The sequence below is a fragment of the Anabrus simplex genome, chromosome 7, assembly GCF_040414725.1.
Source record: "Anabrus simplex isolate iqAnaSimp1 chromosome 7, ASM4041472v1, whole genome shotgun sequence".
In the NCBI taxonomy this organism is placed as follows: domain Eukaryota; kingdom Metazoa; phylum Arthropoda; class Insecta; order Orthoptera; family Tettigoniidae; genus Anabrus; species Anabrus simplex.
In genome coordinates this window covers 306,019,447-306,163,625 of record NC_090271.1, presented here as the reverse complement: position 1 = coordinate 306,163,625, position 144,179 = coordinate 306,019,447, and the positions used below count along the sequence as shown (strand labels likewise).

The 144,179-nt window shown below is 43.3% G+C and overlaps 1 protein-coding gene across 1 annotated transcript; it reads right to left on the bottom strand.

The window, feature by feature from the left end:
* Nucleotides 1–64,101: 64,101 nt before the first annotated feature.
* On the bottom strand, nt 64,102–132,142 carry LOC136877136 (uncharacterized). Its single transcript, XM_067150947.2, has 4 exons — nt 131,871–132,142; nt 112,813–113,005; nt 86,370–86,697; nt 64,102–64,229 (listed from the first exon to the last, which is right to left on the bottom strand). Exons 1-4 carry the CDS (start codon nt 131,936–131,938, stop codon nt 64,102–64,104), a joined length of 717 nt encoding a protein of 238 aa, XP_067007048.2. The 5' UTR covers nt 131,939–132,142.
* Between the last annotated feature and the right edge of the window lie 12,037 nt (nt 132,143–144,179).

Here is a 144,179-nt window from a genome sequence, read left to right as displayed (position 1 = left end):
ATGAGGATCACCAAATCTGCAGGATATAAATATAAACAGGAAAATTTTTCACACAAGTGTATTTGAGGAAGATGACAAGAAACCAACACGACGTACTTGGTCGGAGGAACAGAAATTACAACAATCGATGAGAATGAAGAACTGTTGGGCAAAGAAGAAAGCTCAACAAATGCTGATCCCACGTGCTCGGAAGTGATTCGCGCAGAATAAGAACAAGCTAGTCCTTCTCCTGTAAAACACTTTAAAAATATAGAATATAATTGTGAAAATAAAGCCCTTACAACATGGTTTCATTTCTGATCACATGCCGGAGCGAGAATGGTCAAATAATAGAATGAAAAGGTAATCATTGGTGTTCAAGCAAACAGCAAGTTTGCCACCGTATTTCTTTTACCTGCTGTTGTATTTCGGGGCACTAAGCCAAGTAATTCAAGTCTCCATTCTTCAGGCATGAGCTGAGGAATCCTTTATATTCTTAAATAATTAATATCAATGATTAAGGCTTCGATTTTACGCTAATTACATGGTAATTTACTGGAGCACTCACCCTAAGTGATGTAAAAACTAAATGGACCGAACGAGTTGGCCGTGCGGTTAGGGGCGCACAGCTGTGAGCTTACATTCGGAATATAGTGTGTTCGAATTCCACCGTCGTCAGCTCTGAAGATAGTTTTCTGTGCTTTCCCATTTTCACACCAGGCAAATGCTGGGGTGTAACTTAATTAAGGCCACGGTCGCTACGTGCCCAATCCTAGTCGTTTCCCATCCTTCAATCGCCGAAAACCTTCGATGTGTTAGTACGGCGTTAAACAAGTAGCACACAACTAAACTAAATGCAAATGAATAGGCTACATGAAAATAATCCAGAAATCAGTAACAGTGAGAGATCCTATCTCAAAATATTCAGTAGAGCATCCACAGCTCTATTTATACCGGAATAAATATTAATCTACTAGGTACATTCTGAAAATACTCACCTCTCGTTCCACGGAGGAGCAACTTGATACGATTAGGATAATGAACGCTGAATACGAACAAAACCAGCAAAACACGACGAAGTCCCATAGAAAGTTGTCAAAAGGCCAAGGTCTCTGCTTCAGTAATCGCAAGAAGAAGAAATATAAAGATAATGTGAAGACTACGTAAGACAAGAAAGCGCTGATAAGAATCTTGAGCGCGTAGGCATTATTTAACAATGTGACAGTATCGCAGAGGTCATGATGCAGTCTGCTTAGCGCTTTTACTGCTCCTGCAACAACACCCGAGTGCTCTTGCTTCTCAGATGAATAGCATATTCGGTGGTTGAGATTAGAAAAATGGCTCTCAAGAAGGAAAGTAAATGTGTTATACTGTGAAACTGTGATCAGCAACGTACTCGAAGTAAAGAAGTCTAGGAAAATATGAAAAAAACATTCTTTCGTGAACGTGTGATACATTGCAATGGCAGTTGCGATATTGTAAATGATGCTCGTAGAAAAACCAACAACTAATTGCAGCAATATTCTACGTGTAAGTGAGTTGTATATTCGGTGAGGCTCCTGCAACTTTGAAGTAAGAGCGTTCACTTGTGCTAGTAAATTTGTGACCTCTGCTTGTTTGAATGAACTAATTATATAAAATCCTGGTATAGCTATCGCAAATGTTATATTCATAAATATTCCAATAAAGTCAAACAAAACAGATCCTGTGATTGAAACATAAAGTTTACTGTAGAAAGAAGTTAAAATGAAAGCTGTTGTCGTGCAGAAGTATAGCAGGCCGTATAATGAAGCACATATAGATATTCTTAATGATGTATGACTCTCTTCTGTCACTAGTCTCCATTTGGAAAGACCAAAAGCAACGGATATGTAATGCAAATAACTGATGGCCCTGAACAACTCATTATCCATGACGAGGCACTAGCGAACTAACGACAGCAGCACGTTTTACAGATACGCCTGGTTTAGTCGTCAACTCATCAAATTAATAGCTACATCAAACACTTTGATCTTTAATGAACTGAGCTGTTGTATCAGAGAATATTGAGCTTTTCATGTCCGGTCAAAGACGGAAGAGGTGGGGGCATTCTTCGATGAATTAGCGCTAATTTCCGCTGACCATAATCGAAATAGAAGATTCACATCTCTATTCAAGATGCGAGGGTTAGTGCACAATCAATGACACATATTTATTTCCGAACGAATGCGGGATCTACCAGACAATGACAAATGAAATACACGGATGGAAGTTGGCAGCGTAAGGTGCTGTAGAATATATGAATAAGGTCGAGTAGGTTTACCAGGTGTAGGATATAAAGCGGGGGAAATGTCAGCCATCAAATATATATTTTTTTCAATTCGTTTTACGTCTCACCCACATATATAGGTCTTACGGCCACGATGGGACAGGAAAGGTAGAGGAGTGGGAAGAAAGCGACTGTGGCCTTAATTAAGGCACAGCCCCAGCATTTGCCTGATGTGAAATGGGGAACGACAGAAAACCACAACGATATCCACAAATTAGATGGGAAGGAATTGTAAAACATGTCAAGTTCTACAAAAATATATCCGGCAAAGGAAAGTTCTGTTTTCGAAGGGTGTAAAACTAATCCATTTAGGACTCCATGTCTTACGATCTCTGGTGATATATCGCGTGTTTAATCGCCCAGCATGTTTCTGGTTTCTTTGCCAATTGGTAAAGTAAAGCAAAACTTCAGAATTAGCATAGCGACAAATCAAAATGCCTGCACACGATACCTGAGAACGTCGCAATACGAATGCCAACGCCTGTCCCTACTAATCATTACCTCGGGTTCCAAAAACTAGCAAAATAGAACCGAGGTCCTCTTCCATTATTCCACGCACAACGTATTCAGGCGCAGCCGGCCTGCTTTAAGCGCTCTGATTTGTTCAACGTAAACCTGCCGGCCCTCCTCCACACTCGCTGAAGAACAGCGCGGTAGGATTTCATCGGGGTCCGCCAACGGCGCGCAGGAACCGCACACGGATTAATACCGTATTTTATCGCGCAATTCCCCCCTTTTTTTCCTCGAAAATTTTTCTTGAAAACACTAGGCATTCAGAAAGGAAGGGAAACGATGTATTAGGTAAAAGTCATATTTACGGTAATACCTGTATGTGAAAAAAGTGGTACCTACCGGTATTTATTTTCAATTAACACAAAAGAATACCACGCTATCATTAGGCTACAATGAAGACCATCAATGCATTGTTTCACTGTTTCTCTCACTATTCTGCGGCCTCACTTTCGTCACTATCATCACTATTTTCAGGCTCAGATAACACATCATCTTCTTCACTTTCACTATTCCACAACATGTCGTCCTCGGAACCGTCAATGGCACAAGAAATTCCAGTTTTTTTAAAACTCTTCTTAACAATATCGACACTAATTTTCTCCCACGCCCGGATTATCCACTCGCACATCGTCGGTATTGATGGCTTCCTTATCTTGCCTCCTGGAGTCAGCTGATGAGATCCCGCCGCCATCCATTCTGAACACAGGCGTCGAAGATGTTCTTTGAAAGGTTTGTTGACGCTGACATCTAAAGGTTGAAGAATGGACGTTAAACCTCCAGGGATGATGACAGGATGGGACTTCATCAGTTTCATTTTCTCTTTTACAGCTTCCACAAGGTGACCCCGGAAACTGTCTAGGACAAAAAGGGACTTCTTTTGTAATAATGCCCCTGGTCGTCTTCCCCAGACTTTCTCCAACCAATCCACCATCAAATCTGCTGTCATCCAGCCCTTTTCTTGAACTCGTAAATGAATTCCATGTGGCGTAGTCTCCTCTGGTAACGTCTTGCTTTTAAAGGTGGCATACGGTGGAAGTTTATTGCTGTCTGCTGTAATGCACAACATCACTGCGCATCTTAGACTCTCCACTCCAGTCGTCTTCACAAGGACACTTTTTGAGCCAGTTGGAGCAACGGTGGTGTTATGTCGCATATCAAAAAACACTGGCGTCTGGTCAGCGTTACCAACCTGAGAGAGTAAATAGTCATATTGCTGTCGCACTTGTATTACGTAACGATGGAACTCGATTACCTTATCTGTGTAGTCTCGAGGTAATAAATCAATCAATCAATCAATCAATCAATCAATACTGATCTGCATTTAGGGCAGTCGCCCAGGTGGCAGATTCCCTATCTGTTGCTTTCCTAGCCCTTTCCGAAATGATTTCAAAGAAATTGGAAATTTATTGAACATCTCCCTTGGTAAGTTATTCCAATCCCTAACTCCCCTTCCTATAAATGAATATTTGCCCCAGTTTGTCCTCTTGAATTCCAACTTTATCTTCATATTGTGATCTTTCCTACTTTTATAAACGCCATTCAAACCTATTCGTCTACTAATGTCATTCCACGCCATCTCTCCGCTGACAGCTCGGAACATACCACTTAGTCGAGCAGCTCTTCTTCTTTCTCTCAATTCTTCCCAACCCAAACATTGCAACATTAACGCTGGCACAAAGATGTTCTCCTCCGTAAACTGAGATTTTGCCGTCTCATAAAACGAATCACCCAACCAATGCTTGCTTTAAAATCCTTTCTGTCGATGTTGAGCGTGGCAGCTATCTCGCGAGCTTTGTTCTGAATCATTTCGTAAGAAACAGCACAACCATCATTCCGAAGTTCATTGACATAAGCAATTACACCATTATCAATTTCGGGATATTTCTCTGTTTTAGGCCCACGGAAAGATTTGGAGCTTGCCTTTGCAGTTATGAGTTTATCTTTTTGTCTCCGCCAAAACCGTATTGAATTAGGATCAACGGAGAAATGTCTTCCTGCAGCTTTCAGTCAATTTGTATCGGCGTAAGATAACACATATAACTTAAATTTTGGCGTGTAGTTTGAATATTTCGACATTATGACGACTTGTAACAAACACGTCTGCAACTTCGCTGTTCAAATTTACAGTATGTTGTGACAATGGAAACATTTTTATGCCAAGTACCGCTGTGTTCATTGTTGTCCATTATCAAGTCATTTGAAGGCCGCTCCAATAAGAACAAACCAAGAGAGGGAATTATGCGGGATATTTAATAAAATCATTTTAATGATGAAAAATCGTAGGGGAGGGAAATATGCGAGGGGGGGAGCTAATGTGATAAAATACGGTAGCAGGTGAGGCTTACCCTAGCTAGCAATACTTTCTCTGCTTAGCGGGTTGCACACAGTTAAGAAACAATATCTTGACGTAAAGTTATCAGCGAAGCTAAACGGTTATAAATGACCGTGATTATAGGCAAACCTGCAATTTTAACCAAACTTGGTACACGTATGACTTAATACTACCTGCCTGTGGGTGTAAGAGACACATAACCGGTCCCAAGCCCGGTTGAGAAAGGAGGAGGGACTCTGATTACACCCTGTAGAGATCTAAATTGACAACAGTATGAACAGGGAGTAGCGACGAACACCAAATCGTGAAGTAATCAGAGGGCGGGCACAGACGGTAAGGGGGAAGCCCCCCACCCACCCCACTATGCTTTGAGGACTGCAGGCCAATAACCCGCATCTCCGAGAAAATGTTACTACTGAAACTGCAACAAACAGAAACCGGACGGAAAAAACCGATGGTGATTTTTGGCATGAAACAAGTCACGAAAATTGGATGTTGGAATATACGAACATTGCGGCTAACAGGAAACCCCCTGTTTGCCAAAGTGTGGGAATAAGAACAGATACCAGAGGATTGGAGAAAAGGACTGCTTGTGAAACTCGCAAGAGGAAGACCAAGGATGACCTGGAGGAAGAGATGAGGGAGGACGGCAAATCCTGGACAGACTTACAGCTGATTGCCAGGAGACGTACGGTAATCAATGGAGGACTTTTGTTGCAGCCCTTTGCTCCGAAAGGGGACACAGGATATAACTCAAAGTAAGTCAAGACACAACTAGCACCCCTAGGGGTGGAGTGGTGAGGGAGTGATATGTATAATAGAAAACGACCTAGATTAGTGTTGAATCCATAGTTTTCGGGGATGCTGAGATAAATAGTGACACTTCGGATGGCATTTAAGCCCAAGTTCAGGCACCATCACAATGGACGGTGGGGAGTAATAAGGAGTGAAAAAGAAAATGTCCAAGATGATCGATATTAGCCTTGAATCCACAGTTTTCGAGTTCGCTAGTCTGATTTACAGTCTCAGTGAAAGTTGGAATCATGTACATCACATCTATAGGGCGTAAATACATACAGTTATTAGTTCTTCGCACCTGTTGCCATTTCTTGATGGATGCAGTATTTTTGTGTCCGTCTCTTGGCACAGATCAGAACAAAGTGTAGCTTCCACCGAAGTCCCAGTGTCATCCATGGCTGTGACAATATGGAAGCTGCTGGGGCATGGGTCGTGCTGCAGTGGTACCTTCTGGTCCAGTGACGAAAGCAATGGCAAACTACTCACTCCTCATCTTGTCTAGTACGCCTCATTTGGGCTCTGCCAATGGTTTTTGCAGTTTCCCTATAAGTGCATACCCTTTGGTGGTGCTATTTGAGGATCCAACCAGCCTCTGGGCTGATGACCTAACAGACAGACATCAGTTCTTCTACCGCTTTTCCCACAGCTGTGGGATTGCGAGTGCGAACTCTGTCGCACATGTGGATTTTACCCTGTTTTATAGTCGGATGCCCTTACTGCCGCCAACCATTTATGGAGGGATGTAACCACTATTGCGTGCTTCGGTGGTGGTTGGTAGTGTAGCGTGTTGTCTGAGTATGAAGAGGAAAGTGTTGAGACATAATTATTAATCAGATGCTAGTAAAATCCCCGACCTGCCCGGTAATCGAACGTGGGGCCCTCTGAACCGAAGGCCTTAACGTTGACCATTCACCCAAGGAGTCGGACATACAGTTATCCCTTATTTTTATCATTCATTTAAAGGAGTCAGCCACTCCCCAATCAATCTTGTCTGCCTCAAGGCCAAACCTCCACTGAAAATAAACTAATCTAAAACAATAACTCTAGAGCTACAAAGTAGTTCTTAAATATCAACCAACGTCATAATTTAAAAATTATAAAAAATAACTTGATACATACTTAAAGAGGTAATACAAATCCTGAAAGTAGACATCCAAAACGTACCAGGGCAGTGCATGGAGCAATTTCATATTAAGATACTTTATCTGATCTATTTATAACGACTGTATAACTGGTTCGATAGAAGGCAGTTCAGGTTTAGGAAAGGTTATTTCACTGAAGCTCAATTTGCAGGATTCCAGCAAGATATAGCAGATACTCTGGATTCAGGAGGTCAATTGGACTGTATCGCGATTGACCTGTCTAAAGCATTTGATAGGGCGGATCGTGGGAGACTACTGGCAAAAATGATTGCAATTGGACTTGACAAAAGAGCGAATGAATGGGTTACTATATTTCTAGAAAATAGAACTCAGAGAATTAGAGTAGGCAAAGCTTTATCTGACCCTGTAATAATTAACAGGGGAATTATTCAAGGCAGTATTATTGGACCTTTATGTTTCCTTATACTACCTGTGACAATAGAGTTCGGTGAATAGTCCTGTCCTATCAACATAGATGAACAATGCACGACAGTGACCTTACTGTCCTTCGAAATAGTCCCCTCCTATAACTATGCACTGCTGAGACCGGCGATACATGTCCTGGAAACTTTGCAAGAAGGCTTCCTTTCGGGTGGTGTTCAAAAGCCTCGTCACGTTTCGTTGGATGTCAGGAATATCGTCAAATCTCTTTGGCGTCGCATCCGCCGTTTCGAAAAAATACTGTGAAGCCTATAAACGTGCCTGCTTCTGATCGTCAGTCAAGTGATGTGGCACAAGACGAGAACACGTTTTCCTCTTCCCTAACTTCTGGGTAACGATTTGTCGCACGGATTCACGGTTAATCTGCAGTTCATCCGCTATCATGCGTACAGTTAATCGCCAATCGTTCGTGATTAATGTCCTCACCTTCTCAATGTTTTCGTCACTGACGGTGGTCGCCGGTCTTCCGATACGGGGGTTGTCAGAAACACTTTCCCGGCCTCCTCGAAAACGGGCGAACCACTCGTACACACACTTCAGGGACAGTGCTTGATCTCCATAAACACGTACCAGCATCGCATGCGTTTCTTTCGGTGTCCTGCCAAACTTAAAACAAAACTGCACATTCATCTTTTGGACGTTCGTGTTCCTGTTCGCAGTTCAGAACCAACGCACTAAACACGCACTGTGTCAAACAGGTCTTACACGGCACACACACGATGCTCAACTGAACAACGTTGGGAGCAGGTGGTCAAAACCTGCTGCTACGCATGTGCAGCGTTGCGTATCGCCAGTGTTGCCGGATCGACCGTTCTGACTTCATTCACCGAACTTTATTGTCACAGGTTGTATATATCAATGATATGTGTAAAGAAGTGGACTCAGAGATAAGGCTTTCTGCGGATGATGTTATTCTGTACAGAGTAATAAATAAGTTACAAGTTTGTGAGCAACTGCAATATCACCTCGATAATGTTGTGAGATGGACAGCAGGCAATGGTATGATGATAAACGGGGTTAAAAGTCAGGTAATGAGTTTCACAAATAGGAAACGTCCTCTCAGTTTTAATTACTGCGTTGATGGGTTGAAAGTTCCTTTTGGGTATCATTGTAAGTACCTAGGTGTTAATATAAGGAAATATCTTCAATTGGATAAACACATAAATGGGATTGTAAATATCGGCACACGGTTATAAGGGTATTTAGGGGTTTTAGTAAGGGTGCAAAGGAGAGGGCATATAAGTCTCCGGTATGACCCCGACTAGAGTATGGTTCCAGTGTATGGGACCCTCACCAGGATTACTTGATTCTAGAACTGGAAAAAATCCAAAGATAAGCAGCTCGATTTGTTCTGGGTGATTTCCGACAAAAGAGTAGCGTTGCTAAATTTGGGCTGGGAAGACTTGGGAGAAAGGAGACGAGCTGCTCGACTAAGTGGTATGCTCCGAGCTGTCAGATGAGAAATGGCGTGGAATGACATTAGTAGACGAATAAGTTTGAGTGGCGTGTTTAAAAGTAGGAGAGATCACAGTATGAAGATAAAGTTAGAATTCAACAGGACAAATTGGGGCAACTATTCGTTTATAGGAGGGGGAGTTAGGGATTTGAATAACTTACTAAGGGAGACGTACAATACACTTCCAATTTCTTTGCAATAATTTAAGAAAAGGCTAGGAAAACAACAGACAGGGAATCTGCCACCTGGGCGACTGCCCTAAATGCAGATCAGTAGGCCTATTGACTGATGATGGCCGTGAAGAGCTGGTTGACAGTATTTCTGTCGTGTCCGCCCAGTCTTGAGCTCAGGACAACCACTCTTTCGAGGATCGAACCTGTGATCGGGAACGTAGGAGGATGCTGTCACTGAGACATGAGCAGATATTAAAGGGGAGGATACGAGTATATATTTATACCTATGTAATGGCAGTAATGCCAAAATAATATGAATAATATTAGAGGAGAGATTCAATGTAAAATAAGAAACATAAGGGTCTTGGAATATGAAAGAATACTGAGTGTAGAAAGGCAGCATAGTTGCGCAATTAGAAGAAATGGCTTGGTCGAGCAGTGGTTGGTCACGTAAGCAGGATACCGCACCCTCCCAAGTGAGTAGATAGTCTTCTAGAAAAGACGAAAACACGTTGAACGAAAATGGGAGTTTTCGTTCTGATTGGCTGAATTCAGTTTCCACAGAGTGGAGAACTTCGATTCTTTTCCAGAAATACGGGCGTGGCGAGGATTAGGTGTAAAAACCAGGGGGCATACCCTGGACGGGGCTTTTGGATCAAATCTACCGGGAGTTGCGAGTGGAAGCTCTGTCAGTCAGCACTTTGAGGTCGTCAAATAATAATAATAAAAACGTCTAGCACTTCGAGTTTGGACTTAGAATTATATACCACTGAGAGTCGACCACGCCAAATCTTCGATATACATATCATTTGAGGTTGTGGAGGCACTTGTAAATACTGTACATATTATCAACTGCTGATATTAAACGTGGTAAAATGGAAGCTGTGGTCTTCAATCTCTTCACACGTAGCGGGATCTCCCAGGCCCTAGATTTAATCTCCCAAACCGCTCGGGGAGCAATCTGATTTTACAGCACTTCACGCCGTGAAAATACTAGTGTCACGACACTTCAACTTGTTTACCATGGAACTATCATGTCGTTACTTTTCTGTTGTAATTGGAAATTATTCTTAATTTAAGTAAGTGGAGATTGCTCACCTCATCAGACGCAGTACTGCAGACGTAGACCAGCAGACCGAGCAAGATGGAATTCCAAAACAGCCACGATAGGGTGACCAAGATCCACACTAAGTTCGTCGAACTGTCTGGTTCCAGCTCCAGAAGCTGGAGCAGGCAGTAGTAGAGACAAAACGTAATGTAGACTATACAGAGGAAGACGATAATTAACAGCCTGAGTGAATAGGCTATGTTCACCGAGTAGGTGACATCGCACAGCTGACCATGCAGTCTTGAGAGAAACCGAACCCTGTCAGGATCTTCAAACACGGGCTTTTTATTCCTCACCATATTCACAAGTGATATTTGTAAATCCTCACGAATTGAGTCCGCAAGGCCTATTTCCTTATTGACACTGGCGAAGAACTTGGCAAGTAAATAGGCTAAGTTTATAAATTGGACGCTAATCACGAATATGATGAAAGTTACCATCAATCCGCAGGACACGCCCAAAAGTGCGTAGGTTGAGGACTTTTCAGCCATCGCAATGACCGTCATAGCGTTAGGAAAAATTATCGTAAGAAACCCCATAACGAGGTAGATGGACATTCTCAGGAAGAGAGATCTATAAATATCGTCTGTGCCTTGCATGTCTTGAGCCAAGGTGTTTATCCTGTACAGGATTTCTGCGACTTGTTTCTGCTTGAGAAGTGTCATGAGACTAAGAGTGGGGCCCGTAAGAAATAAAGCACCGAAGAGGAAATTAATGAGGAACATGAGCATAGAAGGGGGACCAAATAGAACCATCCTTCTGGCGTACACTCCACCAACTATTCGTCCAGTGAAGGCTAGGAATACAAAACAGCTGTACACGAAGTTTAGCTTGGAAAACTGAAAACTGAAGGTATTACTGTGCTGCACCAGCCTGCATGTTGTGAGGCCGACAACTTTGGATGCGTAGTATATGGGCCTAATAGCCGCGAAAAGTTCTGAAGGTTGAGTGAACCACTTCATGATGGAGCTTTTACCCAACTGGCAGGATAACTCATGTTACAGCAAGCTCTCTAATAACTTGAGTCAACCGAGACGAAGTAATTAGAACGAGTGGCTAGGGAGGAAGCGCGCGTCAAGGTGCGCTATCACATGAGTGTCCACACATTAGTGGAACAATGACGCGGTTCGCAATTCTTCTTATACAGATTATTTTGGAGACGTTTTGCCAACAATCTTTCATTCTTCTTTCTTAATCTGTTTACCCTCCAGGATCGGTTTTTGCCTCGGACTCAGCGAGGGATCCCATCTCTACCACCTCAAGGGCAATGTTACTGGAGCGTGAGGCATTTGGTCAGGGATACAACTGGTAAAAAGGACCAGTACCTCGCCTAGGCGACTTCTCACCTGCTATGCTCAACAGCGGCCTTGTGAGGGAAGAAAAAGGTAAGGAAGAAGGAAAGAAGAGACCATGGCCTTAAGTTAGGAACCAACCCCTCATTTGCCTGGAGATGAAGTGGGAAACCGCGCAAAACCACTTCGAGGATGGCTGAAGTGGGAATCGAACCCCATTCTACTCATGTGACCACCGGAGGCTGAGTGGACCCCGTTTCAGTCGTCGTATCACGTTTCAAATTTCGTAGCAGAGCTGAGAATCGAACCCGGGCCTCCGGGGTTGCCAGCTAATCACACTAACCACTAAACCACAGAGGCGGACACTATGCAATTTAACCTGGGTTTTTCCATAATTTCGTTTATTTATTCGCGGCTGGGCATGGGTAGAAATTGATTTTGTGGTAATTGCACAAGATATTAATAATAATTTTGTGGTGTAGTGGTAGACACTTTAAAGACCGGATATTTTTTTCAATTTGTTTTACGTCACACCGACACAGATAGGCCTTATGGTGACGATGGGATAGGAAAGGCCTAAGAGTGTGAAGTAAGTGGCCGTGGCCTTAATTAAGGAACATTTGCCTGGTGTGAAAACGGGAAACCACGGAAAACCATCTTCAGGGCTGCCGACAGTGGGATTCGAACCCACTATTTCCCGGAGGCAAGCTCTCAGCTGCGCGCCCCTAACCGCACGACCAACTTGCCCGGTCGGACATTTCTCAGGAGGGTGCTTAAGCAAATGAGGTTCCAGGGCAAACCACCAAGACCCTCGGGACAAAGGAGAGGTAGGAATAACAGCCGGAGTACGCGTAATTACTGATAAAACATCAAAAACCCACCCCATACGCAATAGTTGAACGTCGCCTATAAGAAATAATAATAATAATAATAATAATAATAATAATAATAATAATAATAATAATAATAATAATAATAATAATAATCTTCTTTTCCTAACGCTTTTCCCACACCTGCGGGGTCGCGGGTGTGAACTGCGGCGGACGTGTGGAATTGGCCTTGTTTTACGGCCGGATGCCCTTCCTGACACCAACCCTACCGGTACATGGAGGGATGTAATCACTATTGCGTGTTTCTGTGGTGGTTGGTAGTGTGGTATGTTGTCTGAATATGATGAGGAGAGTGTTGGGACGCACACATGCCCCCAGTCTCCGAGCCGGAAGAATTAATCAGAAGCGATTCAAATCTCCGACCCGGCCGGGAATCGAACCCGGGACCCCCGGAACCGAAGGCCAGTACGCTGACCATTCAGCCAATGATGAGTCGAATAATAATAATAATAATAATAATAATAATAATAATAATAATAATAATAATAATAATAATGTCCGCCTGTATGATGTAGTGGTTAGTGTGATTAGCTGCCAACCCCGGAGGTCCAGGTTCGATTCCTGGCTCTGCCACAAAATTTGAAAAGTGGTACGAGGGCTGGAACGGGGTCCATTCAGCCTCGGGAGGTCAACTAAGTAGAGGTGGCTTCGATTCCCACCTCAGCCATCCTCGAAGTGGTTTTCCGTGGCTTTCCACTTCTCCTCCCGGCAAATGGCGGGATGGTACCTAACTTAAGGCCACGGCCGCTTCCTTCCTCTTCCTTGTCTGTCCCTTCCAATCTTCCCATCCCCCTACTGTAAAAGGAACCTGTTCAGCATAGTTGTTGAGACCGCTTGGGCGACGTACTGGTCCTCCTCCCAAGTTGTATTCCAGACCCTAAAATCTCACGCTCCAAGACAATGCGCTTGAGGTGGTAGAAGTGGGATCCCTTGCTGAGTCCGAGGGAAAAACCAACCCTGGAGGGTGAACGGATTAAAACAGAAATAATAATAATAATAATAATAATAATAATAATAATAATAATAATAATAATAATAATAATAATAATAATACGTGTTGGTTTAGCTCTGAATTTAGTAAGAGCTAGGCATAACCCTTCGTAAGACACTGGGGTGGGGGCCCTCAACCCCGACACGGCGCGTCCCAATGGCTGATAGGGGAAGCTCCTGTAGATATGCAGGGCAGGTGCGAATAAGGCTTCGCCAAATAAGCACCCGCGGATCAACTGAGGTGTCAGAAAAAATGGTCAACGGCTTCAACGGCAGAAGAGGACATATCCCAATGGCAGAGAGGGAGGAAGAACCGACCAAAATCCACTTTGCGTCTGACTTGCAGCAAGCGGCAAAGTGGTCAGCGTCTGTCTCCAATGGAGCGGCTGAACATCACATCACCTGGCTGTAGGTTATAAAAAGCAAAAATCAACTATGAAGAGTTCTAAAACTGTGCCTCGGAAAATGCCGCTGCCTGGGGTACGCCAGGGCATCTCTGGAGCCACCGCTAGAGATGACAGCATGCGAGCCGGTGGTGGTGGGAGCGTAAGCTGCTGGCCTCCCATCGGGTCACCCGAACAAGCTACAGTAGCTCAAGACGATCATGGCGGAACACAAGAACCTGATTATCATACCGCACCTGGTGCGAGTGCTTTTGTGCCAAGTACGACCTCTCGTATCAGTAAGCCCAAAAAACGCATTAAATGGAACAATGATATGAATGAATTTATCATGCGGGCATATCTTCGAATAACTCGTCTTGAAACTGAAATTTCAGGATATAGGCAACAACTACACGCAGCCTTTACAAATCAGTACCCAACAATGAAAGTTACTGAACAGCGCATTGCAGATCAACGAAGATCAATCATCAAAAACAATTTGATCCCGGGTCCTGTTCTTAGCAGAATCAGACAAGAAGTAACACAAGAACTCTTTCCACATCTTGAAAGTACCGAGTCTGACTCAACGGTTAACAGTCCACCTGATACTGATATAACAGTACATACAAGTACTCCCGAAGTGATACTTTCAGATAACTCTGACCTCCATGACAAGACACATGTTGAATTCTACAAGGCCCTTCTAGAATATTCTAGTACCGATCCTACAAAAAGACCCATACTGCCAAGGCAGCAATCATCCAAAAAGTTTGGAAAAATCATTGAAGATCTTAATTCGAAAGTCTTGCCAGAATATCTGAAAGAACATCAGACGTTCCCTGAAGTACATACTGCTAAATACTGTGCAGCACTTGCCGCAGTACGACTGAACAATGGAAAGTCATTTTTGCCTAACAATAAGTCTGTCAAGAAAAAATTGAGAGAACCACCTTGGGCAAAACGCCTGAAAGAACGCATCATCCAAATCCGCCAGGACGTGAATCGCCTGCAGCAATATAAGAATGGAGTAAGAGGGAAACGCCTAAATAACAAAATTATTCGAATTCTGAAAATCAGTTCAAGGCAGAGTCTGGAGGAACCTGGAAGCACAATACTACAACAAACCCTCGAAACCATGAAGCAAAAGTTGGCCGCATTATCCAAGCGCCTCAAAAGATACCAAAGCACCACAGAGAGAAAATCACAGAACGCAATGTTCGAAAGAAATGAGAAACAGTTCTACAACAATCTGAACGAGAGAACACAAGATGCAGCACAAGATGGAAATACGCCCAGCGAAGAAAAAATTCACAGCTATTGGTCGGGAGTATGGTCGAACCCAATAGAGCACAATGCGGAAGCCCATTGGATTAGTGAACTGAAAGATAGAACTAATGAAGTGAAGCATATGGCAACCAAGGTTGTTGAGATCGGAGAAATACAACAGAGCATCAAGAAACTGCAGAACTGGAAGGCCCCAGGCATTGATCGTATACACAATTATTACTACAAGAAATTTACATGTACTCATTTCCTTCTGACTCAACATTTCCAGAAATTTTTAGACAACCCGGCAACATTCCCAGCTTTCCTGTGCACTGGCATCACATATCTGAAACCAAAGGATGAAAATCTGCAAAATCCAGCGAAGTATCGGCCTATAACATGTCTATCTACTCTATATAAGATATTTACATCTATAATAGCCAACAGAATTCTGAAACACTGCGAGGAAAACCACATCATTGCCGAGGAGCAAAAGGGTTGCAAGAAGAATACCAAGGGGTGCAAGGAGCAACTGATTATCGACACTGTGGTCCTGGAACAAGCACACCATAAATCCAGGAACCTATACCTATTCATTAACTACCAAAAGGCCTTTGATTCAGTACCACACACTTGGCTCATACATGTTCTGGAACTATATAAAGTTGTCCCCTCAATCATTCACTTCCTTAAGACGGTAATGGCAGACTGGAACACCTCACTTCACGTTTCTCTAAGAAACTACAGTTTTGCAACAAGACCCATACCAATACGACGAGGGATCTTCCAAGTGGACTCACTGAGTCCATTATGGTTCTGCATGGCATTAAATCCACTATCCTACCTACTGAACACAAGTGGGTATGGATTTAGCATTAAGAATAAGCGAGAAGAGCTATTCAAAATCAGCCACCTACTCTATATGGATGACATTAAACTGTATGCCTCTACCAAACCCCATCTCCAACATCTCTTCTCAATTACCAAGACGTTTTCTTCAGATATAGGCATGCGGTTTGGATTGGACAAATGCAGAACCCAAACTGTCATCAGAGGATCCTACTCAGCACAAGGGACACCTTTGAGTTTAAGCGACGAATCCATACAACAGCTGGAGGAAGAAGAAATGTACAAATACCTCGGTTTTCATCAGAGCACTCGTATGAAACACCCCGACATCAAGAGAAATGTCACGCAGCAATATATAACGCGTCTCAACAAGGTACTATCATCAAAACTGACAGCTAAACATCTTACCAAAGCAGTCAATACGTACGCCGTACCACTGCTCACATACTCCTTTGGTATCATAAAATGGACCCAAACAGAACTTCAGCAGTTACAAACGAAAACAGCAGTTTCACTCACCCGGTACCATATGCACCATCCTAAATCTGCAACCGAACGTCTTACACTCCCGAGATCAGAAGGTGGTAGGGGCTTCTTATCCATTGTCAATTTACATAGCAATCTGATATCAAGTCTAAGAGAATATTTCCACTCGAGATCTGATACATCGTGTCTTCATCATGCTGTTTGCAGAGCCGATATAAACTATACACCTCTCAATCTGTCGTCGCCAGAAATGCCTGTTTCTACCCCACCTACAAAAGAGATGAATATGGCCATGTGGAAGCTAAAACCTCTTCACGGGAAATACCCCCATGAACTGGATCAACCTCATATCGACAAATCTGCGTCGCACGCTTGGTTGACCTACTCCGGTTTTTTCCCAGAAACAGAAGGATTTGTTCTGGCCATCCAAGATCAAGTAATTGCTACACGGAACTACCGTAGATTTATCATGAAGGATCCAACAGTTGTCTCAGACAACTGCCGCCGCTGTTCCAGAACTACAGAGAGCATACAGCACGTCATCTCTGGTTGCCCACACTTGGCCAACACCGATTATAAGCACCGACATGATCAGGTAGCAAAAATCATTCACCTGAAACTTTCTGTAAAATGTGGATTTCTTCAGTCATCAACTGCATATTGGAAATATACACCTCCACCCATTCTCGAAAACTCTTCATATAAACTACTATGGGACCGAGAAGTCATAACCGATGTCACGCTCAGCAACAATAGGCCAGATATTATTCTAATCGATAAATCAAAAAGATCCGCATCCCTTATAGAAATTGCTTGTCCAAATACCTCCAATCTGCAAACAACAATAGCCACAAAGATATCAAAATACACAGAACTGGCAATAGAAATACAACGCCTGTGGAAACTAGAATCAGTCACCACAGTTCCAATAGTAATATCATGTACCGGTGTTATTCCAAAATGCTTGCACAGCTCTCTGGCCGCATTAAACCTGCATCATCACACATACGTAGAACTACAGAAAGCCACCCTCCTGAGCACCTGCCACATTGTGAGAAAGTTCCTAGGAACGACTTTTCCTCTGACTCACGCCAAACAGCATGAAGTTCCAGGTCGCAGTTCCAGTAATACTGAAGAACAGATTCCCAAAACGGGGACATAAGAAGTCTGAAGTTGTTTGTATTTACTGTATAAATGTATATGTTGTAATTATTTCTGTTGTAAATATTTGTACATATATGTACCTGTAGTTTCATAATCAAGAGGGTGACTCCTTGCTTAGGCCGAGTCAGCCCATTATGTTACCGGCACAAGCCGAGCCTTCCTAAATTGATACAAATAATAATAATAATATTAATAATGATAATAATAATAATAATAATAATAATAATAACAATAATTGTACCGGAGGTACACCCGCTCCGGCCATTTAAAACTAGCGCCTTGTAGAAGGCCATCTAGATCAGGAAATCTGAAACGCATTTTGGAAATATTTCGAACATTCGTCAGCAGATGTCGCTACTATAAAATTTTATCGTGCCCTCTGGGGTGATGATGAACTATTAAGTTAACGTAATTTTGTATGTAGAGGTTTCCTAAACTGAATTGTTTATACTTTGTTTCCGGTGTTCTAAAGTTTACAATACTTCTATCTCTTCCCGCCAACTTAATACGTTGGCCAATAAGAAATTTTGTACATTTATTTATTCACCAATGATAACATTTTGATATTTATTTGATTATCCAATGAAAATTGTGGGTGTGTCAGGCTTGCGATCCGGAGAAATTCGGAACCTTCCTCTCCCCTATAAAAGCTGACACATTTCGGACCATGTTGTCTTAGTGATCGCTCCAGTCCAGAGTGTGTACGTAACGGAGGCAGAGGGAAAGGGCTCCCTCGTCCATCTTCGGGAGGTCCACCAGCTCAAGGTAATGGCAGATTCTGATTAACAACGTTATAGTCTTTGAAAGCTAGCTCGAGGGGAAGGTTCCAAATTTATTTCGCAATGTAAGCCTTATGAACTTACTCGAACTTAGGGAATAAAGTGTGATGTACCCTCTGACACCGAGGTGTCAAATTTATTCGTCTTCTCTCTCCTAACGTTTTTGGAGCTGGGTTAATCCCCGTGGAAATTGGTAACAAATTATCTCTATCTGGTGGAATTACCTTTTTTTCGGTTTGGTACTGCTTGAGAATTTATTTACTAAATATATGCATTGATCTGCGCTCTCGCGGTGATCCCTTGAAACTGCGGGAAGAGATGAACCTTGTATGAGGCGCTCTCTACCTGAGCTTTCGTCCTACGATGCTCCGCCCACTAACCAATGAGAGCTCGCTTCCTGAAGAAAAGCTAATCTCCGATTATTGAGGTGGAGTCTGGCGTGAGTTGTGAATTGAGATGGACGCACGGTTCTTGCCTGTCTGGTGGGAGCGCATTCTGCCTCTTGTTATGGATGTGACTTGAAGAAAAATGTGAAAAGGGCCTCCCCCTTGGCCCTTCTTATGATCTTGGGTCTTTAATCAACGCGGGAGCTGTTTTAGATGGTATTTTTAGTTTAATCGTTGCATCGCTTCATCATCCAGAATGTAAGTTTTTTTAAAATGGCGTCTTCACGCCTTCCTAATTCTGTGAAGATTTTCGGCTATTCTACGAATCTAATTCTCTTCAGCTTCAATCAATTTCAGTATCCGTCGTGTAGTAATGGTGGACTCTTAATTGAATGGAAGATCTCGGCCTTTTAAAAGAAATTTGGATATTATTATTATTTTGAAAGAAATCATTGATACCTTTATTCGGGTGATATGTGTAAAATTAATTTAAGAAGTACCGGAGTTTGAATACCTTACGCTCATGTGGTGAAGCGTGGGTAAAGCTTGTAAAGTATCAATTTAGCTACCTTATCAAAACATGCTAAGGGAGTCTATTTATCCAGTTGAGTTCTAACCAAGTGGACAGTAATTATTTAATTATGCTGTGTCTCAGTTAGATTTTTGGTTTGTGTTCCTTGTTCTTTGTTTTTCCTTTCGTTCCCTTGATTCTGATTTACCTTGTATCCGTGGTCACCCGTTACCATGCTTGATACATGGCGTTTGTTTCCATGCCAACGGATTTGGTATTGATGTGATTATGCTTTATTCTGATTGATTTCTCTTCTCTTGGGTGACCTTGTGCTCGGATTTAAGCGATTTAATTTTTTAAATTTCGGTTTCCTTCTGTTTCTGTTTCTTCGTGCTAAATTTTCTCCACTTCTTGATTTATTCCTTTGGTGAGAGCTCGGTGGATCTGGAAGACTTTAAAATGGATCCAATGTGTACTGATACTAGTGTCAAATTAACTTTGCTGGTATGATGAGGTCTCATTTATTTAATAATTTTGTGTTTTCCTTTGTTTTTGGGGATTGATCATCCTATGTTTTAAAAAGTTTTTATTTGATATCTTAATTCAAATTAATTTATGCCTTTTTAATTTCTCCTGCGTTGAGTATTTCCTTTCTCTAACCCTCTGTAAGATTAACTCACTAAATAAATCATTTGTTTTAAATTGCCCTATGAATGTGTTGTTCTTCTTAAATTAACTAGTTGGTACCAGGTACGATTTTCTTTCTCCTAGTTCCGGGTGGGTTTTCTTGGCCTTATTTATGGTAAGTATCTTGTTCTTGTTTAGTTTTGTGTTTATGATATAACTCTGGGTTCGGTTCCAGCTTGTTCTCTTTATTCTCTTATTTGTGTTTCTGTTTATTTTTCCTTTCTTTCTTGTTAATTTACTGCCGTGTTGTGTTTGATCTACCTCACGGGACACCTCTTGTGTTCCCTCTCATTTTGATATTGAGGTGACTGTGATTTTGTAACATTTAAAATCTATCTAGCGAATTATGTAACTTAAATATTTTAGTCCATCTGGTCACCTCCGTAGTATAGGCTTAGCCTCTGTAACGTCGGCCCATAAGCCCAAATAGGGTTTTAAGCATTTCATGTAAATTTCAAGGAGCCAAGTGTTCGCCTCCTTACAATTTTGATTTTCGGCCAGTAACTTTAACCTTTTGTTTTTACCAAAGACCATGTGGAATGGGTACTTGTTACCCTGTTACTGTTAACCTTATTCATTTCATGTTAAGGCAAATCAGAGTGTTGAGCAGTTAAGACAGTGAATAATTTTGTTAAATGTAGGCCGTGCCAGTGATAGGCCTGGAAGGTGTAAATTTGTAGAGCAAAGAAGATCTTCCACTGATGTAAAAATTGGGAGATCCGTCTCCATGACTGTCGGTTGAAAGGAGCCGCAGCGCTCATGCAAAATTTGTAATTAGGGAGCTTCAAGCTCAAGGTTGTTAATTGGTTATTCGTTGACTGTTCTGATTTTCTAAAATTGTTCCCCAAGCTCACGAGCTAGATTTGTACCTGATTTACTATTTGCTTAGCAAAGTGTAAAGTTTAAAATTTGAAAAAAAAAAAAAAAAAAAAAAAAAAAAAAAATATAAGTTTTAAAGTTTTAAATTAATCTGTTGACTTTTCTTATAAGCACCCATTCATTCCCGCACCTTCTTTCACCTCTGCGTTCCATAGAATCCCCGGAACAATAATAATATTAATATATTAATAATGACACATACTACAAAATCAAACATTATAATATGGTGATTAAACCTGAAGTGCTGTATGCAAGTGAAATCTTGGTATTTAATAATAAAGGTGACCTGGAAATCATCTTGAAGGAGGAAAGGAAGATCATGAGGAAAATTCTGGGCCCAGAGAAAAAAATGTTGCTTGTTGTTTAAAGGGGCCTAACATCGAGGTAATCGGCCCCTAATGGTACGAAATAAAATGACAACAAAAAGTTCAAGAAATCCACTGACCAAAATAAAGTCATGAAAAATGAATGGATGGACTTGAACCCAAAAAACAAAAACAAACAAGAAACAAACAAACAAACAAACAAAAAAACAGTGGATCTGACTCAAAAACGGTCATAAATAATAGTATTACTGACCAAGGGACCACTTATAAAGCACAGTCCTGAATCGATTATGTTTGATGTCTAAAGGGGTCCAAAATCCAGGTCTAAAGCCCCTCAGTATGGTAAATGTCGCGAGTAAAGTAGAACCATGATATTTCTCAAGCTGCGGTACTAATCAAAGGTAGCGTAAACTCACGGTGTTCCAAACATTAAGGTACTACTCACAAGTATTGTACGTCGTAAAGGTAACGCAGACCTATGGTGTTTCTCACGCAATGGCGCCACTCATAGCCAACGCAAACCGATGAGGTCCCTCACCTAGGTGTACTAAGCACGGGCGCCGGCATTCCCGTGGTGTTACTCACATAGTGGGTACTAATCACTGGCAACGCAAACCCACAGTGTCGCTCATATAGTGGTACAACTCACCGGCAACGCCCAGACCCGTGGTGTTGCACACATGGGTACGACTCACGGGTACTGGAAAACCACACTGAACCCCGCTTGAGTGCTACGAATCACAAAACTATTCAGTACCTAACAGAGTGGTACTACTCGCAAGTAAAAGCGACCCATGGTGTTCCGCGCGTGATGGTACTAATCAAAAGTAGTTTCATGGTTCTAATTCAATCATTCCTTGGTCGCCCCTTTTAGTCGCCGCTTACGACAGGCAGGGGATACCGCGGGTGTGTTCTACATGTGCGTCCCCCACCCGCAGGGGGTAGTGTGTTTGGTCCGTGAGAGGTATTTTATTTCCCTCAAGTCCGCCGGCAAGCCGGTTAGGACCCCCCTATCCGCCACCTGGTACGCGCCACGTGGGAGTATCACTTCTCCCCCTGCTACGCCAGCGTAGTAGGTTCGTGGCCAGATAAAAAAGAAGAAGGGTGTAGACGTAGACTCAAATCACGCAAAGCTACGGAAAGACTGTCCAACCTTGCCGTAGACATCAGGAAACGGGTTCTAGGACATTTCGTACCACCGGACATTTCGTACCACTTGACCGGCCGATTACCTGCGAAATGTCAGTTAAATATTTAGGAGAGGACATTCCGTACCACTTGAAATAGAATGGAAATATTGCGAGGTAAAAACGATATCCTACTGCATGTATTCATTTGTATATCCATTGTCCACTGCTGGCACAGAAGCCTCCGCATGGTGTGACCACTGCTGATGTAAACCTTCCGTCGGGCGCAACTGACGTAACTGATGCACGTGTTAATTTTTATCTCCTATTTGCCATTCCCGGGGACCTTTCAGTAGTTTCCTGTTTCCACGTGACCTTCAAGCCCATATCGGCCACTTCATCAGAATCTTTTATTCTTCTTACTTGATAATGAAATAATGGAGTAGTTTATAAATATTCACAAATAACAGTAATATTATCCATCCTTGGGCTCGTCAGACACACTGCGCCCGAACACGATGTATATTTCTATTATATTGTTTTGTTTTAGTAGTATAATTGGACAGTTCTAGCGCCACCTCCACCTCAGGCTCCCAGATGCCTCCTCCAGCTCAGCCAGAGGCCTCTTCCAGTACTGCCAACTTAACCTAACTAGCGCGAAATTTGAATTTGTAAACAAAGCCACGTGCTTTTTGACAGACAACAACGCATCGCTAACCTCAGTACTGCCATCTTGACGGGCCTAAACCTCAGTAGTGCCAACTTAACCTAACTAGCGTGAGGTAAACAAAGCCACGTGTTTTTTGACAGCTGTCATCGACAACAACGCATCGCTAACCTCAGTACTGCCATCTTGACGGGCCTAAACCTTAGTGGTACCAACTTAACCTCACTAGCGAGTGGTAAACAAAGCCACGTGCTTTTTGACAACCACGTGCTTTTTTGACAGCTGTCATCCGCCATCTTTAAACTACAGAGCACTGTGCTGCCCTCTTTAGATGTAAAATTCATCACCTGTCATCCGCAGTGCTGCCATCTTGACGGGTCTAAACCTTAGTGCTACCAACTTAACCTCACTAGCGTGAGGTAAACAAAGCCACGTGCAGCTGTCATCCATCATCTTTAATCACAGTGCTGCCCTCTTTGTGGTGGCGGATAATTTGAAAAATGCTTTTTGATAGCAGCCATCTTTGAGCACCGTGCTGCCCTCTATGTGGTGGCGGTAAATTCCACGTGCTTTACAAACCCATGTGATTTTCTGACGAGGTAAACAAAGCCACGTGTTTTTTGACAGCCACGTGCTTTTTGACAGACAAGAACGCATCGCTAACCTCAGTACTGCCATCTTGACGGGCCTAAACCTCAGTAGTGCCAACTTAACCTAACTAGCGCGAGATAAACAAAGCCACGTGCTTTTTGACAGCCACGTGCTTTTTTGACAGCTATCATCCGCCATCTTTAAACTACAGAGCACCGTGCTGCCCTCTTTCGTCACCTGTCATCGGCAGTGCTGCCATCTTGACAGACCTAAACCTTAGTGCTACCAACTTAACCTCACTAGCTCGAGATAAACAAATCCACGTGCTTTTTGACAGCCACGTGCTTTTTTGATAGCTGTCATCCGCCATCTTTAATGTATAGAGCACAGTGCTGCCCTCTTTAGCTACTTACCTTTGAAATGTGGTGGCGGATAATTTGAAAAATGCTTTTCGACAAGCAGCCATCTTTAATCCAGAGAGAACAGTGCTGCCCTCTATGTGGTGGCGGCAAATTGAAAAATTCCACGTGCTCTTGTTTGGAAACAAACTCACGTGCTTTTTCGACAGCTACCATCCGCCATCTTTAATCTATAGAGCACAGTGCTGCCCTCTTTAGCTACTTACCTTTGAAATGTGGTGGCGACAAATTCCACGTGCTCTTGTTTAGTAAACAAACTCACGTGCTTTTTTGTCAGCTGTCATCCGCCATCTTTAATCTATAGAGCACAGTGCTGCCCTCTTTATCGTAGTAGATGTAAATTCGTCACAGCTGTCATCCGCAGTGCTGCCATATTAACGGGCTTAAACCTTAGTGCTACCAACTTAACCTTACTAGCGCGAGATAAACAAATCCACGTGCTTTTTGACAGCTGTCATCCACCATCTTTAATCTATAGAGCACAGTGGTGCCCTCTTTAGCTACTTACCTTTGAAATGTGGTGGCGGATAATTTGAAAAATGCTTTTTGATAGCAGCCATCTTTGAGCACCGTGCTACCCTCTTTTGTGGTGGCAGGCAATTCCACGTGACAGCAGCCATCTTTAATCATGAGAGCACCGTGCTGCCCTCTATGTGGTGGCGGCATATTCTACATGCTCTTGTTTGGAAACAAACTCACGTGCTTTTTTCTGACAGCTGTCATCCGCCATCTTGCATCACAAACCTCAGTGCTGCGCTCTTTAGCTAGATACCTTTGAAATGTGGTGGCGGCAATTTGAAAAAAATCTACGTGCTCTTGTTTAGTAAACAAAGCCACATGCTTTTTATGACAGCTATCATCCACCATCTTTAATCAATAGAGCACGGTGCTGCTATCATGCAGGCAATTTCATCACCTGTCATCCGCCATCTTTTAATGAACAGAGCACCGTGCTGCTCTCTGTAGTAGCGGGCAATTTGAAAAGTTCTGTTAGCTGTCATCCGCCATCTTTAATCAAGAGAGCACCGTGCTGCCATCTATGTGGTGGCGGCAAATTCTACGTGCTACGCGCAGCTGTCATCCACCATCTTACATCGCAAACCTCAGTGCTACACTCTATGTGGTGGCGGATAATTTAAAAAGAAAAATTCTACATCAGTCCTCTCTCGACGCTAATTGCACAAGATGGTGACTATACATGACTCCTTAAAGGTGCTTATGCAAGATGATCGCTATACATAGACGCCCTTGGGATGCTTGCGCAAGATGGCGGTTATACAAGGCTACTTATGAGGGATGCTTGCGCGAGATGGTGGTTGCTCTTATGAGGCGGCTTAAGGATCCATGACTAGAGACGCCCTAAGGATGCTTGCGCAAGATGGCGGATGCAAGATGGCGGCTATACATAGCTCCTTATGAGACAGCCAGTACTCGGTACAACATGTGATCAGAACATTGATTGATGTGTTCAGAACACTGTACTCGATACAACATGTGATTAAAACATTGTGTGGTGTGTTCAGAACACTACATAAGTAGAATCGAACGCTGTATTAGGGGATACCTTTGTTTAGATTGAAACATAACAAGACTAGAATTGAACACTGCACATTGATTGATTGATGTGTTCAGAACACAAAATAAGTAGAATCGAACACTGTACTCGATGTCGTTAACTTCAACATGTGATTAAAACATTGTCTGGTGTGTTCAGAACACTACATAAGTAGAATCGAACGCTGTACAACATGTTAGGGGATACCTTTGTTTAGATTGAAACATAACAAGACTAGAATTGAACACTGCACTCGATGTCGTTACATGCGATCAGAACAATGATTGATGTGTTCAGATCACGAAACAAGTAGAACCGAACACTGTACAACATGTTAGGGGATACCTTTGTTCTAAGAAGATCAGCTTGAAACATAACAAACAAGACTAGAATTGAACACTGCACTCGATACAACATGTAATCAGAACATTGATTGATGCGTTCAGATCACGAAACAAGTAGAACCGAACACTGTACAACATGTTAGGGGATACCTTTGTTTAGATTGAAACTAACAAGACTAACACTTCAAATGATTTGCTTAGTACGAAAATAAAAAAATCTATACCGCGTAGCTAACTCGTTCATCACACTGCTAAGACGCTTAGTAATTGTGAATACACTCATACGAAAATCAAGAAAGCACACTGCGTAGCCAACTCGCTCGGCTCACTCGCTTAGTAATTGCAACACACACGGATAAGAATGTTCCGAGATACTTACATGTTTTTTAAGGGGGGTGAAAGATCATAAATTATATGTACACATGTTGTCTCCTCCAAGTTGTAAGATGAAATAGACGCAGTACTGCGAGTTTCCGCTCTAGCTGGCGAACGGAAGTAGCATGATATCTCAGCAAAAAATAAAAATACGCGTGAGCTTGCAAGTCAGACACAATGATGGATACCGCGATTCAAATCCTGGTAACTTATGGCGTCGGGAAGGGTATCCGGCGAGCATCTAGCTGTAAATCCCCGATTCTCGACAGATTCTTAATCCCAGTTCTTTGACGTCAGGAAGGGCAACCGGCTGTAGTGATACAGCGATTTAAAATCTAGCTGTAAAACCCCCGATTCACGACAGATTCTTAATCCGAGTTCTTTGACGTCAGGAAGGGCAATCGGTCGAAAACAATAGTGTAAGAGGCTAGATACTGCCAGTTTTGCGTCAGGAAGGGCAGCTCAACAAATTCTTGCGATTTAAAATCTTAGTCGGGAAGGGCATCCGGCTGTAAAACCCCTGATTCTCGACAGATTCTTAATCCGAGTTCTTTGACGTCAGGAAGGGCAACCGGTCGAAAACAATAGCGTATGATGTGAGAGGTTAGATACTACCAGTTTTGTGTCAGGAAGGACAACTAGTCTTAAAACAAAACAGATTCTTAATCCGAGTTTTTTGACGTCAGGAAGGGCAACCGGTCGAAAACTATACTGTATGATGTAAGAGGCTAGATACTGCTAGTTTTGCGTCAGGAAGGGCAACTCAACAAATTCTTGCGATTTAAAATCCTAGTCAGGAAGGGCAGCCGGTCGTAAAACTATGGTGTGAGGCGGGGTGTGCAAGAAAGCCAGCATTAAGTAAGGGCTGTTGATAGGGGGAGCGTTAAACCTTGTGCAGGCTCCTTCGAAAATGATTTTTGAGTACAAGAGTGTTGATGGTGACTCATCTGTCGGATGGAGGCGTTAAGCTATGTGCAGGCTTCTTCTAGTCGGGGTACGCGATTCAAATCCTGGTAACTTATGCCGTCGGGAAGGGCATCTAGCTAGATCATGTTATGACGATCGCGCAGGTCCCTCGCCTAACATTTACGGCTTCCAGTTCGAACCCGCTATCTTCCGAAGTAGCGAGAATAATTGAAGAGTGTTTGAGGGTGATTCATTTGTTGGATGGAGGTGTTAAGCTGGCTTCTTCAGTAGGAGTAGGCTATGTCGGGATATCGATTTAAAATCCTAGTCAGGAAGGGCAACCGGTCGTATAAAACTATGGTGTGAGGCGGGGTGTGCAAAAAAGCTAGCAATAAGTAAGGGCTGTTGATGGGGACGTTAAACCTTGTGCAGACTCCTTCGAAAATGATTTTTTGAGTACAAGACTTGACGGTGATTCATTTGTCGGATGGAGGCAATAAGCCTTGTGCAGGCTCCTTTGGTAGGAGTAGGCTATGTGTCGGTACCGGGATATCTAGTTATAAAACCCGCTACAACAAATTTATCGCGTATACTGCGATTTAAAATCCTAGTCAGGAAGGGCAGCCGGTCGTATAAAACTATGGTGTGAGGCGGGGTGTGCAAGAAAGCCAGCATTAAGTAAGGGCTGTTGATGTGTTTTAACCTCTCCGTACAATCATGATAGTTTACGTTAGGAACTTACATAGGCTAAATGCTACACATTCCGTGGTAGAGCCGGGAATCGAACTCGGACCTCCGGGGGGGGGGGTAGCAGCTAATCACACTAACTACTACACCACAGAGGAGGACTATTTCAGTTTTACAGAACAGAATATTTTACAACCTTAATTGGTACTGTGTTTTAACCTCTCCGTACAATCATAATATGTTAAGAGCTTACATGAGCTGAATGGTACTCAGCTAAGAAGACGTACGTGAGTTACAAGTCGCTTATCAGCATGCAGTGTCCTCGTTCAAGGTTACTACTACAGCAGGAAGATACGTCTGATACAACTTCAAGGACTGTAGAACAAACCCATAGCCTACAGTATGCATGCCTCTCACCCGGTAGTCTCGGGTTCGATTCTCTTGGGAATAAAAATGTGTTTAAATCGCAAGAATATGTTGAGTTGCCCTTCCTAACGTAAAACTAGCAGTATCTAACCTCATACACTATAGTTTTCAACCGGTTGCCCTTCCTGACGTCAAAGAACTCGGATTAAGAATCTGTTTTGTTTTAAGACTAGTTGTCCTTCCTGATGCAATATTGGCAGTATCTAAGCTCTTACATCATACGCTATTGTTTTCGACCGGTTGCCCTTCCTGACAACTCGGATTTAGAATCTGTCGAGAATCGGGGGTTTTACAGCTAGATTTTAAATCGCAGTATCACGAACTATTGTTTTACTGCTGGATGCCCTTCCTGACTAAGATTTTAAATCGCAAGAATTTGTTTTAAGACTCAAGTCTTGTTATGTTTCTTTCGTAATCTGCAAGTCTAAACAAGCATATCGCTGCACACTCTTGCCTTCACGATGCGTGTTCGATAATTGTTTTCAACTAGTTGCCCTTCCTGACGTCAAAGAACTCGGATTAAGAATCTGTCGAGAATCGGGGGTTTTACAGCTAGATTTTAAATCGCAGTATCACGAACTATTGTTTTACTGCTGGATGCCCTTCCTGACTAAGATTTTAAATCGCAAGAATTTGTTTTAAGACTCAACTCTTGTTATGTTTCTTTCGTAATCTGCAAGTCTAAACAAGCATATCGATGTACACTCTTGCCTTCACGATGCGTGTTCGATAATTGTTTTCAACCGGTTGCCCTTCCTGACGTCAAAGAACTCGGATTAAGAATCTGTCGAGAATCGGGGGTTTTACTGCTAGATTTTAAATCGCAGTATCACGAACTATTGTTTTACTACCGGATGCCCTTCCTGACTAAGATTTTAAATCGCAAGAATTTGTTTTAAGACTCAAGTCTTGTTATGTTTCTTTCGTAATCTGCAAGTCTAAACAAGCATATCGCTGCACACTCTTGCCTTCGCGATGCGTGTTCGATAATTGTTTTCAACCGGTTGCCCTTCCTGACGTCAAAGAACTCGGATTAAGAATCTGTCGAGAATCGGGGGTTTTACTGCTAGATTTTAAATCGCAGTATCACGAACTATTGTTTTACTGCTGGATGCCCTTCCTGACTAAGATTTTAAATCGCAAGAATTTGTTTTAAGACTCAAGTCTTGTTATGTTTCTTTCGTAATCTGCAAGTCTAAACAAGCATATCGCTGTACACTCTTGCCTTCACGATGCGTATTCGATAATTGTTTTCAACCGGTTGCCCTTCCTGACGTCAAAGAACTCGGATTAAGAATCTGTCGAGAATCGGGGGTTTTACTGCTAGATTTTAAATCGCAGTATCACGAACTATTGTTTTACTGCTGGATGCCCTTCCTGACTAAGATTTTAAATCGCAAGAATTTGTTTTAAGACTCAAGTCTTGTTATGTTTCTTTTCGTAACCTGCAAGTCTAAACAAGCATATCGCTGCACACTCTTGCCTTCACGATGCGTGTTCGATAATTGTTTTCAACTAGTTGCCCTTCCTGACGTCAAAGAACTCGGATTAAGGATCTATCGAGAATCGGGGGATATACAGCTAGATTTTAAATCGCAGTATCACGAACTATTGTTTTACTGCTGGATGCCCTTCCTGACTAAGATTTTAAATCACAAGAACTTGTTTTAAGACTCAAGTCTTGTTATGTTTCTTTCGTAATCTGCAAGTCTAAACAAGCATATCGCTGTACACTCTTGCCTTCACGATGCGTGTTCGATAATTGTTTTCGACCGGTTGCCCTTCCTGACGTCAAAGAACTCGGATTAAGAATCTGTCGAGAATCGGGGGTTTTACTGCTAGATTTTAAATCGCAGTATCACGAACTATTGTTTTACTACCGGATGCCCTTCTTGACTAAGATTTTAAATCGCAAGAATTTGTTTTAAGACTCAAGTCTTGTTATGTTTCTTTCGTAATCTGCAAGTCTAAACAAGCATATCGCTGCACACTCTTGCCTTCGCGATGCGTGTTCGATAATTGTTTTCAACCGGTTGCCCTTCCTGACGTCAAGGAACTCGGATTAAGAATCTGTCGAGAATCGGGGGTTTTACAGCTAGATTTTAAATCGCAGTATCACGAACTATTGTTTTACTGCTGGATGCCCTTCCTGACTAAGATTTTAAATCGCAAGAATTTGTTTTAAGACTCAAGTCTTGTTATGTTTCTTTCGTAATCTGCAAGTCTAAACAAGCATATCGCTGTACACTCTTGCCTTCACGATGCGTATTCGATAATTGTTTTCAACCGGTTGCCCTTCCTGACGTCAAAGAACTCGGATTAAGAATCTGTCGAGAATCGGGGGTTTTACTGCTAGATTTTAAATCGCAGTATCACGAACCATTGTTTTACTGCTGGATACCCTTCCTGACTAAGATTTTAAATCGCAAGAATTTGTTTTAAGACTCAAGTCTTGTTATGTTTCTTTCGTAATCTGCAAGTCTAAACAAGCATATCGCTGCACACTCTTGCCTTCGCGATGCGTGTTCGATAATTGTTTTCGACCGGTTGCCCTTCCTGACGTCAAAGAACTCGGATTAAGAATCTGTCGAGAATCGGGGGATATACAGCTAGATTTTAAATCGCAGTATCACGAACTATTGTTTTACTGCTGGATGCCCTTCCTGACTAAGATTTTAAATCGCAAGAATTTGTTTTAAGACTCAAGTCTTGTTATGTTTCTTTCGTAATCTGCAAGTCTAAACAAGCATATCGCTGTACACTCTTGCCTTCACGATGCGTGTTCGATAATTGTTTTCAACTAGTTGCCCTTCCTGACGTCAAAGAACTCGGATTAAGAATCTGTCGAGAATCGGGGGTTTTACTGCTAGATTTTAAATCGCAGTATCACGAACTATTGTTTTACTACCGGATGCCCTTCCTGACTAAGATTTTAAATCGCAAGAATTTGTTTTAAGACTCAAGTCTTGTTATGTTTCTTTCGTAATCTGCAAGTCTAAACAAGCATATCGCTGCACACTCTTGCCTTCGCGATGCGTGTTCGATAATTGTTTTCGACCGGTTGCCCTTCCTGACGTCAAAGAACTCGGATTAAGAATCTGTCGAGAATCGGGGGATATACAGCTAGATTTTAAATCGCAGTATCACGAACTATTGTTTTACTGCTGGATGCCCTTCCTGACTAAGATTTTAAATCGCAAGAATTTGTTTTAAGACTCAAGTCTTGTTATGTTTCATTCGTAATCTGCAAGTCTAAACAAGCATATCGCTGCACACTCTTGCCTTCGCGATGCGTGTTCGATAATTGTTTTCAACCGGTTGCCCTTCCTGACGTCAAAGAACTGGGATTAAGAATCTGTCGAGAATCGGGGATTTACAGCTAGATGCTCGCCGGATACCCTTCCCGACGCCATAAGTTACCAGGATTTGAATCGCGGTATCCATCATTGTGTCTGACTTGCAAGCTCACGCGTATTTTTATTTTTTGCTGAGATATCATGCTACTTCCGTTCGCCAGCTAGAGCGGAAACTCGCAGTACTGCGTCTATTTCATCTTACAACTTGGAGGAGACAACATGTGTACATATAATTTATGATCTTTCACCCCCCTTAAAAAACATGTAAGTATCTCGGAACATTCTTATCCGTGTGTGTTGCAATTACTAAGCGAGTGAGCCGAGCGAGTTGGCTACGCAGTGTGCTTTCTTGATTTTCGTATGAGTGTATTCACAATTACTAAGCGTCTTAGCAGTGTGATGAACGAGTTAGCTACGCGGTATAGATTTTTTTAATTTTCGTACTAAGCAAATCATTTGAAGTGTTAGTCTTGTTAGTTTCAATCTAAACAAAGGTATCCCCTAACATGTTGTACAGTGTTCGGTTCTACTTGTTTCGTGATCTGAACGCATCAATCAATGTTCTGATTACATGTTGTATCGAGTGCAGTGTTCAATTCTAGTCTTGTTATGTTTCAAGCTGATCTTCTTAGAACAAAGGTATCCCCTAACATGTTGTACAGTGTTCGGTTCTACTTGTTTCGTGATCTGAACACATCAATCATTGTTCTGATCGCATGTAACGACATCGAGTGCAGTGTTCAATTCTAGTCTTGTTATGTTTCAATCTAAACAAAGGTATCCCTTAACATGTTGTACAGCGTTCGATTCTACTTATGTAGTGTTCTGAACACACCAGACAATGTTTTAATCACATGTTGAAGTTAACGACATCGAGTACAGTGTTCGATTCTACTTATTTTGTGTTCTGAACACATCAATCAATCAATCAATGTGCAGTGTTCAATTCTAGTAGTTATGTTTCAATCTAAACAAAGGTATCCCCTAAAACAGCGTTCGATTCTTCTTATGTAGTGTTCTGAACACACCACACTATGTTTTAATCACATGTTGTATCGAGTACAGTGTTCTGAACACATCAATCAATGTTCTGATCACATGTTGTATCGAGTACTGGCTGTCTCATAAGGAGCTATGTATAGCCGCCATCTTGCATCCGCCATCTTGCGCAAGCATCCTTAGGGCGTCTCTAGTCATGGATCCTTAAGCCGCCTCATAAGAGCAACCACCATCTCGCGCAAGCATCCCTCATAAGGAGCCTTGTATAACCGCCATCTTGCGCAAGCATCCCAAGGGCGTCTATGTATAGCGATCATCTTGCATAAGCACCTTTAAGGAGTCATGTATAGTCACCATCTTGTGCAATTAGCGTCGAGAGAGGACTGATGTAGAATTTTTCTTTTTAAATTATCCGCCACCACATAGAGTGTAGCACTGAGGTTTGCAATGTAAGATGGTGGATGACAGCTGCGCGTAGCACGTAGAATTTGCCGCCACCACATAGATGGCAGCACGGTGCTCTCTTGATTAAAGATGGCGGATGACAGCTAACAGAACTTTTCAAATTGCCCGCTACTACAGAGAGCAGCACGGTGCTCTGTTCATTAAAAGATGGCGGATGACAGGTGATGAAATTGCCTGCATGATAGCAGCACCGTGCTCTATTGATTAAAGATGGTGGATGATAGCTGTCATAAAAAGCACGTGGCTTTGTTTACTAAACAAGAGCACATAGATTTTTCAAATTGCCGCCACCACATTTCAAAGGTATCTAGCTAAAGAGCGCAGCACTGAGGTTTGTGATGCAAGATGGCGGATGACAGCTGTCAGAAAAAAGCACGTGAGTTTGTTTCCAAACAAGAGCATGTAGAATTTGCCGCCACCACATAGAGGGCAGCACGGTGCTCTCATGATTAAAGATGGCTGCTGTCACGTGGAATTGCCTGCCACCACAAAAGAGGGTAGCACGGTGCTCAAAGATGGCTGCTATCAAAAAGCATTTTTCAAATTATCCGCCACCACATTTCAAAGGTAAGTAGCTAAAGAGGGCACCACTGTGCTCTATAGATTAAAGATGGTGGATGACAGCTGTCAAAAAGCACGTGGATTTGTTTATCTCGCGCTAGTAAGGTTAAGTTGGTAGCACTAAGGTTTAAGCCCGTTAAGATGGCAGCACTGCGGATGACAGCTGTGACGAATTTACATCTACTACGATAAAGAGGGCAGCACTGTGCTCTATAGATTAAAGATGGCGGATGACAGCTGACAAAAAAGCACGTGAGTTTGTTTACTAAACAAGAGCACGTGGAATTTGTCGCCACCACATTTCAAAGGTAAGTAGCTAAAGAGGGCAGCACTGTGCTCTATAGATTAAAGATGGCGGATGGTAGCTGTCGAAAAAGCACGTGAGTTTGTTTCCAAACAAGAGCACGTGGAATTTTTCAATTTGCCGCCACCACATAGAGGGCAGCACTGTTCTCTCTGGATTAAAGATGGCTGCTTGTCGAAAAGCATTTTTCAAATTATCCGCCACCACATTTCAAAGGTAAGTAGCTAAAGAGGGCAGCACTGTGCTCTATAGATTAAAGATGGCGGATTACAGCTATCAAAAAAGCACGTGGCTGTCAAAAAGCACGTGGATTTGTTTATCTCGAGCTAGTGAGGTTAAGTTGGTAGCACTAAGGTTTAGGTCTGTCAAGATGGCAGCACTGCCGATGACAGGTGACGAAAGAGGGCAGCACGGTGCTCTGTAGTTTAAAGATGGCGGATGATAGCTGTCAAAAAAGCACGTGGCTGTCAAAAAGCACGTGGATTTGTTTATCTCGCGCTAGTTAGGTTAAGTTGGTACTACTGAGGTTTAGGCCCGTCAAGATGGCAGTACTGAGGTTAGCGATGCGTTGTTGTCGATGACAGCTGTCGAAAAGCACGTGGCTTTGTTTACAAATCTGTCAAAAAGCACGTGGCTGTCAAAAAGCACGTGGATTTGTTTACCTCGCGCTAGTGAGGTTAAGTTGGCACTACTGAGGTTTAGGCCCGTCAAGATGGCAGTACTGAGGTTAGCGATGCGTTGTTGTCTGTCAAAAAGCACGTGGCTGTCAAAAAACACGTGGCTTTGTTTACCTCATGCTAGTTAGGTTAAGTTGGCACTAGTGAAGTTTAGGCCCGTCAAGATGGCAGCAGTGAGGTTAGCGATGCGTTGTTGTCGATGACAGCTGTCAAAAAGCACGTGGCTTTGTTTACAAATTCAAATCTCGCGCCAAAATTCAAATTTCCCGCCAAAATTCAAATTTCCCGCGGGCGGCGGCGGAGGAGGCGGCGGAGGAGGAGGCGGGCGGAGGCGGGCGGAGGCGGGCGGAGGCGGAGGTGCGGCAGAACTGTCCAATTATACTACTTGTTTTGTTTTGTTTCAGGCTTTATAATTCAAAAAATCGACTTTCTTATGATATCTACGCAAACATAAAAGATAAGTAGAGTTTAACCGGCAATTATGAAAGTAATACAGAAGTTTCCTTCAGCAAATGTAAATTATTTCTGTGTCTGATTTCTAAAGTGTGCCTGTCAGACTCATTACGCCCACTGGCGTGGAAATGGAGTTCGAATATGACATCAAGTGTACGGATTGTCCTGGCGTAAATATCTGGGATTTACGGAAACACCGTTCGCAGGTAGATAACGACCTAGATGGTACGAAATGTCCTAAAAAATCAAGTGGTACGGAATGTCTGTGGTACGAAATGTCCGGACACCCAGGAAACGAAGACTGAAATTCCATTGACACGTTCACAGATTATCGTCTTCAAGGCTAACCCACAAGATTTTGACTTATACTGAAAAACTGAAGAACGTACCATGGATACAAGACGTTAAAACTGATCTGGAAAAGGCCCAGATAGAAACATCAGAAATACTGGACAGAAACATTTACCGTCAGAAGATAAATAGATGGGCAGTAAATCCAGAGAATGTAGTCCCTAAAAGATCGGGGACCAAGCGGTCAGAGGAAAGAAAACAGGCACACAGTGAAAGTTGAAAGCAATATGGTCTGTCAGAAAGGCGAATCATAAATGTAATTCGTGATCCAACAGGGTCCATGCTCAAATAATAATAATAATAATAATAATAATAATAATAATAATAATAATAATAATAATAGTATCCGTCTCAGTGGAGTAGTGGTTAGTGTGATTGGCTGCCAGTCCCATAGGCCCGGCTTCGATTTCCGGCTCTGCCATGAAATTTGAAAAGTGTTACGAGGGCTGGAAAGGGTTCCACTCAGCCTCAGGAGGTCAACTGAGTAGAGGGGTTCGATTCACACCTCAGCCATTTTCGAAGTGGAAGCAGAATTAACCGAATCTGTGCTGGGCGTCTATGACTCTCTCTGTGGATAAGTGGTAGAGTGTCGGCCTCCGGACCCAGGAGAGCGGGGTCAAACTCGGAAGAAGTAATCGGATTTTTGAAAGACGGAAAAAAGTCTATTCGACAACTCCATGTCGTACGATGTCGACGTGTGGTGTTTACGCGACAAAATTCATTGTAGAAAAAATGAACACAGGGAGCTGTATGAAAATGCGTTCGGTGCCTTGAGCTCACTATTTTCAGAAGGATGAGATTAAGTGTAAAAAACCAACATCGTCCGCACCACATCAAACTAACCAATTTGAAATTCCCTACTCTTCATGGAGAGCAAAACGTTAACTCAAATGTGATACTGGTAAGACCAAAGTAATGCAGGGCAGTCGAACGAAGGCAGGTGATGCGGAAAATATTAGAATAGTAAATGAAGTCTTCAGATGAATATTGTTACTTTCTTTCTTTCTTTCTTTCTTTCTTTCTTTCTTTCTTTCTTTCTTTAATCCATTTACCCTCCAGGGTTGGTTTTTCCCTTTGAGTCAGCAAGGGATCCCACCTCTACTGCCTCATGGGCAGTGTCCTGGAGCACGAGACGTAGGGTCGGGGATACAACTGGGGAGGAGTACCAGTACATCGCCCAGGCGGACTCACCTGCTAGGCTGAACAGGGGCCTTGTGGGGGATGGGAAGATTAGAAGGGGTGGACAAGGAAATGGAAATGAAGCGGCTGTTGCTCTCACTAACAACAGTCGGTATGCAAAGTAACCTTTAAAAAAATGGTAGAATACTGTAATGCATGGAATTTAAAAATAAATACCAAGAAAACAAAAGTAATGGTTTGTAAAAGAGGAAATAAATTAAAAAGAAATGAAAGGCGATGGTGGTTAGATGGTGTTGAATTAGAAGTTGTAAATAAATTAGAATATCTAGAAATGATACTAACAGCGAATGGGTTGTGGAAGGAACAGATACGCCATGCAAAAATAAAAGGTTTGGCCGCCCTATCAAGTATAAAGGCTTTAGAAAAGAAGATGTCTAATTTAGAATACAAGATACATAAAAATGTTTTTAATGTTCTTGTGGTATCAAAAGGAATGTATGGTGTTGAAATATGGGGTATAGAAGATGACAAAAAAGAACTAGATGTCATAAGTAACAAATTCTGTAAAATAATAATGGGTCTACCAGAATGTTCAGCAAATAGTGGAGTGAGAACTATATGTGGAGATATCAGCATCCAAGGAGACATAAGTAAGAAAATAGTAAAATATTGGTTAAGATTAAAAAGGGGAGAGGGGAGGGAAATATTAAACCTAGCTTACAAGAACCAGATGAGACACTTGGATGAGGATTATTGGTTATCGAAAGTAAAAAGTATGCTAGACAAAATAGGAATGGGGCTATATTGGGATATGGAGATGAACGGTAAAGAAAACAGCTTCATTAAAAAATTAACGATTAGAGTGAAGGACATAGAGAGACAGATGATTAGGGCAGAATGTGAAACTAAAAGGACACTAGTAGAATTTTGTGGAATTATCCAAAACATGTCAATAAGGAAAAAAAGAATCCCAAATAGGGAACTAAGAGGTGTGTTGTGGTGGCTTTTGGGTTTATACAAAAATAAGGGACTAAGCGAGAACCATAACTTAAATCATTGTTTATTTTGTGACGACATAATGGGAGAAGCCCATTTACTGAGAACATGTAAGGGAACGGATGCACTGAGAACCAAATACCTTGGAGATGAATATAAATTAAAAGTAGAAAGAGAGAAAGAATTTTATACAATAACCAAATTGTTAAATAAAGAATGAATCACCCCAGGAAAACTAGCTAAATTTTTCTGTATGCTAAGAAACATGTGGAAGAAATAAATTAAAATAAGATTAGCAATAACTGAAAGTAATACCAGTGTTAGTAAATGATAGTAAATGTAATGTAGATGAGCATGAGGATAGACAAGTAATTTGTAACTATAAGTATTATTAGAGGAATGAGAGGTAGTATGGAAATAGAAAAATGTAATAAGCAAAACATGATGACAATGTAAGTTACAACCGCAGAAGAGAGGTAATATGATGACTGTACAACAAGAGATCTCGGAAATAGCAGATGTGTATGAGTTAATAATAACGATATTTTGTAACCATATAAGTATATAATACAACTTTATAGAACATTATAGAGTTTAAGTCGCTAAGAAGTAAGGGCGACAATTATGTTTCTCTTATAGTTGTTCAGTGTTCCTTCATACATCAGGTATTGTATATTTCTAATTAGTAGATCTAGTTCATTAATATGTTAGCAGTAATGTGTTCCTTACAATGATGTTGTTTGCTGTTTGTTAGCCTGTTTTATTCTGCTTTGGGATTGTTAGTTAGTTTGTTTTAGCTGCTGTAGTATAGTAGAGTTGGGAGAGGAGGAGATAGGCCTAACCTATCTCAAGCCTAGTGTTGACTCAGTACTTCTGCACGTGTAGATTAGAGTAAGGTGTGAACAGTATTAAACCAGAGGAAACAAGTTGTCAGTCAGCGAAATATGAGCCGAGTTATGGATTCCGTCTCGGCAGTGGAATACAGGCGAGACACCCTACATGTTGAGCTAGGTCATCCGCACACATGTGGGCTGTCACACGAAGGAGTGGTGAGGAAACAATATTGACAACTGAAGGGGTCTACGAGGTTTCGATTTCGGAGCCTCATGAGACGGGTCTGGTCGTGACATCCCTGGGAAGGGTGGTAGGAGTTCCTCACCAGGGGGATGTCGCGACCAGACAGATTTAGGTTAGATGTAGTATATATTTAATGTAAATTTGTCATTTTGATTCTAACTTTTCTTTTAATGTTATAACGTTATAAATAAATATTCGTTCAATTAGTAAGATAAGGTAGGGAAGATACATGTTGTCCTAGACTATATAATATTGTTAATGTCTAGGACAAAATAATTCATATTCAGTATAGTAACAGCCAATAATTGTAAGAGGGTATTTTAAGTCATGTATCATAATTCAAGGAATTGCAATAAACGAATGCTCTCTCCCCAGCTCCAGGCGATCCGGAATTGGGGGACGGGAGTATTCTATTCTATTCTATTCTATTCTATTCTATTCTATTCTATTCTATTCTATTGTATTCTATTCTATTCTAGTAGAATAAATATTCAACGTACCCCAATTAACTGCACCGAATCACCGCCTTCCCCTCCAGCCAATCCACCATTCACATTTCACAATGTCACAGAAAATCAGGTTATAAAGGCTTTGTACTCGATTAAATCAAAGACTACAGGTGTAGATGATATTCCTCTTACTTTTAAACATAACATTATGGGTGCTGTCCTGCCTATACTGACGCACATACTGAACTATTGTTTACTAAACGGAACTTTCCCTCCTGTCTGGAAAACAGCCAATATTATACCGGTACCTAAGAGTACATCTTGATCAGTTCAAGATGGAGGTCTTCTGTAATGGACACCAAAACCTGTCCAGGTGACGTATGTGACAGTGATCATGAGCTTCTTAGAACAGAATTAAGAATAAAACTTCAAACACCAGTTAAAAGAGCACACAGAATACCACAAGTAGTTAATATATCGTCATTAAAGGAATCATTGACGCGAAGAGCCTCCATATCACAGGATCCAGTAACAACTGCAGAAGGGTTCTGGAATGTGACAAAAACTGGATAGAGTCCTATTTGAATGAATCTCGAGTACCAAATACTAGAAGGCAACAGTGGATTTCTGATTTGACCCTTCAGCTTGTAAAAGAAAAAAGGTGCCTTAAAAATCTGGCATTAACACTAAAGAAAAAGAGAGCAAATATCTGATCTTGATAAAAGGATTCAGTCTTCTTGTATAGAATAAGAATAATTTTCTTAGTAACATTTGTTTTGAGATTGAAGACCATGCAAATCAATATCACAACAAGGAACTTTTTAACAAAATTAGAATAATCACTCGAGAATTCAAGCCATATTCCTGGAATATACAGAACTCACAGGGTGATGATGTTGTGTATATAGAGAATGTTCTGGAAACATGGAGATTGTACTGCCAGGCTCTGTACAGTGAACAATGTAATGCACAAGACCAAGTGAAGATAGAAAAAGAGTCAGTTCCTGAACCTGACATCCTCCGAGATGTAGTAGAAATGGCTTTGAAAATGCTGAGAACTGGAAAAGCGTGTGGACCTGATGGAATAAGTGCAGAAGTCTTGAAGGCTACAGACGATGCTGGAATTGAAATGCTGTTGAAAATCTGTCAAGCAATATGGAATTCTAGAAGATGGCCCGAGGAATGGGTACAGTCAATGTCCCAATCCACAAGAAAGGATCGAGGAAAATATGTGAAACTTATCGCTTAATTGCTTTGATTTCACATGCCAGTACAGTTATGCTTCATATCTTGCACACGAGACTCCGGGCATTCCTAGAGTATCAAATTCCTGAAGTCCAGACTGGATTCATAAAAGGAAAAGGCACTCGAGAACAGATCTTAAGCCTAAGACAAATCATAGAAAAGGCTAGAGAATTCAGTGTTCCGGTATACCTGTTCTTTATTGATTACCAAAAGGCCTTCGATACTGTCAAATGGAACCATCTTTCGAAAATTTTGGATGACATGGGTTTGCCACTCCATTTGATTGATCTCCTCAAGTCCTTGTATAAGGAAAATACAGCCACTGTGAAGATTCAAAACAAACAGTCTCAGCAGTTTCGTACAAGGGCTGGAGTTCGCCAGCGATGTATCCTGTCACCGTTACTTCTTTTCAATCTCTATGGTGAATATGCAATGAGAACTGCATTAGATGACTGGGACAAAGGGTTTTCCATTGGGGGATGCAAGATCAACAACTTGAGATTTGCTGATGATACCACCTTGATAGCATCATCTGAAGAGGAGTTGGCAGAGCTGATCAAGAGAGTAGAGGAAGAAAGCCTAGAAATTGGATTACGCCTAAATCGACAGAAAACCAAAGTCATGATTTTTGATCGTAAGAACAACAACAGTCCACATATCTAACAGATTGGAGAGTGTGAAGTTGTATATCAGTATGTATATCTAGGCTCCTTACTATCCAATTCTGGTGGTTCCAAAGGTGAAATTAAGCGAACAATTGAAATAGCAAAGGTAGCGATGATCCGTCTGCGGAAGATCTGGAAAGGTAATAACATCACCATCAATACAAAAAAGAAGCTCGTTGAATCTCTAGTCTTCTCAGTCTTCTTGCATGGCGCAGAGACGTGGACCATGCTCAAACGTGATCGTGAACGGATAGAAAGCTTTGAAATGTGGTGCTGGAGGAAAATGTTAAGGATTCCTTGGACAGCTCATCGCACGAACACATCAATCCTGAACCAAATTCAGATAAAAGTTCGTCTATCGTGTAAGGTCTCTCAGCGGATGGTAGTCTTCAAAGGCTGATTGTTGAGGGCAAAGTTCAGGGAACCAGACAACGAGGACGAGTACTAACGCGATGGATTGACATGGTGAGCGGCCCCCTACAGAGTTCTCTCAGAGCAACCACATTGAAAGCTTTAGATAGGGAAGAATGGCGGAGTATGGTTCATCGGCTAGATGGCTGAATATTATGATAGTCACATCAATCAATCAATCAATCAATCAATCAATCAATCAATCAATCAATCAATCAATCAATCAATCAATCAATCAATCAATCAATCAATCAATCAATCAATCAATCAATCAATCAATCAATCAATCAATCAATCAATCAATCAATCGCTACTGATCTGCATTTAGGGCAGTCGCCCACGTGGCAGATTCCCTATATGTTGTTTTCCTAGCCTATTCTTAAATGATTGCAAAGAAATTGGAAAATTATTGAACATCTCCCTTGGTAAGTTATTCCAATCCCTAACTCCCCTTCCTATAAACGAATATTTGCCCCAACTTGTCCTCTTGAATTCCAACTTTATCTTCATATTGTGATCTTTCCCACTTTTAAAGACACCACAAAAAATATTCGTCTACTGATTTCATTCAACGCCATTTCTCCACTGACAGCTCGGAACATAACACTTAGTCGAGCAGCTCGTCTCCTTTCTACCAAGTCTTCCCAGCCCAAACTTTGCAACATTTTTGTAACGCTACTCTTTTGTCGGAAATCGCCCAGAACAAATCGAGCTGCTTTTCTTTGGATTTTTTTCCAGTTCCTGAATCAAGTAATCCTGGTAAGGGTCCCATACACTGGAAACATACTCTAGTTGGGGTCTCACCAGAGACAAATGTGCTCTCTCCTTTACATTCTTACTACAACCCCTAAATACTCTCATAACCATGTGCAGAGATCTGTACCCTTTATTTACAATCATATTTATGTGATTATCACAATGAAGATCTTTCCTTATATTAATACCTAGGTATTTACAATGATCCCCAAAGGGAACTTTCACCCCATCAATGCAGTAATTAAAACTGAAAGGACTTTTCCTATTTATGAGACTCACTACCTGACTTTTATCCCCGATTATCATCATACCATTGCCTACGGTCCATCTCACAACATTATCAAGGTCATTTTGCAGTTGCTCACAATCTTGTAACTTATTTATTACTCTGTACAGAATAACATCATCTGCGAAAAGCCTTATCTCTGATTCCACTTCCTTACACATATCATTGATATATATAAGAAAACATAAAGGTCCAATAATACTGCCTTGAGGAATTCCCCTCTTAAATTTACAGGGGCAGATAAAGCCTCACCTACTCTAATTCTCTGAGATCTATTTTCTAGAAATATAGCCACCCATTCAGCCACTCTTTTGTCAAGTCCAATTGCACTCATTTTTGCCAGTAGTCTCCCATGATCTACCCTATCAAATGCCTTAGATAAGTCAATCGCAATACAGTCCAATTGACCTCCTGAATCCAGGATATCTGCTATATCTTGCTGGAATCCTACAAGTTGGGCTTCAGTGGAATAACCTTTCCTAAACCCAAACTGCCTTCTATCAAACCATTTATTAATTTTGCAAACATGTCTTATATAATCAGAAAGAATGCTTTCTCAAAGTTTACATACAAGGCATGTCAAACTGACTGGGCTGTAATTTTCAGCTTTATGTCTATCACCCTATCCTTTATATACAGGGGCTACTATTGCAACTCTCCATTCATTTGGTAAAGTTCCTTCAAGCAAACAAAAATCAAACAAGTACTTCAGATATGGTACTATATCCCAACCGAATGTCTTTAGTATATCCCCCGAAACCTTATCAATTCCAGCTGCTTTTCCAGTTTTCAACTGTAAATGCCATTGCTGTCATAGGTAAATTTTAACACTTCTTTAGTAGGTATTAGTAACCTCCTCTATCTGGACATTATCCTTGTAACCAACAATCTTTACATACTGCTGACTGAATACTTCTGCCTTTTGAAGATCCTCGCATACACACTCCCCTTGTTCATTAATTATTCCTGGAATGTCCTTCTTGGAACCTGTTTCTGCCGTAAAGTACCTATACATACCATTCCATTTTTCACTAAAATTAGTGTGGCCACCAATTATGCTTGCCATCATGTTATCCTTAGCTGACTTCTTTGCTAGATTCAATTTCCTAGTAAGTTCCTTCAATTTCTCCTCACTTCCACAGCCATTTCTAACTCTATTCCTTTCCAACCTGCACCTCCTTCTTAGTCTCTTTATTTCCCTGTTATAATATAGTAGATCTTTACCATTCCTTACCACCTTTGTAGGTACAAACCTATTTTCACATTCCTCAACAATTGCTTTAAACCCATCCCAGAGTCTGTTTACATATTTATTTATCGTTTTCCACCGATCATAGTTACTCATTAAAAACTCCCTCATGCCTGTTTTATCGGCCATATGGTACTGCCTAACAGTCCTAATTTTAATCTCTTCCTTCCTTTCACATTTATTTTTAATTACCACAAAAACAGCTTTGTGATCACTAATACCATCTATTACTTTGGTTTCTCTATAGCGTTCATCGGGTTTTACCAGCACCACATCCTGGATATTCTTCCTTCTAGTTGGTTCCATCACTTTCTGTATCAGGTGCCCTTCCCATATTAACTTATTTGCCATTTGTTGGCCATGCTTCCTGTCGTTCGCATTACCTTCCCAATTGACATTTGGTAAATTGAGATCACCCGCTACGATCACGTTCCTTTCCTTATCGTTTCCCACATAGCTGATTATCTTATCAAAAAATTCTGAATCAGCATCTGCGATTCCCTTTCCCGGTCTGTACACTCTAAAGACATCTAGTTTCCTATTATCTTTAGAAATGAGCCTTAGCCCTAGAATTTCGTGCTTGTCGTCTTTAACTTTTTCGTAGCTTACAAATTCTTCTTTCACAAGAATGAATACTCCCCCTCCTACCATTCCTATCCTATCTCTACGATACACACTCCAGTTCCATGAGAAAATTTCTGCATCCATTATATCATTTCTCAGCCCTGATTCAACTCCTCTTACAATATCTGGTAAGTATAAGTATCTATTAAATTACTTGATTCTATTCCTTTCTTTACAATACTTCTACAGTTGAGCACTAACAGTTTTATGTCATCATTACTTGATTTCCTGTTCCCTGTTCCCCTAACACCGCTCCCAGCGCACCCTGTTTCCCTGAATGTACCTGCCTATTACCCTTCTAAGCAAATATCCTAACTTATATGTACCACTGTGGTTTAAGTGAAGGCCATCTGAGCGCAGATCCTTATCTCCTACCCAGCCATCAGGATCTAGAAATTTCACTCCCCGTTTCCCACATACTCACTCCATAGTCTCATTTAAATCCCCAATCACATTCCAGTCATGAGGCAAAACGAAGAAGAAGAAGAAGAAGAAGAAGAAGACCTAAGCGTTTAGACCCACAATCACCCTCTGACTATCGTCCTATGTCCATACTCCCTGCGCTTTCTAAATCCCTTGAACGTTTAGTATATGAGCAAGTTCTGGAATACCTAAATAAAAATGCTCTTTTGGACCCTTCGCAATCTGGATTTAAGAAGGGTCACAGTACCGCGACAGCACTTTTGAAGGTTACTGAAGACATTAGAATCGCTATGTACAAACGACTGCTCACTACACTTATCCTTCTTGACTTCAGTAGCGCCTTTGACACTATACTAATTCCGACTATGATAAATAAAATGGAACTGTTAAATTTCGACCTGGCTGCGCTTAAGGTTTCTAGTTCTTACTTGAGTAACCGTCAACAACGTGTAACAGTAAACGACAAAGCCTCTGAATGGAAAATGATACTTAGTGTTGCCCCGCAGGGCAGTATTCCAGGGCCCCTAATTTTCTGTATTTATATCAATGACATACCATCTGTAACAGGAAATAACACACACCACATCTATGCTGACGATCTTCAAATATATCTTTTTGATATTTTGCTATTTGCTTTACGTCACACCGACACAGATAGGTCTTATGGCGACAATGGGATAGGAAAAGCCTAGGAGTTGGAAGGAGTCTGCTGTGGCCTTAATTGAGGTACAGCCCCAACATTTGCCTGGTGTGAAAATGGGAAACCACGGAAAACGATCTTCAGGGCTGCCGACAATGGGGCACGAACCCACTATCTCCCGATTACTGGATCCTGGCCGCACTTAAGCGACTGCAGCTATCGAGCTCGGAACAAATATATCGACACTGCAAGACAAGGTATTATTATTTTTTCTAGTTGTTTTACGTCGCACCTACACAGATAGGTCTTACGGCGACAATGGGACAGGAAAGGGCTATGAGTGGGAAGGAAGCGTCCGTGGCCTTAATTAAGGTACAGCCCCAGCATTTGCCTGGTGTGAAAATGGGAAACCACGGAAAACCATTTTCAGGGCTGCCGACAGTGGGGTTCGAAACTACTATCTCCCGAATACTGGATACTGGCCGCACTTAAGCGACTGCAGCTTTCGAGCTCGGTTGACAAGATATTAACAATGACCTCCGACGACTCAGTATATATGCACAACGAAACTCTCTTATACTAAACTGCACAAAATCTCAGGCAATCATAATTGGATCACGAAAATTACTGAGCTGCTCAAACAGTGTCATAATCCCGCCTATCCCACTGATTGGTAACATTATTCCCTACAGTAAAACGGTTACAAATCTCGGCGCAATGATGAATGAAACAGTTGATTGGTCCGATCACACGAAAGAAATACGTAAAAAGATTTTTGGAGTTCTTCACCCTCTTAAACGGCAGAGGGATGTATTTCTATTTGAGCTACACGCCAAAACTAATACAGACACTCATTCTCCCTATTCTTGACTGTTGTATCGTTGTTTTAGTTGACAAAACGAGAGAAGAAACACTTAAACTTCAACGAGCACTGAATCCCTGCCTGTGATTTATTTACAATATCGGCCACGATATTCATATCACCCCGGGAGATAGTGGATTCGCACCCAACTGTCGGCAGCGCTGAAAATGGTTTCCCGTGGTTTCTCATTTTCACACCAAGCAAATGCTGGGGCTGTACCTTAATTATTAAGGCCATGGCCGCTTCCTTCACACTTCTAGGCCTTTCCTGTACCACCGTCGTCATAAGACCTATCTGTGTCGGTGCGACGTAAAGCAGATTGTTAATTACTTTCCCTGGCAAGCCTGGGATACAGAATATAGTGCCATGGTATAAAGTTACAATTTTTTGACGCTAATATTCATATCTATAATTTTTATTAACGTGCCAGAAACCAACGATATGGAGCTGTTGCCATTTCAACACCGTTTTAAGGGCCACCGACCCAAGCCGGGATTTGAACCTGCAAACTCGGACTCAGAAGGACAGCGACTCAACCAACTGAGCCACATGAAAAGGAGACGTTTGTGATTATTGTTAAAAATAGATGCAATTAGTATTTTTACAAAGGTTTTATGAGGAGCATTTATTAAGGCGTACGTTTTGCAACTGTCCTAAATTCACAAGGCCAGACAGAGGAACTAGCTGGAAGCTAAAGAGGCTTGCAGGGGTGTCGCTACCTTCTCTGTTCACCTTTTCAAACCAAACTCCATGGCGTAACAGCCCAGAAGGGCCATCGCCTACCAAGCGACCGCTGTCTAGCCCGGAGGGCTGCAGATTACGAGGTGTCGTGTGGTCAGCACAACGAATCTTCTCCGCCGTTTTTCTGGGCTTTCTAGACCGGAGCCGCCTCTCACCGTCAGATAGCTCCTCAATTATAAACACGTGGGCCGAGTGTACCTCGAACCAGCCCTCAGATCCAGGTAAAAATCCCTGACATGGCCGGGAATCGATCCCGGGGCCTCCGGGAAGAGGCAGACAGTCTACTCCTACACCGCGGGCTCAGCTGGTTACTTTTAGGTCCCCTTATTTTAGAATTTGACTTAAGGCATTCTGCATTCGATTCCCGGCACTGACAGAGTTAAGAAAGGCATGGGATGGGGAAGATACAACCTTGTTTTTGGGTGCGTTAGAATTGGCTTTGAGTCTCCCGTAATCGAAATATCTACGACCTAGAAGGTAGTCATCTTCATGGGGTGTAGAACCAAAGTGGCTTCTTTTTATAAGAAGACAAATTAAATGAAGATTCTACTTCCTCACAAACGAAGAACGATATTACCAATTTTACAAACAGTTTCAATAATGCAGCCGGTTTATGTTAAGAGTACAGAAACTATGTTTGTACATGGTAACAATCAAAACCTTCAATATCTACTGATGATCCGTCACCGCACCCGGTAGGACCGGCTTTCTTTTCATATCCACCAGGCGAGTTGGCCGTGTGGTTAGGGCGCACAGCTGTGTGCTTGCATCCGGGAGATAGTGGATTCAAACCCCACTGTCGGCAGCCTTAAGATGGTTTTCCGTGTTTTCCCATTTTCACACCAGGGAAATGCTGGGGTTGTACCTTAAGTAAGGCCACGGCCGCTTCTTTCCCACTCTTAGCCCGTTTCTTTCCCATCGTCGCTATAAGACCTACGGTGCGACGTAAAGCAAATGCTAAATAAAAAAAAAATATTTTCACAACCCCTTCCAAGGAAAAGTTGTATCCACGTACTGGCCTGAAATTACTGGTACGCCACTGCATCCACTCACCATTTAAGGTACGAGGTAAGCACGAAGAATGGTTGGATACTCAAAATACACCACCACATATGATGCGATTGTGGCTCAAAAGTATAAAGAAAGGGAAGTGAAGGGATCTAGTGTTTTGAGTAGAATCCGTATCAATAGAACGTGACTTCCCATTTAAAAAATGTTTCATGCATCGACTGCGATTCAAGCCTGGGCCGTCCTGATCAGAAGATGGAACCATTGGAACTGAGTTGTCATGCCCGCCAATTACAAAATAGTTACCCGCACTTTTGATGGTGCCATTTGAGGTTCCAATCCGTTCCCGAGCATTTGGCAAAATATATAGGCCTACCTATCGAAGTTAGGCACGCATTAGCGATTGTCTTGCTACTGTTAGAATTTTTTTAAAAACTTTTTCATAACTTACCTTCTCAGTGACGAAACGAACCCTCTTCGAAAAAAGTTGCTTATATGGCACAACATGAGGAACTAAGTGCAGCTCACAATTCTGTTACAGTCTTCCCAACTCTGCAACTTAAACACAGCACATCTCTCAATCACGGCACAAGCTGAGGATCCCTAAGACAGTGTTGTTTCCGGGAACCGACGTGCAAAAGCTGACACGATGTTGTAAGCTTGCAACTGTTTATGGCCGTGGCCCCCGTTATCTCGATGATCACGTTCTGGCCCCCTATTGAGTAATCCCTTGCTAATTGTCCCTTTCCTCATGTCTTGACATTTGTCAACACACGGTTACATTCCCAATACTCAGGCCTCTACAGGGAAATAACCCCTGCGCATCACATTCCTAAGTGTTTTCCTTTCATTCAAGCAATAAAAATATGGAGAATTATGTTTGGCCCTATTGAGCCTTGTGTTCGTACCGAACGTAAAACAACGGCTAACCGATAGGCTACGGATGCGGATATTGCGTCAGTGTGTATGTGCTTCAAACTGTCGAGTGGTAAGTGTATTGTACAAGAACATGTGCTTGCCTGAGGAAGAGTCTTGCCAATTAGGAGTGATACAACTGTTGCACTCAAGAAATAGTGACTTGGAGGTGGTGGTGGTGGTGGTGGTGGTGATTACTGTTTCACGAGGAAGTACAAGTAAGAAAAAACGGAAGGGGTCCGAAACTTCAAAAACTTAAAATATCGGCCAAAGAAAGACAAGGCCCACGAAGGGCTTGGAACTTAATAGCGTCGGGGTTGGAAAAGGAAAAGAGTTGACCAATGAAGGTCAGATAGGATAGAGGAAAGTGAGGAGTCTGTCGCAATTAAGTGGAAGCAATACCGGGATTCAGCTAAGCGCACCCATGGTCGCCAACCCACTCTCCTAAGAGATCTGTGTGTAGAAAAATATACGGAACGCTACGCTGTCTCAGTAAATTCAAATTCACTTTCCCTTTTAAACTAAAGAAAATTCTTGTTGAATCACTCTCATTACCTCGTTTTGATTATTGCGATGTAGTTTACAACAACCTAGGAGTAGATTGGGGAAGGAAATTACAGTGTGCTCAGAATGCTTGTGTAAGATTTATCTCTAGACTTCGTTACGCTGACCATGTCACACCGTTTTACACGCGGCTCGGGTGGCTTCGCCTGCAAGAACGACGCACACTTCATACTCTTTGCTTCTTGCATACTATTCCTAAAAGTTCTCAACCAGCCTATCTCCGTGATCGAATGAAGCTCCTCTCCACAGATCATAACAAAAATACCCGATCCTGCAGCACCATGTGTTTATCCCTTCCTGTACACAGAACAGCAATCTACACAAAATCATTCACCGTTACGCAGCCCGACAATGGAATCTCTTACCAGTGGACGTCAGATGCATGTCCAGCAGCTTAGCTTTTAAACATGCCTGTGTCAAAATACTAGGTAAAAATGCATGAATCATCAAATTATGACCTGAAAACACCTACTCCTACCGCCTCTTCATCATCATTTCCCTCTTCCTTTCACAGATCTTCTTCTTCTTCTTCTTTTCCTTCTTACTAATCCTTCTCTTCACCTCTCAATTGAAGGCGATATTTCGGTGTACTGTAGAAATGTATATATTTTCTAAACTTTTCTAAAGTAGTTGTTATAGAACTCATTATTCATAATTATATTCTTAATGTACTCTACGTACGATTTATATTATATAGATGATATGATCTTTTAAGTGTGGTTACTTTTGTTAATGCTATTACTGTTACTATTGTTCATATTATCATATTATTATTATCATCAGTAGTTATTATTAAGTGTTCTAGGTTAAGACTGGTTAAGTGTAAGAAAGGGAGTACATCCCTAATTTTGCCAGGATAAATAAAACTTACTAAGATAAAAGCCTTTGGAACCTCTTTTAGTCGTCTCTTACGACAGACAGGGGATACCGTAGATGTTATTCTACTGCCTGAACACACAGGGGGTTGTCACTTGGAAGGTTTAGCTGGGTTTGTAAGGCAGAGTTTTCCAGTTTACGACTCATGTCATGGTTATCTATTATCAAGCAGATCACTGATCAGATTGAAGCTCGTCCATGTAGGTTAAAGGCAGCAATGATTGTAGTCAATATAGTTTTTGCATTCTTGTTCCTTAATGGGTAATTTATTTCTAAACATTCAAGATTATGTTAAAAATATCATTTTAACAGTTTTATCATGTTATTACTATCTATCCTTTGAAGTGACATATAAGAGAAGACGTTATTTGACTACTGAAAGTGAAATTTCTAAATAGTCAGCTTGTTGGTCTCTTACTGTGGGGCTCTCCATCTGTTCTACTGTAGTAGAGCCGCCGGGCTGCGTGGCTCAGACGGTTGAGGCGCAGGTTCGTTCCTGGCTCAGTCCGGTGCTATTTGTAAGTGATCAAATACGTCAGTTCGTCTCGGTAGATTTACTGGCAAGTAAAAGAACTCCTACGGGACTAAATTCCAGCACCTCGGCGTCTCCGAAAACCGTAAAAGTAGTTAGTGGAACGTAAAGCAAATGACATTATTATTCTAGTAGTGTGTGTCCTCCTCTGTGGTGTAGTGGCTAGTGTGATTAGCTGCCACCCCCGTAGGCCCGGGTTCGATTCCCACCTCAGCCGTCCTCGAATTGGTTTTCCGTGGTTTCTCACTTCTTCTCCAGGCCACGGCCGCTTCCTTCCCTCTTATTTGTCTATCCCTTCCGATCTTCCCATCCACGCACAAGGCCCCTGTTCACCATAGCAGGTGAATCCGACTGAAAACAAACCGTGAAGGGTAAACACATTAAGAAATAAATAAAGAAAGAAAATATGTGATTCTAGTTGATTATATGTGAAGGGTAGTTGTTGACGAAGCGTTATCATAGCTGCAACTGTGATTTTCCCTGTGAAGTTTCATTTATCATGTTAAATTGTCGCCATTGGTATAATACATTGTATTTTCGTGTTAGAGAATACCAGCAGTCCGGCTACTTCACCCACCATGTTCTTTTAATGTCACAATGTATTACATCTGAATTTAGAGACTGCGTTGTTTAATATTTTCTTTCCGTGACATATACCAGACGGCCCACCAGCGCCGAACTTTCTACTTAAAAGTGTCCCGCACGCACTAATGATGAACGGGATGTCTACCAGGTGTATGCATCTTTTCCGGTTTCACCAAGAGATGGCGCCAGCGACCAGTTCGCAGCGTATGAATTTGACACATACGTCAGTTTGTTCGTCTGACATAAGTTGAGTCCGCCAAACACTAGCGTCTGTGTTGTATCGTTCAGTGATCATGTCGACGTTTGTGCCTGAAAAAAAACATTTGCGGCACGCGTTGGTTTTCTTATTTAATCGAAAGGAAAAGGCTGTGGAAAGTCGTCGTTTGCCGGTAGAAACTTATGGTAAAATAATAATAATAATAATCGTATGGCCTCAGCTACCGTGTGCAGACATTTCAATTTGACGCCATCTGGCTGTCTGCTCGTCAATTTCGACGTCCCGTTTTACTATAGGCCCCCACTAGATGGCAGGCCGAGTAAACCGAAACTCTCTTGGGCGTCTATGGCTGAGATTTAATTAATTTTGTTGGGTAAACACCAAATGTGTCACCAGAGATCTTTTACATGCCGACATCGTACGACATGGAGTGTCGAATGGACTTTTTTCCGCCCTTCAAAAATCCGACTACCTCTGCCGGGTTTGAACCCGCTATCTTGGGATCCGGAGGCCGACACTCTACCGCTGATCCACAGAGGCAGCTAAACTTATGGTAAACTTATGAAACTTATGGTGAACACGCTCCATCGATTAGAATATGTGTTATATTTTTTCGACAATTTAAACGTGGTGATTTCGATGTAAAAGAGCGCTGTGGTAGACCACAAAAGTGTGAAGATGAACATTTTCCGGCGAAACCATTAATGCACAACGCTATCGCCATCAAATGATTAATTTAAATCACGCATTGATCGAAAGACGACCGGAATGGGCCAGAAGACATTGCAAAGTGATTTTGTTACACGACAATGCGCCATCTCACACAGCAAAACCAGCGACAGTCAGCTTGAAATCGCTTGGATGGGACTTCCTTCCGCACCCGCCGTACTGCCCCGACCTGGCGCCATCTGACTATCACCTCTTCGCATCAATGGGGCACGCGCTCGCAGAACAGCACTTCAGCAATTCCGAGGAAGTTGGAAAGTGGCTCGAAAAATGGTTTACCGAAAAAGACAAGCATGGTATTCTAACTTATCTGAAAGATGGGCGAAGTGTGTAGAAGGCGATGGCCAATATTTTGAATAAACAAAAAATGAATTTCCCTTGAAAATTGCGTGGTTTTTTTAGCACAAAACCCGCCAAAAACTTATGCATACACCTGGTAATTCCAGAGGGGTACTGATGTCTGCAGGTTATTTACGTCAGATAACAACCGAAGACCGCCCACGGCATGTTCCTTAGCGCTACCCGTAAAATGCGCCCCCTTGCATTCGTAAGCCTCGTTTTCGAGCGCTTATTAGTAGGCTGGTGTGTTCAGCAGCGGTGAATGTACAGACATACCTTAATCCATAGAGAATCTGGTCGGAATGCAGCCGAAGCTCGCAGACGGCTTGCACAGAAGTCTTCGATACATGTACTTCGTCGAACATAGTTGCAATTAAGACGCTCTTTTTATTTATTCGAGTCAGAAATAAACAAATGTTTATACTTATTAGTGTTATTACAATAATTGTAAACTAAGTCACACCACGGTAGACCAGAGCTAATGGATCGTTCAAGGCACATGCCACACATAAATAACTTTTTGATAGAGTCTGTACGTGTATAAATTAATGAGTTATTGAACTTTATTTTCTGCATCTTTGTCGTATTTACCAATGCACCCTGTTATGGAACGTGTGTTGTAAAATGAATGCTATTTGTTTCACATCCGAAGTACAGCACGTTGTAGTACTCCTTGTAAACCAGTGATTAGGCAACCCATTGATCACTAGTGCATGCGGAATACTTATAAGTAGAAAGTACGGGGCTGGAGAAGTCGCTGCAGGTTGTAGGTACGGCACGAGTAACAGATATTACTAAGAGGATTAGTCGTGATAGACAGTGCGATCTCTCTGAAAGAGATGCGTGTTCATAATGAAACTGTTCATAATGCAGCACTTACAGAAAATGTTTTACTAAAGCACAATTGTACTATCATTTTGAAACTTCATGACAGCGTGTGTTGTGTGTTGAGTCATAAGTCCATAGACTGGTTTGATGCAGCTCTCCATGTCACCCTATCCTGTGCTAACCTTTTCATTTCTACGTAACTATTGCATCCTACATCTGCTCTAATCTGTTTGTCATATTCATACCTTGGTCTACTCCTACCGTTCTTACCACCTACACTTCCTTCAAAAACCAACTGAACAAGTCCTGGGTGTCTTAAGATGTGTCCTATCATTCTATCTCTTCTTCTCGTCAAATTTAGCCAAATCGATCTCCTCTCACCAATTCGATTCAGTATCTCTTCATTCGTGATTCGATCTATCCATCTCACCTTCAACATTCTTCTGTAACACCACAGTTCAAAAGCTTCTATTCTCTTTCTTTCTGAGCTAGTTATCGTCCATGTTTCACTTCCATACAATGCCACGCTCCACACGAAAGTCTTCAAAAACATCTTTCTAATTCCGATATCAATGTTTGAAGTGAGCAAATTTCTTTTTCTTAAGAAAGCTCTTCCTTGCTTGTGCTAGTCTGCATTTTATGTCGTCCTTACTTCTGCCATCGGTAGTTATTTTACTACCCAAGTAACAATATTCATCTACTTCCTTTAAGACTTCGTTTCCTAATCTAATATTTCGTACATCACCTGCCTTCGTTCGACTGCACTCCATTACTTTTGTTTTAGACTTATTTATTTTCATCTTGTACTCTTTACCCAAGACTTCGTCCATACCATTCAGCAACTTCTCGAGATCTTCTGCAGTCTCAGATAAAATAACAATATCATCGGCAAATCTCAAGGTTTTGATTTCCTCTCCTTGGACTGTGATTCCCTTTCCAAATTTCTCTTTGATTTCCTTTACTGCCTGTTCTATGTAAACATTGAAAAGAAGAGGGGACAAACTGCAGCCTTGCCTCACTCCTTTCTAGATTGCTGCTTCTTTTTCAAAGCCCTCGATTCTTATCACTGCAGACTGATTTCATGACAGCACCACGTGCTTAATCCTCCACAACTCCGACAGCGCCTCAGTTCGCAAGAATCACCGCGACCGGAACCGATGTTTATTGTCAGACCTTGAGACTTGAGATTGGTGCATGCGCAACAGCCACGCATAACCCTAGCACCCGTTACCCCGCACCCACACGACTTCTCGTCACACGACCATAGTATATAAATATATTTGTTTTTCTTACGATGTCGCGCTGCTTCATGACGTTTTTAATGATAGTTCTATTTGTGAGGTCGGAAGTAGCTCATGGTATCCCTTCAAATTTTCTTAGTAATTTAAGCATATTCTTATTTATTCTAAAAATCCTCCGTGGCTCAGACGGCAGCGCGTCGGCCTCTCACCTCTGGATACCGTGGTTCAAATCCCGGTCACTACATGAGATTTGTGCTGGACAAAGCGGAGGCGGGGCAGATTTTTTTCCGGGTACTCCGGTTTTCCCTGTCATCTTTCATTCCAGCAACACTCTCCATTCTCATTTCATAGCATCTGTCATTCATTAACAAATCACTTTGGGAGTGGCGACCCCATCGTACTAACAGCCTATATCTGCTTCATTCATTACATCCCTGACCCGGTCAATGACTCGAAAACAGGTTGTAGTTTTTCATTTCTTATTTATTCTAATATTACAGCAACATTTTATCATCGACTCTAAGAGATGAAAAGTTACACGTGGGACTCTCAAATATTCAATTCTACTTCTTTTTAAGAATACAGTGTTATCAAATACGACATTTTACTTCTCTTCTTTTCTCTTCTCTTCTCCTCCCTTAAGAATTTTATCCAGCGGAGTCAATACGAATGAAATACTTTGTACTTGCATGCAGGGTAAGCAGGTTAGTGGCGAATGATCAAAATAAAACAACCATTTTTGTGGTTTGTTGAGAGGGAGTTCCACTAGCAACCATCTTCTCTTAACACTTACCAGAGTAAAACATGGAGTCTGCAGTTCTGATCCTTTGAAGAATTGGAGTTTTGGCAAGAGAAAGGGATCGCCCATTCTTCGAAGGATCGAACCTCTCCATTCTTTTTCTTTAGGGGCCGATGACCTTCGATTTTAGGCCCCTTAAAACAACAAGCATCATCATCATCACCAGCTTTTCCTCTAATTAGTGTTAATAGAGTGTTGTCGCCACTTGTATAGCACTTCCCCTTCAAACAATAATCATCATCATAATCATCGCTCAAAGAAAGGTGGTGGTGGAGATTATTTTAAAGAGGAAGTACATCTAGGCAACTATCCTCTATTAGTACTAATCAGAAGGAAAGTGGAACAGGTCTGAGACACTTCAAAATTTGAACATACCGGAAAAGAAAGGTCGGATTAGAAAGATAAAAACGACGAGACTGACACAAGTAAGTGGAAGCAATGCCAGACTCAGCTAGGGGAACCGTGGTCACCAACCAGGTTGAGAACCCCTGGTACCCGTTCTACTCGCCTCTTACAACAGGCAGGGGGCACTGCACATGTTAATTCTACCGCCCCCACCCAGGGGGGGGGGGGAGGAAGGAAGGACGTGAAAATGTCAAGACATCTTAGGACTCGCAGTCATTTCATTGAGGTTGGAAGACAAAAAGACTTGACCAAGAGAGGTAGTAGGAATTATGTTATTGAGGAGACTAATAGTGTCCTATTTATTTACAACCTGGAACAGACACGATGGGTTTGTTCCAGCTAATCGATTTCCCATTTTGGACAAGTTCCTTGCTTGGCAGTTGAATACTGGACGATTCACTTTTTTTAGTTTTAAAGATGTATGCTTGTTATTTTAAGGCTCATATAATCCAGTTACCGATCTTACTATCAGTTTTACCGGGCGAGTTGGCCGTGCGTGTAGAGGCGCGCGGCTGTGAGCTTGCATCCGGGAGATAGTAGGCTCGAATCCCACTATCGGCAGCCCTGAAGATGGTTTTCCGTGGTTTCCCATTTTCACACCAGGCAAATGCTGGGGCTGTACCCTAATTAAGGCCACGGCCGCTTCCTTCCAACTCCTAGGCCTTTCCTATCCCATCGTCGCCATAAGACCTATCTGTGTCGGTGCGACGTAAAGCCCCTAGCAAAAAAAAAAAAACTATCAGTTTTACTCAGGTACTGGCTAGGGTGAGATCGGATTGAGCATAAATGGAACATCATGCGGTAGAATTATAAACTCCTCAAAGGTTACTAAGAGGATAAGTTAGTGTATAAACCCTATTTCTCGCAAATGCCTACACTGGTAACAATATTTCTGCTTCCATCACAGTTCAATAAAATCCTTCTTAATTCCGGTCTATGAACTGGTATGCCATGTTTGCCTGCTGTAATTTTCTCTGAAATGTGCCCTGACGTACAAAATCATAGGTAATTACCCAATTTTAATCAATTATGCAAATATGTTCAAGAAACTCTGCGTGGATAGCTTACGTCACTACGAAATCCCGAAGATTTGAATTTTCTTTGTAAAATAAATGATTATAAAATGATAATTCAAGTATCTTGCAGTCAATCTCTTTGTATCCATTACAGAAAGTAAGTGTTAAGATGTTAGTGTATTTATCTTGAATGCCCATGCATTTGTGTTTCATGGGGACGTTTGACTTGACTTAATTCCTTGTGGAACATAGGGCATCAACAAAGTATCTTCATCTGATCCTGTTGCCAGCCAACCTCTTCACCCCTCTCCAGCCCAATTTTCGTTAGCCTTTTCAAGCCAACATCTTTGGATCAGTCCGGTTTCTCATTGTTGATGTTTCTGTAATTAGGTAATTTAAGGTTGTGCGAGTTATTGGCCCACAGCACCCGAGCTTGGTGGTGGGGCTGCCATCTACGCCTCCAAGCCTGCTGTTTTCTGTTGGGGTAATCTCCCTTAGCCTTTGAAGATCCCTCTTCACCACAAGGCAGTGGTTTTCCTCTTTATTTTACCCCAAGAGGAAGGGTTGCCTCCTCCACCAACTTTGCCGTACCAAAGGTCTCCTTCTCCGCCTCAGTTGCCGTTAAGGACTTCACCAGAGCCCCGTTAGCCGTTACTTTTCAGGGTTCCTGTAAGGCCTTCACAGCTACCGTAGCGGTCCTGGGGCACACAAGGTCCCCGCTGTACTTCACTCTTACAGGCTCTCCCCTACTTCGTAACGTTGCCCGTCTCCCACGACGTGGACAAGGGGTTGGATTCATGGGGGACTCATGGGGACGTTGTCTAAGTTTAATTAACCTGTTCTGGAGTTTTCATTTTGGTTGTTCGCCAGTAGCATAGGAATAACATGTATTCAAATGGAGATTCTCCATCCTCAATGTTGGTTTAATTTCTTTTCCCTCGGTGATCTATATTCTTGTTTTGTATAGTAAAAGTTAAGAATCCTATTTATGCGTAGGAACTTGTCTTTACCACCTTAAGACAGTGTTCTTAAGTTATTATACTTTTTCTGATTTATATTTTATTGCTCGTCATATTTTTTGAAGAGTACGGTATATTTTCAGGCCAACACAACTTCTGATCACTAAATTTTTAGGCCTCACTCGTATTTGTTTGACGTTACTGGTGCTTCTGATTGGTATTTTACATGAGATTTCATTTCTTTTAAAGAATTGTTTAATAATAATAATAATAATAATAATAATAATAATAATAATAATAATTGTACCGGGGTACACCTTCTCCGTTTTTTACGAACCACTAAATACTTTGACGTTTTGGGAGACGCCGAGGTGCCGGAATTTTGTTCCGCAGGAATTCTTTTACGTGCCAGTAAATGTACCGACATGACGCTGACGCATTTGAACACCTTGAAATACCACCGGACTGAGCCAGGTTCGAATCTAAGTTGGGGTCAGAAGACCAGCGCCTCATAAAGAATTGTTTAATTTTCTTCAATATTTCTTTCTTTATTGTATATCTCTTTCATCACCTAATTTTTATATATGATTAAAAGTTACCCTTTCTGTGTATAACTTAATATGCTTCGTCCAGCCCTGCAACAATATCATATCTTAACTTCTCTTATTATGCAACAAAAGTATTGTGATGTGATAATACTGTATTGTACTTTTATGATTTTGATAGTATTGCGGTGTACTATTAGAGTTGAGTTTCATATTGTTTTTAATCTTATTTATGTATCACTGAAAATAATTTTAAAATAATTCTGCCAATTGTTTTACAAATATGTAACACTTGACCTGAACTTTTTAATTGAGACTCATGATCGATTATGTTCACAATAAATAAATAAATAAATATAAATAAATAAATAAATAAATAAATAAATAAATAAATAAATAAATAAATAAATAAATAAATAAATAAATATGTTCCCGCGTGGGTGCGGGCAGTAGAATAATACGGTATCCCCTGCCTGTCGCAAGAGCCGACTAATAAGGACCCCAGGAGCTCTTAACTTGGAGCGAGGGATGGTGACCACGAGGCCCTTAGCAAAGCTTCTCCTTACCTGTGCCAGGCTTCTCACTTTCATCTATCCCACCCGACCTTCCTTGGTCAACACTTTCTTTTCCCGACCCCAACAATATTAGTTCCCGAAGCCTAGGGAGTCTTTCATTTTCATGCCCTTCATGGCCCTTGTCTTTGTCCGATACCTTCATTTCTCGAAGTGTCGGATCGCTTCCATTTTTCTCCCTCACTCCCTCTCTCTCTCTCTCTCTCATTAGTGTTAGGCTATATAGAGGACGGTTGCCTAGTTGTATGTATGTTCAGTTCGTCAGCGATGCCGCTGGTGGGATCCTCAACAGCTCTGCCATCAGCTGTCATAGATGGCCTAGGCATCACTGAAGAGGCGTTCTAGGAAAATGGGGAGTGAGGTAGTTTCCCGTTGCTTTCCTCACTGCCTAGTTGTACTTCCTCTTAAAACAATAAACACCACCACCACCACCACCACCGCTTTCTTCTTCTACCGCTTTCCCACACATGTGTAATTGCGGGTACAAACTATGTCGTACATGTGTATTTCCCTGTTTTACGGCTGGATGCCCTTCATGACGCCAACCCTACACGGAGGCATTGAATCAGTAATCACCATTGCGCGTTCCTGTGGTGGTCGGTAGTGTAGTGCGTTGTCTGAGTATGAAGAGGAACATTTTTGGACAAACACAATCACACACTCTCTGAACCAGAAGAATTAATCAGACGCGATAAAAATCTACGACCCGGCCTGGAATCGAACCCAAGACCCCTCTGAAACGGAGGCTTTTGGCTGAATGGTCAGCGTTGAGCCCTTCGGTTCAGAGGGGTCTCGGGTTCGATTCCAGGCCAGGTCGGAGATTTTAATCGCGTCTGATTAATTCTTCTGGCTGAATGGTCAGCGTTGAGCCCTTCGGTTCAGAGGGGTCTCGGGTTCCATTCCAGGCCAGGTTGGAGATTTTAATCGCGTCTGATCAATTCTTCTGGCTCGTGGTGGTGATTGTTGTGTTTGTCACAACACTCTTCTCTCCATATTCACACAACACACCACAGAAACGCGCAACAGTGAATACATCCCTCCACATAGTTTTACGTCACGAAGGGTATCCGGTCGTAAAACAAGGCCAAATCAACATGTGTTACACCGTTTGGACCTGCGACCTTACAGCTGTGGAAGAAGAAGACGAAGAAGTAAGTAAATACAATGTATAAACATTTCAGCTAAACCTGTGAACGGTAAATTGTAAATTGTGCTGATGGCTTGATACACTTCTTATCAGCACACCACGCAACAAGCCTACAATGGCAATAATTAAGACATGAGTATCTTTATAACATGAGCGAAGCAAGTTTTATGATTTCCATTATAATGAAACTTGAACTATACTGAGCCTCATTAAGATTCAGTTTTCTGGCATATAATAATTTATATTTTGGCAATCGTCGAGCATTTTATACAGGTTCTCCACCAATCAGAGTTCAGATTTTCAATATGATACAGGTTCCCCACCAATCAGAGTTCAGATACTCATTATGATACAACTGTTTGAGCAATTAGGTAAGGATAGCAAAATCAAACATATCGGACACACATATCAACATCAATGCACCTTCTACCTCCAATATTCCACAACCACACGGCACATTCCCGCAAATTCACTTCACAACTGTACAATAACAAAATTGTACTTGAAATAAAACTAGGTTATGTTAACCTTCTATCAAAGCTTTGAAAGCATATGACATTGTCAAGGTCTCTGATCCACTCACGGCAAATCAATAACGCAGCGCATGCGCTCTGTTAAACTCAACTGCTAAGCGACATCTCGACAGAAATGTATGAATATTTAAAAATTAGAGTTATAATTATCGTCGAGCATAAACACTCGTATGCAACTAATATTAATTCAAAACCAGTTTTGAGAAACTTCAGTCAATGACTATCACAGCTGATCTGTATTTAGGGCAGTCGCCCAGGTGGCAGATTCCCTATCTGTTCTTTTCCTAGCCATTTCTTAAATGATTGCAAAGAAATTGGAAATTTATTGAACATCTCCCTTGGCAAGTTATTCCAATTCTTAACTCCCCTTCCTATAAACGAATAATTGCCCCAATTTGTCCTCCTGAATTCCAACTTTATCTTCATATTGCGATCTTTCCTACTTTTAAAGACACCACTAAAAATTATTCGTCTACTGGTTTCATTCAATGCCATCTCTCCACTGACAGCTCGGAATATACCACTTAGTCGAGCAGCTCATCTCCTTTCTCCCAAGTCTTCCCAGCCTGAATTTTGCAACATTTTTGTAACGCTACTCTTTTGTCGGAAATCACCCAGAACAAATCGAGCTGCTTTTCATTGGATTTTTTTCCAGTTCTTGAATCAAGTAATCCTGGTGAGGGTCCCATACACTGGAACCATACTCTAGTTGGGGTCTTACCAGAGACTTATATGCCCTCTCCTTTACATCCTTACTACAACCCCCAAATACCCTCACAACCATGTGCGATCTGTACCTTTATTTACAATCATATTTATGTGATTACCCCAATACAGATCTTTCCTTATATTTAGACCTAGGTACTTACAATGATCCGCCACTCTTCTCCGCAGTCTGTCGAGTTTCTTAATCACGTGTAGTGGCTAGCATTCGTAGCTGTCGCCGCGGTGGTCCCGGTTCAATTCCTGGCTCTGATAAGCAATTTAATTCTGGTTGGAGGGCTGGAACGGGGTACACTTGGCAAAACGGAGAAAAGATGGGTTCGGTACCCATCTCAGCTAGCCTGAAAGTGTTTCCGTGGTTTCCCACCGCTACTCCAGGAAAATGTCGGGATGGTTCCTTACTTACGACAACGGCCGCCTCCGTCCAAATTCCCCACCTGCATTACAAATACAGTACACTACTACAGACACCGCTATAACACAGGTTATCGGACACATTCTACCATACATACAGTATACACACACACGCACACCCAAGCACATGGGGCTAGGCGACCACGATGTCCAAGCCCTGGAAATGAAATAACAACCACTATTCTCTCTACCCCTTCGAGTGTCTTAATCACGTACCTCGGTCATTATTAATTTGCTTTTCTAGACGGAGCTCTTCCGCTATTTTTGGTTATGTTTATTTCTCAACTCATACAGTAGCATGTACTGTACAATAAAACCAGTGACAATTATATCTTTCGTTATGGTCCTTTCAAGCCAAAGTACTTATTTTATTCCTTTTAAACACACCAACCCTCGCTGTCCTGTCATGAGTTCGCCTGCCATACACACTTTGCAAACCCATCACATGTGTACGAGGTGCTTGCATGCCTGGTATCCATTCTGTGGCTGAACTCACTCCCAGGAAACTGCTTCCGCGTCAATATGTCCTTGCCCGACTTCACGCCGTCTGATGCGGCAAGCAAAACCGTGCATGCTGTTCTTATGTATATCTCAAAAAGCACTTGTCCGATTTTGAAAATAATTACATATTTGAACTTGTACGCAGTTGAACGTCTATGCCAGCTGCATGAATTTGTGCCGTTCCATTTTAAAATACGGAGTTAGTATCAATGTCTTGGTTATTAATCACCTCATGAGACTAAGTAGCACGTTATTTTACAAGACCCTGGGTACCATTTACGAATATGAAAAGAGAATGCCGATATCTTTAATGGTTTAAAAGTTATTTCCGTGTAACATTTTTGCTATTTGCTTTACGTCGCACCGACACAGATAGATCTTATGGCGACGATGGGACAGGAAAGGGCTGGGAGTGGGAAGGAAGTGGCCGTGGCCTTAATTAAGGTACAGCCCCAGCATTTGCCTGACGTGAAAATGGGAAACCACGGAAAACCATCTTCAGGGCTGCCGACAGTGGGGTTCGAACCTACTATCTCCCGAATACTGGATACTAGCCGCACTTAAGCGACTGCAGCTATCGAGCTCGGTTTTCCGTGTAACATGTTAGATGAATAACCCTGTATATAAGAAAAAATAAATGTCTGTAAGCGTCTTTGAGTCTTGGATAATTCGTAATTCGAAGGTAATTTCTTGTTATACCTGTTCAAATTTTAAAATAACTAATTAAAAACACGTCTGTGACAATACATACTTTCGAACTAATAGCATCGCGCCAAAGCAAGCACGCTGCGGTGTGTATGTTTGATGTTGATTTCTCGGCACGGCTTTCAAGCCGGTCTTAAGCCACGTACAGGTTTAGCAGCCGCCTGTGTGGTGTAGTGGTTAGCGTGATTAGCTGCCACCCCCGGAGGTCCGGGTTCGATTCCCGGCTCTGCCACGAAATTTGAAAAGTGGTACGAGGGCTGGAACGGGGTCCACTCAGCCTCGGGAGGTCAACTGAGTAGAGGTGAGTTCGATTCCCACCTCAGCCATCCTCGAAGTGGTTTTCCGTGGTTTCCCACTTCACCTCCAGGCGAATGCCGGGATGGTACCTAACTTAAGGCCACGGCCGCTTCCTTCCCTCTTCCTTGTCTATCCCTTCCAATCTTCCCATCCCCCTACAAGGCCCCTGTTCACCAAAGCAGGTGAGGCCGCCTGGGCGAGGTACTGGTCATACTCCCCAGTTGTATCCCCCGACCAAGAGTCTGAAGCTCCAGGACACTGCCCTTGAGGCGGTAGAGGTGGGATCCCTCGCTGAGTTCGAGGGAAAAGCCGAACCTGGAGGGTAAACAGATGATGATTATGATGATGACAGGTTTAGCAACACTGCCGCGCAAAGCCCATTTGACTTCTCCCGCGAAGCGATCTGATTGGCTGATAAAATGACAACGTGGCGAGATATCGAATTATTTCTGTCAAATTATTTATCAGTATGACCAACCCTCTAAAGCTCGTATGCCCAGTTCACTTTATTTCCGACCACCTTGTATTGGTGAGGTCCCTGATATCTGTCTTGATCTCGCAATCTACTGGACAGACTTCCTGCTGGGACGAACATAATAAAATTTTAAGAAAACTGAAGTGTCCAACAATTAACACCTATTATTGTCAGAATTAACATTACATACAAACTAGAAGAAATATTGTCAATTTTATTCGCTGCCGAGAGGTTCTTTCTTTTGATGATGGATCCGGTCCTTCAAGATCATATTTCCCAGACGACTAATTCCATCCATGTACTCGGAGTGGCCCATCGACGTCAACTGTTGGGCAGCAGCAGCTGTAACACATTACACAAGGGTTAATAATAATAATAATAATAATAATAATAATAATAATAATAATAATAATAATAATAATAATAATAATAATAATAATAATAATAATAAGTGTGTCACTATAAAACATGAGGAGTCTTATTCGAAAACTCGGTTTCTTATTTCAGACATATTCATTGTCATCGACCCTGTATTGAAGTACCGGTAGTTGAAACAGCACAGCCTGATGGAAATGTGATTTCAACGTTATTCTTGCCACCCAAACAGTGGCGGTTCGTGCATGAAGTGTTTTTGGGCGCCGCCCCCTGCCTTTTCAAAAAACGTTCTACGTTATTTCACTCTGTAATTGATTACATAAAGAGAAGGACAAATGTAGCGAAGTCGAACTTATGTGGTGTGCTATTCGGTTATACAATGCTATCTTTGTTGTTTCGGCGAGGAATAGTGCGAGGAACTTGAAGGGCAGCAGAATTTGGATAAAAAGGGATATGGACAGAAAAAGCCTCCAAGAGCAAATAGTTCTACAATTCCATTTACGACAAGCAAGAAAATCGAATCTACGGGCATTTATAAGAGAAAACCGCTTGCATGTGATGGGAGATACCTGGGCGAGAACGTGGACGGTCAGTGATCTGGGTGATATGTTTGAGGAACGAAGTAAGCAGTTTGGGTCATCAGCGGAAGTGCATGGTGAAGGAGTGATGACACAAGAGATTCCAGAGTATACGTGCGATGCTCGGGTTGATAACCCCGGGCAGGTGATTCAACAGCCTACGTCAGATCTTCCAGCGGAGTTAAATAACAGTGGGAGAAACGCGTGGAGGAGCTGAGGATACTTCCAGGCGTAGGTCAGTGAGTCTAAAAGACTTTTTTCAGAAGAAGGGGATGGGCTCAGGTAGTAGATTAAAAATCACAGAAGAACTATCTGAGAAGGACGTTATTTGCTCTCCGGAGGGAAGTATAATGGAAGTGGAAAAATATAGAATGACTAGAAGTAAGTCAGGGAGTTTAGAACATAGAAGTAAAAAATAACTAGAGTTAAAGGTATCATGTGTTAACATTGAAGGAGTATGGAGCAAAATAGGCAACGAAGACTTTAAAGAGCTACTGGAAGAAATGGATATCATTGGGCTTGTAGAAACTTGGGCTGATTACAAGAAAGACTTAAAGATAGAAGGGTGTATCGTATGGAGTCAATATGGATCAAGGAGATCCAATAGAGGAAGGATATCGGGCGGAATTTCAGTGGTTATCAAAAACAACTTAAAAGATAGAATAGAGCTCTTAGAATCTGAGTTTAAGGAATTAATCTGGATAAGAATATTAGATAGGGTCAATTGGAGGAATGAAATGTATAGCTTTTATATATAATCCATCTTTGAGCTCCCCATTTGCGCAGAATGACTTTTTTCAGAATTTAGCGACAGAAATTAGACGAATGAGAAGTACGTATGATCAGGCAAGCATTATTATTATGGGCGATCTTAACGCGAGGATAGGGGACAAGAAACCAGTCTACAGTCAACTTGAGGACGGGGTATTAGTAGTTAATAGAAATAGCCAGGATGACGGATGTAACAGAAATGGAGAAATATCGGACTGAGCCACGATCGAACCTGCCATGTTGGGGTCAGAAGGCCAGCACCTCAACCGTCTTAGCCACTCAACCCGGCTCAGCTTGTTGGGAGTCGGGATAGCCAGCCACTCCAATTCCCAGGAAGCCAAGATTGTTCGACGTAGCTGAGAAGAAATATCTTTCTTTTTTTTTTTTTTTTTTTCTTTACGTCGCACCGACTCAGATAGGTCTTATGGCGACGGTGGGACAGGGAAGGGCTAGGAGTGGGAAGGAAGCGGCCGTGGCCTTAATTAAGGTACAGCCCCAGCATTTGCCTGGTGTGAAAATGGGAAACCACGGAAAACCATTTTCAGGGCTGCCGACAGTGGGGTTCGAACCTACTATCTCCCGAATACTGGATACTGGCCGCACTTAAGCGACTGCAGGTATCGAGCTCGGTAGAAATATCTTTAGCAGGTACATTGACAGGTCTTGGAGGTAAATGTACCGCTTCCTTTGCAGCTTTATTCGCAAGTTCATTTCTCGCAATAGAGGGTTGGTTTTTTTTTTTTAAAATTTCGTATGGCTATTTCTAGCCGAGTGCAGCCCTTGTAAGGCAGACCCTCCGATGAGGGTGGGCGGCATCTGCCATGTGTAGGTAACTGCGTGTTATTGTGGTGGAGGATAGTGTTATGTGTGGTGTGTGAGTTGCAGGGATGTTGGGGACAGCACAAACACCCAGCCCCCGGGCCATTGGAATTAACCAATGAAGGTTAAAATCCCCGACCCGGCCGGGAATCGAACCCGGGACCCTCTGAACCGAAGGCCAGTACGCTGACCATTCAGCCAACGAGTCGGACAATAAACTCGTGTCCTCATCCCGAGGTGGTGCAGCTCTTTTCAGGCACACCCCCAATGGAGGTGAGCTGCATGTACCATTTCAACCACATACCAGCCCTCCTGCCATTCTTAAATTTCTGGCAGTACCGGGAATCGAACCCGGGCCCCCGAGGACGGCAGCTAATTACACTAACCGTTACGCTACAGAGGTGGACATAGAGGGTTGGTCATACTGATAAACAATTTGAAAAAAAATAATCCGATATCTCGTGACTTAAGATCAGTTTGAGAGCACCAATTGAAGAAGACATGTGAGTCGCAGTATTACCGATCGCAAGAAATCAGCAGCAAACACAAACACACCCTGGGTTTCAGTTGGTGAAACAATAGTGTAACTTTTTTGTTATCACGCGTTGCTATCAGCTCGGAGGTCCGCGTTCGAATTCCTCCCCTGACGACGATTTTCTTCGATTGGTGTTTTGAAGACGGTCTTTTGCCTTGTGCAGACTTAGCAACACCGCCTCGCAAAGCCCATTTGAATTCGCCCGTGAAGTGATCTGATTGGCTAAATTCAGCAACTGATTAAATGACAATGGTGCTAGATACTGAATAATTTTTTATCAGTATGACCAACCCTCTTCCACTCTTATAGCCGTATCACGCTGTTTGTGCCCAGTCTGTGTATCACGAAGGGTATATACAAAGAAACACAACATGCAGCTCTGCAAAAGCAACAAGAACGTAACAATAGCACAAAGTTGGTAATGTGGGATTTTGAACACGAAATGATCGTTTACTACCAGGCGGTGCCCGGGCACTTTATTGACTGTTTATTTTTAGATATTTTATTAGCTGTTAATTGTGAGTGAAGCGAATTTTTGCAGATTTCGTTATTGTGACGTTGACTGATATTTCACTCCCTTTCCACCCCCGCCCAGAGGGTTGCACACACACACACATCCATAATCAGGGCAATTTTGGACTTTTTTCACCCCTTCTCACCCCCCATGCCGATAAAGGCTGAACTTGGACTTAAATAACATGCGGAGTGTCACTGTTCATCTCAGCGATCCCAATAACCTATGGATTCGACTATACTTTCGATTCTTTTTATATTTTTATATTCCACCCAGTCATATGTGCAGCAGAATCTCTCCTTGGTCTACGAGCGTGCTGCAGGCCTGTGTTCTACTGTAAAATCCTTGAGTTGATGTTGCCATAGTTACGGCTGCTCATTTCATCATCCGATTCCTAGAGCGGGGTAGTGTGAAGACAATATCTCCAAAACGGTTGGTTTTAGGCCCTTAAAATATGACTTTCGGGCCCCATAGGGCCTCGCCGACTTATTATTCGCATCATGTGACTTCTTTGTTTCGACCTTTTGCGACAAATTTGATAGTTCGTCTATATTGGCCTACAATGACTTTTATAAGCAATTTTTTATACCTTGGGTTACATTATTTCAATTTTTGTAGGGATCTGTAATTGACTTGAAAATAAAATACAGCCCGTGTTACTCACTGGTAATATAGCTTTCTATAGGTGAAATAATTTTGAAAACCGAGCTCGATAGCTGCACTCACTTAAGTGCGGCCAGTATCCAGTAATCGGGAGATAGTGGGTTCGAACCCCACTGTCGGCAGCCCTGAAGATGGTTTTCCGTGGTTTCCCATTTTCACACCAGGCAAATGCTGGGGCTGTACCTTAATTAAGCCCACGGCCGCTTCCTTCCCATTCCTAGGTCTTTCCTATCCCATCGTCACCATAAGACCTATCTGTGTTTGTGCAACGTAAGGCAAATAGCAAAAAAAAAAAAAGGGAATTTTGAAAATCGGTTAACTTAAGTAGTTTTCGTGTTTATCATTACAAATAAATACACAACATACAAATATTTTTCTCTTTATAATATTTGTATAGATTGTGTGGCAGATCAGACTGAGTCATACTTGTACACGACGTAGCATACTCAGTGACAAATAATCCAACTTGTTTCGGACAAGATTATCCCACTCTTGGAGAGTAAGCAGGAGGATTAGGACGGTTCTCTTCAATTCACGCCGTGCTTGCTCCACACCATTCGCACTATGCCATGCGTCTCAAGGAACTGAATGACCATTCTGGCTCGACGGGCTCGAGTATTATCCACTAGTGTAAAGCCCTGTGCCTCCGTGGCTCAGACGGCAGCGCGTTGGCCTCTCACCGCTGGGTTCCGTGGTTCAAATCCCGGTCACTCCATATGAGATTTGTGCTGGACAAAGCGGAGGCGGGACAAGTTTTCCTCCTGGTACTCCGGTTTTCGCTATCACCTTTCATTCCAGCAACACACTCCACTATCATTTCCTTCCTTCCATCAGTCATTAACCTTTGCCCCAGAGGAGTGTGACAGGCTTCGGCAGCCGGCACAATTCCTATCCTCGCCGCAAGATGGGAGCTTCATTCATTCCATCCCCGACCCGGACATTGACTGGAAAACAGGTTGTAGGTTTTCGTTTTCAGTGTAAAGCCCTCGCCCACATTGGCAGCAAATTCCGGTTAGAGGATGTTGTCTCTGTATACCAGATCAGTCATGTTACCCTGGAGAGGAATTACATGATTCCACCCCAAGACATCGCAGAATCCCTTATGTCACATTCGTTTCCCCGTGCTAAATGCCCTCATACCGAGCTTTGTTCTGTGAAGTCACCCAGAATACACTCGTTGGGCGCGTTCCTAGGAGTGGCACGAGTGAGTGGTCTCTGGTCAGCTGTTTAAGTGTTTATTAAGTCAGTTAGTACATCGTGTGACACTCCTTGGCATTTGTTTGTTTGCAAGCTCAACCATTCAACAATGAAGAAACGCCAGACTTCAATAATTATGGTCTTTATTATTCTTACAGACAATGCCAGACGGAGATCTAGATACGTTAAACATGTTGCAGGTTAGCCTATATAGCGCACCTTGGTTCGAAGGAGTCCCCACAGAACTATCAATCTGTTTAAATTAAACAATGTTAACTACTTAATCCCTATACCCCTATGAAAAGTCTTAAAAACCTACTATAGATAGTAGATAATTATTTAATATCAGTGTAATTTACAAGTCCATAAAGGAAAAGCCTTAAATTATTGTACTTTCTGGGACCTGCATGTCGAATAACGCTCGTATTTCTCTTCCGTCTTTTAGCACTGACAGTTAAGGGCGTGGCGTCTTAGTTGTCAGTGTTGCCGCCGATAACAAACATAAAACTAGAATGTTGTCATGAATGCTTTCACGGCCCGTACTTAGAGACATGATACTCTATAGGCTTTTGGGCTTATGCCATGTCAAGAAAATAAGGTGAAATTCTTAACGTTTCGCAGGGAACTGTGCCCTGCGTCCTCAATGAAGGGAACTGCCTACTTGCCTTACATTCACAACATCACAGATCGAATTGCCAAGGTCCCCCGCAAACACAATATAAAAACCGTGTTTGGCACCGCCACTAAAATTGCTCACAGTCTGAGTAAAACCAAGGACAAATTGTCCCCACTTCTACATCCTGGGGTATACGAAATTCCCTGTACTTGCGGTAAGGTATACATCGGCCAAACATGCCGGTCCATTGGTACCCGTATCAAAGAACATGAACGTAATATTCGTCTCAACCAGCCAAATCGGCAATAGCTGAGCACGCTCTATCGTCGGGTCATGATGTCATGTTCCAAGATGCTCCAGCTCTTACCCACACTAGACACTACAGGTCCAGGATTATACGGGAAGCTGTGGAAATACGTAGAAATCCTAACAATTTCAACAGGGACACTGGCTATCAATTAAGTAATACCTGGTTGCCAACCATCAAGAATTTACGTAGGTAGTTCCCTTCCCTGTCCCTTCACTATTGTCATTTCGTCTCGGTGTTTTCCAAATTTGTACGTTCCTCGTCGCCAGACGTTTCATTCCAGGCTTGTGTCTATGTCATACACCTGCCAATGTAATGTGTTACGCAAACACGTTATGTGAACCGCTTAGACTGATTGTGATGGTTCGGTCAGCTTCCGCTTCGAACGCTAGCGTTGCCACGTCCTGGGGGCCACCTGGTGCGATTGAACGTACCATTTTCTACTTCTGTTATAACGTTCCAAATTGGCACAGTTCCTTGCGAAACGTTAAGAATTTCACCTTATTTTCTTGACACGGCATAAGCCCAAAAGCATATAGAGTATCATGTCTATAAAACTAGAAATTAGGTATATCTCTTATTATATAATAATTAGTATTTTCTATCAACATTCTAAATCCAGCAGATTCCCATAACACATGTCAGGAAAGATATGATTGTGTTTTCGAAGTAGTTACCTTTTTTCTTATTGCTAGGAGCTTTACGTCGCACCGACACAGATAGGTCTTATGGCGACGATGGGATAGGAAAGGCCTAGGAGTTGGAAGGAATCGGCCGTGGCCTTAATTAAGGTACAGCCCCAGCATTTGCCTGGTGTGAAAATGGGAAACCACGGAAAACCATCTTCAGGGCTGCCGATAGTGGGATTCGAACCTACTATCTCCCGGATGCAAGCTCACAGCCGCACGCCTCTACGCGCATGGCCGACTCGCCCGGTAAGTAGTTACCTAAGTACCTGGGTGTTAATATAAGGAAAGAGCTCCATTGGGGTAATCACATTAACGGGATTGTAGACAGAGGGTACAGATCTCGCTGCACATGGCTATGGGTGTATTTATGGGTTGTATAAAGAATGTAAAGGAGAGGATATATTGGCCTAAGTCTCTCGTAAGATCCCAACTAGAATATGGTTCCAGTGTATGGGATCCTCACCAGGATTACTTGATTAGAGACCTGGAAAAAATCATTTAAAAGCAGATCGATTTGTTCTGGGTGATTTCCGACTAAAGAGTAGCGTTACGAAAATGCTTCAAAGTTTGGGCTGGGAAGACTTGGGAGAAAGGAGATGAGCTGTTCGACTAAGTGGTACGTTCCGAGCTGTCAGTGAAGAGAAGGCGTGGAATGACATTAGTAGACGAATAAGTCTGAGTGGTGTTTTTAAAAGTAGGAAAGATCACAATATGAAGACAAAGTTGAAATTCAACAAGAAAAATTGGTGCAAATATTCGTTTATAGGATAAGGAGTTAGGGATGGAAATAATTTACCAAGGGAGATGTTCAACAAGTTTCCAAATTATTCGAATATTATTTAAGAAATGACCAGGTAAACAACAGATAGAGAATCTGCTACCTGGGTGACTGTCCTAAATGTAGATCGATGGTAAAAGATTGTAGGTTAAAACACTATCGTCTCTAAAAATCGATTAGTATTATATTTCTTTACTAAGTGGACTGCAAGTAGAAGAACTAACAAGAAAGAAAACTCAAAATCTACTTGGTTAACTGTAGCTTAAAACACTCCAGCCAGTCAATTTGGCGGAATCACTGTAATCGCGATGACGTCAAGCACATCAGCCAATGTCAGAAATTAACCAGAAAAAATCGAGCAGGTTTTCTTTGGATTTTTGTCCAGTTCTCAGATCAATTAATCGTGGTGAGAACTTCAGCAGACGACATCCACCTCCATCGTAGCAATAACCATACAATATTATTATTATTATTATTATTGCATTTTGTCTAATCAGACTACTGAGTGTCCTGCACGTTGTGATGAGAATGAAATGATGATGAAGACAGCACATACACAAGCCCCCGTGGCAGCGAAATTGACCAATAATGGTTAAAATTACCGACCCTACCGAGAATCGAACCCGGGACCCCTTTGACCAAAGGCGATCATGCTAACCGTTTAGCCATCGAGCGGGACATCCGACTACTAATTTTAATTTACAGTTCAACGGTTACATTTCATTTGCCTGGACAAGTACAGTGCCATTTCCCCACTGCGGCAGCTATCTCTGACTCAATTGCTCATGAGTGCGTTTTGTGTTATTCACTCAGCTCTTATTTGTGGATGAATATTTAGTGTAACTGGTATACGCATGTACAGAAACGGTGTCCCATGGCGTCCCCCACCTCCTCACTTAACACAATGCTGCAGGTCGACAGCCCGCTACAAGGCTGTTGTGATTGAAATGGACACAGTGGTGGATATATAGGAATACACACACTCTGCCTTGAACAATACCCCTTACCTCCCTTCCCCTCCTTTGCGGTACTGGAGTGGCCTTCAGCACTACCCCTTCACTCCCTTCCGCTCCCTTGCGGTATTGGAGTGGCTTTCAGCACTACCCCTTCACTCCCTGCCTCACCTTTGCGGTACTGGAGTGGCCTTCAACAATACCCCTCCACGTTCTTCCTCACCTTTGTGATACTGGAGTGGCCTTCGAACCCCCACTGTCGGCAGCCCTGAAGATAGCAATTGCTAGGGGGTAGCTAGCCGCTCCTAGCCCTTTCCTGCGCGATCGTTAGTCTTCCTGACAACGTGTAATTACAAGAAACATAAGGATCTGGCCGGATGCCCTTCCTGACGGCAAAAGATAATAAGTTGCCAGGATCTGAATCGCGGTATCTATCATTTTATTTCTGTAAGTGTCTGACTTGCGTGTATGCAGGAACAAGGTCATGCGTATTTTTTGCTGAGGTAACATGCCACTTCCGTTCACGTTTAAGCAAGCCATAGCAGAAACTCACAGTACTGCTCCCATTTCGTCTTACAACTTGGAGGAGACAACATGCATATAAAAAATTTATTTATTTATTTATTATTATTATTATTACTATTTATTTATTTCTCATCCTCCCTTTTAACATGTAAGTATGTCGGGTGTATTATCTCGCAACATTCTTGTCCGTGTGTTTCGAAAAAAAGTAACGTGTATGCGTATATCAGTGTTCTAGTCGTGTTGTGATGTATTTGCAATTAATAAACGAGTGACCGAGCGAGTTGGCTACGCAGTATGGTTTTTATTTTTACATAACGTATATTAGTGTTCTAGTCGATTACCCGTGTATTTGCAATTACTGAGCGTGTTAGCTGCGCGGTATGTGTAACCGAGCGAGTTGGCTACGCGGTAAGGTCTTTAAGTTGTTTTTTATTTTCGTACTAGGTAAATCCTTGAAGTGTTGCTATATCGTTTACTAAGCGAGTTAGCTACACAGTATGTGCATAGTGTGTTTCTATAGTTTTTTATTTTCGCACTAAGCAAATCATTGAATTTGTACTTTTGCTCTGAACACATCAAACAATGTTCTGATCACATGTTGAAGTTAACGACATCGAGTGCAGTGTTCGATTCTAGTCTTGTTATGTTTTAATCTGATCTTCTTAAAACAAAAGGTATCCCCTAACATGTTCTAAACACATGTTGTATCGAGTACAGTGTTCGATTCTAGTATTGATCACTTATTTAGTGATCTGAACACATCAATCAATGTTCTGATCACATGTTGAGGTTAACGATATCGTGTGCAGTGTTCGATTCTAGTCTTGTTATGTTTCTTTTGTAATCTTCTTAGAACAAAGGTATCCCCTGACATGTTCTAAACACATGTTGTATCGAGTACAGTGTTCGATTCTAGTCTTGATTACTTATTTAGTGTTTTGAACAATCAATCAATGTTCTAATCACACGTTGAAGTTAACAACATCGAGTGCAGTGTTCGATTCTAGTCTTGTTATGTTTCAATCTGATTTTCTTAGAACAAAGGTATCCCATGACATGTTCTAAACACATGCTGTATCGAGTACCGTGTTCGATTCTAGTCTTGATCGCTTATTTAGTGTTTTGAACACACCAATCAATGTTCTAATCACATGTTAAAGTTAACGACATCGATTCTAGTCTTGTTATGCTTCAATCTGATCTTCTTAGAACAAAGTTATTCCTTGACATGTTCTAAACACATGTTGTATCGAGTACAGTATACGATTCTAGTCTTGATCTCTTATTTAGTGTTTTGAACACATCAATCAATGTTCTAATCACATGTTGAAGTTAACAACATTGAATACAGTGTTCGATTTTAGTTTTGTTATGTTTCTTTTGTAATCCGCAAGTCTAAACATGCACAATGATGTTATCGCTGCACACTCACACCTTAGCAATGCATGATCGACTATGCCTTCACAGAGGAGGAGGAGGAGGTAGAGAAGGCGGAGTAGGAAGAGGAGGCTATAACAGCCGCCGCCATCTTGTGTAGTAACCTCTAAGTGGTAACTAAAGTCGGGAGGGAGCATCTTGTTGTAAACTAAGGATAGTCTCTTTCAAGATGGTAGATGAGAGGTTAGGTCCGCGAATGCATTAAAGTTTTACTGTTTAATGATGATAGCTAACGGAATTTTTCAAATTACCCGCCACCACATTTCAAAATTAGTAGCTAAAGATAGCAGCACGGTGCTCTGTTGATTAAAGACGGCAGCTGGATAAAATTTCAAATTGCCGCCACCACATGTTAAATGTATGTAGCTAAAGATAGGCGCATGATGCTTTGTTGATTAAAGATTGCGGATGGCAGCTGACGGAATTTTTCAAATTACCCGCAGTGCCGTAAAGATAGCAGCACGTTGCCCTCTTGATTAAAGATGGCGGGTGACAGCTGTCAAAAAACGCATGTAGATTTTAAACTTCCCACCACCACCACCACCACCACCACCACAATAAGGTTTAGTACCGTAAAGATAGCAGCACTGAGGTAAGCGATGCAAGATGGCGGATGACAGCTGTCAAAAACACGTAGATTTTAAATTTTCCACCACCACCACCACGATAAGGTTTAGTACCTTAAAGATAGCAGCACTGAGGTAAGCGATGCAAGATGGCGGATGGCAGCTGTCAATAAGCACGTGGATTTTAAATTACCCGCAGTACCGTAAAGATAGCAGCACAAAGGTAAGCGATGCAAGATGGCGGATGAGAGCTGTCACGTGGAAATTACCGCCACCACATTTCAAAGGTAGTAGCTAAAGATGGCAGCACGGTGCTGTGTTGATTAAAGATGGTTGCTGTCAAAAAGCACGTGAAATTTTTCAAATTGCCGCCACTACATTTCAAAGGTAAGTAGCTAAAGAGGGCAGCACTAAGGTTAGCGATGCAAGATGGCGGATGACAGCTGTTAAAAAAGCACGTGGAAATTGCCCGCCACCACATTTTAAAGGTATGTACCTAAAGATGGCAGCACTGAGGTTAGCGATGCATTGTTGTTGTTGAGGTTTTGCGCCGTTAAGATAGCAGTACTAAGGTTAGCGATGCGTTGTTGTTTAAAGATGGCGGATGACAGCTGTCAAAAAGCACGTGGCTTTGATTACAAATTCAAATCACGCGCCAAAATTCAAATTTCCCGCGGGAGGAGGCCTCTGCGGAGAGCCTGAGGAGGAGGAGAGAAGGAGGAGGAGGAGGCCTCTGAGGAGGGCCTGAGGAGTAGGAGGAGGAGGCCTCTCCCGAGGGCCTGAGGAGGAGGAGGAGGAGGAGGAGGATGTCTCTGCGGAGGGCCGGTGGAGGTGGAGGCCGCCGAACCCGTGACTTTATCTACTCTCACTGTCGGCAGCCCTGAAGATGGTTTTCCGAGATTTCCTCTTTTCACACCAGGAAAATTCTGGACTTGTACCTTAATTAAAACTAGGCCATTTCCTTCCCACTTTCGTATCCTACCGTCGCTATAAGACCTGTCTGTGTCTGGGACATAAAGCAAATTTAAAAACTTTCAACTAGGTTTTTGTAACTACAGTGGTCTTGAAACTAAATTATTTTAACTGAGTATATATGGTAGGTTTAAAAACTGGCTCCTAATTTCTAGGTGCGGCTTACGGAGACACCGAATTACTTACTATAGCCAGCTGATCGGTGAATGGGTGCAGCCCTACTTAGCACAGAGCCTGATTAAGATCTCGTTTGCGGGTTTGGTAGAAGTAGATCGGTAATGAAACTTAAGAGGGAAGGAATGCTGGGGTGTTTAGGATAAGTATACGATATAAGGTTATAACAGACAGGGGTGAACGTAGAGTGGGGGGAGGGGGTAATGGGGGGATAAATCCTCCCCATGAAATTTTGAATTTTAGTGATTAATTGTGACAACCACGTAAATGAAGATTTTTAAGTAGCTCATTGTTTTGCTTTTTATTTATTTATTTATTTATTTATTTATTTATTTATTTATTTAATTAATTTATTTATTTATTAAATACAGCCTATGGAGCCTATGAATGGCTCAGACGGTTAAGGCGCTGGCCTTCTAACCCCAACTTGGCAGGTTCGATCCTGGCTCAGTTCGGTAGTATTTGAAGGTGCTCAAATACGACAGCCCCGTGTCGGTAGATTTACTGGCACATAAAAGAACTCCTGCGGGACTAAATTCCGGCACCTCGGCGTCTCCGAAGACCTTAAAAAGTAGTTAGTGGGACGTAAAGCAAATACCATGATTATTATTATTATTATTATTATTATTATTATTATTATTATTATTATTATTATTATTATTATTATTATTTATTAAATACAGCCTATGGAGGGCCGTTTTATACTAATAATAATAATAATGTTTAAATAAGTATAAGAGATAACAAAGTTATAAACAACAATAAGTTATTAACAACTATTAACAATAACAAAGTGACAACAATGGCCACTATAACTAGCAAGTGTCGGTTACAGAATTAGGAAGAAGAAAAGTCGGGGGTTGGATGGACAAAAGAAAATGGAAACCTGGAGTGGACTTCAAAGGAAACTTTTAATTTATTTTTTATTTTTTATTTTTTATTCTTTCGAATGGGCCACCAGAGTACCACGTGCCAATTTCAATTCCTTCTTCTTTGTTCTTTCCTTTTCTTCCAGTACGCTTTCATCTGTTCACTATGTTTCTTCTTTCTGTCTTCAGACCACTTTGAACCAGTCTTTTTTACTTTCCTACCTTGGAATCCTTCTATTTTCAATACTTTTTCCCGAAAGCCTTCTCTATTATTTATTTCTTCTGTTGTTATATTGTTTTTTTCTAAATCCTTTCTTACTTCATTGACCCAGCTTGTCGTTGATTTCTTACCCCACAAATATCTGAAAATCTTACTGGTTAATCTACTATCTTGCATTCGATTTAAATGTCCAAAAAACATAAGTCTCCTTTTCCTCATTACATCTGATATATTTTCTATTTTTTGATATATTTCAGCATTACTTCGTAATTTCCAACCTTCTGCTGTGTTTTGTGGGCCTAATATTTTCCTCATAATTCGCCTTTCTAGTATTTCTAGTTTATCTAAATTATAGTTTAATGCCAGACATTCGCTTGCATATAGGCATTCTGGCTTCACTACTGTGTTGTAATGCCTTATTTTTGCATTTTTGGATAGGCATCTTTTATTGTAGATATCTTTGGTGACACCATAAGCTCTCTCCATTTTATGTACCCTCTCCTCTACTGCAGATTTTTCTAAACCATTTTCCTGGATTATTTCCCCTAGATATTTGAATTTTTTACCCTCTCTATTTGGCCAATATCTGTTTTCAGAAATGTTGGTGCATCCCAAATATTTGTTAAAAATTTTGTTTTTTCTGCAGAAATTCTTAAGCCAGTTCTGCTGCCGATTCTTTCCAAGATTTTTTATTTTTATTTTTATTTTTTCTTGTTGAAAGGATGCGAAATGTGTGAATATGTCGATATCGGGTAGTGAGTTACCAAGAGTAAGGAGACTGTAGAAGATAGGGAGAGCGTTGTTGTAAGGTTAGGCGCATGAGTATGCCGAGTGCGTGTTGGGCGGGGAGGAACGTGTATAGGGAAGTAAGTCGGAAGAGTATTACATTTGAACTACAATATGTTGATGCTTCCATTAATAAATATAAATTATTATATCTTATATAAGTTTTTCTTCTAAAAGCAATCATCCTGAACCAATGGACTTCATTTCTGCACTTAACATTTTGCGACAGTCATATTTTCCCTGAGTACTGACACTGTTTGCTGTCTTACCACTGCCACACAGGATGCAATTTTCATCCTTGAAATATTTTTTGAAAAATATTTGCAGAATATGACTGCACAGGAAAGATTGAATGCGTTAGCTCTTTTGTATATACACAAAGAAGAACGTGTGACTGTAGAAAATAAAATCCATAAGCTGGCCAAAAAATTAATTGTAAACATCAACATGAATACAAATATGTCTTGACTGAATAATTGTGTTATTTTGAACGTTTTAATTTTGTGTTTCTAATTTCACAATGTGCACCCGACATTATTTTACAAAAATCCTCAAATGTTAATACCCCGAAAACAATGTCTGCGTACGCCTCTGGTAACAGAGTGAAGATTCCGTCACTCTTTCAAACCTAACCATTCTATGATCCTCTAGGTCTATACCTTGCCATGAGTAGAGCTTTGCGCAGATATACAGAATGTTATCTTCATCCGCACCCGCATCCTCATCAAATGGATATACCCATAGTACTGAAGTGGATAGATCCCAGTAGGCCATTTACCTGGCACTAGCCCCCCGCAATCACAGGTATATGAGGGATTTTCTCTTGCGACAACTACCGACTTATTGACCTTTGTTTCTTCCATTAATTGCGGGCAGGAGCCAGTTAGGCTTACGTCAGATTTACGGCTTCATGGTTTCAAGGCTCTTTATATATCACCATTCTCCCATTCGTATGTCAAGGGTCACCTAACCACAAGCAAAAATAAGGGCGTACCTGAGTGAAAATTAATAACATTATTTACAAATTGTCAGCAAAATTATCCGCACTACCATACAGTTTGCATCCGCCAAGACATTAAATTCGCGGATATCCGCATTCGTTCAGGGCTCTAGCCATGAGGCCATTCACCGAGATGTCTCATTGCTGGTACCTCTCTTTGTAGCTGGGAATTGTAGCGTTGAGAACTGAATACTTATCCATTGTTACGCTCATTTGAACTCGGTGTTTCCTAACCTGTGTTCTCATTCATTGCAAGTTCGACTGAACCGACCGTGCTAATGAGACCGCGTAGTAGTATCGTCCTGTCACCACGAGAGAGTGATAATGTAATTAGCGGTCTGGTGTGATGACTTGAATACTCACACGCTGTCTAGTAGGGAGTCAGCTTTCGCGGAGGCATTGCCCCAAACACAGCTACCTTGTCCTAATGTTACGAAATAGACCCCATAACAATTCTGCACAGTAGGAAGCATTAGCTTCATCAGATCTGATTTCAACACTGCGTTAAAGGGTTATACTTTTCTGAGAACTAGTGGGTGTTTGTGAAAGCAATTTTCCTGCTGAATTCAGAAATGGAATTTGTTTTTCTGTTTCAGGTTCCAGTTTTGAGAGAAAATGGGGAATTTTGTATAAAGTACTGTTGTGTCTCATAAAATTGGAAAGTTGGGCGAATGAAAAGCATAAGAAACTGACCTTCCTGCAATTCAGTTACTTTTCTTTTATAATTGGCTTTACGTCGCAACGACACAGGCAGGTCTTATGGCGACGATGGGATTCGAGTGGGAAGGAAGCGGCCGTGGCCTTAATAAAGATACAGCCACAGCATTTTCTCGGTGTGAAAATGGGAAACCACGGAAAACCATCTTCAGTAGTGCCAACAGTGGGGTTCGAACCCACTATCTTCCGAATGCAATCTCACAACTGTGCGCCTTTAATCGCACGGCCAGCTTGCTTCAGTTACTAATGATGATGTTGTTTGCTTTACGTCCCACGAACTACGTTTACGGTTTTCGGAGACCATATGCCAAAATTTAGTCCAGAAGGAGTTCTTTTACGCGCCAGTAAATCTACCGTCACGAGGCCCGGCTCCATGGCTAAATGGTTAGTGTGCTGGCCTTTGGTCACAGGGGTCCCGGGTTCGATTCCCGGCAGGTTCGGGAATTTTAACCATACTTGGTTAATTTCGCTGGCACGGGAGCTGGGTGTATGTGTCGTCTGCATCACCATTTCATCCTCATCACGACGTGCAGGTCGCCTACGGAATTCAAATCAAAAGACCTGCATCTCGCGAGCCGAACTTGTCCTCGGACACTCCCGGCACTAAAAGCCATACGCCATTTCATTTCATTTGCCGTCGTGAGGCTGTCGTATTTGAGCACCATCGAAATTGCCAAGTTGGTGTCAGAAGGCTAGCGCCTCAATTGTCTGAGCCACTCGGTCCGGCAGTTCAGTTACTCCTGAAGAAAAAAAATAAAGTTAAAGAGACTAAGAACCCCTTATTGAAAGAGATCTATCTCAGCTACACATAGGCCTTCTATCAGTGTCAAAGGACACTAATCTACCCGATTTAGAGTATAACCTGAATGACTGAAACGCGGAAAGACTAAAAAAGGCTTTAATTTATAAGCAGGCCTAAAAAATTGATCACTTTCATTACATTTTTAACGAAAAAGAATAAATAAAAACATCACAGAGGGCACAAAACAAACGGGCACTTCGTCCATGTAGTAACAACATTTTTTGCTATTGGCTTTACGTCGCACCGACACAGATAGGTCTTATGGCGACGATGGGACAGGGAAGGGCTAGGACTAGGAAGGAAGCGGCCATGGGCTTAATTAAGGTACAGCCCCAGCATTTGCCTGGTGTGAAAATGGGAAACCACGGAAAACCATCTTCAGGGCTGCCGACAGTGGGGTTCGAACCCACTATCTCCCGAATACCAGATACTGGCCGCACATAAGCGACTGCTGCTATCGAGCTCGGTAGTAACAACATTTTATACCCTATTTACACAGGTCTATGTGTCTGAGTCTAGGTTTATGTGAAATGACTGTGCTTTAACGTCACACTAGCACATCAAAAGTATTCGGCTACATAAGGATTGGGAGGGTACCGACTATGGCCTTAATTAAGGTACAAAACTGCACGGTCTGAAAATAGAACACCACTCGCAAAAAACCTTGAATGTGATTCAATTTCTTTACTCATATCATGTATATACGTAAGAAAACATAAATGTTCTGTGAGACACCTTCTTAGTCATTACATGATCTGATAACACTTCACCTACTCTAGTTCTCCGAGTTCTATTTTCTCGAATTTTATCCGCCCATTGCCACTCTTTTGTCCAGTCCACTAGCCCTCATTTTCGTCAGTTATCCCCCATGATGTACCCTATCAAAAGCCTTGTATAGGTCGATAGCAATACAGTCCATTTGACCTCCTGAATCTAAAATATCTGCTATATCTTGCTAGAATCCTGCAAGTTGAGCTTCAGTGGAACCTTTCTTATACCCGAACTGAATTCTATCAAACCTGTCAGTAAATCCACACATATGTCCAATAAAATCACAAAGAATGCTTCCCCGGAGCTTACGAACAACACATGCCAAGCTGACTGTCCTGTAATTATCCGCTTTATGTTCATCACCCTGTCCCTTGTACACTGGGGTTACTATTGCAACTCTCCATTCACTTGTTGTCGCTCCTTCATGAAAACAGCAAAGTATTTCAGATATGGCACTGTTAAGTTTGTTAGCAGAGGTAAGAAGACATCGCCAGGCAGTGTGAGAAGTAAGGACGTAACTCCATGTAAACGTGGACTGTGTCCGAACTTGAATAATTTGATAAAAGTGTTGTACGCCTAAGTTACTTGGAGTATTGTGAAGTACAGAAGAAATTTCTTCTTGTACTGCGGCACATCAACGGAGCAGTAACTCAGGAGGGTTGCGATAAAGGTTGATTTGGAAAGCAGTATTCAGAGTGATGAGGACAATAACATTGTGAGTAAGGCAACCAACGACGTTGACGATAATAATTTGACAGAAACGGCTGGTCAGTTAAAGGGTATTTCACATGATCTTCAGATACTGCACATTAATAGTCCGTCTGCATGAAGCTGTATGTTCAAGTATATTCAGGGGCGTAACGTTAGGGCGGACTCGAGCTTTTAAGGGGCTCCGAAGACTCCGGTATATCTAGCCTAATGTCACTCGGCATGGGAACGGTCAAAGCAGTTTTGTAGAATCAGTCTAAATGGTTTGTTTTACAATTTGTACGTAGAGGAATTGCCATCCAGCAGCAGTTATTACAGCACAGCTGTAAACAATGCTTGTACTTCCCGTCTCTCGCAACACCGCGACACTCTCCTTACAAAAGACTTGCACCAAATTACTTAAAGTAATTACGATAATGAAAATTGATACCAAAATATATTTTAGTTAGAAAATGATACTTTCTTGATGTGTAGTGCATGTGACATCGTACTGTGCACAAAGTTTGCCGAACATTTAACTTTTATCACACATTTATTCGACAACGATGGATAATGCTAGTAAGTAGGTGTGCCAGGTGTATGCATAAGTCTTTTACAGTTTCACTAAGATATGGCACCAGCGAACACTACGCAGCGTATAAATTTAACACGTGCGTCAGTTTGTTTGTCTGACATTAACCTACCAACACACACACGTTGAGAAAAGGTTAGGAAAACAACAGATAGGGAATCTGCCACCTGGGCGACTGCCCTAAATGCAGATCAGTAGTGATTGATTGAAACACTAGCGTCTGTGTTGTATCGTTCAGTGATCATGTCGACATTTGTGTCTGAAAAAGAACATTTGGGCAAACATTTCTTTTCTTATTTAGTCAAAAGAAAAAGACTGTGGAAAGTCATCATTTGCTGGTAAAAACATATGGTTAACACGCTCCATTCATTAGAACATATGAGACATGGTTTCGACAATTTAAACGTGGTGATGTCAATGTGAAAAACAGTTCGAGCGCTGTTAGACCACAAGAGCGGTATTGTGTACTAAGAACACTTGAAACCCGGCGAAACCGTTAATGCACAACGCTATCGCCAACAAATGATCAATTTAAAACACGCATTCAATCAATCACTACTGATCTGCATTTAGGGCAGTCGCCCAGGTGGCAGATTCCCTATCTGTTGCTTTCCTAGCCTTTTCCGAAATGATTTCAAAGAAATTGGAAATTTATTGAACATCTCCCTTGGTAAGTTATTCCAATCCCTAACTCCCCTTCCTATAAATGAATATTTTCCCCAGTTTGTCCTCTTGAATTCCAACTTTATCTTCATATCGTGATCTTTCCTACTTTTATAAACGCCATTCAAACTTATTCGTCTACTAATGTCATTCCACGCCATCTCTCCGCTGACAGCTCGGAACATACCACTTAGTCGAGCAGCTCTTCTTCTTTCTCTCAATTCTTCCCAACCCAAACATTGCAACATTTTTGTAACGCTACTCTTTTGTCGGAAATCACCCAGAACAAATCGAGCTGCTTTTCTTTGGATTTTTTCCAGTTCTTGAATCAGGTAATCCTGGTGAGGGTCCCATACACTGGAACCATACTCTAGTTGGGGTCTTACCAGAGACTTATATGCACTCTCCTTTACATCCTTACTACAACCCCTAAACACCCTCATAACCATGTGCAGAGATCGGTACCCTTTATTTACAATCCCATTTATGTGATTACCCCAGTGAAGATCTTTCCTTATATTAACACCTAGATACTTACAATGATCCCCAAAAGGATCTTTCACCCCATCAACGCAGTAATTAAAACTGAGAGGACTTTTCCTATTTGTGAAACTCACAACCTGACTTTTAGCCCCGTTTATCAACATACCATTGCCTGCTGTCCATCTCACAACATTTTTGAGGTCATGTTGCAGTTGCTCACAATCTTGTAACTTATTTATCACTCTATAGAGAATAACATCATCCGCAAAAAGCCTTACTCCGATTCCACTCCTTTACTCATATCATTTATATATATAAGAAAACATAAAGGTCCGATAACACTGCCTTGAGGAACTCCCCTCTCAACTATTACAGGGTCAGACAAAGCTTCACCTACTCTAACTCTCTGAGATCTATTTTCTAGAAATATAGCAACCCATTCAGTCACTCTTTTGTCTAGTCCAATTGCACTCATTTTTGCCAGTAGTCTCCCATGATCCACCCTATCAAATGCTTTAGACATGTCAATCGCGATACAGTCCATTTGACCTCCAGAATCCAAGATATCTGCTATATCTTGCTGGAATCCTACAAGTTGAGCTTCAGTGGAATAACCTTTCCTAAAACCGAATTGCCTTCTATCGAACCAGTTATTAATTTCACAAACATGTCTAATATAATCAGAAAGAATGCCTTCCCAAAGCTTACATACAATGCATGTCAAACTTACTGGCCTGTAATTTTCAGCTTTATGTCTATCACCCTTTCCTTTATACACAGGGGCTACTATAGCAACTCTCCATTCATCTGGTATAGCTCCTCCGACCAAACAATAATCAAATAAGTACTTCAGATATGGTACTACATTCCAACCCATTGTCTTTAGTATATCCCCAGAAATCTGATCAATTCCAGCCGCTTTTCTACTTTTCAACTTTTGTATCTTATTGTAAATGTCATTGTTATCATATGTAAATTTTATTACTTCTTTGGCCTTAGTCTCTTCCTCTATCTCGACATTATCCTTGTAACCAACAATCTTTACATACTGCTGACTGAATACTTCTGCCTTTTGAAGATCCTCACATACACACTCCCCTTGTTCATTAATTATTCCTGGAATGTCCTTCTTGGAACCTGTTTCTGCCTTAAAATACCTATACATACCCTTCCATTTTTCACTAAAATTTGTATGACTGCCAATTATGCTTGCCATCATGTTATCCTTAGCTGCCTTCTTTGCTAGATTCAATTTTCTAGTAAGTCCCTTCAATTTCTCCTTACTTCCACAGCCATTTCTAACTCTATTTCTTTCCAGTCTGCACCTCCTTCTTAGTCTCTTTATTTCTCTATTATAATAAGGTGGGTCTTTACCATTCCTTACCACCCTTAAAGGTACAAACCTGTTTTCGCATTCCTCAACAATTTCTTTAAACCCATCCCAGAGTCTGTTTACATTTTTATTTACCGTTTTCCACCGATCATAGTTACTTTTTAGAAACTGCCTCATACCTGCTTTATCAGCCATATGGTACTGCCTAACAGTCCTACTTTTAAGACCTTCCTTTCTATCGCATTTATTTTTAACTACCACAAAAACAGCTTCATGATCACTAATACCATCTATTACTTCAGTTTCCCTATAGAGCTCATCTGGTTTTATCAGCACCACATCCAGGATATTTTTCCCTCTGGTTGGTTCCATCACTTTCTGAATCAGCTGTCGTTCCCATATTAACTTATTTGCCATTTGTTGGTCATGCTTCCTGTCGTTCGCATTTCCTTCCCAATTTACATCTGGCAAATTCAGATCTCCCGCTACAATCACATTTCTTTCCATGTCGTTTCCCACATAGCTGACTATCCTATCAAATAATTCCGAATCCGCATCAGTGCTACCCTTTCCCGATCTGTACACTCCAAATATATCAAGTTGCCTATTATCTTTAGAAATGAGCCTTACACCTAGAATTTGATGTGTCTCATCTTTAACTTTTTCGTAGCTTACAAATTCTTCTTTCACCAGAATGAAAACTCCCCCTCCCACCTTTCCTATCCTATCTCTACGATACACACTCCAGTGCCGCACTGATAGAAATACAATCGGAATGGGCCAGAAGACATGGCAAAGTGATTTTGTTACACGACAATGCTCCGTCTCACACAGCAAATACAGTAAAAGTTGACAATATATTGCATATTATCTATCTGCTGTAATTCCATGTATATTGGTTATTCGTAGGTTTTACATTTTATTTGAGGGGGCCGTATCACATACTTTACGCCCCCCGAGTATATTGGTAATATATAATCAGCATGTTGCCTGTATTCTGTATATCCAGTCAGTTGCTGACAGTGTTTCAAGTGAGTGTACGGCACAAATAAATCTGTAACATGACATGACGTACTGTATTTCTGCTTACCTCCTTCACTTTCACCACCGCCAGGACTACCCCGGCCACCCTTGCCACCCTTCCCCCCCTTCTCGCCGGGGGGTGGAGCTGGTAGTGGATTGCGCATTCCTGGTCTTATTCGAGCTCCAGGTAGTGCCACTGTTTGTGTCTCCGGAGGGTTGGCATGTGCCTGAAGAGCTTCCCGTAGCTGGTCATACTGATCTGAAGAAAGCTGGCCTTCCTTGCAGTAGTCAGCCTGGTAGGTAGTTCTCATGCGGTCTCGCTGTACACGGCGGAGTAGATCGTCCGGTGGGGCCGTGTTGAGAACATTGTACAAATAGGGGTACTTCTCGTACAGCTACAACGAGGAAAGAAAACAGTTAGAAATTCAGTTCGACTCTATGACATAATACTTGTTGAGCCCACGAGATTTGGAGTCTGACATTTGAGCGGCGAAAACAAAGTAAGCTGTGTTATAGCTACAATTCAATAAACTTTGACTCGTTCTTAAGATCGTGCTAATCATTCCAGTATTTAAGACAGAACAAGTCATTGCCGATAAATATGAGATTCAATAATCACTAACAAAATCATTAGGTTCTGACAACAACCTCAATAAATGCACATGTTTAAACCAGAATAGAACTGTACAACTACCCACTGATTAACTTACAAAAAATAAACTAACAAAGAAAATAATATTCAGAAAACAAATACGTAAACACCTAAAGCAGCAACAACTAACACAGTTAACACAGTACCTCTCCAAATATCACAGACGCGACTGAGAGCAAGCCAACCCACGTGGCGATAGCTTCCTTAAATGTGGCATCTCTGTTATCGTTGCCATAAAACAGACCATTTTCGAGCAGCGTTAGTCAATTTTTTCTCGCCGGTGGCGCTAAACGTCACTCTCCAACTCTCGTGGGTCTTAGTATAATTTACCATTTTCTTTTCAAATCCGATGAACTCGTAACGATTCCTATAATACTGAGGTTGCAATAGTGCTATTGGAGTGAGAGAATCAGCCATCTAGGAAAAGTCCTAGTCCGTTGCCCAGAAGACACCTGGATGTATGACAATATCACATGTAAATAAACCTTCACTTCACAATCTCACTTCAGCATTGGATATTTTGTCTCACTACTAGGAGACCAATAATCTCAAACCAAACCCATCAAAAACTCAAGTACAGTATGTGCTTTTCAATTGAAGAACAAACAAGCGTTTATGCGATAATTTGTTCGACTGATTTTCACACAAGACGAATGATCGAAGGTAATCATTTGAAGTTGTAAATTTGCTATATCGTTTACCGAGCGAGTTAGCTGCGCAGTATGTGTACAGTGTTTTTTTATTTTTATACTAGGAGGCAAAACATTGAAGTTGTAGTTTAGCAATATCGTTTACTGAGCGAGCTAGCTACGCAATATGTGCACAGTGTGTTTCTATAGTTTTTGATTTTACACTAAGCATGCTCCGAACACATCAAACAATGTTCCGATGATATGTTGAAGTTAACAACATCGATTACAGTGTCTTGTTATGTTTCAATCTGATCTTCTTAGAACAAGGGTATCCCCTGACATGTTCTAAACACATGATATATTGAGTACAGTGTTCGATTCTAGTCTTGATCACTTATTTTGTGTTCTGAACACATCAATCAATATTCTGATCACATGTTGTATCGAGTACAGCGTTTGATTCTACTCTTCTAATGTTTCGCAAGTCTAAACATGCACAATAATGTTATCGCTGCACACGCTTGCCTTCGCGATGCAGGTTTAAACTTGTTCGATATAAAACTATGCCTTGACATAAGAGACGGAGGAGGAGGAGGAGGTAGAGAAGGAGGAGGAGGAGGAGGAGGAGGAGAATGATAAGGCTTTAACAGCCTATGTATAGTCACCATTGTTTAAAGATGACAGCTGTCAAAATAATTTTTCAAATTATCCGCCACCACATTTCAGCTAAAGAGGGCAGCAGGGTGCTCTGTTGATTTTGCACATAGAATTTCATATTGCCCTCCACCGCATGCATAACAGCAGCCGTTATCTTGCGCAGTAGCCTCTAAGCTAGCTTTCTTCATAAGACTAGCCGCCATCTTGTGCGAGCACCCCTAGGCTGTCTCATAACGAGCTATGTATAGTCACTATTTTGTGTTCGCCATCTTGCGTAAGCATCCCTAGGACGTCTCAAGCCATCTTGTGTCTCATAAGAGCAGCCACCATCTTGTAGAATTAGATAGCTGCCAATGCCAAAGGGCTTAAGTAGGAATCGAACCGTTGATCTCATCATTAGACTATGTTTCTCTTGTTCCTGATACTGCGAACCTAGGTATTAGGCAGAAAAAATTTGTCCGTTTTGCTCTACGATGCACCGTTTTCGAGATATTTAACATTTTGCATTTAAGCCCCAAATTTAATGAATCGAACCAGCACGGTACGTTATACTCTCTACCATAGCTAGACCTGATCATGTTACGAAGACTTGCTTCAATACAAGCTAAAACAGAGCAAATGCCAAAGGGCCCAAGTAGGAACCGAACCGTTGATCTCATCATTAGACTATGTTTCTCTTGTTCCTCATACTGCGAACCTACGTACTAGGCGGAAAAATTTGTCCGTTTTGCTCTACGATGCACCGTTTTCGAGATATTTATCATTTTGCATTTAAGCCCCAAATTTAATGAATCGAACTAGCACAACACGTTAGCCTCTAAGCTAGCTTTCTTCATAAGAGCAGCAGCCATCTTGCGCAAGCACCCTTAAGGCGTTTCGTAAGGAGTCGTGTATAGCAACCATCTTGTGTCCGTCATCTTGTGCAAGCATCCTTAGGGCGTCTCTAGCCATCTTGTGCAAGGACCCTTAAGCCGCCTCATAAGAACAACCGCCATCTTGCGCAAGCATCCCTAGGGCTTCTCATAAGGAGCCTTTTATAACCGCCATCTTGCGCAAGCATCCCAAGGGAGTCTCATAAGAATCTATGTATAGCAGCCATCTTGCATAAGCAACTTTAAGGAGTCATGTATAGCAACCATATTGTGCAATTAGCGCCGGGAGATGGCTGCTGTAGAATTTTTGTTTTTAAATTATCCGCCACCATATTTCAAAGGTATGTACCTAAAGAGCACAGCACTGAGGTTTGAGATGTAAGATGGCGGATGACAGCTGACAAAAAGCGCGTGAATTCTTTACTAAACAAGAGCACGTGGAATTTTTCAATTTGCCGCCACCACATTTCAAAGGTATCTAGCTAAAGAGGGCAGCACGGTGCTCTCTTGATTAAAGATGGCGGATGACAGCTAGCAGAACTTTTCAAATTGCCCGCTACTACAGAGGGCAGCACGGTGCTCTGTAGATTAAAGATGGCGGATGACAGCTGACGAAATTGCCCCCATGATAGCAGCGCGGTGCTCTATTGATTAAAGATGGTGGATGACAGCTGTCAGAAAAGCACGTGGCTTTGTTTCCAAACAAGAGCACATAGAATTTCTCAAATTGCCGCCATAGCACTGAGGTTTGTGATGCAAGATGGCGGATGACAGCTTTCAGAAAAAAGCACGAGAGTTTGTAAAGCACGTGGAATTTGCCACCGCCACAAAGAGGGCAGCACGGTGCTCTCTTGATTAAAGATGGTTGCTGTCACGTGGAATTGCCTGCCACCACAGGCATCTAGCTGAAGTGGGCAGCACGGTGCTCTCTGGATTAAAGATGGCTGCTGTCAAAAAGCATTTTGCAAATTATCCGCCACCACATTTCAAAGGCAAGTAGCTAAAGAGGGCAGCACTGTGTTCTATAGATTAAAGATGGCGGATGACAGCTGTCAAAAAAGCACGTAGATTTGTTTACCGATTCAAATCTCGCGCTAGTCAGGTTAAGTTGGTAGCACTAAGGTTTAGGCCCGTCAAGATGGCAGTACTGAGGTTTGCGATACGTTGTTGTCTGTCAAAAAGCACGTGGCTGTCAAAAAACACGTGGATTTGTTTACCTATTCAAATCTCGCGCTAGTTAGGTTAAGTTGGTACTACTGAGGTTTAGGCCCGTCAAGATGGCAGCAGTGAGGTTAGCGATGTGTTGTTGTCTGTCAAAAAGCACGTGGCTGTCAAAAAACACGTGGATTTGTTTACCGATTCAAATCTCGCGCTAGTTAGGTTAAGTTGGTACCACTGAGGTTTAGGCCCGTCAAGATGGCAGCAGTGAGGTTAGCGATGCGTTGTTGTCGATGACAGCTGTCAAAAGCACGTGGCTTTGTTTACAAATTCAAATCTTGCGCCAAAATTCAAATTTCCCGCCAAAATTCAAATTTCCCGCGGAGGTGGAGGCCTCTGGGAGGGAGCCGGAGGAGGAGGTGGCGGCAGAATCCGCCTATTATACTACTAACTGAGTCTATCCATCCCCGTCTTGGTCTTCCTCTACTTCTCTTACCCTCCATAGCACAGTCCGTTATTCTCCTAGGTAACCTATCCTCCTCCATTCGCCTCACATTACCCCACTACCGAAGCTGATTATGCGTACAGCTTCATCCATCGAGTTCATTCCTTATTTAGACTTAATCTCCTCATTCCCATGCCCTCCTGCCATTGTTCCCACCTGTTTGTACACCAATCATTCTCGCTACTTTCACGTCTGTTACTTCTAACTTATGAATACGACATCCTGATTTCCACCCAGCTTTCACTCCCATAAAGGTAAGTTGGCCTGAAAACAGACCACTGTAAAGATTGTTTCGTCTGGGAACTAACTTCCTTCTTACAGAATACTGTTGATCGCAGTTGCGAGCTCACTGTATTAGCTTTACTGCAGTTTGATTCAATTTCACTTATTATATTACTATCTGGGAGCACACACGTCGTAAACACATGAAATTACAGTATCTACCTATTCTAGCTTGACAGACCCTAACACACCGATTTTCATCCAACCTATCATTTGCTGCCCAGCGCTCCTGCAGAGAGGACCCCGGAGAGCTAAGCACACGGCTATCGGCCACCTCGCCTGCGTCGCCCGTTACCCTCCAGCTCTGCCGGTAACGAGCCCCTGAGCCAACTGCCAAGTTTTTCCTGGGAGGTCCGTCCTACCTGGTACACCCAGTACTGGTAGCGAGCCAATATATCAAACATAACACGTACGGTAACAACTAATACACATCTTTCAACTTAAATTGACCGACAGAGGAGCGCTAAAGCGCACCGGTATCGGTAGCTCCCAAACCACCTATCTCTTCGGAGATGGGTGACTCATACGGATGACGCGGGCCAGGGGCGGGTGAACAGAACACGGAACACATAACAGGGATCACATTCTCAGCCCAGCGCTCGTAGAGTGCAGACCTTGGAGAGCCAAGTAGCGACAGCCACAACACTTGCACCCAGCCTGCAAGCTCAATCGCCGTCATCTACTAGATCTTCGGAGAACCCCTTACGCTCTCGAACCCAGCTTCCCGCCAAAAATCGATCGCCCGCCAGCAGCTCCTGCAGACAGGCCACCTGCAATAGCTTGTTTGAACTGCAACAATCACCAACTGCCTTCCAAGAATAAAGGCAGTACCAGTCAGCCTGTAAACCCCGTATACACAGGCCAAGCAAATTTGTCAGAGCCCTCAGTGTGGACACTGGTTCGGAACTTGTCCCGTTGCGATATGGCAAAACTATATCTGTTCCGACCGTGCCCACTGAGCGAGCGCCAACCACGCCGGTCCTCAATAGAGTTTGACCTAACCAGTGCTTCACCTTATCTACCCCTTGTACACTACTCACCATGAGCCAACCGCCTAGTTGGCAAGAACAGCTAGCAGTTAATCTGCAAACCTGGCAACAAACCTTTCAAGCAGAAATGGCATCCTTCCTAGAAACTTCACTCGGGACAGTACAGCAACTCACTCCGACTCCACTACCACCCACAACGCCTCAGTCCACCCCCAGCCCGCTCCGACACTACTCTCCGCCCTACTCCCCCGCCTCCCCCCAGTACTCACCCCGTCCACCGCTCATCCAACCCACCCTACCTGCAGCAGACAACAGCGGCAGCTCCGAAGAAGAACCAGCACCTAGCAACGAAGAAGTCGACTACTCAGTCCCACTCTTCTGTGTTCGTGGGAACACCACCTTCCCAGTCTCTCAGAAGTACATGATGATTATCTTCAACCTTACTAATCCCGACCCGGTACCTATGACCAGGAAGACTATTATCAGCTCTCTCATGCCCATCTTCGATGAGCACATAGCGGTTATCGAGGAATCTCACAATAATTTCTAACTGGTCACCCCTCGACGTAACAAATCAGTACACCATATTCTTCGTGCACTGAAGCACACAAACATCCCCACCCCAATCATCATTAATCCGCCGAACAAAGATATTAACCAGCAAGTCATCTTACCACCCAAAACTACTGATCAAGAAACGCAAACTTCTGCCACCACCACATTTCAAACCGACACAATTCCTGATGATTGAACAACGCAAGCTAATTCAATCACCGCTACCAGAAACATCCAGCTTGTCAAGACAACTGAAGATGCAAATCGCCAAGCTTTCACTACCATACAAACCAAAACTAACCCTCCCCTCCTATCATAAGTACCATCTCTCAAACCCCACCCACCCAACAGCAAGAAACGCAAACTTCCCCGGATACTCAAGATATTGACACTCAAACCATTCCAATCCCCCCACCCCCAGCCCCATTCACTATCAATAAATCAACTCAATCAACTCATGCCATCACTCAGCCTCCAGCCTGTTCGACCTCAAACCCAGAAAATCCTCTCATACAGCAAACGCAACCAAAACATGCCCGAAACTCAAACCAGGTTCCTCCTCCAACACCACATCTCAAAACCAAAACTCAACCTTGCCCCCCCACATCCTCCATTAACGATACTCTGTTACAACTGCCTCAAGCTGAATCACCATGCCGCCAGGTGTAAAAATGCTACCAGATGCAACAGGTGTGGTGGCCCTCACCATCACTCCAAATGCCAGGTACCTCGGGACCAGGCAACCTGCGCGAACTGCCACGGCAATCACGCAGCATCGTTCCCTGGTTGTCCGTATTTTAAGAAGGCAATCAAACAGAAACAGCACAAAACTGCACTACATAAGCCACAGACATCAACCAACATTCAACCTAACACACCCCAGCCACTTCTCACCACCCCTACCCCTCCCCCCACCACGCCTAACAATAATCTCCTCACCCTCATCCTCAGCTTATTCCAATATCATCTCCAGTCCAATTCAGGGCCCCCTCGGTGGATTGAGTAGCCGAGACCCTGAAGAACCAAATCAGCAGGGGCGATTTCTCCGAGCATGCTACGCTTGCTGCGCAAGCGCAATATTTTTCTAAAGCAGGTGAGTTAAAAAAATTTACAATATGTACCGTATCTGTAATAGATCTGTATTATACAAATCGCATGTTGCATATATCTTGGCGAGTCTAGCGAGGCTTGCTCGTGTCTTAAGAGCTTCAGCGGAGCTGTCGACACAGCGAGAAATGTATGCGCGCGCAGGTTTCTTCTCTCCAAGGCCGGTTGCAAGCTGTTACGTTTGTAATGTGTAGTTGGAAGCTCTGATCTGAGAGCTACAGAGCTAGTGTGTTGTGTCAGTGAGTAGTGTACTGTAAGTTCCTGATCATCTATTCTGAATTATTTGACGTGCTGCAATGGGTTCCGAACCGTGCATTATTGACAGCTTGTTATCAAATCCATTTTCTCGGAGGACTATCCAAGAGAAAACAGACATTATTAAGAATGACAGGCTCTGTCCGGCGCTGCCAGATTTAAAGACATGGCACAGGGAGAAACAGATAATATGTACGTTCGTTCTCTGTATCTCAATATAATAATATGCACTGGTTGACAGGGTCCAAGAAACTGAATAGACTGTTTTGCTTGCCGTATTTACTATTTTCTGCTGATAACGGTTTATGGTGTAAAAGTGGCTTTGACAATTTGAACACCCTGACGCTGTCCATTACAAGACATGAGAAATCTGCAAACCATATGAAGTGTTTCTTGCAGTGAAATAGCTTTGGGCGTACAAGGATCGACCACCAGCTGGATGAACAGAAACGCATCAGTGACCAACTTCATAATGAAAAGGTAAAGAAAAATCGTGACATACTTAAACGACTGATCGATGCAGTGTGTTTTTTTTTAGCAAAACAGGAACTGCCATTTCGCGGACATGACGAGTCTGCAACTTCCGTAAACAGAGGGAATTACATCGAACTTCTACAAATTATAAGTGAATATGATCCTCTTCTGGCAGCTCATCTGAAAGACTCCACCATTTTTAGAGGGACGTCGTCTGCAATACAAAATGATTTAATAGCAGAAATAAGTTCAGTAATTGTGAGAAGAATAAAGGAGGAGCTCAAACAAGCAACTTTTGTGGCAATAATATTGGACGAAACGTCCGATATCATTGATAAGTCACAACTCTCTACCTTACTCCGTTTTGTAGACGAAAGTGGTGAAATTCAAGAGAGGTTTCTTGGTTTTGCTGACCTTAGTAAAGATCGCACTGCTGGAGTCCTCTTAAATCATGTTCGTGCTGTTTTAAAAGAGTTCAGTTGTGAGGAAAAGATTGTGGCTCAAACGTAAGACGGTGCTGCAGTCTTAGTCGGTCATGTGAATGAGCTTAATAAACTACTTCAAGACCAGTATCCATATGCGACATTTGTGCATTGTTATAGCCACCTATTGAATTTAGCACTACAGCAGTCTGTTTCAAAAATCAAAGAATGTACAATCTTCTTCCAAACGATGTCAGGACTTGATGCTTTTTTTTTCAAAGTCTACAAAGGGAACAGCTGCTCTTCGAGATTTTGTTCTGAAGAAGTTGCCAACAGTAGCACCAACGAGATGGAATTTTGCTTCACGTCTTACTAATACTGTGAAGGAATATTATGATACGCTGGTGAAATTCTTTCAACATGTACAGGAAACTTCAGACGACTGGGATGAAGACACTACATTGAAAGCACAAGGATTTTTGTTCTTCTTACTTAAGTTCAACACTAGATTTCTGCTGGCAGTGTTCTCCAAGATTTTTTCATTCTCCGATACTGTGTTCAGTATTTTACAAACAAAAAGGCTGGATATTCAGTACTGTGGCAAGAAGGTTGAGGAGCTCTTTTTAAATATCTAGTCTATGAGAGATGAAGATTTTGATAGTTTGTATGGACATGTTGATACTGAAATTGATGTTTATGGAGGACAGCCGTGCTCTAAAAATCGAAGAATTAGTGATGAACCAGAAAAATCAAAATACAAACGTCTATTCAGTGAAATTATTGACAATGTAGGCCTACTTGTCCAAATAGGAGAGCGTTTTAAATGCATAAAGAAATTTGTGTTCTTCTCGCTGTTGGATTGTGATTTGTTTGAGAAGCACAGAAATAGGTTTCCAGACAGTGATGCCCTAGAAAAGACCTATGGGTCATTTTTCGACATTGTTCGCTTAAAAACCGAATTAAGTGTGATGTATTCATCTTCTGATTTTAAAGAGAAAAGTGTTTCAGACTTAATGCAGTTTATGCATACTAATAAATTGTACATGGGTATGCCAGAAATTTTCAAGCTCATCAAACTTGTAGCAACAATTCCTGCTACTACATCCTCTGCAGAACGTTCTTTTTCAACACTGAGATGCATTAATACATATTGCAGATCGACTCAAGGCCAGGAGAGGCTATCATCATTAGCTACGTTGTCCATTGAAAAAGGATTGCTTGCAAAAATTAGATTACAGTCCTCTTTCTATGATGAAGTTATTGATGGTTTTGTAAAGAGAAGCCGCAGAGTAGAGTTTGTTTTCAAGTAGGAAGATCTAATAAATAGTTGCAATTTTTCTGTGTACATAGTTTGACGTTTACTTGTTTAAATTATATAATCACTGGCTTGTCATGATTTGTTAATAATTATAAAATGTGTCTAATTGTTATTCTTTTGGCCATTCTTGAAAGTGTGACGTAACCAGTTTGAATGCATGTTCATGTAACCGATGATTAAAATGTTCATGTGATTTAGCGATTATTGGGTTTATAAATTTTATTCGTTCAGAACTATGCATGTCCCACCCCACCAACTCTCACGGATAGAAGAGCAAGTCTGACTTTTATGACCAGCATTCGCCCCTGCAAATCAGTACCCCCCCACCAAATCCCAGCCAAGAACAAGATCTATCAAGCTTACAGTCCTAATTTCCTTAACCGAGCTCAACCTTACAAGAAATATAAACACCTAAGATGAAGCATTGGTCGCGGGAGACGAGGCGGTGCACATGTTATATGCTGCCAATAACGATGCTTTTTCACACTCCATCCGTCAAACTTATTTGTATTTAAATGTTTCTAAATTTAATTAAATAATGAGAAGCTGTTTTCGCGATGCAGCCGTTGCAGACTCTCATACGCAACACAAGGCGTGGTCAGCCACTGCAGGAAGTATTCTGCAGTGCTGCCACATCGCACACACTAAAACTGCTGTGCTAATCATGTCGCGAATGTCATGCCACCCCTTGGCAACACTTCACATAATAATTAACTAATACAAAATATTTTTCACATTAACCTGAACAAAACCCACAAAACGTTTCAAACACGCAACAGGTAAAACATCTAAATGATAAAATACACTTACAATGACCGACAGAGAAGCGGCAGGAGCGCACCGGTATCGGTATCCCACATACCACCTATCTCTTCGGAGATAGGTGCACATACAGATACCCAGGGGCGGGTCACACACAAAGCTGCAAATTACGATGCTACTTTCAATTAGTTCAAAATTTAGAGTGCTACTAACACCTCGCACACGCAAACTATTGGTTGCGTAACCAACAATGACAGGGCCCTCTGGCGCCAACACTGCAAATTCCACAGTGAAGCAACATTGGGCATGGACAGTACCCGGATGGGTGACCACCGAGTCTGCTGCCTGTCCTTGAAACAAATACATTACAGGAACTATTACAACAGTCGTGGCACGATACCACAAGTTCACACGCCAAACTAATGTTAATAACCGACTTTCTTCCAACGAATGCCACTATCACAATACAGCTATTATTATTACTACTGTACCGGATGGTACACCTCCATGCCGCTAATTCAAACTTTGCGCCAGTTGAAACTCCTCTACTGGAGGAAGTCTGAACTTTATCTACTGTGTTCATTTTCTAGTTTCTCAGAAGATGTCACTACTTGTAAATTTTGAAATTTCTGAACTGGGTCGTTTTCGATGTATTTTTGTTTTGCATGTAGTAAGAAGTGTTGACGTTCTCTTCCAGATGGCACTACTGAAGAAATACAATTATGCACCCTAGTGCGAAGTGAAAGAACTATGTTTTTGAAGAAATTTTGTGTTTATAAGTTTGTTCTTTGTTAAATTTCTTTCAGTTATTGTTTATGTTGGCAATATTAATCCCTTCTTTCCGCCAGGTTTGAATTTAGCCAATCCCGAATTTCTTTAATTAATTTATGACCAATCAGGTGTATCTTCTTCAACTTGGATATGTTGCTTAACCCTAGCCAATAAAATTCTTGTGGGAGGGTGTTCTCATTCCTGAAACGCCTCGAACTTTCCGCGAGGGTTTATAAACTGCTGATTTTCGGGTCTCCAGGCCACTTCAGTAACATCTTTCAGTGTGTAAAGTACGTAGCAGGGGGCGGGAAGCGCCTCTTTCTTCGGGCAGCAGTTCATCCACAAGGTAATGGCCGTTTAATAACTTCTTTTCTTGCTAGCTCAGCAGTTTAACTCTCGGGGCAGGTCCGAAGCCTTTTACCATGTAACTTTCCCTTAAAATGTAAAGACACTCGGTATCAATTCTATATGTTTAAACTATAAATTGGGATAGAGAGTGCTTAACCCTCTCGAGCTCCCACTCATATTGCTTTGAGGTGAACTTATTTTCTCAACCGTTTCTTCCAGTCTAGCGTAATGTAAATTGTCTCCTCCTAAAAGTCACCTCTTTAGTATGGGATTAGCCCTTGCAGTAACGGCCTAGTGCCAAGTAGGTTTTATATAAAGTGTATTAGGAGTGCAAGTACGCCTCCTCTCAAGTTGGTATTTTAGAGGCCATATAATTGACCTGTTTCTTTACTTAATAGGCCTCAGTAGGTTGGGTATTTTTACCCCTGTTTTCATGTCCTTCGAGGACAACTTGAAAGTGGAGTTTGGTGTGGCCTTTGATAGGCTCAAACTCAAGAGCAGGTAGCTCTTTCTTAAATGTTGTTTCTGCGCGCCTCGAGGAGGCTTTACGGTGTAATTGGGAGCAAGTGCTCCTGGGCATGATTGGGGTCTTCTGCCCCTTGGTTGAATTGTGTATATTGTAAAGTTGGGCTTATAGCTCAAGAATTGTGTGTCTGGCTCTCGGAGCCCAAATCCTGTAATCATTGTAATTGTACATTTTCGAATTGTGATTCGGCTACTGAGTACCTGTTCTATTTGTTCTTTCTTAATCTTTAAAAGAAAATATAACCTTGTTAAATTTTATCTTAACTTTAATTTCGTATTTTGGAACCTGTTCACCCCCGCACCTTCTTTCACCTCTGCCGTTCCACAGATACCTCGGAACAACTACTATTATCAACCAACAATGTATTACTATTATTCTTAAATCTATTTCCCAAACAGCCCAGGTGAGGATCGCTAAAGCGAAACCGGTACTGGGATATAAGCACAAATCCGGAACATTTGGCCCCTCGGGCGGGCTGAACCACAGCTACCACCAGTGACAGAGGCGATTTTGCTCCTGTTTCTTCGCCGTTGAAAGAGCAAATTTGTCTGTCCGCCGCCCATCGGATAAACCCTCTTCCTGGGCATTCGCTTGCTTCTTGCTGTGGGAGGCACCACTTTAAAATACGTTTGTCTGAAGCAACGATACCCGGGTACAGGGACTCCTAAGCCTCAAAAAGGTCCGCCCCTTCAAGGCGTTAGACCTGCCCTCCCCCTACTGCCGACCTCCGGGTCTTTGGCTTAGTATTAGCTTGATGCAAGTAGGTAGGTGGGCACACACTACTACAATTTTTCTCCTGGGTACATACACACAAGTAACACAGCCAGATGTCACACACTGGCCCTCAGACACCACTTGAAGGAGGGGATGACCGCGATGGGGTGGATCGAGTAGCTCTCTCCGGTGACCCCTCTGCTACGCACAAACCAGCCCAGGATAGGGACCAACACATCGCAAACCCAACAAAGCAATGTCTCACCAATGATCTTTTGCAATCAGAGACCCCTGGCTACTCAAAACCTTTGAAGAAAATTGTAGAATGCGAGGGACAGCAAGACTCGGCCACTGCCAACTCGACCCGGCCTCAACAGCATCCAGCAAATTCTACTAGATGCAAGGAGAGTGAGGTCATTACCAAAAACCCAAATTGCACCACTGAGAAAGCAACTGAAGTAGAAAAAAGAGCAAATGTAAAAATAAGCAGACCGACTGTTAACAAGACAAAGCAGAACAAGACAATGGAAGATTCTAATGTTGAGCTACGTACAAACACTACGCATCTCCAGCAGATGAAGAGACATGATGGCTGCGAGATAGCAACTAACAACCTCTCACAAAAACATAGCACTCCCAGTTCTTCAGGAATAAAGCACATAGAAGACTTGAACAACACCAAAAGAAATCCCAGACACCTGAAAAATCCCGAACAAGTAGGGCCGAATAACAAGAGCACTGCTGCTCAGAAGAAAAGGACAACCCAAGCCTCAGCAACAATTACTATCGCCAATAAAGATAAATAAATCAGCAGAGGAATACCTGCGGGAAAACTACCCACTTGACCCCTCCTCTGCCTTTCAGGAGAGAAGCGTATTTAGATACTAATATCTCCTCCCAAAACAAAAGCAAACGCAAAGGAGAAAAACACAGCCATTCACCTACGCAGCCTCTGAATGAAAAAAGGCCCCGAACCAAGCAACGTCAAGAAAACCCAGAAGAACAATTTTTAAACGTCCCTAAAAGGCACTCAGCAAAACCCCCTAACAACCCATCAAGAGTATCAGCGACGTCAACAACCAATCGCCTCCAAAGCCTAGAAGAAGAAAGTGGTGAAGGGGACGACGACAGCACTGCCAGTGAAGCAGACCCAACTCCAGGACCTTATTCACAGATCAAAGCCAAACCGCTCCCCATTACCATAACGAAGGATAATCGCCCATCCTACGAACGCAGGAAAATGCTCAGGCAAATAATTCAGGACGGTTATAACGCACGCCTTCTTGCAAAAGGCGCCATAAAATACCAGCTACACTCGATGAGGGACTATAGCAAACTTTTACAACACCTCTCGGGAGAAAAAGTGGAATACTTCACTCACACCACTACCCCACCTGAGACTATTCAGGTAGTAATACGGAAACTGCCCATCGATACCAGAACCACTGATATCGAAGAAGCGTTGAAAGGGCTTTGCTGCCACCGCAGTTGTACAGTTAACCCAGTCGAAGGAGATGACAGAGAAGACAGGTCGATAAGAATTCGACAGCCAATGCCACTCTTTGCAGTCCGTCTAATCAACACTCTTAACTCAAAAGAAATTTTCAACCTTAGCTCGCTTTTAGATCACTACATAGAGGTAGAACGGTACAAAAATCCCACTGAACCCCCGCAATGCAAGAGGTGTCAGCTACCGGGACACACCCAGAAAGACTGCCAGTTAACTCCGAGATGCGTTAAATGCACTGGGAAGCACTCAACGGCGGAGTGCACATTATCATACTGGACCAAATTTCAGTATTGCAACTGTGGTGGAAACCACACCGCCAACTATAAAGGCTGTAAAACCCTGCTGACAGCAAAAGAACGCAGTCAGGCAAGACCAAGTCAGAGACGACTTAGAGACAGAGACACAACATATGACCAACAATATAAAGAAAGAACAGAACCAAACCTGAAAGCCGCCCAGGACATACCTGACATCAACGATGAGGAGCAATTTCCACCTCTCTCCACGCCCGCGACGGACCAAGACACAGGAAACGTCTCCACGTCGGAAAATACTGAAATTATTCCTTCGACCCAAACCTGCCGCGTTATGCCACTACTCAGTACCAACACTCAATTATCTGATGACAAAGACGAAGCAAGACAGCAATTACACAATCTACCCCCCCCCCCGATGAGCCGTTTCACGTGCTCTCCGAGAGATTATACTCCACCGGTATCGCCGCCCAAATCAACGATCTGATGTTTAACATATTATATCCAAGAGATGGTCGCACCAGCGCACAGGTAGCACTGCAGTACATCTTTTTGACTCATGGCAGCAAACACTAGAGACTCAACACCACCCCATGTTCGCCCACTTCGAGTACTTCTTTGGAATGCTGACAGTATTCGCCCAAGAAAAATTGAATTTTCCCAAATCCTCACTTAGCAAGACATCGATGTGGCGTCAGTACAAGAAACAGGCCTCAAAGAGAAATACAAGTTCAGAATACCCGGATACAAAACCTATAGGGATGATAGGCCGGGCACAAAAGACAAGGGAGGCACAGCCGTCTTAGTAAAGCACTATATAAAGCAGGAACGTATCCTGGTACCGACCCTCAGTACACTTTAAGTCGCTGCTGTCAAAATTCTAGATCTTTGCTATTAATATCCACCTACAAATCCCCCGGCAAGAAGTTGTATCACTCCGACCTAGACTTCCTCCTCGGATACAACATACCAACTGCAGTTGCTGGAGATCTCAACTCAAAACATCCCTGCTGGAGCTCCTGAGTAATAAACAAAGCAGGCCAGCAAATCCTCAACTACTGCAACACCAACCCTGTTGTAGCTCTTAGCCCAGTAGAACCCACTTATGTACCAAAACACCCGCGTCATAATCCAGACGTACTGGACATAGCCGTCATTAAGGACATTAACTTACCCGATCGACCTCCAAACACTAATAGCCACCGACTCTGACCATAATCATGTCGTCATGACAATTGGTACTCACACAGGAAACTTTAAGACAACCGCCATCAACGTCAAAAATATTAATTGGACCAATTTTCGAACTATCCTCAAGCAATATTATGACGAAACTCCACAGCCTCTTCATACCAAGGAAGAAATCGACAATGCAATAGCAGCACTACTAGCTAGCATCCGCACCGCCGCTAGATACTCAAGAACAACTCAATCAACCCAATTGCGCCGAGGTCTTCCTCCCGACCTGTTAGACTTAATCATAAACAAAAGAGTAGCCAGGAAAAATTGGCAAAAATACAGACTTCCACGCTTCAAAACAACTTATAACTTACTAAGCAATGTAGAGACGCCCTCAGAGACTACGCCAATAAAGACTGGGATAATAAACTTCAGTCCCTATCAACCAGAGACCATAGCCTCTGGCACATGACAAGAGCCCTTAAATCTACCCGAAGGGAAATTCCCAACTTAAGGAAGAATAAATTTGTTGCAAATAGCGACCTGGAAAAGGCTGAACTCTTGGCTCAAGGACTAGAAGAACGTTTCACTCCCAATGCAACACCATGTAACCCCAAATTCACCAGTCAAGTCGAAGAGGAAGTGCAATCTTACAGAACTGCAACTCTACAAGGTACACCCAGATTAACGTAAATCAGGGAGCTAAGAAAGATTATCAGATCTCTTAGGAACCAGAAAGCACCGGGGCCAGACGGAGTTCATAATAAAATCCTTAAAGAGCTCCCGATCTGTGTTACAGCGCATCTTGTTGAAACATTTAATGCAACATTAACAATAGGATACTTTCCCGACACTTGGAAGCTTGCAGAGATTAAAGCGATTCTAAAGCCCAACAAAATCCTCTCAAATCCTAGTAACTATAGACCAATTAGTCTACTAGACAGCCTAGGCAAGGTACTATAGAAACTTATCCATTATCGACTACTTGCCACAGACACTATAAAAACTGCCATACCAAATGAGCAATTCGGCTTTAGGCAAAACCATTCCACTACGCAACAACTCATCCGAGTGTTCAATATGATCACAAAATCTCTAAATCATCATCGTGCCAGACCAGTCGTCTATCCCGATATCGCTGAAGCCTTTGACAGAGTGTGGATGGATGGGCTACTATTAAGTTGAAGAAACTTCAAATAGACCCAATATATTGGAAGATAATCGACAGCTACCTAACCAACCGAAAGTTCTTCGTACATGTCAACGAACGAGAGTCAACATCCAGAACAATCAAGGCCGGAATTCCACAGGGTAGCTTATTAGGCCCACTCCTATACCTGCTATTCGTACATGATATCCCACAAACCGAGGGGACTGAGATCGCCATGTACGCAGACGACACGCTTATAACAGCAGACTCGTTTAAAGTACAAGTTGCTGTCAACAAAATTCAAGTTGCAATCGACATCCTGGTAACTTGGCTTGAAAAATGGCGCATCAAAGTCAACCCCCTAAAGACCACCGCTGTACTATATAGTATCATTTGGCATCATAAGCCCACTAGCTTCGTAAATATATACAACACCCAAATCCCTTGGTCTCCTGAAGCTAAATATCTGGGGGTCATACTGGACTCGAGACTCAAATTTCGCAGTCACATAAACTACGTGTTGACCAATGCCAGAAAAGCTACAAACAGCATTTACAGTCTCATATCTCGCAGATCAAAACTATCAGTCTCAAATAAGTTGATACTCTTCAAAGCCCTTATAAGAACTACCATGCTGCATGCAGCCCCAGCCTGGGGTACCGCAAAAGATTGCGACATCAACAGGTTACAAATCCACCAGAACAAACTTCTTCGCATCATCGACAACGCCCCTATCTACACACGAAATAAGGATATCATGAAAAAGTATAACATCAGCACGATTAAAGAAGAAATTATATCCCTGGCCAAAAGCTTCTACAGCACAGCGCCAAAAACAGCAAACCCACTAATTAAAGAGCTACATGATCTGGACAAAAATGTCTTCTTCAAGAAAAAGCATCCAAAAACATAAATATTACAGTAACCAACTCTAGAAAACTCTACCCTATATCATTTAGAACAGAAATATCATCCCGTACAAATGGTATGAAGAACAGCACAACACTTACAAATACGGATGCTCTCTATCACACATCGCTATCTACGTGCACTAACAAAAATACACTGGCTTCACACAAATGGAGGCAAATATCTTATCACTACAGTCAACCAACTAAAACCACCACTTAATTACCTAAGAAGACCAAGACGCAGCAATTAACTGCTCTGACTCAAATTCTACCCCTAAATACAGGCTCTTTTTTCAAAAACAAAACGTACACGGCTAACATTGGCAAATGAACACGTGAACCTATGTAAATATATCTAACAACCTTGTTAATGATTCTAGCTTAGTTTTACACCCACCTGGCGTCGCCAGAGAGTCAACTGTAAATTTAAATTGTAAATATTGTAAATACCAACTGTACATAGTAAAATTGTAATTACTAACTGTACATAGTGCTGTACATAAACAACTTCCCCCTAGGCCACCAACCCTAGTACTAACAGATAGCAAATTTCTCCGAACGCACCGCTTAGCTCTAAAAGTTCATACGCAGCTAAGCACACAATTTCCTTTTATCTCCAAACTGCACATTTAACCCACACACAGTGTAAAAACCGCTCTTGTGTACAGAAGTATCACACGTCGTCAAATATACTGCATGCCCCGCTAAAAACGAGCCCAACAAAGCACGCAACAATACCCTCATGCTAGTCCCTCAACCTCTCTACCATATCCTAACCAATGTCGGTCGCACAGGACTAATAGGCAGCTACAACCGTCTCAAGACCAGGAATTGAGAAATAACAAAATTCTAAGCTTTGCGCTTATCAAACACACATACATAAATGTACATATAGCCCTAGTCGTGTATGCTACTTGTTAATAATTTGATGATGCAACTCATTGTTAACACTAGCTAAATCACACACACACTAAATGCAGAATAATAAGTTGAAAAGACACCAACTTGCACCAAGCAATTAAACCACCCCTTGGCTTGGGGCATAGGACCGAAGAAGGTCGGACCGGGCGAGTTGGCCGTGCGCGTAGAGGCACGCGGCTGTGAGCTTGCATCCGGGAGATAGTAGGTTCGAATCCCACTATCGGCAGCCCTGAAGATGGTTTTCCGTGGTTTCCCATTTTCACACCAGGCAAATGCTGGGGCTGTACCTTAATTAAGGCCACGGCCGCTTCCTTCCAACTCCTAGGCCTTTCCTATCCCATCGTCGCCATAAGACCTATCTGTGTCGGTGCGACGTAAAGCCCCTAGTAAAAAAAAAAAGAAGGTCGGAGGTCCCACCACTCAACAACCACTGGCGTCGCCCTTCGATCGGCGCACAGGGGGTAGCAATCGAGTTCGGATCGGATCGGATCGGATCGGATCATCCAACCTCTCTCAACCACTGATAGCAACCTCCCTTCCAAAATGCCACTGAACACTGCCTGGTATACCGATTAGTGAGATAACTCGACATTTGTTGCAATCCTACCTGTTCCCTTGCTTATAGATAGGGGAAATTACTCTTCTTTTTACAGTTGGTTTTACGTCGCTTCGATACAGCGACCACCATAATCCATGCAGTTTGAACAAAGATATATCGTACTAGTATTTCAACCACCCGTTTTATTTGTATCACTCTCTATATTCGTTGTTTTCATGTGTATTGTCCCAAGCTTTGGCTTAATTCTTGTTGTCCCGCCTGGAACACAGGCTATCAACAAAGCCTCGCTAGATGGCGACGACGGGATAGGAAAGGGCTAGGAGTGGGCAGGGGGAGGCTGTGGCCTTAATTTAGGTACAGTCCCAGCATTTGCCTGGTGTGAAAATAGGAAACCACAGAAAACCATCTTCAGGGCTGCCGACAGTGGAATTCGTACCCACTATCTCCCGAATACAAACTCACAGCTGCGCGCCCCTAACCGCATGTCCAACGGTGCAATTACTCCGTTTGTCCAATCAGAAGGCATCTTACTAACACTCCGTACTAATCTTATTAGTCTATGAAGCCATTTCATCCCTGCCTTTCCACTATATTTCACCATTTCAGGTCTAATTTCATTTATTCCTGCTGCTTTATGACAATGGCGTTAATTTACCATCCTTTCCACTTCATCAAGCGTAATTTCGTAAATATCATTATCCTCCTCCCTATGAGCTCGGCTGTTGGCGACGTTAGCAGGGAAGTTACAAACATGCAGTAAGTTACTAAACATACATTATATGTGGGAGAATTCCTTGTCCCCACAGTAGAATTGAAACTGACCTTCTTCCTGTGAACTCACCCGTACCCGCCGTTGCATGTCTCTGGTAGTTCGCTCCAGTACCTCTGAGTCAATACTGTTGATTTCAGTGACAATACTCTTCTTCAAGTAGTCAGTTATTCTTGGCTGATTACGATAAACTCTATCTTTAAGAACTAAACTAAACTCCAGTAGTTCCAATGATGTTTAAAACAAAAACCACCATAATTCATGCAGTTTGAACAAAGATATATCGTACTAGTATTTCAACCACCCGTTTCATTTGTATCACTCTCTACATTCGTTGTTTTCATGTGTATTGTCCCCAGCTTTGGCTTAATTCTTGTTGTCCCGCGTGGAACACAGGCTATCAACAAAGCCTCGCTAGATTTGAGAGTGCAATACATTATTAACAACAGCAAAGTGGTGTTCTATTGTGAGAACAGTGTAACCTACAAAGCAAAGGTGCTCACGCTGGGCGGGCTGGCAGGCGAGGAGCGTATGCTACTCAACCACAGTGACGTGGCTACGTCACAGGCTGTGAAGTTTGGAAGAAGTTCTTCCAGTCAGGCGCCATTCACAATGCAAACGTAACCGTAAACTTGACGACGTAACGTAACCGTAAAATTAACGTAAAATTTGTGGTATTCACAATGGAGAAACAAGTCGCTTAAGTGCGGCCAGTATCCAGTATTCGGGAGATAGTAGGTTCGAACCCCACTGTCGGCAGCCCTGAAAATGGTTTTCCGTGGTTTCCCATTTTCACACAAGGCAAATGCTGGGGCTGTACCTTAATTAAGGCCACGGCCGCTTCCTTCCCACTCCTAGCCCTTTCCCGTCCCATCGTCGCCATAAGACCTATCTGTGTCAGTGCGACGTAAAGCAACTAGCAAAAAAAAAAAAAAAAAAAAAAAGGAGGAACGTAACATGGATGTAAAGAGAACACAGCAGCCAATCAAAACACTGCCATGTTATTTAGCACGGAAGTCGGGTTTTAGGCTCTCTCTCAGTTTTATATTTTACTATCTCTATGGAAACAAACAACGTGGTAGCGGAATTCATATTACTTCAGACATCTCTTGCTTTACACCTGGGAGCTACGTACATGAAAAGGCGAACTAAACAACGGTGCAGAAAATGGGTTCATCCCTTGAATCAAAGAAGGTTATTTCAGGACGATTTCGATAATCTACTGTAAGAAATGACCCTCATCAGTTCGTTTTGTACATGCGGATGAAACCTGAACTGTTTGACACTATCTTACGATTTGATTCCCCTTTCCAAATAAAAATAAGTGTTAAGGTCTCCTTTACCGACATCTATGCGCCTAGCTATCACACTCCGATGAGATGTTTGGTTGACATCGTTTCCGTAAATTAGTAGTCTGTCATAATGTTAAGAAATATATATACAGGGACACTGTTTTATCTATGACAGGGATTGTCTCTCGTCCGGTCGCCAGCGCTGCGAGCTTGTCTCTCGCCATTTACCGTCAGATTCCATTGCTACAGCATATTTATTTCCACGTATTCTTTTTCGGTACAGCGTCTTTGTAATTCTTTTTCATTTTATCACACATACACACAAATATTATTTTGAAAGAGAATTACAATGGCTTCGTCGAAAAAGTCATTATATCGCGCACAAAGTATAATGTTTACGTGTGCTCTGATTGGCTGGTTCTTAAATCTAACGTAAAATTAACCGCAAGAGCTTGGAGTTTGCAATCCCTTAATTTTACGGACTCGCAGTTAAGTTTACGTCGGCGGATTGTGAATGGTTCCATTAGATAACATGGCCACTAACTTCTAAGTTAACGTTAATTTTAAGATGTAGTGCTTACAGTGCACTATGTCTTCTGGTATGGGCTATATGAAATTTGTTACTTTCATTGACCTGTCTCAGTCTCATCCTTGGCTTTGACAATATGAAAGTTACTGAGGTATGAGTGATGCTAGTAATACCATTGCTTATGCAGCCAGTTCCTGTTATGAATGGTGTGAAAATATCGCTCATAGGGTCGGTTGGTACATGTATTTCAGTGGGCTTGGCAGACTGATGAAATGAAATGTCGTATGGCTTTTAGTGCCGGGATATCCCAGGACGGGTTCGGCTCGCCAGGTGCAGGTCTTTCTATTTGACTCCCGTAGGCGACCTGCGCGTCGTGATGAGGATGAAATGATGATGAAGACAACACATACACCCAGCCCCGTGCCATTGGAATCGACCAATTAAGGTTAAAATCCCCGACGCGGCCGGGAATCGAACCCGGGACCCTCTGAACCGAAGGCCAGTACGCTGACCGTTCAGCCAACGAGTCGGACGGCAGACTGATATGTAATAGCAACGGCTGGCTCAGCGAGGAAAGCAACGGGAAACTACCTCACTCCTCATTTCCCTAGTACGTCTCCTCAGTGACGCCTAGTCTATTTATGACAGCTGTTGGCGGAGCTGCAGAGGATCAAACCAGCCTTCGGGCTGAATACCCAACATACAATTTCAAGTTTACGTTACGTTACATTTGCATTGTGAATGAGGCTTCACTCTCGATTACTGCTGCGAATCCAAGTTTGAAATGGAGGCAGAAAATAATGAAAGAAAGAGGGCAGAAATGTACGTCATTTTAAATTTGCGTTGTAAGAAATAACTTATTTATGTTAATTGGAGTTTACGTTAGGCCTAAAACCTCAAATATTTGTAATAATGTACGTAATGAATTAAAATATTTACTATTACATTTTAAGAGGTGCTTTAGAAATAGTTCTAATATAATACGGAGTTAAGGTGGATAAGCTGTGGCTTGTGATTGTTTGGGTTTAAATTATCTGATAAACTCACCAACATACCGGGCGAGTTGGCCGTGCGGTTAAGAGCGCGCAGCTGTGAGCTCGCATCCGAGAGATAATGGGTTCGAACCCCACTGTCGGCAGCGCTGAAAATGGTTTTCCGTGGTTTTCCATTTTTACACCAGGCAAATGCTGGGGCTGTACCTTAATTAAGGCCACGGCCGCTTCCTTCCCATTCCTAGGCCTAACTCTCAGCAACACTGAAGGAGCTAGCCGACCGACATAAGACCACATTTCCTATTGCGGTACCCCTCATAAATAACAATACTTTCATGCATGAATTCGTATCGGGTGTAGAGAATGGAAACAGTGCTATTGCTATGTATTACGAGCTTACTGCACTGAAGAAACTGATTAATTTCCATCTAGCAAAATGAACCAATAACTCGGAGTCACTGAAAACCATATGAAGAGCCGAAGGCCAAGAGGTCAACGTAGATACGTAGGTACTAGGAGTATATTGGAATACAGAAATGGATAACTTTAACATCAATCCAGAGGAAATCACTAAAGCATTACCTGAAGGGCCAATTACCAAGAGTTACAGACCATGGCAAATTCTATGATCCACTCGGATTTTTATCTCCCGTATCTCTTGTTGTCAAAATAATATTCCAAGATACATAGAACAGGGGAATCTACTGGAACAAGTTGCTACCTCCCGATCTTGAAGAGTTATGGAACACTTGGGGATCCACACTACCCTCTCTACGACAGCTACAACTTCCACGATGGCTAGTTACATCAACAGAGCGCAGGACTCTTATATACGGATCTTTTTATGCCTTACAAAGGGCATATGGGACAGTCTTATACATTCGCACGAACACAGAGAGAAACTGCGAGGTTCACTTGGCCTGTAGTAAGTCTCGAGCTTCCAGCGGCGCTAGTAGGAACACGTCTACTGCCACAGTCACAGGCCACGATATCACTAAGGTGGTGCTATGGACAGATTCTACTGTAACTTTGGGTTGGGTACGTAGTGACCCGAACAAATAGAATACCTTTATTTGTAATCGAGTAACGGAGATTCAATCATACGCAAATCTAAGACAATGGAGGCACTGCACTGGAGAAGAGAACCCTGCTGATCACCTTACACGAGGACTTCCTGGTGACCAGATACTGTTCATCCACAAGTGGTGGACTGGACCACGGTGGAGTGCACATAGTGAGGACTGTTGTCCACCTGGTCCTCAAAACTCCGAGCTAGCAACTTCTCGAGGAGAATAAAAAGAACTTAAAACACGCCATGACAGCAATCACACGTCCTAGCCTTATCGGCAGCTCCAAGATCAGTTCCTACTGGAAGCTGATTCGTATAACTGGTTGGATACTTCGGTTCACACACAACATTCGTCATTGAGAAAAACTCTCAGGAGAGTTGACAGCAGTCGAACTCGCAAAAAGCAGGTACCTAATGGATGAGAGCCGTTCAACGGGAATGTTTTGCACTAGAGCTTCAAGCACTCCACAATATTCGATCGATTCCTAAAGAATCCCTTCATCGAATACGGACTCATTCGTCATGGGGGTCGCATGCATTGTGCGCACCTTACTAGGGAGCAACGGCATCCCACACTCCTAGACGGGTCTCATCAATTCAGGATCCTCCTTATTCTGCAAACACACAACAAGTTGCATCATTATGGAGTCCGGCTAGTTTTGTCAGAACTCCAGAAAGAATTCTGGATCCTTAGAGCCCGTCAAACTGTAGAATTTCCTGCACGTATGCCTCCCATGCAGAATAATGAAAACCCCAAGAGGACAGCAAATTGAAGCTCTATTACCTGTGGATCAGGTGAGACTGTCAAAGCCCTACATAGTCACCGGGATAGGCTTTGCCAGTCCTCTCTACATAAAAGTGGGCATGAATATGATAACGGCCTATATAGTCCTGTTCACTTGTGCTGTTTCATGTCCAGTACACGTAGAGTTATGATATATTTCTGATGGCTTTTCTGAGGTTAGCTGGTAGGCGTGGACTTCCACATACCACTTATACTGACAACGCAAAGACGTTTCAGGCCACTAATGCAGAACTGTTGGAGCTTTGGAAGGTATTGTCATCTTCGGAGACCCATCTATTCTTTGCAATAAGTGATATCACCTGGACCTTTATCGCCCCATGGGGAGGATGACAGGCACAATTAAGCGATGTTTACAAAAAGTACTGGGACAATCAAGACTCACAGAAGAACAGCTCAACACTATTTTAGTCAGTACCAAAGCCGTGATAAACTCAAGGTCAATCTCCCATGGATAAGAGGCTGAACACCTGACTCCAGCACACTTTCTTGTTGGCGACGGACTCTTAACTGTAACCATAGATCCAGAACCGTTTACTAAACATGTCTTGACAAGACAATTCAGACTACAGCAGAAACTAGCAGGCTATTTCTGGAGGAGATGGACCAAGGAGTACCTCTTGGAACTCAAGAGTTTTCATGAAGTTCGATGTACGTCCAGGAGATACACGGAGTTCCGAGTCGAAGAACTGGCCCTGATTCAAGGGGAATGGACGCCCACGTCATCTATGAAGAAGAAGAAGAAGAAGAGAGAGAGAGGCTGCTGGAAGGATGGGACGATAAGATGAGGACTGTTGTTCTTCGCACCACACAGTGACAGCAAATAGCCCGACCGATTCAGCTGGACATCCCCCTGGAGGTAGACCAGGATGGAGAGAATGTTGGGAATTAATAGGCACTACAAGAGAGTATATTTATTATCTTGAAACTACCAAGCGTTATATCTTAATTTTAAGTTCATTCTGCCACACATGTTTTATCTTAAGTTCTTTGGAAATACAGTTCAAGTTCAACACGAGTTATGCACTGTCTTGTTTTCTTTATTGCTCTCCCATATATCACGCCAAAAGTCATTCCCAGCCATCTCTCCAATGACAGCTCGAAACATTCCGCTTAGTCGAACTGTTCGTTTCCTAACTTCCAGGTCTTCCCAGCCCAAAGTTAGCAACATTTTCGTAACACTGCTCTTTTGTCGGAAATCGCCACGAACAAATAGTACTGTTTCCTTTGAATATTTTCCAGTTCTTGTATCAAGTATGCCCGGTGAGGGTCCTATACACTAGATTAGAATCATACTCCTTTTTTCAGCTGTAGGTTTCCTTAGTGACGGTGATGTGGATTTTCATCTCCTGGTGTCATTCCAGGCCTTACATTATTACACTTTCAAGATATTCGAAAGCTAGTACTTGTTCAATACTTTCGATGAAGTAATAAATAAATAAATAAATAAATAAATAAATAAATAAATAAATAAATAAATAAATAAAAGTGAAAGATGTCAGTAAAACATTTCTTCATTGACAAACACCCCATATACCCATTCAGAATACATATACAATAACAGGAGTATTTACCCTTGTCAGATAATCCTGAGGTTGATTTTCCCGAGAAGATCTGACTTCTGGCGCAGCGCCCACACGTACAGGATAGAGCTTTGGGTCTCTGGAGGGAGCAGTTGGACCTTGGCGGCACCAGCACTCGTGGGGCTCCGTGCCCAGTGGTCCTACTATTCCATCACCAGGTTCCCGAAAAGGAGGCGGCCCACTTCTGCACCAAGAGATAAGTTATTGAGTCGTATAGTAGCAAAATCGATTATGTATTTTCTTTTTCGTAATGACCACAGAACCTTACAGTATAAGGATTCTTCAGTTGAAATATACACTGATGTCTAGAAACTTACACTTTATGCAGCGGGTGCACTAAATCATACCGACAGTGTACTGATAGTTTGAAGCAGTCTACAGGTAATAATAATAATACACTAGCGGAAAAAATATCCAAACACCAAGAAGGGGTTGTGCTAGATTAACGAACGTTGGTAGGCGTGTTTATACATCTGAAAGATGATGTTGATTCATATTTCCCGCAAATCGCATTAACTTGGCCCTAGTAGCGGCCCCATCATGTTTCCTTTAAATACGGGCTGTACTGTGCGAGGGCATTGGTTACCTGTGAGATTGGACGGAGTGACTCTGAGCGGGTCAAGAATGACTTCACGACGACGAAGAGACCAGTATCAACAGCTCATTGCTCTTGAACGAGGCCGTATAATAGGGCAACGCGAAGGTGGATTTTCCTTACGCGCTATTGCAGAACGACATGGCAGGAATGTCTCCACTCTGCATGCGTGCTGGTAGGAGAGGTCACGAGAAGGTACGCTCGCAAGAAGACCGGGATCCGGACGTCTCCGTGGCACCATCGAGAGGGATGACCGCCATATTCGGCGTATGGCTGTGGCGCAGCCGACTGCGTCTGCAGCAGCAATTCGAGTGGCAGCGACGCAACGAACTGTTGTAAATCGGTTACTTGAAGGACAGCTCCGAGTCAGACGCCCTGCGGCGTGCATTCCACTTCCCAAACCACTGCCGTCTGCGACTTCAGTGGTGTCAAGCGAGAGCTCATTGGAGGATTGAGTGGAGGTGCGTTGTGTTTTCCGATGAAAGCCGGTTCTACCTTGGTGCCAGTGATAGCCATGCGTTGGTTAGAAGGAGGCCAAGTGAGCGCCTGCATTCTACCTGTCTACGGCGTAGACACGCTGGACATACACCGGGAGTTCTGGTCTGGGGAGCAATTTTCTAGCACAGCAGGAGCGCTCTCGCACCTTGACTGCAGATGTGCACGTCCGTGTGGTGATTCGACCTGTTGTGCTGCCAAACATGAACAGCATTCCCGGGGGTGTGTTCCCACAGGATAATGCCGCTGTTGTAACCCAACGTGCTCTACAGAGTGTCGACATGTTGCATTGGCCTGTTCGATCCCCGATCTGTCTCCAATCGAATACGTATGGGACATCACCGGACGACAACTCCAGCGTCATCTACAATCAGCGATAACCGTCCCTGTATTGATCGACCAAGTGCAACAGGCTGGAACTCAATCCCACAAACTGACATCCGGCACCTGTACGACACAATGCATGGACGTTTGCATGCTTGCATTCAACAGTCAAGCGATACATCGGTTATTAATGGACCAGCATGCCAAATTTGCGATGGCTTATCTCGCGTGGATATTAACCTGTAGTCTGGTACCTTTATCAGTTAAATATGTTAACTCGGCATATAGGCTATATTGCCAAAATTTCCGTATTCTACAGTCCTTATTACACGGTGTTTGGATATTTTTCCGCCTGTGTCAATAATAACAATAATAATGGCGAGTGGCCTCAAAAGAGGCCTGGTGCAGGTCTTTCGAGTGACGCTGTATAGGTGACCTGCGTGACTTTGATGAATTCTAATAATGAAGACGGCACAAACACCCAGCTCCTGAACCACTGGAATTAACTAATGAAGGTTAAAATCCCCGATCCAGTCGGAAATCGAACCCGATACCTGCTGGACAAAGTCCAGCACGCTAGCCGTTTACCCATGAAACCGGGCACTCTGAAGATAATAGAAGGGTTGTTAAACATTGAGTGCTGTCTAGAAACTTGCGCTATATGTGGTGGACAACATACACCAGATCAATACGACGGCAGGCTGATGGTAGTTCAAGAAAGTCTATAAATAATCACTGCTATCATTCAGGCACCCGTCCCAACGCTGAACGAGCCTCCACAATGAAAGACAGTGTTTGCTTGTTGAACCACACTTCCAGAGAATCGGCTGTGAAATGCTTACAGTTCCAGACTATGTCCAGTAGACCAAAGACCTGACTGTCGCAAGGGTGCACATATTGGCTGTGAAGCGGGTGATAGCGAAACAACAGGCGACCAGCCAGCGTGTTGACGTGCCTTACTATGGAGCACAAGCACGCCTCATAACTACGGCCCCGACTTTTATGTAATACTAGCAGGTGCCCGCGGCTTCGCCCGCATTGATTAACTAACCGCGTTAGATTTTTCTAAACCATTTACCCACGTAAATGCAAACGAAAAACTCTATATATTAACATACATCGTTCTCACTTTTAATATCGGTCGTTTTCTATTATTTTAATATTTCACCCTCTTTCAACTCCCGTCCGTAGGGGTGCTTACCCCGCAGTTTTCTTTCCCAAACAGTAAGTCATATGATTATCATGATTGGTTGAGAGCTATGCAGGAACATGCACACGTACATCCATGATCTCGGTCATTTTGGACATTCCTTTCACCTCTTCTAACCCCCATCCCGCTTGGGAATGAACTTTGGCTCAGACGGCATCCAGAGTGTTACGGTTCATCTCAGTTACCCCACAGACTATGAACTCGCCACTAATATCGGTTATTTTTCGGATTTTTACATTTCAAGCCTTTCTTTAGGGGTGCTAGAGGTTTCTTGCCCCTACAGTAATTTTTCCAGACATTAAGTTATTTGAATATCTAGTTTGGTTGAGAGTTATACTGAAACATACATCCGTAATCTCTGTCATTTTCGACATTTATTTTCTTCACTCTTTCTCATCCCCTGTGCCATGGGGACTGAACTTGGACTATTCACTTTTATATATCGTTTGTAGAAGGAGAAGAAGAAGAAGAAAAAAGGGAATAATAATAATAATAAGAAGAAGAAGAAGAAGAAGAAGAATTTTTAAAAGAAACTCATCATGATTTGTACATACTGTTGGTTAGGCAACCCGCTGATCAGACTTGTCATGCGGTTTACTTACCTCCACCTATTTTCTTTTTCACCCTTCTCACCCCCTATGCCGAACTACGCATCGGATTTCGTTCAAACCACTTCCTAAACCCTCCCAGGTGTAATAAGAACAAATTGTGAAATTTTCATCAAAATTGGTCTAGTAGTTTTTGAGTCCATTCGAGACATACAAACAAATATTAATTTTTTATTTATATGTACTGTAGATCAAAGTGTGAAATATGTACAAAAATGTAGTATATATAAATAAAATATGTAATATTCATAAAATATGTAATGGCGTTAATGAACTAAATTTACATAATGATCGTATATTGCTTTTATTATGACATGGTTATGATATTTATTTATTTATTTATTTATTTATTTATTTATTTATTTATTTATTTATTTATTTATTTATTTATTTATTTATTTATTTATTTATTTATTTATTTATTTATTTATTTATTTAATTTATTTGAAAGAACACAGGTCTTACACCCAATTAAGTACCTTCTTAACATTCAGTAACAATCTGTATCTATGAAGTTAAAGTTTAACAAAAAGAAAGTTAAAAAACAGCAAAAAACAAAATAAAAAATAAACATTATATATGATACTATTTACAGTTTAAAAGAAATGAAAAATGCACAAAAAATCAGACGGTAATACAAAGCAAAAGACAATACAAGAAACAAATAAACTTAAAACACGAATGAGTACACTAGGAATTATGATGAAAACCAGAAAGAAAGAATTATCAGAAATGTACAAATTGTAAAGGCAGGTTTCTAGTTTCTTATTGAATTCATTATGCGATTCGGTGAATATATCGACTTCTTTATTTACAGTCTTATAAAGGGTTGTCATTTTTACGAAAGTTAAATTTGACTGATGCAATGTTTTTGACCTTTGAACGTGAAATAATTGGTGCTGACGTGATCTTGTCTGCAGAACATGGAATGAAATGCGTTTTAACAGGTCCAAAGAATCAAATCTTCCTATTACAATTTTTCTTAGTATTTGTATAGAAATTAGAGACCGTCTGGTTATCAATGAAGGGAATTGAAATATACAGTCTTCCTTTATAACTGGGTTGATGTGTCGAACGGCAAAAAGTATTAAACGTTTTGAAATAAATATAACGTAGCAACTTGTTTTGTACAATTTCAATAGCATTCACTTGTTGCTTTGTATACGGGCTCCAAATTATTACAGAATATTCCAGTACGCTCCGTATTATGGTAATATATAATTTATTCTGTACAGAAGGCTGGGTAAATGGTCTCGAAGTTCTTATCAAAAATCCTAGCATTCGGTTAGCATTCTTTGTTATTGTATTGATATGGTTGTTGAACGTTACCTTACCGTCAAAAATTATGAACGTTAAAACCTTATCCAATTCACCCCCGTATATGATAGACTGAGACTTCAAATTTCTTCCTCCTGGTAAACGTTATGTATTTACATTTACTAACATTCAAAAACAAATCTCATATTATAATAAAAAGAAGTGTCTGTCTGTCTGTCTGTCTGTCTGTCTGTCTGTCTGTCTGTCTGTCTGTCTGTCTGTCTGTCTGTCTGTCTGTCTGTCTGTCTGTCTGTCTGTCTGTCTGTCTGTCTGTCTGTCTGTCTGTGCGCGATGCCCAGCAAAATCTACAGCTATAATGGTCCGTTATTGGACATTATAAATTTTTCAGCTAACTCATTCTTGGTTGCCTGAGTTTCGCCCTCGTGTGCTAAGTTAGGCTCGTCAGTTGGGACTTAGCACACCACCCAAGACGCAAGGCTAGTGCATACCGTGGAGGAAAGGAAAGGAAGGAAACGTAAGTTATTTCATTCCCGCCGCGAGCGCGGCGGGCGGGCCATCAGCCGAACTAGCGGCTCTTGGGCCTTGAGAATGAGAAAGGGAGAGTGAGATTAACAAGATCTAGCGGGTATGTTATGCACATACGTAAAATAATATGTAGAATGTCCCAGCGCAGAAGGGTACAGTTGAAACAGAAAATTGTGAAAGTCCTGCAGCATTGCTTACATTGCACTACTATAACATAAAATAAACAGAATTGGCATGCAGCTCTTCTTACGCTGCAATGTTAACTCTAGACATAACGAAAAAGGAGGAAATTAGAAGAGAGTGTTCAGTTGTCCTTCGGAGTACGTCGGTAGCAAGTGCGATAAAATCGCACAAAAGAAACCATAGAGACGTAGCGAATAGTAATGCACGTGAAAGACACTTTATTGCACTTGGTAAAAACAATCATTGAGGGCGCTTGTGGCGCCGGATCGTCGAAGTGGACAAGAGGAGCAGTACCGCACCCAGGAACATCGGGAAAACAAAACATGAGTGGACAGTTTGCGGTTCGGTTGAAAGGTTTAGTAAGGAGCAGGAGGGTAATGTTGTAATAGGAGGTAGTAGAGGGTGGTTGTGATGTTAGTAATGGAGGTAGCGAGAAGACGAAGAAGGTCTAGGATCGGGAGGGGCGACAAGAAAGTTGGGGGTTGGGAGCAGGTAGGTAAACCGATTGCGGGGGTGGGGTGGGTGGCGGGTCCGGTCGAGGACGACGAGGAGAATTGATGGGAGGTGAGCACACAGTTCGGGGTGGGGAGCGAGAATGTTCCACGCGGTAGTGCCGACGACGGAGAGAGAGAGAGAGAGAGAGAGAGAAGTCAGTTATGTTCAATTCTCTCCCCTGATGGGGGGAGAGCGGGCCATCAGCTCAACTAAGGAGCTCTTCAGCCATCGAAATAAAGGTAAGAAGAAAGGAACTACGGAAGAAGGTATGTATCGTACATACCGGAGGGGAACGACGACTGAGAATGGCGTAGGGGACCGGTCACCGCAAGACGGAACCCAGGGAAGACCCGCAAAGGACCCCGCACGAGCAAAACCCCAACCAATACCGGAAGGGGAAGAATTTATTGATTATATAGTAAGGCATCTCGGGCGCGCATTACAGAAAGTGCTACATAGAGTTACATGAACACATGACATACGACACAGATTACAAATAGTGAGTAGCAGAAAGTGACGGGTTCAGTGAAAAGTGGGAGGAAGGAACGGGATAATATTGTAGAAGGAAGTAGTATAGAGTTGTAGACAGGTTAGTGACAGATGTGGCCAGTAGACGTAGGAGGTCCAGTATCGGAAGAGGCGGCAAAGTAAAGGGGGTGTATGGAGTAGGGACAGTGGTGTGGGGTGGTGGTGGGGTGGGTGGCAGGACGCGGGAAGGGCGAGAAGAAGTGGTGGTGGGAGAAGAACGGACAGGAGAGGGTTGTGAAGAAGATGGAGGACGGACGAGCCGCGGCGGAGAACGAGAGGGCTCTACACGGTGGGTACGCCCACGAAAGGGGACGCCGGAGGTGATAAGATGAGCAACATCGGCGAAGGAAGAAAGTCTGAGGCGGACCATGAAGGTCGGACCATCCGTGTTGAAGATTCTGAAGACCCGGCGGACGGGGATGCCCTGCATTTGCAGTTCACGCAGAATGTCCTGGTCGGTGACGGCAGGGTCAATCCCACGGATGACGCAGCTCGGTGATGAAAACTGTTGATTATCCGAAGGAGAAGAGTCTCCGTTGCAGCAGGAGATGGGCGGAGCTGCGACTGCGGGAGGCACCATATCAGCAGGGGGCGGGGGAGGACAGGAGACAAGCGAAGGTAGTGAAGTAGGTAGGACCGTAATAGGCGAGGAGTGACTATACGTAACAGTGGAGGAAGAAGAAGAAGACTGGGAAAGGTGGGTAGAGGTAGTGATGGTGGTGGTAATAGTAGTAGGAGTGGACGAGGTGTGACTGATTATAGGAGTGAAGGGGAAGTCGGGAAGTGAAAGCATTTGGTGGAGCAGATGTTCCGGAGTAGGGACCGCTTCATGGGAGACATCAAAAAGACAGATGCCATTGGAGATGATTCCTTCCACCGGTCCTGGATAGCGGAAGAAGGCCACGACGTCGGGAGAGGGTTGACCGGAGTGGCCATCCTGAAGGCGGAGAACTGCTTCAGCGTAGGCACCACGGCGTATTTCATCCCGGATGGCAGTTGGAGAATGAGAGGTGTCCACGTTCTTGATGAGACACGTATACATTGTATTGGAGGGAGGCGACAGCCAACGAGGCGTCTGCCCGTGAGATTCTTCTTAGGCCGACTGAGCAGGAGCTGAGAAGAGCGCCACCCAGCCGAAAAAATGCGTGGACATGTATATGAGAGAGTATGCCGACGACGGATGCGGACGCCAGAGGTGATCAGTTTGTGGACGTCTTCATCGGACGGGAGTTGGAGGCGTACCATAAACGTTGGGCCAGCATTGTTGTAGATACGGAACACTCGAAGTGCCGGAACGCCTACCATGTGGAGTTCTCCCAATATGTCCTGTTCCGTGATGGTAGGGTCGATGCCACGAAGGATGCAGCTCGAAGACGGAGGCCGGTGAAGAACTGCGGCAGCGGCGGACTCTCCGTGGGAAGCTGGCTGAGCAGTGATGGTGGCAGCTGTGGTGGTGGTAGGGGGCTGTTGGGGACTGGGCAATGTGACGGATGGGGTGAGGGCAGGGGTGGACATGATGGGAGAGGGGTGGCTAATTGTAGGAGGAAGAGTGGAAGTACTCGGGAGGGTAAGTGCAGAATGGGTGGAGGTGGTAGTAGTAGTAGTGAGGGTGGTCGTTACAGAGGTGGGGAGCGGTGGGAAATGCTGAAGTGTGCGAGGGGGACATAGATAAACGCTGGGAGGTTCGCCGGGGTCAGAGCGCAACTGTTGAAGGATGAACTCAGGAGTAGGAACCACCTTATAAAGCCGTCCGTTGATGTTTACTCCACTGGTTTGGAGGGCTGTCGTGTCGACGTGATCAAAGAATTGCACCACGATCTGCGTTGACATGTCATTAGTGGTGCGGTCATGTAGCCGCCTGACTACTCGGATGGGAAGAACGTCGAAAAGCTGATTTTCGTCGATAGCGGGGTCCACACCAAGAATAAGATGAAAAGTCATGGTGAATAGGGAAGGCGACAGCCAACGAGGCGTCTGCCCGTTTAATTATGCTTGGGCCGACTGAGTGTGCGCAGAGAAGAGGGCCACCCAGCCGAAAAAAGTGTGGACATGTGAAGGATATGTTGATTGGCGAACCTATGCCCGTGGAGGCTGCTGCTGCTTCAATGTTTTCATTCCCCACCCTGAAGGGGTGGGGCGGGCCACCTAGAGGGTGTCGCCCTCTCTCTGGCCAGGAGAGATGACGGGGTTGAGAAGGAGTGAAAAAAAGAGGGAGATGGGGAAAAGGTGGTTTGAATAAGTAAAGGAGATGGGATAAAGGAAGTGTAGGTTCTCTAGCGCTTTATTGGCAGATTTGCATTTGCTGTGCTTTATTGACAAAGATACAATATATTAGATACAGAGCTTTACATGACGGTGTGACGGAAAAGATGGAGGGCTAGAAGATTGTAAAAAGAGGAGAAGTTAAGAAGGGAAGTGAGGATAAGGTTGAAAAGGTCCGGGTTGGGTAAGGGAGGCGTAAAGTAGTTGAGAGGTGGTGGAGTGGTGAGATGAGGACGAGGAGATTGGGGTGATGGAACGGGCCGGGGACGGCCGCGTGGCGTGGGCATACGGTGCGATGGGAGTGGAGAAGAATGGGAGGGTTCAACCCGATGATAGCGGCCAAAGATGTGGATTCCTTGATCGATGAGGCGCTGAACGTCGGCGTGCGTCGGCAGCTGGAGTCTCACCAGAAATGTGGGACCGTCGGAGTTATAAATACGGGATGCTTGCTTGACAGGTACTCCTGCCTGGCGAAGTGCACGTGTGATGGCAGCAGGCGGTACGTTAGGGTCCATACCGCGCAGAACACAGCTGTAAGTTGAGGTACGATCAGATGGCGGTAATGGCGAAGATGGATGTGCCGCATTTTCAGAAGGATCGGTAGAAGTTCCCTCGGTAGATGGTGGTTGAGACGTTTCCTGGTGACTTGTCTGCTCAGAGTTGGGAGGGAGAGGAAGAGAGGTCAGGAGAGGAGATGGATGGGACGAGGTAGTAGTAGTAATAGAAATGATGGGATAAAGTTGCGTAGAAGTAACAGTGATAGTGGGAGTTGTCGTGGTAGGGACCGGTACGGTAGGCGAAATGTTGGGAGAAATGGTAGTGAGGCAACCAGAAGGCGATGGAAGTGGGGGTGGATTATATGGAGGAGGCAAGCGAGTGGCAGGCGGAGCAGGTGTTTGAGCGCTGATGTTTGCTGGGGTAGGCGATACTCGATGACGTCTGCGCTGGATAACCACGCCGATAGTTTGGACAGAGTTGCATGTACTGGCAGAGTGGAAGTGAAGAAGTATCTCCGGTGCGGGAACAGAGCCGTAATAAAGACGAGTGACACTGAAGACACCGAGCGGGCGAAGTTCATTAGCAATGTCTTCAACCGATAGAGCTGGGTCAACATCACTGACTAGGAGAGTGTACATGGCTGGGGATGGCCGTCAACCCAACTTGGGGACAGCCGATATGCTAATTGGCTCGGCGAAGGACGAAGTATAGATGTGGCGTCCCCTCGGCCGATCCAAAATAAAGGATGAGACGAAGAAGCGATGCGTGCTGTGTAGTATATCTCCTCGCCTCTTGCCCTCCTGTGTTGTCGACAGAGCTTGATCTACCCAGAGCTCCCGTGGAGGCATAAGCATAGGCTATTTGAAGCCACCAGCAGTGCTAATGCACTATGAGAGCTATGTCTCATTTTCAAAAATAGATGCCTGCCTGGCCATCAAATGATGTAGATGTTGATTCCCACAGGGAACCTAAAATATTTGTCCCGAATGAGTAAATTTATAATACCAATATAATGGTCCGTTATTGGACATTATAAATTTTCCAGCTAACTCTTTCTTGGTTGCCTGCGTTTCGCCCTCGTGTGCTAATTTAGGCTCGTCAGTTGGGACTTAGCACACCACCCAAGACGCAAGGCTAGTGCATACCGTGGAGGTTGTTGTTGTTTCAATGCTTTCATTCCCCACCCTGAAGGGGTGGGGCGGGCCACCTAGAGGGTGTCGCCCTCTCTCTGGCCAGGAGAGATGACGGGGTTGGGAAGAAGTGAGAAAAAGAGGGAGATGGGGAAAAAGGCGATGTGAGTAAGTAATGGAGATGAGAAGAAAGGACGTGTCGGTTATCGATGGTTTTAATGACAGATTTACAAGGACAGATGGGCTATGTACGAGGTGTGGAGGTTAGAGCGGTGTGCCTGGGTGGAGATGAAAGGTTAGAAGATTGAGGGTAGCGGTGAGATTACAAAGGGAGGTAGTGAGGAGACGAAGGAGTTCGTACGTCGGAAGGGGTGTAGCGAAGAAACTTGTCGGGGGAAGGGGCGGACAGACTGGTTGACGAGGTTCGAAGGATGGAGGGGCTGGCCGGGGGCGACAAGACGTGTTGGGAAGGGAATTACGAAGTTGTAGGGGCGATGAACGAGAGGGTTCCACTTTATACCGATGGCGGTAGATAGTTGCTCCGTTGTGAATAAGATGGTGTACATCGTTGGCAGTTGGAAGGTGTAGTCTGACCATGTATGTAGGACCGGAGTCGTTCTGGATCCTGGACGCACGGCGGGCGGGGACACCAGCTGCTTGAAGTTCCCGGAGTATTTCCTGTGATGAGATTGTAGGGTCGATGCCGCGAAGTACACAGCTAGGCATAGCTGTGGATGATGGTGGTAGTTGCGTTGGCGATGACAGAGACTCGGCGGTTGCTGCGGCGTCAGGGCATGGAGATAGTGGCGGTGGCGGTGCTGCGTGGGAATCCAAGACGTTCGTAGCGGGTTGCTGGGGGATAGATTGTGCGGGAAGTGAAGTAAGAGGAAGGGAGGATATCATTATTGACGAAGGATGACAGGTTGTTACAGTAGCGGGGGGAGTATTGGAAGGGGTAGAGACTGAAGTCGTAATGGTGGTGGTGGTGGTGGTAGTGGTGGTCGTGGAAGTGGGAAAAGGGGGCAGTGACTCTTCTTGCGGCGTCCTGGGTGGAGAATCAACTTCGGCGAGCAGGTTAGCAGGATCTGTGTTGAGTTGGGCGATGATGTTCGGAGGAGTAGGCTCCACTTGGTAAAAGCGTTGATAGATAGTAACGCCGGTGTCGAGGAGACGGGTCACATCGTCCACGCTGGGGAGATAAAGAAGAACCTTTGATGACCGTAATCCAGTAGTGCCATCCAACAGTCTGCAGGCATCGTAGACGGGGGCGCCAGTTGAGCGGAGTTCGTGATAGATGTCAGTATCGGTGAGAGCGGGATCAACACCGCTGAGAAGACAGGTGTGCATGGTGGTGTTGGGAAGGCTGACCTCCAACTAGGTGCCAGCCTATATGTTTGAATTGAGGTCGGCTGGGTAGCGAATATAGATGAGGGCCACCCGGCCGAGCAAAAGATTTGAAGTTGCTGCGACGGGAAGTATGCGTCCGCTCCCCAAGAGAAGTGAAGTCGTCTCCTGTCGTCCCCCGTGGAGGTCACTGCATAGGCTATTTGAAGCCACCAGCAGTGCTAATGCACTATGAGAGCTATGTCTCATTTTCAAAAATAGATGCCTGCCTGGCCATCAGATGATGTAGATGTTGATTCCCATAGGGAACCTAAAATATTTGTCCCGAATGAGTAAATTTATAATACCAATATAATGGTCCGTTATTGGACATTATAAATTTTCCAGCTAACTCTTTCTTGGTTGTCTGCGTTTCGCCCTCGTGTGGTAAGTTAGGCTCGTCAGTTGGGACTTAGCACACCACCCAAGACGCAAGGCTAGTGCATACCGTGGAGGTTTTTTTTTTCAATGCTTTCATTCCCCACCCTGAAGGGGTGGGGCGGGCCACCTAGAGGGTGTCGCCCTCTCTCTGGCCAGGAGAGATGACGGGGTTGAGAAGAAGTAAGAAAAAGAGGGAGATGGGTAAAATGCGGTATGAGTAAGTAATGGAGATCAGAAGAAAGGACGTGTCGGTTATCGATTGCTTTATTGACAGATTTACAAGGACAGATAGGCTATGTGCGAGGTGTGGAGGTTAGAGCGGTGTGCTTGGGTGGAGATGAAAGGTTAGAAGATTGAGGGTAGCGGTGAGATTACAAAGGGAGGTAGTGAGGAGACGAAGGAGTTCGTACGTCGGAAGGGGTGTAGCGAAGAAACTTGTCGGGGGAAGGGGCGGACAGACTGGTTGACGAGGTTCGAAGGATGGAGGGGCTGGCCGGGAGCGACGAGACGTGTTTGGAAGGGAATGACGAAGTTGTAGGGGCGATGAACGAGAGGGTTCCACTTTATACCGATGGCGGTAGATAGTTGCTCCGTTCTGAATAAGATGGTGTACATCGTTGGCAGTTGGAAGGTGTAGTCGGACCATGTATGTAGGACCGGAGTCGTTCTGGATCCTGGACGCACGGCGGGCGGGGACACCAGCTGCTTGAAGTTCCCGGAGTATTTCCCGTGATGAGATTGTAGGGTCGATGCCGCGAAGTACACAGCTAAGCATAGCTGTGGATGATGGTGGTAGCTGCGTTGGCGATGACAGAGACTGGGCGGTTGCTGCGGCGTCAGGGTATGGAGATAGTGGCGGTGCTGCGTGGGAATCCAAGACGTTCGTAGGGGGTTGCTGGGGGATAGATTGTGCGGGAAGTGAAGTAAGAGGAAGGGATGATATCATTATTGACGAAGGATGACAGGTTGCTACAATAGCGGGAGGAGTATTGGAAGGGGTAGAGACTGAAGTCGTAATGGTGGTGGTGGTGGTGGTGGTGGTCGTGGTGGTCGTGGGGAAAGGGGGCAGTGACTCTTCTTGCGGCGTCCTGGGTGGAGAATCAACTTCGGCGAGCAGGTTAGCAGGATCTGTGTTGAGTTGGGCGATGATGTTCGGAGGAGTAGGCTCCACTTGGTAAAAGCGTTGATAGATAGTAACGCCGGTGTCGAGGAGACGGGTTACATCGTCCACTCTGGGGAGATAAAGAAGAACCTTTGATGACCGTAATCCAGTAGTGCCATCCAACAGCCTGCAGGCATCGTAGATGGGGGCGCCGGTTGAGCGGAGTTCGTGATAGATGTCAGTATCGGTGAGAGCGGGATCAACACCGCTGAGAAGACAGGTGTGCATGGTGGTGTTGGGAAGGCTGACCTCCAACTAGGTGCCAGCCTATATGTTTGAATTGAGGTCGGCTGGGTAGCGAATATAGATGAAGGCCACCCAGCCGAGCAAAAGATTTGAAGTTGCTGCGACGGGAAGTATGCGTCCGCTCCCCAAGAGAAGTGAAGTGTCTCCCGTGGAGGTTGTTGTTGTTGTTGTTTCAATGCTTTCATTCCCCACCCTGAAGGGGTGGGGCGGGCCACCTAGAGGGTGTCGCCCTCTCTCTGGCCAGGAGAGATGACGGGGTTGAGAGGAAGTGAGAAAAAGGGGGAGATGGGGAAAATGCGGTATGAGTAAGTAATGGAGATGAGAAGAAAGGACGTGTCGGTTATCGATTGCTTTAGTGACAGATTTACAAGGACAGATGGGCTATGTGCGAGGTGTGGAGGTTAGAGCGGTGTGCTTGGGTGGAGATGAAAGGTTAGAAGATTGAGGGTAGCGGTGAGATTACAAAGGGAGGTAGTGAGGAGACGAAGGAGTTCGTACGTCGGAAGGGGTGTAGCGAAGAAACTTGGCGGGGGAAGGGGCGGACAGACTGGTTGACGAGGTTCGAAGGATGAAGGGACTGGCCGGGGGCGACGAGACGTGTTTGGAAGGGAATGACGAAGTTGTAGGGGCGATGAACGAGAGGGTTCCACTTTATACCGATGACGGTAGATAGTTGCTCCGTTGTGAATAAGATGGTGTACATCGTTGGCAGTTGGAAGGTGTAGTCTGACCATGTATGTAGGACCGGAGTCGTTCTGGATCCTGGACGCACGGCGGGCGGGGACACCAGCTGCTTGAAGTTCCCGGAGTATTTCCCGTGATGAGATTGTAGGGTCGATGCCGCGAAGTACACAGCTAGGCATAGCTGTGGATGATGGTGGTAGCTGCGTTGGCGATGACAGAGAATTGGCTGTTGCTGCGGCGTCAGGGCATGGAGATAGTGGCGGTGCTGCGTGGGAATCCAAGACGTTCGTAGGGGGTTGCTGGGGGATAGATTGTGCGGGAAGTGAAGTAAGAGGAAGGGATGATATCATTATTGACGAAGGATGACAGGTTACTACAGTAGCGGGGGGAGTATTGGAAGGGGTAGAGACTGAAGTCGTAATGGTGGTGGTGGTGGTGGTAGTGGTGGTCGTGGAAGTGGGAAAAGGGGGCAGTGACTCTTCTTGCGGCGTCCTGGGTGGAGAATCAACTTCGGCGAGCAGGTTAGCAGGATCTGTGTTGAGTTGGGCGATGATGTTCGGAGGAGTAGGCTCCACGTGGTAAAAGCGTTGATAGATAGTAACGCCGGTGTCGAGGAGGCGGGTCACATCGTCCACTCTGGGGAGATAAAGAAGAACCGTTGATGACCGTAATCCAGTAGTGCCATCCAACAGCCTGCAGGCATCGTAGATGGGGGCGCCAGTTGAGCGGAGTTCGTGATAGATGTCAGTATCGGTGAGAGCGGGATCAACACCGCTGAGAAGACAGGTGTGCATGGTGGTGTTGGGAAGGCTGACCTCCAACTAGGTGCCAGCCTATATGTTTGAATTGAGGTCGGCTGGGTAGCGAATATAGATGAAGGCCACCCGGCCGAGCAAAAGATCTGAAGTGGCTGCGACGGGAAGTATGCGTCCGCTCCCCAAGAGAAGTGAAGTGGCCGTGGAGGTCACTGCATAGGCTATTTGAAGCCACCAGCAGTGCTAATGCACTATGAGAGCTATGTCTCATTTTCAAAAATAGATGCCTGCCTGGCCATCAGATGATGTAGATGTCGATTCCCATAGGGAACCTAAAATATTTGTCCCGAATGAGTAAATTTATAATACCAATATAATGGTCCGTTATTGGACATTATAAATTTTCCAGCTAACTCATTCTTGGTTGCCTGCGTTTCGCCCTCGTGTGCTAAGTTAGGCTCGTCAGTTGGGACTTAGCACACCACCCAAGACGCAAGGCTAGTGCATACCGTGGAGGCATAACATAACATAAACAAGTTATTTCATTCCCCTCCTCAAGCAAGGAGGGGCGGGCCATCAGCTCTACTAAGGAGCTCTTAGGCCTTAGAGCAGGAAAAAAAAAGGAAGAGTTAGAAACTTAAAACTTAGGTGTGTGTCGTACACACCGGAAAAGGAAAAGAGTGAAGGAAGCTGGCGCAAGGGCACCATCACAACAAGCCGGGACCCAGGGCAAAGCCCCCAAAGAACCCCGCGCAGGCAAAGCCCCGCGAACACGAGAGAGAAAGGAGAGGAGAAATTTATTGAGAGAAACGTATTTCGGGCGCGCATTACAGAAAGAAAGCATTATAGAGAATATGTACATAAGAGCAGTTACAGAAGAGTAGATGGAACGATATGTGGGTGTGAGGTGGGAGGGAAGTAAGGAGAAGGTTGGTAGTATTGGGACAGGAGGTAATAGAGAGTGGTGGTGATGTTAGAGATGGAAGTGGAAAGGAGACGGAGAAAGTCCAGGATGGAGAATGGCGATAAAGGAACCGGTTGTGGGAAAGTGTAAGAATGGACCGGCGGCGGTGGGGGGCTGGGTGGCGGGGAGGAGAGACAGGAGAAGAGGCACTGGCCGAATGGGGCGGGGAACGGGAATGTTCCACACGATGGTGCCGACGACGAAGGTGAACACCAGAAGAGACCAGTTGATGGACGGCTTCTTCACTAGAGAGGTGGAGGCGCACCATGAACGTAGGACCACGATCGTTGTAGATGCGAAAGACTCGGAGGGCGTTGATTCCAGCCAGGTGAAGGTCGTGCATGATGGCCTCTTCGGGAATGGCAGGGTCCACACCTCGGACGACACAACTCGGTGACAAGAGATGACGGTGGGCCGGTGAAGTGGCAGTCGTCTGGTCGTCACAGGTGGAAGGAGTCGTGCCGATGTTAGCCGTGGGTGAAGCGAGGGATTGCTGGGAACAAGGAGGGGTATTGACAAAGGAGGACGTTGACATAAGAGGGGAAGAGTGGCTGGCGGTGGTAGTAGTAATTATGAGAGAAGGGGAGGAAGTGTGGGCCGTAGTGGTGAGAGTAGTAGTAGTAGTAGTAGTAGTAGGGAGTGATGTGCAGGGCGGATTGAAGTGAGGGCGAAAAGGAAAATCAGGGAGGGAGACCAGTTGCTGGAGGATATGATCTGGAGTAGGAACCGCTTCACATTCGGTGTCACCAAGAGCGACACCATGTGCAATGATGCCGGCCGGTGGTCCTGGAGATCGAAAGAAAGCCACCACGTCGGGAGACGGGTGACCATAGAAGCTATCCTGGAGGCGGAGAATGGCGTCTACATAGGTGCCCTGACTGCGAAGTTCATCTCGGATGGCAGTGGGGGAGTAGGAGTTGTCCACGCCCTTGATAATGCAGGTATACATGGAGAAGGCGACAGCCAACGAGGCGTCTGCCAATTGGATTGTTCTTGGGCCGGCTGAGACGGCGACAAGAAGAGGGCCACCCAGCCGCAAAAATAGTGAGGCGTGACGTAGGGTTGAAGAGAATGTCCGTGACGCCCCGTGGAGGCATAAACCATCATCATCACGTGGTTGGTTCATTCCCGCTCCTCGGGAGAGGAGGGGGCGGGCCACCAATAATACCAATAACGGACCATTATATTGGTATTATAAATTTACTCATTCGGGACAAATATTTTAGGTTCCCTATGGGAATCAACATCTACATCAAAATCTACAGCACTGAGATCTGAAATTTTGAACATAGGTAGATGGAAGGGGGTCCGAATGCACCTCGAAGCCGGATTTTTCATTTTCGCTTTCGTTGGTGAGTTATGAACGAAAAACCATCGGAAAACATGAATTGGGATATGACAACCCAACGTGCTGTCACCAAGATTATATGCATAGAGTCACTGTCGCTAGACAACGTACATAAGGTAGGTAGAGAACACAATTCAAGGAGGCATTTTATGCCACGGCGTAGGAAGCCGTTTTTGGTCTTATATGGTGTGAGGGCATATAACGCTGTTGATGGTCAATCGTTCGTCGGATGGGGACGTTAAGTCTCGAACTATTCGAGAGGAGTGGGCTATGTACCGGCGCCGGATTTCATCCTCTTCATTCTTACTATCATATATCATGTCATTCATTTCATCTCATTAACTCATCTTATTAGGTTGACATCATGAAAGATATCCGGTCGTAAAAACTCGCTACGAAGACTCATCTCACTTCATACCCAAACACCGTAGGGAAAGGGGACAAGGGTTGGACATCTATATATTTAGAGGAAATATATAAGACGCATGGCTGTGTTTAAGAACAAGTCTTGCACCAAGACATGAAGCTGTCAACGTCATCAATAAGCAACACTCACAAGAAAAATCCGGTTACCATATTTTCTTTCAACTAACTCAATCTCATGTTTTATTACTTCATTTAGAGATTGTCTACTAATGTTATTCCACGCCATCTTTCCACTAACAGCTCGGAACATAGGCCTACCACATAGTCGAGCTGTTTATATCCCTACTGTGTCCTGCCATTGCTTCAACTTACTTGTGCCAGGCTCATTTTCATCTACCTCTCCGACCTCCCTTGTTCAACTCTTGTTCTTTTCCGACCCTGACAGTATTAGGTTGCGAGGCCGAGAGATTCTTTCATTTTCACGCCTTTCGTGTCACTTCTCTTTCTTTGTCCGATACCTTCATTTTCAAAATGTCGGATCCTTTCCATTTTTCTATCTGATAAGTGTTATCATAGATGATGGTTGCCTAATTGTAGCCTACTTCCTCTTAAAGCAATAATCATCACCACCATCATCTTGGTTTATTGATGATATAAGCCAAGATTTTAAAGGATACCTGGAGTGTCCGAGCAGAACTGCACTAGAGAAACACAATTATATTGTGTATCACTACCAACCAGTGGAGTGCAATGCGAAGCTGCTATTTTAATGTTATGCTTAATTCCTTGCAGTGGAACGTTCTATTACCAATCCTATCAAGCAAATAATCAAAAGTTCTCTAATCGAACCTAAATCTCCCATTGTATTCATATGCTTGTTACATGCCAGTACAGGCTGTTTTTGACGTAACCTTTATTGAACGGTGAATACCTACACTCGTTCCTTATCACTATTTGAATCAGAGTCGACCATTTCAGTTATTTTCACGATTTTATGCCAAAATATTGAAATACCACTCATTTTGGTTTCACTAATAATATGAATTATGATTCAAAATACACTCATGGAAATAATCCTAATAATATGAGTAACATTTATTAGTCATTATGTCTATGAAACAATTTACTAATATTATTAGGAATATCTACTAATAATTTTACCCATAAACTAATTAGGCTACTAATATTATTAGCTAATAACTCTATGAAACATAATACTAATATTATTAGTTAATATTATTGGTTTCTTACTAATAATATTAGTGAAAGATATTTTATGAAACAGGGCCCAAGTCTTCCCACCCCAAAGCTTTCAACATTCTCGAAACACTAGTCTTTTGTCGATAATCACCCAGAGGAAATACGTTCGGCTTTCCTTTGGCTCTTGAATAAAATAGATGAACATGCAGTGTTTCCTCCTCTTGGATGCCCCATCAGTTACATTCAGTGTTTCCAGTTCTGTCCATGTTCCAATTGAACAACCCTAAACACATGCTACTAACCAATTCCACCCATGATCTATCAAAGCATTGCTTTTTATGAAACTTGAGAAATACTTTTCAAGCTGCTCCGTCATTTACGTGAGATAATACAAAAATATATCTAGAAGTGTGTTGTGTTGGTACTTACGAGATTGGTAAGGTTTTCACGTAGGGCCAGACATAGTCCTTCCGGTACGTGGTGAGGTACTGTTCCATGGTTCACTGTCAACATAAATATTGGACTAGTTAAGAAACAATCAGTTTGCCACACGAGCAAAACTAAGTCAGATTCATTCAATCTTCGCTCCTGCGTGAAATTCACGGTCAAACTTTGGTGACAGATTATGGCTTTGTGTGATAAATTCGAGTTCGACACTACCAAAGACTAAATCATGATATTGTTCATACTCCTAACGGAAACCGAACTGTTTTTCGTAAAATATTAAAAAGAGGAATACATGAATTAAACAGAAAAAATACACACAATTTAAAAAATTAAGGATTATGATAAAAAGTCCATCTCCTTGGCGAATGGTCAGCAGAGTGTCTCTGTCCAGTTTCCAGCCAGGTCAGGAATTTAGGTATTAATATAAGGGATGATCTTCACTGAGGTTTTAAAGAAAGGTTACAGATGTCTTCACATGGTTATGGGGGTACTTAGGGATGTAGTAAGGACGTTTAAATGACCGTAGAAAAACCCAGCAAATGACTCTCCTCTATCAGTTGCTTTCTACAAACAGTCCATCTACGAGTATCTATCGTCCGATTTGGGCTTCTTTCTTCATTAACACTCGTTGGGATCACTATTTGAAATAGCTCCACATCGGACAAATACCTACAGCCATTCATTCGTTGTTTCTGCTTCGAGGTAATGGAATACAATCCCGGAAGATGTTAAAAAGTATTGCTCGTCTAGGACATTTAAAACAGCCTACCGTAAATTCCTCCAGAGTAAATACAGTTGACTCGAATGAATGTGAATGACGTGTAAATGAAACCAAAAATGACATACTAGATTTAAGTTTCTTCGGCTATCCCATTTATGTTCTTACTCCTCACATTTAAGGCTATGTAGTGTTCCTAGAAATAGATTACATAGTAACTTCGATTTTAGTATACTGAGATTGTAACATAGCAATATTCAGTTAATTTATGTTTGCCTTATATTAGAATAAGTTTTCCTTGAAGCTAGTTAGTAGATATATTATTTAGGCATTAAGTTGATATATTTTTTATATTATCCACTCTCTATTTATCCCATAATTTTTCATCAGTAGTAATCTTCATTAATTGTATTATTGTTATTCTTTTTATGACTCACTTACCTTATCTCAATAACTATAATTGATTACCATGATATTTTAAATGAATGCTGTAAAAATAAAAAAATTGTATGTGGTTAAGTGTAAGAGAGGGCCAAGAGCCCTAACTTCGCCACTTAATAAAGACACAAATAAATAATAAAGCGGAGGGCGTACAAGTCTCTGGCAAGACCCCAATTAGAGTACGGTTCCAGAGTATGAGACCCACACCAGGACTGTTTGGTAGGAAAACTGGAAAAAATCCAACGGAAAGCACTTACAACCTCCTCCTTACTTAATCCGTATTTCTTTGAGGAGATGACCCCTCCTGGACCTGTCAGGTTTTTTGCAATACTTTATTCTCGACAACATTATTTCATTCTTTCCAATAAGCGTCCACTGGCGATTTCGTGACACTTAAGTGAAGTTCATAATTTTCAAAAGTATGGAAGATTTGCACGAGAAAATGTAGGCTATGTATCGTCACTATTAACTGAATCTAATATTTTATTAAGAATTGGTATTTCATTTCTTAAAAAGAATTCGTTAATTTTTTACGGATAATGTCTTCCGTAAAATTATCGTATTTTTAACTTAAATTTGTCGCTTTAAGTGTTTTCTTAGGTAAGTTCTATCCTAAGAAGGTAAATTCTTGCCTTAGAAATACCTGTTACATCGACCTTCTTCCAGAGTACTTCCAGGATTCTCTTCACGAAATTTGGAACACTCATTTAACACACATGTCTTCTCGCCACTCGTTAGTGATTTTCCCTTTTTTATGTTTAAGCACAGGCTGGTCTGGTTCACAAATGGTTTACAATTACGGCACTTTCCCTCTCTTTATCTCTCTTTATTTCTCTCTCACACACACGTATATACAGTATACCGGTACTGAACGGACGTCTGCACTTCCAACTAATTAAATTATATAAATGATAAATGTTGTGTATTATTTTTATTCACAATTAACTTAGAACAAGCAAAAAAGCAAACTGAACACATGTGCTTCGGATCAGCAAACACTGAGCTATGCGGCTCAAGGAACAATGTTTGCGAAAAGGATCGTCGTTTCCCGCAAACTCTTCCGTCAAGTGACTTGCCTCCCTGTGTCTTGGAGATGTAACATATAGTTAGGACCACGAGAGTTGAAATGTGACATTTGAGCGGCTAAAGCAGTAACTACGAAGTACGCTGCGTTGTCATATTACCTCACTCTGCGGAATATCACTCTTTCATACAGGCTGAATATTTAATCAACTATGTTGGCCTAATGCAATTCAATAAACTTTGACCCGTTCTTAAGCTCATGCTAATAATTACGGCATTTAAGACAGAACACGTCATTGCCGATGAATATGAGATGTCATATTCACTAAACTGACAATAACCTCAACAAGTGTACATATCAAATAGAGAATAGAACTGTACTAGTAGCCACTGATTAACTTACAAAAATGAAATGAAATGTCGTATGGCTTTTAGTGCCGGGATATCCCAGGACGGGTTCGGTTCGTCAGGTGCAGGTCTTTCTATGTGATTTCCATAGGCGACCTGCGCGTCGTGATGAGGATGAAATGATGATGAAGACAACACATACACGCAGCCCCCGTGCCATTGGAATTAACCAATTACGGTTAAAATCCCCGACCCGGCCGGGAATCGAACCAGGGACGCTCTGAACCGAAGGCCAGTACGCTGACCGTTCAGCCAACGAATCGGACAACTTACAAATAATAAACTAACAACAAAAATAATATTCAGGAAACAAACACTTAAATTATTACATAAACCAGCAACAACTAACGCAGCTAACACAGTACTACTCCGAATAATATCACAAAAGCGACTGAGATCAAGCCAACCCGCGTGCTGATAGCGTTCTTAAATGTCGCATCTATGTTACCGTTGCCATAGCAACAGACCATTTTCGAGCGGCGATAGTCAACTCTTTCTCGCCGGGGGCGCTAAACGTCAGACTTCAACTCTCGTGGGCCCAACTGTAGTACTCAAATAATATTGCTAATAATAAGCAAAAACGTCATAGTTAAACTTGTTAAATTTCCTCTAAACTATGTAAGTTGAGCAATGTTTATTTTTGTGATGTTCATGTAGGGAGTGCGTTACTAAAACCAAACATCGCACAGATTGCATACTCCGACTCTCAAACATTGTGAGACAGATTGTAGAGGTTATAGGAACACTTACATTCAAGGATTTACTTCTTAAACACCACTGCATTGAATGAATAATATGAATACATTTTCCAAATCAACCTTTTCAGTGACGAAACCATCTCAAGCGGGCAACACATTTCCTCCATTTCTGAATCCAAACTCAACCAATGGAGGAGCAACCTAGATATGGGAAGAAGCATTTACTACACCTAGAGGTTACTCAGGAATCTCCGTAACGATACAACTAAGACCTTGGATTAAAGCTACGGTCAAACCAAAGGCAAAATCAGAAATATTGTGTTACCAGGAAAGCAGCAATCTTTCTCACCACCTCGCTCAGGAAGAACTTACTAGAACGCTTAATAACAGCAGAAATAATAAGGCAGCAGGTCTCAGTGATATCTGCATCGAACAACTCAAAAGATATTTTCATGCTAGTAAACAGTGGCTATTGGATTTATTCAGCAATTACATCAACATTTGAAAAATACATAAACTGTGGAGAAAAGCCAGAGCATTGGAATACTCAACTCTGGCAAGAATGCAAGTGATCCCAAGAACTGGACACCAGTGCTATCTGCAATGATACAGCCTGTGACAATAAAGTTCGGTGAATAGTCCTGTACTATCAACATAGATGAACAATGCACGACAGTGACCTTACTGTACTTCGAAATAGTCCCCTCCCATAAGTATGCACTGCTGAGATCGGCGATACATGTCCTGGAAAACTTTGCAAGAAGGCTTCTTTGGGATGGTGTACAAAAGCCTCGTCACGTTTGGTTGGATGTCAGGAATATCGTAAAACCGCTTTCCTTTCAAAGCGAGTTTCAGTCGTGGGAATAGGAAGAAGTCTGGAGGATTGAGATCTGGCGATGTATGGGGGATATTCAAGTTGCACCCCCCCCCCTTTTTGGCCATGAACTGTTTGACGATATTGGCTGTGTGTGGCGAACGTTGTCATGGACAAAAAACCATATGGACCTTATTGTGCGTACTGGAGTCGTACCCTGCGTAGACGTTTCATGGAACGGGTGAAAATTTCAACGTACCGTGCAGAATTGAACGTCGTTCCCTCAGATAGAAATTCCTTGTGGATAATGCCTTGACTATCGAAAAAGGTGATGAGCATCGTTTTGATGCGTGACTTTCCGGCTCTGACCTTTTCCCGACGAGGGGATCCCGGAGAACGCCATTCCATGCTTTGCCGTTTCGTTTCAGGGTCGTACCTGAGACACCAGGTTTCATCCTCAGCGACAATACAGTTCAAGAAATTTGTTGTCGCATCCGCCGTTTCGACAAAATTCTGTGAAGCCTCTAAACGCGCCTGCTTCTGATCGTCAGTCAAGTGATGTGGCACAAGACGAGAACACGCTTTCCTCTTCCGTAACTTCTGGGTAACGATTAGTTGCACGGATTCACAGTATCTGCAGTTCATCCGCTATCATTCGCACAGTTAATCTCCAATGGTTCGTGATTAATGTCCTCACCTTCTCAATGTTTTCGTCACCGATGGCGGTCGCCGGTCTTCCGCTACGGGAGTTGTCAGAAACACTTTCCCGGCCTCCTTAAAACGGGTGAACTACTCGTACACACACTTCAAGGACAGTGCTTGATCTTCATAAACACGTACCAGCATCGCATGCGTTTCTACCGGTGACTTACCAAGCTTACAACAAAACTGTACATTGATCTTTTGGTCGTTTATGTTCCTATTCGCAGTTCAGAACCAACGCACTAAACACGCACTGTGTCAGAGGTCTTACACGACACACACACGATGCTCAACTGAACAACGTTGGGAGCAGGTGGTCAAAACCTGCTGCTATGCAGGTGCAGCGTTGCGTGTCGCCAGTGTTTCCGGATCGACGGTTATAACTTCATTCACAGGTTGTATATTAGAATGAATTATTTTGGATAGGCTGTCTGAAACGGTAGAACCATTGCTCATTCCACAACAAGCAGATTTTCGACCAGGAAGAAGTTGTACTTCCCAAATACTGCACCTCACGCAGCATACAGAAGACAGCTATTAATTAATCAATTAATGGCGTGTGACCTCCAAAGGGGGCTGGTACAGGTCTTTCGAGTTGACGCCGTAAAGGCGACCTGCGCATCTGTGATGATAGGCCCTACCTATGATGAATTCTAATTATGAAGACGCCACATACACACACCCAGCCTCCGAGGCATCGGAATTGACCAATAAAGGTTAAAATCCCCGACCGGCCGGGAATCGAATCCGGGACCCACTTGACCAAGTGATAGCATGCTATCCATTTAGCCACGGAGCCGGGCAAGATGGCCATGAAAACATCAGAGTCACTGGGGTAGTTTGTATTGGGCTAATATCAGCCGACGACACAATAAACCAAGGTATACTGCTAAGTGAACTCTATAGAATAACTAAGGACTATAAACCCGAATTATTAAGTGCTTTCTGCAGAACAGAAGGTTTTTGTTGATTTTCAAGGTTAGCAGATGGAACAATATGAAGAATGGCCTAACTCAAAGAAGTATGCTAGCTATTATACTCTTTAACATCTACACTAATGATCAGCCCCGTCCGCAAGGAATGAAGAATTTTATTTATCCAGATGATCCCGCTCTAGCAGTTCATGAGGGAAGTTTTGAATATACTGAAGAGAACACTCTCATGATGTGCAAGATCTAGGTGATTATTATTACCAGGAGAATCAGCTGAAACCGAATCCGTCATAAACAAAATCTGCGTTTTCCACCTCAAAAGCAGGCCAGCGTCAAGAAAACTACTGATGACCTAGAAAGGTACACAACTAAAACATTGCGTCACTCCCACGTATCTAGGAGTAAATTGAGCACTCACCTACAGAAAACGCGTCTTGAACACCAAAAGGAACGTATCAGCAAGAAACAATATTATTCGGAAACTATCGGGTACAACCCGGGGGACGCAACCTAGCACATTAAGAACTCAGCTATAGACCTTTGCTATTCAGCCGCAGAACACGCCTGTCCCGTATGGTACAGATCCAGCCAAGTTGATTAAGTGGATGTTGCCTTAAATGAGCCGTGTAGACTCATTACAGGTTGTTAAAGGTCTACACCACCTGAAAAAGTGTATTGTCTAGCAGGTATCCTACCTCCAGATATAAGTCGTTAGTCTGCAGCCAGGCTAGAGAAATTTAACGCATTGAACTCGAGGACCCACACCCTATATGGATATCAACCAGCAACCCGAAGACTTAGGTCAAGAAAAAGCTTCCTTCGTTCAACAGAAAGCCTCAATGAACCATCTTTAAAATTTATAGTAAATTTATGGCGTTTCAGATACAGCTACTTAGATAGATAGACAGATAGATAGATAGATAGATAGATAGATAGATAGATAGATAGATAGATAGATAGATAGATAGATAAAAGCCTTTATTTTCTGTGGCAAAGTTATACCCGATAGTTTCCGAAGAATATTGTTCCTTGCTGATGGATGGTACCTTCTGAAAGCCTCCCTTCAGGTCGCGAGGAATGTTGATCAACATGGAAGGCACTCAACAGCCTGCGCTCCAGAGTTGGCAGATCAGAGACCAAGATGAGAAAGTGGAGATTCGCCTGCGGTGAAGATCAGACTATGAACCATCTCTTGTCTGCAAATTGTGCCCAATTAAACGCTCTCCTCAGAGCGTGATTTATGCCACCAAGAAAGCGTGAGAATTGGCTAGATATTGGTCACACAACATTTAAATTTGTATTTGTGTTGAGTAGGTGTTGTGGTGGTGTAGGAGTAGCGTGCCTGCCACTTACCCAGAGTCCCCGGGTTCGATTCCCGACCAGGTCAGGGATTTTTACCTGGACCTGAAGGCTGGTTCAGAGTCCACTCAGCCTATGTGATTACAGTTGGTGAGATAGCGGCCTCGGTCTAGAAAGCCAAGAATAACGGCTGAGAGGATTCGTCGTGCTCACCACATAAACCTCATAATCTGCAGGCCTTCGGGCTGAGCAGCGGTCGCTTGGTAGGCCAAGGCCCTTCGGGGCTGTTGCACCATGCGGTTTGGTTTGGTTTGGTTTGGTTTGGTTTGGTTTGGTTTGGTTTGGTTTGGTTTGGTTTGGTTTGGTTTGGTTTGGTTTGGTTTGGTTTGGTTTGGTTTGGTTTGGTTTGGTTTGGTTTGGTTTAGGTGCTGTGGTCTCCTTTCTTGAACTGCGCGCCATGTGTCTTCGTCTGCAGTCAACGCGGTAGAGTGCAGCGCTGGACAGTGACGTCACACCGACTTACAGTATAAATTGGCGTGCAGAACGAGGTGACTGCCGAAAAATCGAAACACGATCCTAGGAGGCGACCTAAATTCGAAACACGCCAGCTGGGGGTCCCTGAAACCTAACGCAGACGGCGAAAGGCTGTACAACCACATGCTATCCCAGGACTATGTGGTAACAGCCCCCAGTGAACCCACGTTCCTAGCACCAAACGAACAGGTCGACGACATATTGGACATCGCCCTACTGCGAAATATTCCTCAAAGACACACCATAAAGGTCATTAACGACCTAGGGTCGAGGCATCAACCAGTAATATTTACACTGGAAGCGAACCCGGAGGAATATGAGAATAACCCCAAGCGCCGACTCAACTATAAAGCAGCCAAATGGGGTAAATTTGAAAGAAAACTCGATTCACTCCTACAGGGGACTGAGGACATACAAATAGTAAACCCAGCCCAAACGGATGAATCCCTAAAAACACTCGTAAATGCGATCCAGGCAGCCACAACTGCGAGCATCCCGGTACACAAACCTAGACAAAACACTAACATTGAAATACCGGCCCACATTAAAGATCTAATACGCCAGCGCAACAGACACAAGCGCAACTGGGCCCGACACCACCGCGATGAAGACCGGATACGTAAAAATAAACTCAGGGTCGAAATCGAAACCGAAATAATGGAGTATAGGTCTCGGATCTGGAATAACAAACTGAGTATGTTTGACACAAATACCAGACCGGTGTGGAACTTAGCGAGATATTTCACGCGAGAACCACACGTGATCCCAACAATTAAGGGACCTAACGGACCAGTATATGAAAATCAAGATAAAGCAGAGGTGATAGCCGACTCACTCGAAGAGGCCTTTAAGCCAAATGACGAACCGTCGGACCCCGCCTTCATTAGGCAAACAGAGGCCAAGGTAGCGGAATTCCTAACAAACGCACCTAAGCCCGAGGTTAAGAAGACTAATATCCACGAAATTAAGTGGATAATAGGTCACCTTAACCCGAAGAAGGCACCCGGCCCAGATGAGATTCAGAACATAATACTCAAAAAGCTAACCCCGAAAGCCCTCGCACTACTCACTAAAATATACAATGCAATGCTCCAATTGCAGTATTATCCGGAACAGTGGAAAAAGGCGAGAATCCTTGTATTCGACAAACCAGGCAAGGACAAATCCAACCCTAACAATTACAGGCCCATCAGTCTCCTGGACGCCCTCAGCAAAGTATTCGAGAAAATACTGCTGAAAAGGCTCATAGCAGATATCAAGGAAAGAGGAATCATTCGAAACGAACAATTCGGCTTTAGAAACGCCCGCTCCGCCCCGCAACTGCTTACCCGGGTCCTAGAACAAGCGACCATCGGACTAAACAAGCGGAGAGACACAGGCACGGTATTCCTTGATATCCAGAAGGCATTCGATAAAGTCTGGCACGAAGGCCTATTAGCGAAATTAATAGACCTCGAATTCCACCCAGGGTACATAAGATTAATTAAATCATACCTGGAAGGCCGAGAGTTCCAAGTAGATGTTCATAACACACTGTCAAGCACGCGACCGATCATGGCGGGCGTAGCCCAGGGGTCACTAATAGGACCAATCCTGTTCATTCTATTTACGAATGACATGCCGACAGCGGAACTCACTACCACGCACCTCTACGCGGATGACACTGCTAACACAGTACAACACTTTCAGCTAGCATGCACCCGAAAGAGACTACAAGTAGCACTGCGAACTCTCGAGCCCTGGCTAACCAAATGGCGTATCAAGGTCAACGTTGACAAATGCCAAGCTGTGATGTTTACTAGGAAGAACAGACGCACACATAGGCCAGCCAACATAAAACCGCTCAAACTATTTAATCGAGATATAGCATGGCACGACAAGGTCAAATATCTAGGAGTAGTCCTAGATAGAAAACTAACCATGCTATATCACATTAAAGACATCCAGCGGAAAACAAACGCACGACTGTCACAGCTCTATCCGATACTGAATAAAAGATCCAGTATTAACAAGCGAGTAGCAATAAACATGTACAAGGCCCTAATTAGGCCGATAATAACGTACGCAGCTCCCGCCTGGGGCTACACTGCTATGAGGAACCTGGATAAGCTGGAACTAATACAAAACAAATGCATTCGAGCAGCGGCTATACTCCCGTATGACACACCAATACGCCACCTACGCGCAATTGTGAAAGTCAGCTCGATAAGGCAACACATACGAAAGCAAACACTCCGAATGTACAAGAAGTCATGGGGTAGTAAGGTCAACCCACTAGTCAGTGGAATAGGACGCTATGACGTCGACCTATACACCAAATACCCCACACCGAAACACATTCTGTTCAGGCACAGGGCCAGGAGGCCGGGGGCCCAAAACCGCCCTCGCTCTTAAACTGACACCAACTCACTACACCACACCACTTAATACTATGCACACACACCACAACACATGTATATATGTGCATGCTTGTTTACTACCTACATCCTTGTCCTAGATTATGTTATTACTATGTTACAGATTTAGCCAAGCGAGGGAGGATTGAGAGAAGAAATACAACACGACGAAGGCAACACAGCCAAGAAAGAGACGATCCAATCCAACCCCGCCCCCACCAGCGACAAGGGAGTGGACGAAAAACCCACCCCTGCTAATACCATTAACTATTAATCTACTAATTGTACTTGTACTTGTTCTACAGGACACGAGAGCGGAAAAGCGGCCCGCACTCTACAGAAGAAAAGTGTGTATATAATAGGATGTGTGTATATATGTGTATATATTTACAGAGACAAGTGTGTGACACCAACACCGCAAAGAAGGGACGTCATCAGGCGGGAAAGAAGATGCCCCTTACAACAAGTAAGGCTTGGCACTACTCCCCTTCTCCTTAAAAGGAGACTTGGCACCAGGGACTGCTGGCTGCTGGACCAAGGGACTAACCTGTGGCCCAAAGCCCAGACGCCAGCGGACCCGAGCCGCACCAGGCAGTGACAAGTAGGACTGATCCCTCATAATAATTGACAAAAGCTAGGTAAATGGTTATGATTGCATGACACATATTCCTAACTAACACAACCTCTGGTCTTTATCCAGCCCACATCCTTGCATGTGCTATCAAAAGATGTCAGGTTTTACATGTAGGCTCTTTCTTCTTTCTGCCTATGTGGTTTTTCCCTGACCCTTCAATACCATACTTCAACACCATATACCTAACACAATCTCGCCTGGTAACGTGTCTGACATGGAAACAGGCAGCAGATACTCCTTGTATCACTTCCCACTCTACCCAGCTATCTCTTTTCTACTTAGAAATTAATAGCATGTCGGAGACCATGTAGATTGAGTCGATGGTCACGGCGGGGGAGCGGGCTACGGGGGCCCCCCGTAAAAAAAAAAAAAAAAAAAAAAGGTGACTGCCGAAGTGAAAGGACGTACGTGCCTCTCGCTGCGCACTCTCTGTCCTTGCCAGGCGCTCAGTACTTCTAGTGCTAACCAGGCAGCTGTACTTATTAGTACGACTTCGGAAGAGCATTTGTCTGAGCTGAGCACTTCTCAGTGCTCGCTCTTTCTATTTCAGAGTTTGTTACATGAGGACCAGGATGGACAACCAGGTGGATACGATGACAACCCAAGAACGGGCGGTGGCGATCGGGCACTTGCTCCGAGATCTCTTCACCGGCATGACACCGACACCGGAGAGCAAGACGGAGCCGCAGACACTGGAACCTGTGCCGGAGACCCCGGCACCCGAGCCGGAACTGCCGCAGGAGGAGCCGGAGATCGAGGTGGAGACGGAGCCCTACAGGGACGGGTGTGACCCCCCTAATGGCTTCTTCTTCTCCGAAGGCTACACCGACCCGGCGCACGAAGCGCTGCTCGTGTCCTACAGGCCGGGGCGCCCTGTAACTTCTGAACGGGGCCTCGTCCTGGACAGAATGCGGCGCCCTCGCCGAGGAGGTAGGATCATCTCGACAACCATGGCCGTCGAGAGCTTCCTACCAGGAGGCCTCATCATCAGGCATCACGACCAGGAGCGGATGCGCGACGCAGAGAGGGAGCTTCCTTCTCTGTTCCAGGTCATCCGTCTACCAGGGAGGGACGGAGTGCCAGGGATCAACACCGGCGCAGTCAGGGCCGCGACGGAGACCAGGGAGACGCCGAGGAGGCTAAGGAATAGGGCGGTTAACACCGACCTAGTCCTGGCCATCCAGCCGGCGACAAGCGACGCCACCACGGAGGTGGAGCATGACGCCCTCTGGCGCCACGACTGTGCGACTTCAGTGGAGGAGGACGCCCCCTGGCGTTCTGAGGCTGCTGTCCAGGCCCAGCCTGCCAGCACGTCTATCGAGCTGCAGACCTCGATGTGCGCCCCACAGGACAGGGAAAGCAGTCAAGCGTTAGCACCGACCGACGCCGCCGCCGCCAGCCAGGAGAAGGAAGAAGACGGCGACGCAGCGGAGCCATCAGCTACCCTGGGGTCACCAGGCCGGGAGGAGCGTCACCAGGACGAGGCCTCTTCCCCTGCCGAGAAGACACGCCCGGGAAGAAGAAGACGACGCCGGACCACGAAGCAGAAGGCGACGCAGGCCCACCAGGAGAGGGCCGCCCAGCCGCAACCCAAGACTGCTCCCAGGACAGCAGTCAACCGAGGAGCCAATCAGGAGAGGACCTCAGCGGGTAGCGGCAGTCAGGTGAGAGTAAAACGCCCCCCTCAGCAGC

Excerpts from the sequence above, each read along its gene's own strand:
- LOC136877136 (XM_067150947.2), bottom strand. The coding sequence starts at position 131,938 with ATGGAACAGTACCTCACCACGTACCGGAAGGACTATGTCTGGCCCTAC. Across the intron at positions 113,006-131,870 it reads GTGAAAACCTTACCAATCTC|AAGTGGGCCGCCTCCTTTTC; the intron begins GTAAGTACCAAC and ends CTCTTGGTGCAG. Across the intron at positions 86,698-112,812 it reads CTCAGGATTATCTGACAAGG|CTGTACGAGAAGTACCCCTA; the intron begins GTAAATACTCCT and ends TCCTCGTTGTAG.